The sequence below is a fragment of the Rhincodon typus genome, chromosome 6 (genome assembly GCF_021869965.1).
Source record: "Rhincodon typus isolate 14 chromosome 6, sRhiTyp1.1, whole genome shotgun sequence".
Taxonomy (NCBI): Eukaryota; Metazoa; Chordata; class Chondrichthyes; order Orectolobiformes; family Rhincodontidae; genus Rhincodon; species Rhincodon typus.
Genome location: NC_063337.1, coordinates 90,871,348 through 90,996,709, shown reverse-complemented (window position 1 = coordinate 90,996,709; position 125,362 = coordinate 90,871,348). Strand labels below are relative to the sequence as shown.

The 125,362-nt window shown below is 39.3% G+C and overlaps 2 protein-coding genes and 1 long non-coding RNA gene across 14 annotated transcripts; 1 reads left to right on the top strand and 2 right to left on the bottom strand.

Moving 5' to 3' along the window:
* Positions 1-11,807: 11,807 nt before the first annotated feature.
* On the bottom strand, positions 11,808-23,565 carry LOC109927389 (ras-related protein Rap-2a). 3 transcript variants are annotated; one of them, XM_048597784.1, is made up of 2 exons: positions 23,438-23,565; positions 11,808-21,127 (listed from the first exon to the last, which is right to left on the bottom strand). In XM_048597784.1, the coding sequence occupies exon 2, from the start codon at positions 21,062-21,064 to the stop codon at positions 20,711-20,713; it is 354 nt and encodes a 117-aa protein (XP_048453741.1). In that variant the 5' UTR covers positions 21,065-21,127; positions 23,438-23,565; the 3' UTR covers positions 11,808-20,710. The 3 variants fall into 3 exon arrangements, with proteins under 3 accessions (XP_048453741.1, XP_020382978.1, XP_048453740.1); XM_020527389.2 differs by having other exon boundaries at positions 22,798-23,451; XM_048597783.1 differs by lacking the exon at positions 23,438-23,565 and adding an exon at positions 22,307-22,780.
* Positions 23,566-33,794: 10,229 nt separating this feature from the next.
* On the bottom strand, positions 33,795-122,064 carry mbnl2 (muscleblind-like splicing regulator 2). 10 transcript variants are annotated; one of them, XM_048597702.1, is made up of 10 exons: positions 121,970-122,064; positions 106,699-107,546; positions 78,666-78,767; positions 77,188-77,352; positions 76,647-76,850; positions 72,507-72,770; positions 63,422-63,475; positions 62,602-62,752; positions 59,013-59,051; positions 33,795-37,636 (listed from the first exon to the last, which is right to left on the bottom strand). In XM_048597702.1, exons 2-10 carry the CDS (start codon positions 106,870-106,872, stop codon positions 37,497-37,499), a joined length of 1,293 nt encoding a protein of 430 aa, XP_048453659.1. In that variant the 5' UTR covers positions 106,873-107,546; positions 121,970-122,064; the 3' UTR covers positions 33,795-37,496. The 10 variants fall into 10 exon arrangements, with proteins under 10 accessions (XP_048453659.1, XP_048453658.1, XP_048453657.1 ...); XM_048597701.1 differs by lacking the exon at positions 121,970-122,064 and having other exon boundaries at positions 106,699-106,922; positions 107,028-107,142; XM_048597704.1 differs by lacking the exon at positions 121,970-122,064 and adding an exon at positions 57,827-57,921 and having other exon boundaries at positions 37,508-37,636; positions 106,699-106,931.
* Positions 107,724-115,813, top strand: LOC125483279. The gene is made up of 2 exons (XR_007262232.1): positions 107,724-108,194; positions 115,681-115,813. It is a non-coding gene; the product is annotated as an uncharacterized LOC125483279 (long non-coding RNA).
* Positions 122,065-125,362: the final 3,298 nt, after the last annotated feature.

Here is a 125,362-nt window from a genome sequence, read left to right as displayed (position 1 = left end):
GCTTCATCAGAGGCTGCACCGAGGATGTTACCCAGCACGGTAACGAACGTCTGCAGAACAACAAACCAGCTCGGCGAGCCAACCAACCTCAACATAACGCCCATTATTTTGCTCTATAGGAATTTGATGCAAGTTAGTTCAGAGCTTCTGATAAATGAGTCCACTTAATAAACTTTCTCCTATAATTAGTTCCAAACTCCTGATTAAAACCCCTTTCTCTTCTCTCCGAGCATTTAACTTTCAGAACGGAATTGGATATCAAACCTTAAGACAATGTGTTCCTGAGCAAAACAACTTGCTACTCAAAAAAAATCTTAGTTTTAAAGTAATTGGCAAGTGAACGAATGTCCTTTGATCACCAACACTCCTGCCAAAGGAGAGTGTTTTTTCTTATTTACACTTATTACACCCCCTCAGAACAAGTGACAAAGACTGAAATTGCTGGAAAATCTCAGCAGGTTTGGTAGAAACTGTGGGGAGAATTCAGAGTTAACACAAGATTCCGAGAAAGGGTCACTGGATCCGAAAAGTTAACTCGGATTTCTCTCCACAGATGCTGCCAGACCTGCTGAGCTTTTCCAGCATCTGCAGTTCTTTGTCTTCCTCAGAATAAGTGCATCATTTCCACACAATAAAGACTATTTGTGAGGTTCACTCAAGTTTCTAATGCCACTGATACAATGTTAGGTTAAATTTTCAGTAACTGATGAGTTTAAAAATGGCTCCTATTTTCATCATTTGCAAAATGAGGTCAATTCATATTTGTTAAAGGTGGCACTTCACTTTTCTTTGGTTAGATAGAACTTTTCAAAAGGGAACAACATGCCTTTCCAAGCACAAGGAGGGAAATGGAAAGCAGTTGCAGGTGAATAAGTGACAAAAACAAAAATCACTTCCCAACTTTCATCTTTTTGAATGTGCTGACAATTGTCAAGTCAGGTACTTTTAACTCTAGTGACTTGGCAGTAACCTCCCGAAAGATCTGTGATTGTTCTAATCATGATCTTCCTCTGGGAGCAGCCTAACCCTGGCCTAGGTGCTTCATTTGGTAGCTGAATTGGAATGGACAGAATGTCAGTTTTCCTGCATCCGCTTTTAAGAATCAGTTTTTCTAATTCCGGTTCAAAGGGGTAGCACCTTCCCCTCACTTCAGTATCAGAGGTTGTGGATTCAAGTCCTACCCAGGAGACTGGAGCATCAAACCTAGGCTGACACTCTGAGTGGGGAGAACTGTTGGAGGTGCCATCTTTCACTGAAGACATTAAACTGAGGCCAGGCTACTTTGTCAGGAGACATAAAAGATGCCACGGCACTATTTTAAACAGCAGCAGGGCTCTTGGAGGTTCCTCGCCAACATTTATTTGTTAACCAATCATAAACAGACAGACAATCTGGCCAGTATCACATTGTAGTTTGAAATCATGAGCATTATGATAAAAATCACCACAAACTTTGCCAGCTGTATAAGTGCTTTGGCATGCTATGAAAACATTAGTTAGATGCATTTTTAAAAAAATGTTGGGCTGCAAAGAGGAAACAATAGTTTCCATGCTGAAGCTATGAAAGCCCACTACAAAAGCAAAAACTTCAGATGATGGAAATCTGAAATAAAGCAGAAAATGTTGAGAACAGTCAGCAGGTCAGGCAACATGTGCAGAGGGAAGCAGTTAACATTTCATGTTGAAGACCTTTCATTGAAGTTCAGATAAAAAGATCACAATCATGAAATGCTAAATTATGTTTGTCCCTACGTTGGCATTTTATAATATGAAATATAAACTGAAAAAGTTTTGTTCCAGACTGGGGAAGGCAATAGTGTAGTGATATTATTGCTATTAATGCAGAAACTCAGCCGATGTTCTGAGGACCCAGGTTCAAATCCTGCCATTTGAATTCAATAAAAAAATCTGGAATTAAGAATCTACTGATGACCATGAAACAATTATTGATTGCCGAAAAACTCATCTGGTTCACTAATGTCCTTAGGGGAAGGAAATCTGCCACTCTCACTGGGCCTACATGCGACTCCAGACACCCCAGTAATATTCACCAGTGAGAGGGACCTTGATGTTTGTGAGGACAGCGTGAAACAGGCTGATATACTCGAACAGGTTGATGTTAGAAAGGAGGATGTGCTAGAAATTTTGAAAAACATGAGGATAGATAAGTCCCCTGGGCCAGACGGTATATACCCAAGGTTGCTATGGGAGATGAGGGAAGAGATTGCTGCCCTTTTGGCAATGATCTTTGCGTCCTCACTGTCCACTGGAGTAGTACCAGATGATTACAGGGTGGCAAATGTTATTCCCTTGTTCAAGAAAGGGAATAGGGATAATCCTGGGAATTACAGACCAGTCAGTCTTACTTCTATGGTGGGCAAATTATTGGAGAGGATTCTGAGAGATAGTATTTATGATTTTTGGAAAAGCACAGTTTGATTAGAAATTGTCAGCATGGCTTTGAGAGGGGTAGGTCATGCTTCACAAGCCTTACTGAATTCTGTGAGGATGTGACAAAACACATTTATGAAGGTAGAGCATTGGATGTGGTGTATATGGATTTTAGCAAGGCATTTAATAAGGTTCCCCATGGTAGGCTCATTCAGAAAGTAAAGAGGCATGGGATTCAGGGAAATTTGGTTGTCTGGATACAGAATTGGCTGTCCAATAGAAGACAGAGGGTGGTAGTAGATGGAAAGTATTCAGCCTGGAGCTCGGTCACCAGTGGTCTTCCGCAGGGATCTGTTCTGGGACCTCTGCTCTTCGTGATCTTTATAAATGACTTGGATGAGGAAGTGGAAGGGTGAGTTAGCAAGTTTGCCGATGACACAAAAGTTGGTGGAGTTGTGGATAGTGTGGAGGGCTGTTGTAGGTTACAACGGGACATTGACAGGATGCAGAGCTGGGCAAAGAAGTGGTAGATGGAATTCAACCTGGAAATGTGTGAAGTGATTCATCTTGGAAGGTCGAATTTGAATGCAGAATACAGGGTTACTTGCAGGATTTTTGGCAGTGTGGAGGAACCGAGGGGTCTTCGGGTCCACGTTCATAGATCCCTCACAAAGTTGCCACCCAAGTTGATAGGGTTGTTAAGAATGCGTAAGGTGCGTTGGCTTTCATTGGCAGGGGAATGGAGTGTAAGAGCCACGAGGTTATGCTGTAGCTCTATAAAACTCTGGTTAGACCACACTTGGAATATTGCGTTCAGTTCTGGTCACCTCATTACATGAAAGATATGGAAGCTTTAGAGAGGGTGCAGAGGAGATTTACCAAGATGCTGCCTGGACTGGAGGGCAGGTCTTATGAGGAAAGGTTGAGGGAGCTAGGGCTTTTCTCACTGGAGCGAAGAAGGTTGAGAAGTGATTTGATAGAGGTGTACAAGATGATGAGAGACACAGAGAGAGTGGATAGCCAGAGACTTCTTCCCAGGGCGGAAATGACTTATGAGGGGGCATAATTTTAAGGTGATTGGAGGAAGGTATAGGGGAGATGTCAGAGGTAGGTTCTTTACACAGAGAGTGGTGGGCGTGTGGAATGAGCTGCCAGCAGTGTTAGTGGAGTCAGATACATTAGGGACATTTAAGTGACCTTGGATTGGCACAATAGTAAAATGTAGGGTATGTAGGGTAGTCTGATCTTAGATTAGGATAACAGGTTGGCACAACATCATGGGCCGAAGGGCCTGTACTGTTCTGTGTTCTAATAACTCTCTGAAATGGCCCAATGAGCCACTCAGTTGTAACAACTGGTATAAAGTCTCAAAGAAATGAAACCTCACTTTTTCTGAAGAAGGGTCCAGACCTGAAACGTCAGCTTTCCTACTCCTCCTATGCTGCTTGGCCTGCTGTATTCATCCAGCTCTACACCTTGTTATCTCAAACCTCACTGATCACCTGGTATTGACTTAGGCATGAGAAAAGAAAATGGCAGAAACAGCCCTGTCAAGTTCTCCTTACGGGGGCTAGCGCCAAAGTTAGAAGAACTGTCTCACAGATTACTCAAGCATTAGCTTGACGTAGACTTTGCAATGAGTGTGACTATGGGCCCTGACAACATTCTAGCAATAGTACTGAAGACTTGTGCTCCAGAACTTGCTGTCTGCTAACCAAACACTTCCAGTTGAGTTACAACACCGGCAGCTACTTGGCAATGTGGAAAATTGGTCAGGTACGCACTGCAGATAAAACGCAGGACAAATCCAACCCGGCTAATTACTGCCCATCAATTTACTCTCAATCATCAGTACAGTGATGGAAGGTGATATCAACAGTCCTATCAAGCAGCATCTGTTCAGCGATAGCCAGTTTGGGTTCCACCAGGGCCACTCAACTCCTGACCTCATTACAACCTTGGTTCAAACATGAACAAAAATGCTAAATTCCAAAGGTGAGGGGAATAGTGACAGCTCTTGACATCAAGGCTGCATTTGACAGACAGCCCTAGCATAACTGGAATCAATGGAAATTAGGGAGCAAACTCTCTGCTGGTTGGAGTCATACCTGGGCACACAGGAAGACGGTTGTGGTAGTTGGAGGCCAGCTCCAGGACATCTCTGCAAAGGTTCCTCAGGTTAGTGTCCTAGGCCCAACCACCTTCAGCTACTTTATCAAGACTTTCCGTCTATCATAAGGACAGAAGTGGGGATTGTTCACTGATGATTGTACAATGTTCAGCACCATTCATGACTCCTCAGACACTGAAGCAGTCTACATTCAAATGCAATACGATTTGGAAAATATCCAGGCTTGGGCTGACAAGAGCCAAGTAGCATTTGTGCCACACAAACACCAGACAATGACCATCTCCAATAAGAGACAATCTTAACTAATAACCCTTGACATTCAATGGTGTTACCATCACTGAATCCCCCACTATCAACATCGTGGGAGCTACCATTGACTAGAAACTCAACCGGGCCCACCACACAAACAAACAGGCTACAAGAGCAGGACAGAAGTCAGGAATACTGCAGCGAGTAATTCACCACCATCCACAAGTCAGGAATATGATGGAATACACCCCACTTGCCTGGATGGTTGCAGCTCCAACAATACTTAAGCAGCTGACACTGTCCAGGACAAAGCAGCCTGCTTGATTGGCACCACATTCACAAACATCCACTGCCTCCACCACTGATATTCAGTAGCAACAGTGTTCTATCTACAAGATGCACTGCAGAAATTCAGCAAAGATCCTCAGACAACACCTTCCAAACCCACGACCACTTCCATCTAGAAGGACAAGAGCATGGGACACCACCACTTTCAAGCTCCCCTCCAAGCTACTCACCACCCTGACTTGGAAGTATATTACCATTCCTTCACTGTCACTGGGTCACAATCCTGAAATTACCTCCCTAACGATATTGTGGGTCAACCTACAGCACATGGGCATGGACTGCAGCAGTTCAAAGCGGCAGCTCACCACTACCTTCTCAAGGGCAACTAGGGACAGGCAATAAATACTGGCCAGGCAGCAACATCCACATCCCTCTCATATAAATAATAAAAAGATGACTGTAACAGTACAGGTTATCATTTTCATTGTAATCTCCAGACTATACAAATAAAAGTGATATTGGAACTCTAGCCATTATTTCATATTATTGTTTGCACAAGTGAGTTATTTAATGTCAGAGTGGTAGATTGACTCATATTAGGCCTTTGTGCATACTTACCTTGCAACTATGCAACAGAAGGCAATGAAATGGGGAATTAATTCATGGTATTCACAGTACCACAGAACACATCTGCCTGCTCTATTCTCAAAAATATAGAAAATGGAAAAAAAAACTTACATTTCTATCATGCCTTTCACAATTTCAGAAGGATCCAAAGCTCTGTATAGTCACTGAAATACTTTTAAAAAGTACAGTCACTGTTGTAATGTAGGAAAAAGCAGCAACCAGCTAACATGCAGTAAACATGCATGAATAGCAATGAAAAATGTATTTGTAAATACACTTGAGGAAGAAATATTAACATTGAAGAGCAGGAGAAGTCTGTCCAAAAATATACAGTGGTAAAATGTCCAATAGGACTGAGCTGGTAGAATTAAACATCTTATCCAACGGTCAGAACCGCTGACTGTGCAGCACTTCCTTAGTACTGCATGAGGAAATACCAGATCAGGTTTAGTTCTTTGCAATGCAGCTTGAACCCACAATCTTGTGGCTCAAAGACAAAAGTGGATAGAACAAATTATGTTTAGTTTGTTTCCAGTGTCTAGCATAAAGCACTGTCTGGCAAACGTGAAGGTTAGACAGAGGAATTTGCATACTATTTTACTGAGAGACATGGCATTTACAGGACAAAACTATTTTCATTACTCTAAACTAATCAAATATCACAACTACAATCTAAAGTGTTTAAACTACATTGTCATCTGTGTAGTTAGCCAAATTACTTGTAAACTTTCAGTACTGTTTTTTTTAATCACAACACAACTTGGTCACCATATGCACTTAAATTGATTTGAATATCAACATCATAGAAGTCTTCCTATGCATCATTCAGTGTACTTCCTTTCAAAACTAAACATCAAATTATTCAAATTTAAACGTCCTGTTAAAATGATGGAAAGGTTTCGGTAATCCCAAAGAAATGTTTTCTTATTCCAATATTAGATATGTTGAGACATTCTGCTGTTTTTAAAACATAGGTATGAAACTATTGTTTTATAAAATGTTCAGCTGCTCGTAATACAATATTTGCTAAAGCTAAAATCAGGTGGTGAAACACCAAAACTAGGGTCCATAAATGCAAGACAGTCACAAAGAAAGCTCAATAAAGAATTCACAAGAAATTTCATTTACTGGGAGTGTGGTGAACTGTGGAACTTGCTACCACATGGAGTAGTCAAGGTAGCATACATAGTATAGATATATTTAAGGGGAAGCTAGATAAACACACAAGTTGATTGGATAAGATGAAGTGGGGCGTGGGGGTGAGGAAGCTCAGGCAGCACATAACACCAATGTAGACTGTTCAGCACAATTAGTTTGTTTGTGTGTCATTAATTCTATTTAAAGAGTGTAAACGTGTGTTCTTCAGAATATAGGGGAGCTTCTCTATTCCCAATACTGCTTTAAAAAACATGGTGACAAAATAACATGCATAACTACTGATTTAAAAAGTCTTGATGATTTAATGCAGGAAATTCTATGGATGTGCTCTGAATACATAGTGAGACTTTGGCTCATTTTCCAGACTCATGTTAATTCCAGGATATTGAGTAAAGAGCACAGCAGAGTAGAGATTTTCCCATTTTGTATCTACCATTAACTGTAACTAAAACAAGTGATTTGATTTGATTTGTTCATTTAAAAATGTCTACAGAAAAATAACTGATATTTGAAATCAAGAGTTTAATAAACAAATTTGAAGCAGGCAATACAAGGACACAGAAGTTCATATCCAGTCCTTTAAAATTAAGCAGCCATACAACACAATAATTTCAAAAAAGGATTTACAATTTGTCCAACTGATAAACTAATTTGAGGTTACAGAATTAAAATTCAATCCAATCTAACTCAGCCTACATTCAATTAGGTGGCAAAATTATACATCAACATATTAATCCATTTAATGTAGGGCTTTCACTGCCATATTTGAAATTAATATGTCTGATATAGTTTTAGCAGTGCCTTTAAGTTAATCGAAGTCATTCAAAACTCTACTTCCCTTAACTCAGGCCAAGTCCTGTTGACCCATTGCCCCCTGTGCTCCCAGTCCTACATTGCTGGCCTGTGAGCCAATGTTATGATTTTAAAAATTTTCATCCGGTTTTCAAATTCCACCATGGCCTTTCTCCACCCTAATTTCTGCAATCTCCTCCACCCAACAATCTTACGAAACATGCATTCTTCCAATTCTGGACTTCTAGCATCTCAGATTTAGTTGTCGCACTACTGATGGGCATGCTTTATGATGCCTCGGTCCTGGAATTCCCTGCCTAAAACTCATGACACTCTACCTCTTTTAAGCTGCTCCTCAAAAACTCAATGACCAAGCTTTTGGTTATCTCTCCTTGACTCTCATAGTATCAAATTTTAATTTATGTCCTTGAGAAGCATCTTGGTACATTTTGTTAGAGGTGGAATGTAAATACAAACTTATTCCATTTTCTCGTTACTCACTTTCCTGCTAACAGAAAGTTTCTCCCCATTTACTCTATCAAAGTCCCTCAATTTTGACCATCTTTATTAAATCATGCTTGATCCCTATTCCAAGAGCACTATGGCTTCTCCAGTCTTTCCACAGAACTGAATTCCCTCCCTCATCCCTCCTACCTGTCTGGTAAACCTCCTCAGGACCCCCTTCAAAACATGGACATCCTTCTTAAAGTATTGCTCAAAACTGGATATAATCCTTCAGCTAGGGCCTAACTAGTACACGTATATCAGAGTCCTTTGGTTTTTATGCTAGAAACTGAAATTTTTTTATGGGCAAGGTCTGTGAAATTAAAAGAAAAGTTCTACATAACAGGCAGCAAGATGGACTGAATGCTGTACAGCCCATTCCTATTCTTAAAGTTTCAAGATGGCTGAGGTTATAAAATGCATGTCACAGATCTGTATCACATTGTACCAAAACAGTTCATGATTTAACTCTTTTAAAATAGGTATTTGCAGCTTGCTTCAATTAATTTGAAAGTTAACTGGAAGTTTCCAGTTCAGTGGCTGCCTGTTTAAAATGTTAAAGATCATCGTGAAGTAGATGCAAGAAATAATAGTACTGTTATGGTAGAGTGGACAGTTTAATAAATTTTTGAAGCTACCATACTAAAAGGTAGGAATTTAGAATTTTCCTTGAAGGCTGGAAAGGGTGAATGTTGGCTGGCATAAGTAACAAAAAGACCATTTAACATTAGCAAAAAAATAAAGCTGAAGACTGCTGGCATCAGCAACAACCTGCATTTGAATAGTACCGTTAATTATAGAGCATCCCAAGATATTTCGTAAGAGTGTGATTTGGGAGAAGAGCCAAATGCTTGGTCAAAAAGGTAGGTTTTAAGATTCATCTTAAAAGGGAGACAGTGACAGCATATTTAGGAGTTGATTGAAGAAGTTGGAGTAAACATAGGAAATGGGAGTAGGAGTAGGCCATTCGGCCCATCAAGTCTGCTCCATCATTCATTTTGATTATGGCCAATTCAATAACCTGTCCCTGCTTCCCCACCCCAGTAAGATCCTTTGATCCTTTTAGCCCCAAGTGCTATATCCACTCCTCCTTTAAATCCTACAATGTTTTGGCCATGACTGCTTTTGAAGGTAGCAAATGCCACACTCTACATGGAGAAATTTCTCAACTCAGTCCTAAATGGTTTACTCTGTATCCTTAGATGCTGACCCCCGTTCTGGACTCCCCTGCCATTGGGAACATCCTTCCTGCATTTACTCTATTTACTCTTGATTGAATTCTATAACATTCTATGCGATTCCCATATCCCCTCACCACCGCCCCTTTGTTGTAAGGAAGGCTGGAGCATGCAAGAGATGGGATAGTTTTAAGGGAGAATGAGAAATACTTACTATGATACAATTGTGAGTATCAGGTTTTTAAAAGACAGCAGGACAACTGACCTCTCATCCACAAACGAAATATTAAATAAATTGTACATTTTAAATTACAATTTCAAGTAGAATTTAACAAAGTATTCTAGATACTTCTCACACAAGTCTAAAATCCTAATTTAGCTCACACTAAGTTGATCCAAAAGCAAGACTCATGTTCTTCACAAAAACGTTTATTCCAGATTCAAGTCCCACATGATCCAGAGTTATGTCATAACATGCTGAAATAGCTTGATTAAAAAAATTAAAAAGTCAATGTCAATATCAAATTTATGAAGTTTTACCATATTTGGGAAGTGTCATAAAACATTTTGAAAAGTTAGGGAAATTCAAATCCTGGATTAGCATTAGTACAGGGAAGATACTGTTACTTATGGTTGCAGCAAATTTAAAATCTACTGAAATATCTGAAAGGGGAATACCTGAATTCATAACTAATATTAAGTTGATGTATATAATTTCTGTCAAGAAAATAACAAATAAGCTGTCAGATCAGATCCTAAAAATTAAGAGACAGTGTGAATTGGAATCAAACAAGTTCTCTCAAGCATCCCCAACATCTAATATTTCAGATTATTTAAACAGCAAACCATCTAAGTTTGAACCTATTTCAAGAGCATTTAAAGCAGATTTCTGCATTTCATGTCATTTAATATTATCCAAGTAAAGCCTAGAAGCCATTTAACATGGAGATTGAGGAGTTTACTGGGGCTCATTAATTTTTGGAATTTCCCTCCCACAGAATAGCGGAGGCTAGGTAATTGAACGCATTCACGGCAGAGTTAGGCAAGCTCTGATCTATAAAAGGGAGGGATTGGCTGGGCAGGCAAGAAAGTGGAGTAGAGTACACAACTGATCAGCCATGAGCTTCTAAATGGCTGACTTTAGACGGGAGGGAAATAAGTGTCCTACTCCCATTTGTGTTCTAAATATTTTTGAGAGTCTTTTTGTGCCTGCAGATTTTCTGGTGTGCATGTTGAAAGTTAATCTGACAGGATTACTTGGCTTCTTGCATTCTCTTCATCACTTCTCTCCACTAGTGCACTCCTCCCACCACCCCCAAATCCCAGAAAGCCTCTCTTCCACTGCAAAGTTCTTATTTCAAAGGAAGCAAATTTCACTTGTTCCTCAACTAAGTAAGATTCTGAACATCATTATTTGGAAACAGGCATGTGCGGTGGGTCGATGATGATAAAACAAGTGCAGATTTCTACCCGAGTCCCCTTACTGGTGCCCACTTTTCCATAAATCAAAATGTTCATAATTACAGATTCACATCTGATGCCTCAAAGTGTATTATAATTTGCAAACAACATTCCTCAAAGCATTTCAGCAATAATTTGCAGCTTGCACCTCAAAGTTTCTACACAAAATAACTCAGTTGTATGAGATGACCTGGGAATAATTTGAGTGATTAAACATGAAATAGTCCATGGCTTTGCTTAAACTCCATTCAAAAGCATATTGCTGCAAAATTTCAGGCACTGTCAGCAAAGCTTAACGAAATAGATGTCAAAAGATATTCTGGCAACAGAACATGCTCGGATTTGGGAACCAAGTTGCTTAAGTTGCATTCCTGACAGACGTTAAAAAGAACAAGAGCTGCAAGGAGGATGTAAAGAGGTTTCTCAATTTATGCAGACTGAGGGAATATAATATGGCTAAGTATGAGGTTATCTGCACTTTCGTTCCACCTACCAAAGCAGAACATTTATATATTGGTGAGAGATTGTATGTATATCCAAAGGATCTAGGTGTCCTTGTTCTTATCACTGAAAGCTAGTGTGCAAGTGCAGCAAGCAATACCAAAGGCAGAGACAACAAGATGGTGAGTACTGGAGCAAAGAAGCCCTGTTTCAACTGTGTAGAAATGGAGAGATTGAACCTGGAGTATTGTGTGCACTTTTTGTCTCTTTACCCATAGAAGGATACACTTACAAGTGTCATTCCTTCACTGTTGCTGCGTCAAAATTTTGGAACTCTGTCTATAGCACAGTGGATGTACCAACAACACAAACTGCACAAATTCAAACTGGCAGTGCATCAGCACATTCAAGAGCAACAAGGGACAGGAAATAAATACTGTCCTTGGTGCCCACATCTAGTGATGAACATTAAAAAAAGTGCTTTGCTGTTTTTCAATGCTTCCATGGCCTGCAATGCTCCAATCCCCAACCTGAAAGGCTGAAATTCTTGAAGAATTGATTATTATGAAGGCACAAAAACAAGTTAGGTTTCATTAAATAAAATTTAATTTTGTTAAAATAATTTAAATCCAAATACAGTTGACATGTTTGCATCGAATTATATTTACACTTCTTGCTCAATTCAGAAACAGCAAGGCTACACCACAGTCAACACCTGGTAAAAATGGTGCCATTAAGTATTCAATTGCGTTAGTGCTTGACAGCTAACTGCCAAATCATTATGTTTTAAGTCACCTCTGGGAAGCGCTGAAAATATACTGATGTTAAAACAAAGTTAACAAAAATAAAAATACAGAGAAACAGCTTCAGAAAACTATTAAAGCCAAATGCAATATAAAATAAGTTTTTTTTAAAAACATCCAAAGAATGGCTGTTCAACCAATAAATCTTTAGTTTTAACAGGAATGCAAACAATTATCTGATACATTACAGTTAAAACCAACAGAACTCAAAACTAATATGTTAAAGGCAACATTCTTTACCAGAGTGAAATATACAGGATTAACTTTGAAGCTTTGGTAGTTGGGGTAGCTGGGAGGTGCTAAAGGAAACAGTTCAACCATTTTCAACAAGATCAGAAGTGTTAAAATATTAGAAAAAAACAAATGCATTTGGTGAGCCAGCACAGCATCTGTTCTCAAATGGAATTACTTGGGGCAATTCACAGGATATCTGCTCTTACCTTGTACTAGACAGCACATGGTCTAGTGAACTTTCACAGGAATAACCTCCCTCCTCAAATCCCAGAGTGTCCTGGAATGGATCTACTGCCAAAACTAAAGTTTCAGAAGTCCAAGTGTAACTAAACACTGTCACAATACAGTCATATTCCCTTGTCCATAACACTTTGGTATGTGAAGCAAACCCTTTTGAAACAACTTTTACTATATCACCCTGGTATGCTACTACATCAAAGCTGACCTGCACAATAGATCACGAATAGTTTTATATTTAGAAGTTAACAGTTCTTCCCCTCCACTGTTTTTCTGCACCAAAATCACACCAATGCCAATTACTATACACCACATGCTAATGGAGACATGTTATTTTCACAATGATAGCATGTAGTTACCACTAAGTGTCTACACTGCAAAGTATGCAGGCTGGCTCCTGGGCGATTCCACCCCATCAACAAAAAAGTTGTGGGGGCGGGGGTGTGGGAAAAAATGATGTACCCCTTGCCCCAACTACCCAAAAGAATCTGACATCACAAAAAGAAACAAACGAACAGTCATGGATCTTCATTTGTTCACGTGTTTTTGTTACGGTACTAGTAAAGATCTTTTAATGTTGGGCTGCCCATCACTTCTACACTTACGGCAAATGCCAAAGTTAAATATCCACAGTTATTCTTGGTGGTTTTTGAACCTTCAACAATGTTTTGCTAGTTAATAAAACAAACACTATGGCAAAGTTGGAAATGGGTCAAAACTGCAAAGCAAATAAAAATAATACATGCAGCTTTGCCTATATACTGGCAGTGATCACTAGAAAATATTGGACAGAATGCGAACGGTTTCCTACGCTAGATAACCTAGGTCAACGGAACTGAACACACCTTACTTTCATTAAAAAATTCTTCAAATTTCAGCCAGGTGATTCATATTGTGATTTATACATCTACACTCCATACGCACACAGTTAACACACAAGTTGCAAATTAACAACACAAACCACTGACTACAATTCTTTCCACATCACAGAAAGTGGCCACAGATCAAATCCTAGTCATTTACAGCAACAGTATTATGGTGTTGATTGGCACATAGTTCTATTAGTGAATGCAAGGCTTTTTACCTTCATCTCAGGACTGGCACAATTAATTCAAATTATTTCCACTACTTATATACATAACAAGGCTCATGTGAATCAGATAAGGGGTAACATATTACATGCTTAAAAAAGTTACATTGCAGATCATCAATTACTACTTTCCACCTAGAAACTTTCAGACATCTATGTTTCTCAGAAACTGCAACCCTGCTGTCAGTAACTTCTGAAATATTCAGTGTTATAACTGCTCATCCATTTTAAAATAAAACAGTTGCAGGCAATCAGATTAAGATATTTATATATTACCACGAGCACACTCATTAAAATGGATGTGCAAACAAGATTTCATTTCGTAGGATCCCTACACAGTGTGGAAGCAAGCCATACAGCCCAGCGAGTCCACCTTGCCCCTCTGGAGAATCCTACACAGACCCAATCCTGCCCTATCCGTGTAACCCACATTTCCCATAGTTAACCCACCTAGCCTGCACATCCCTGGACATTATAGGCAATATAACATGGCCAAACCACCTAACCTGCACAACTTTGGATGGTGGGAGGAAACCGGAGCACCTGGAGGAAACCCATACAGATGTAGGGATGACGTGCAAACTTCACATAGACGGTTGCCTGAGGATGGAACTGAACCCGGGTCCCTGGCGTTGTGAGGCAGCAGTGCTAACCACTGAGCCACCGTGCTACCCCATTTATTGTTTGTAAAGATGACAGGGAGCGAAGTGGATTAACTAATAAGGTGAAGGTGATGAAAAACACTCATGCTCACAATTACACAGTATCACCAAACACATCTTAATGCTTACAGAATTTATTTCCAAGCAGCCAACACACAGTTCCAGGCGTAACAACAATCTCACTTGATTACAACCCCATTCTAAAGCAGAAAACTTTTGACTAACACATCATATTGATGATATAGAATCAGAGGACGGAAACAGACCATTTGGTCCAATTAGTTCATGCCGAACATAATCCCAAACTAAACTAGTTCCACCTGCTTTGTCAGGTGTCAATGCACACATTATACCCCGTTTGCCCAGAGATGCATGTTAAAAAAAGTCTCCTAGCACTAGTTTAACTGCCGAACGTTTTTCATGTGTCTTGGCCAATATTTATCCCTCAAACAAGAAACATGCATCTAGTCATTTACAGGTTACAAGTATTTTCAATTGTGCATAGAGTGTAAATCTTCATTTGTTTTAGTTTTCTGCGGTACAGAGATCACAAAAGGAGTTCTATGCACGGAACTTCGATCTGTAAGCAGAAAATGAGGAAAACAACTTAAGTAGGAATTTGACGTGTACACCAAAAGGTGCCCACAATGAGGCCCACTACACCTCTGGTCAACATAACAATTACAACTTTGTAGCTGTTCTGAAGGTTAAGATGGCAACTAAATTACAATAAATTATAAATATCTGTTGGATCTTGTCCCTTCACTCTACTTTCCCCAAAGACTTCCTCAGTTAGATATTTAATCACTGTCCCACCAAAAATCCACAATCGCACCACAACCTTATCCAATTTTGCCTTACCTCCACTAAAGGCCAATAACCAAGCTGGTCCTAATCTAACCATATACTTTGGGATCTTGGAAACCCTAGAACCCAGAGGCTAGAAGACTCAAAATGGGGTACTCTGCCTTTTGCAGCTTTAATTTAGATGGTTCCAATTCAACCTCCATGACTTCATGCAAGGGGAAAATTGTAGTGATAGAAGTTTGCTATTCAAAAAAAAAAACAGACGGAGTGGATACCTAAATTAAAGTTAACAGCAGGAACATGTCTGTTCAGCAGCTTTTGGTAGTTTAGCACAAGCTAGACAGTCACACGCATTCCAATATTTTCATATACAATCACTGCCAATATATAGGTACAGCTACACAAGTCCCTATTCAAATTCACTCACAAGGTTTTAACAGATGTCTAGCTTTGCCCTTAATGTTTATTCACTAGCTGAAGCAGTGATTAAATACAGCCTCACTTCATAAAACAAACAAAAAGAAAAAAATTGGAATTAGATGTGCTTATGAATAGCTCCTTTTATGCAATCATAAATGATACACTGTCAAAACAACATTTGAGCATACACATCACATAACTCTACTGGTAAACCAACCACAAACAAGCTAGCTTCCAGATCTACGAAGATTTTTTGACTATCTTTATTGCTCAAAAAGCAACACCTTTAGAAGAATCAACTACTCCTATACTTGGGAAATATACTAAACTTGAGCACAACTGGAGTATAATTATCTCCCTACACCTGACATTAAGCAGCATTAGGATTTGCATTCACCAAGATGAATTTATAATTACTCTAACAGAACAGTGGCTCTAAATTAAAGAATGCGTGATGAAGCCAGCCAGAGATTTCATCAGGGCTTAGGGATGGGCAATTGGATTTTGGAAGATGTCCTATAAATACTTGGTTCCGTGTTCTATTTTATAAAAATAGAAATATTGTTCAAAATTGTACACCAACTACGCTAGAGATTTTGGGGATACAAACCAAAGAGTATGACTTCAGTTAAAATTTTTGTATTAAACTAGACAAGCAATGTCACAGCATAAAAATTCTTATTACAAGAAATGTTTTGGGATATTGGAGATCCATGATTAGGTGCTATATTTAAAAAGTCACATTCGTTCATTCGTTTGGGAAACATCTAGCTTCTGAATCGGATTCTGAAAACAAAAAAAAAGTGCCTGTTATTGTGCCAAGGTGCCTTCATTTCTGTGGTTGTTAAAACTCAAAATTAATAGATTAAATACTGTTAAAATAGTGAGTCCAGGGGCTTTTGTGATATTAAGCATTTAGCACAAACAACACATTGCAAATGTTTCCAACTTTGAATAGCTTTCTTTGGCTTAAAAGGCAGTTAGGCCAACTCACAGGCAGCACGTCAAACTAGAAAAAGATTTGCACAAGGTAATTTGCGATGTCAACATTTCTAGTCAATGAAACAGGTGCCATGCATATAGCGAAATAAAAAAATTTATTAGCTAGCCATTATATTTGTGCAAACTGATTTAGCACCAAGTAGGAGGGAATTCTCAATAGGAAACATCTAAAACAAGATAGTTAAATCTTGTATTATCCGGCTTCAATTGTCTGGCATGAACACAAATTTATCAGTTCCCTTCCTTATCTTCCACTAAACATGTCATCAGTATGAAATCTAAAATTTCCTGGAACCAGTCCCATGTGAAGATCAAAGAACAACTAGTATCCACAAAGAAAATCTGTCTGCTTTCATAACTGCAATAAAAAGAACTAAGTCTACTTTCTTTAAAAACACACACACACACACACACACACACACACACACACACAGGTGAATATGCACAGTATCTGTGTGCAAATCAACTGCTACAGCCCAGAACATTACTTTTCATTTTAAACTGTAAAGTAAAACAGGATTGAACAGTTTAGAAGATTCAGCCTTACTAGATTAGCCTTTAACATCTAGTTAGTTTGCAAAGAATGTTGCCCACACATACAAATCAGTTTTAAGGGGTCATTAAATACGAAACGAGGCATTGCTGTAAATATATCTGAACATTCAGGCAAGTAATAAAAACAATGCAAGACACTGTTTGGAAATGTAAACGTAAGCTGATATATAACGAGAGAATAAAGTACATCTCCGAATGCTTCAACAAAAAGTCTGTACATTATAAAATGAAGTTAAGCTCCCATCATCCTGCAAAAAAAATCACGCAAACTGGACCTTGTTTACTGCACCTTCAGTTTATTGTAATCTACTGGAAATGGAAAATAAACTATTGCAATTCACATAAATGTCTTTTTGCCTTCTTGGTCTATAAAAAGAAACTTGCAGCTTTAAGAAAAATCTTTTTGCAACAGTTAAAAGTCACACAATCCACCACATATCATTGAAGATGCAGGATGTCATTTTCATGAAAGAATTGAACAGCTTAAAGTGAAGGAAAACCTTGATCTGGAGAATCAAGTTGTTTTGCTCATGTTGGGCGCGTCCAGTAACATGTTCAGGCTTTCACTTGTACACCATACTTAAAACCTGACACGTGATTTACTCCTTTGGGAATCCTGTCTTTAGAAATCTGAATACAAGATACATCAATTCTACCCGCAAGGGCTTGTTTCCTCGAAGTGTGTGACAACTTTTATGGACCTGACAAAGCTCCCTTGGCAGGGGACAACTTTGGAGAAAAGTGTCCCCACTTCCACAATTCCAACTGCTGGTTCTAAGCAGTGGCATTTAACAAAATTAAAATACAAACAACTGCCAGATATTTCAAAGCAAGCAAAATAAGACCGTAGTGCCCAAAACACTTTGCTACTGTGTTCATTTATTAAACCACTACAGATGCTCCAATGTAAGACTTTAGTAATTATCTGGTGTTCAGCCATGCATTCATTATATTCTTAGTTCAAAAGATGTAAAATGGAAAAAAAATCCACAATAAAGTATTTGAGCACCATTCATAAAATAAAATATATTTTTGCCACTTCTGCATCAGGAAAGAAGGAAATTGGAGGGATAATTTCTACTAATTTGTAAGGTTTGATCAATTCAAAAGACTTTTCATTTCCACAGACTCAAGCTATAAATTCAATGAATTCTTCAATGTGCAATACAAGAATCTGAATCTTATTTGTCTGGATTGACTGCAACGTGATTTTTTAAAAAAAATTTTGAGTTCCATGACGTGGAATTTTCAAGCCTTCCCAACGCGTTATAGGTGATATTCAGGTGTTTACATCCTCAAGTTCCACATAATATCACACCCGTTGAAAAATGTATTCATTAGTAGACTGAGACACTTGTGGGAACGGGCAACAATATTCCTTTCCGCTTAGCGCACAGTCTGCAAGGATTATTCCGTAGGAGCCTTTAAACTTGACTGAAGATTTATCTCAACCTCACAGAGGCAACTTTGCTCAATACTTCCTTGTCCTCACCGGCAAGAGGAAAGGCTGGACAAGGAATTCTACTCACCTTCTCACTGAAGAAGCACTCAGCGACATGGGTCATTTAAAATCACAATGGTGAAATGAGGGCATTTTACGTGGGATAGTCTCCCATCCTCCCAGAGCTGGCTAGTGATAGCCATTGTGCTAATACTTCAGAGAGTCACAGGGGTCTACAGCACTGAAAAAGGCCCTTTGGCCCATCGTGTCTGCACTGGTCAAAAACAAACTAACTAATCTAATCCCATTCAGCCAGCATTCAATTTCCATGTATTATGGCAGCATAGGAGCTGCCATTCTGACTTTTAGCATAATAATTTAATTTCACCTTGCAGGAATAGCAATATTTTTTCCCTTTCTCTGTTAAGCAAAAAACTTTTCTTTTCTAATAGTTGTGTACCTCTTTCCAAATTAGCTTCAATTTTCTACAAGGAGTCCTGCATTCTTCTTCACCCTCCCTATGAAGTATTACAAAAAAAGTGAGAAAACTGGATGTCATCTTCTCAAATAATCAATACAGTGAAATAATCACCTTTCAAAACAGTGGAGAAAAAAAGTAAACCAAATCTGGTCAGTTTGTAAAGCTGCTCATTTTTTGCAAGAGAAGTTGAAGTATTGATTGATCAGTAAATTTATTTTGACAGTTTAAATTTTCTCCACCACGTGATAGAAAATAAGTCATTTTGCTTTCTTCCTTCCCACCATTAAGCAACACAAGAGTACACAGAGAGGGTAACGTCCTATCCACAAAAGAAAATAAGTGAATTAGTCAATTTGTTCTTGTACAATGATTATGGTCAGTCAGTCACAATACAATGAGTTGTTCATTGTACCTTCCCTTAGACACTAACAGAGGAACTTAACACCTATCATTACTTCTGCAGTATTCACAAAAGTATGTTACTACGCATTACAAAAACCTGATGGAATACTGAAGAACAGCCCTTGACATTACTGCTCCCAGTTAGGCTTTGCAATGTAGGAGTTACAAAAATCCACTGCTTTTCCCTCTGACTCTGAAGAACAGCCCAGACTCCTTTCTGTTGTAATGCATTGCATGTTTGCTTGCCCATGGACCCTATAGGTACAAACAACTAAAGAACTCGGGCTGTTTCCAATTCACTTCAGAAGACATGAACTGAGAACTCTCCTCTCCCCATTTAGTTACTAGCTCTCCACTTTACAATAAGCATTTTAACTGCTCAGTAACACAATGCAGAAGACTGAAGCTACGTCAATCAGGTGTGGGCATCCTTCTTGCATCATAACAACTGCTCCTTTAAAAAAATCTTTTTATATAAAATCAGTGCATTTACACAACAGAGAGCAGCCCTAATCCTCAACCATAAATTTTAGTTTTAAAGTTTTCACTAAGTAATTGGCTCTTCTCTTCTGAAGCTGTGTCACAACACATGTAATTTACTCATTACAACCAGTCTTTTCTTGTGTTTAAAGAAATCATTACCTTTTTATGGTATGACACAAAGAGCAGCACTGAACATCAATTATATAGCCCTCTTATCAATACCCTCCCCTTTTACAAACAGCAATATGAGATAGTTTAGTTTCACCTGGGTTGGAAGAGGCAAAGACTTCCCAGATCACAACTAATTCAAAGCATGAGTTTAGGCTTTAGGACACTGGTCCCCAATTTGATTTTCGTTATAAAGCTCTTGATTTCCTTCTATTTTTTCTATAAAAAAACAAAGAACACAAAACAATCTAACGGGTCTCCTGGACTAAGAGAGGCAGAGATCTCACAGGCAGGAACTAATACGAAGTCTCATGCTAACCCAAAGTGTTTGTTTTTTTTCTCCTTATATCGGACACAGGAAGGGGGTCATCAGTTATAAAGCTTCACATCAAGACACTCTGCTTTTTATAAAACAGTGTGAAATAATCTGGTGGGTCCCCTGATTTAGAAGAGACAGCCACTTGCCAGATAGTAACTGACTGAATGTCTTGTCATAACCCAAAAGTGCTTTTGTTTTGCTTTTGTGTTGATGCTAGCATACACGATGAGCAACACTGAGCAAGTTATAAACCTCTCTTTCAATATCTGCTGTTTTTATACACAGCAATAAGAAATAATCTAGTTGCCTCCTAGATCAGAAGAGGAGGACATCTCCCCAGATAGGAACTGACAAAGTTTCTGTGGTTTTTGCTGTTCCAAACGTGTTTTACTGTAGGACACAGGAAGAGCAGCACTGATCCTCCTTGTCAGGTTGTGCAGCGTAGTTCATCTGTCTGACGATCTCAGCGAAAAGCTCATCAACCATGGTCTTGCTCTTGGCCGAGGTCTCCATGAAGGGGCAGCCCCATTCCTCAGCTAGGGCCCGGCCCTCAGCACCTGACACCTCTCGTTCGCTTTCTAGGTCCACCTTGTTGCCCACGAGGATGACGGGCACTTTTTCGTAGCGTTTCACGCGGATGATTTGGTCACGCATAGGCCTGATATCCTGGAAGGACTGCTGGTTGACCAGGCTGTAAACCAGGATGAAACCCTGGCCATTCTTAATGTACAAATCCCGCATGGAGGCAAACTGCTCAGTGCCTGCTGTGTCCAGAATCTCCAACACCGAGGGTGACGAGTCCACCTGTAAAAGAATCACAAAATGCTTACAGCACAGGAGGTGGCTAATGTACTCATGCCAGCTCCCTGTAAGAGCAACTCAGCTTATTCCACTCTCCTGCCCTATTCCTGTAATCCAAATTTTTTTCTTTTCAAATAACAATCAAATCCCCGTTTGAAAGACTTTATTGCATCTACCTCCACCACACAGACAATGCATGCCAGATCCTAACCAGTTGCTGCACGAGAGCTTTTTTTCATGTCATATTTGCTTCTTTTGCCATTCAGCTTAAATTTATGGCCTCTGGTTCTTAACCCTTCTGACAATTAGGACAATTTCTCTCTATCAAACTCCCCTTGGATCTTGGGGACTTCTCTTCCACAAGGATTACAACCACTTTCCAATTTGTCAAATTAACAAGTTTTCCACCCCTGGAATCATTCTGATGATCTTTTTTCAGTGCTGCTCCAATGCCTTCACATCTTTCCAAAGTGTGGCATACAGAATTTGACAATTCTCTGACCGAAGTAATCAATTTTTAAACCACAGAAAGCGGCTGAGGGCAGAACAGTGAATATTTTCAAGAAGTCTGATCCCTTTAGTCCTCAAAACTATATATACAAAGGTAAGCGTAAGCAGGAATAGGATACTGAGTTGGATGATCATCCATGATCATATTGAATGGTGGAGCAGGGTTCAAGAACTGAACGGCCTTCTCCTGCTCCTATTTTCCATATTTCTAAAAATTCTTTCTTATTGGGGTGCTGCATTATCAGAGGGGCCACTGCTCGGATGAGATGTTAAACTGAGGCCCTGTCTTTTCTCTCAGGTGGATGTAAGTGTTCCCACAGGTACTAGTATGAACAGATGCAGGGCTGCTCTTTCTCATCAGCATTCTGTCCAATATTTATCCCTCAATCAACATCACGCAAAATAATTCAGTCATTACCCAACAACTAACGCTCTCTGGGAAAGAGAATTCCAAACATAAATAACCCTCAGTCAAGAAATTCCACATTTTGAATGGAAATGAAATTCTATCTAGTTGTAGACTCCCTCATGGAGGCAAACATCCCCTTCTATCCCTTGTCTAGCCTCTTCAAGATCTTAAGAATTCCAGTAAGATCATCCCTTAGTCTTCTCAACTCCAATAAGCAGAGGCCCAATCTACTCAACCTTTGCACGTAATACAACCAGCATTACCAATTCTCCAGGATGACCCCGCAGTGTCCAGGAACAATACTCTAATCTTCTGGATGCTAGCAGTGAACAGAACCCCCCAAAAGGAAAAGCTATTAAAGCAAATTGTTTGTCTTTGATGTACACAGAAGACCTTCCTCTACTGTACTGGGGCATAAAACTATAGGGAAATGGGGAGGTGGGGTGCGAAAGGAAGGAAGGAAGTAGGGCGCAAGGGGTCGGTGTTTTAAAACCTCCAAGGAAAACATCTAAATCACAGCGGGCAGTCCTAGAGACCTCCTCAGAGAAAGTGGCTGCCAAGTGCGACCTGAGGGTGCCACAGAAATGCATATCTGGGGGCTTGCTTTCGATGCTGGCTGCCTCTTCCTGGAAGACGCTTTCTCAAACCTCGGCTGTCACTCCCAATCGCCTCCCACCTCAACAACAAATGTTTGAAATGAGGTGGGAGGGCAGGGGGACGAGAGAGAGATAGAGAGAGACAGATAAGCCACTACCTCGATCTCTTTGCGGTAAAAGTCCTCGATGGTCGGGTCATACTTCTCGATGAAGGTCCCGGTGACAAACTGCACTGTCAGGGCTGACTTGCCCACGCCGCCGCTGCCCAGCACCACCACCTTGTACTCCCGCATGGCCGCCCCTGCCACACACTGCGCCTTTAAGGTGGGGGCGGGGGTGGGAGGGTGAAATAAAAATCGGAGGGCAAGAAATGCGGGGGCAAATTAAAGGGGAAGTCAAACTTTCCCACAATCCTTTATTTTGCCCGCACTTCTTCTTTTCCTCAGGAGGGTCTGAGAGGGGGAAAAAATCCACCCCTCCCCCGGAGGGAGACAAAAGGCCGCTCCTCCGCCTCACAGGAAGGTAACGGCGGCGCTTCCTCCCCTCCCCATCTTCTTTCTCTTCATCGAATGTAACGCAAGTTCCTCCTCATTTCTTTTCTCTCCCACACCCCCTTCTCTTCCTCTCCGGCTTTACACTCCCGAAGCTCTCCCATTGCCCGACTCCGCAGTCAGCACCGCCATACTCTTTCGGGCGGGGACACACACACACACACTCTCTCTCTCTCTCTCTCTCTCTCCCTGCCGTTTGCAGACTGCTCTCCGTTCGTTCGCTCACCCGCCCGCGCCGCCTACTCACGTAACACGACCCGGCCACCGTAGTCGATCAGCCCGTCCCTTCCGTGTCCATCAGGCCGCTGTCATCCAATCGCCGTGCCGGACTCTCTACGAGATCCCGCCTTCCACTTCGTCGCGCTGGCCCATTGGTCCAACGGCTATCCGTCACTATCCTCTCGCCCAATCCTGGCGGTCGTTGTCAGCATGTACGCTACCTCGTTCCTCACCACTGACGGCGCTCGAGTTCCCTTCCCTCCGGCCTCTCGATACTCTCTCCGCCTCCTCCTCACGTCCGTCCAGTCCCAACACCATGATTTACGTAGACACCCTCGCCATCGCGATGGCTGCAGCTCATTGTCCCCACCACCTGCCCATCAAGCCGGGCGACCAATTCAAGCGCGAAGATTTACATAGTCGTGCGCACCCTTGCCGGTTACGGCCAGCCGATTGTTCCTTGATGTTGTCCATCAAACAGGAGCTGGCCAATCGCCGGCCTAGGGCGCTGCCGCTCAAGATGCCATCCCGCCCCCAAACGCAAACGACCTCCTCCACCCGTCTCGGACAGCTGTCCATTAACAGCGCGTTGGCCAATCGCCATATCGGAGATTCTTAGCCCCGCCTTCTGAGGGCACCCGCGGAAAGCCTATTGGCCAACTCCCTCGCGGCCGGCCCCGCACAACCAGGGCGGGGTGATTGTCCTCGCGGATGAGAAGGGCTGGTGGACAGGTTAGGGGAGTTCTGATTGGACAATCCGGCAGCGAATAGGCAGGGTCCGTGGGGTAATGCTGTTTCCAGGTATGCGGGATGGTGGATGTAGCGGATGCAGTTACCATGGGAACAGCGCACGGGGACCCCGCCAGCTTCTCTTACCGAAGAGCACACGCAGTCTTTCCAACTTTATACGCGAAAGGCTGGCGCCAGCTCGGTTTTTCAACTGGAGAAACGAAACCAATGAATAATTCTGTCCGTGCCTCCGCTTTATACGTGTCGGTATCCCATACCAATATCTGTGAAAAGTGAACTTTTATATGGATAGTGCTAACTGAAATAGAAATGATCTGCTGAGATGGTAATCGTGATGATGCAAATAGTCTTGGAATTTTCAACTATTTCCTTTGGCAGCTCGCTTCATTTTGGGATGGTCGTTGAGAAAAAAACAATGTTAATATATTATCTGCAAGTTACAGATAGTTAACAGCAGAGTATAATAAGATCAGGTCTGCACTCTACTTAGTAACTGTTTAAATGTTTTTAATAAATACAACTGAATACACTCTGACATAGAAGGACTCACTTTGACTGGGATAAAGTTACAGTACTAGGACAAGCAAAACAAAGACAAGCTCGAGGTTTTCAACCACCGATGCAGTTAGCAAACATGTTGAAATAGATCCCATCGACATAACACAATGGTACAAAACCGGAAACAAGACTGCCCACCTTAACAGACCGGACTGTATAAATTCAGAGCGGGACAGAACAACAGCACATTTATGGAGACTACACAGCACTGATGATGTCATCTAGAAGGGAGATGAAACGTTAACATGAAAACCAGTCAGCTTGGCGAACCAACCAACAACTCCAACATAACTACATAAGGGACGGTAAGAGAGGAATCCTGGGTAGTCTGCAGTTCCACATGTTTTCATGTCAACATGACACACAGGTTCAGTCGCTTTTCTTTACATCATGCCTTTTAACATTTAACCATGAACACAACTTCTTACTCCCAGGTTTGGGCTGACAAGTTGTAAGTAATGTTCGCGTCACTCAGGTGCCAGGCAATGATCATTTCCAATAAGGGAGAATCTAACCATCTCCTCTTGATCTGCAGTGACATTACCATCACTGAATTCCCCACTATCAATATCCTAGAGATTACCGTTAGCTAGAAACTGAATGTGACTAGCCATTCAAGTACTATATGAACAGGTCAGAGGCTAGGAATCCTGCAGTGAGTAATACACCCATGACTTGCACCATTTGCTAGGCAAAGTCAGAAGTGTGGTGGAATACTCTCTTCTTGCCTGGATGAATGCAGCTTGACAGTTGCAGTTTGATTAGCGCCATTGCCACAAACTTTCAACCCCTCCACCACTGATCCGCAGAGCCATCTACAAGTGTGTACCATCTACAAGCGGCACCTTAGCATCTTCCAAATCCATACCACTTCCCCATTGAAGGACAAGGGCATCAGCTGTATTGAAGCACCACTTGCAAGTTCTCTGCCAAGCCACTCACCATCCTGACTCGGAAATACTTTAAATCGTTTTCAGTGTTAGGAGAAAATCCTGGAATTCCCTTCATAACGGCATTGTAAATCTACCTAAGTCAAATAGACTGCATCAGCTCAAGAAGGCAGCTCACCACCAGCTTCTTGAAGGCAACTAGGGATGGGCAATAAACGCTAGCTGAGTCAGCGATGCCCACGTCCAACAAACGGATAAAAAATAGGTTGTGCAGTCCAGTACCAGGATTATGGGATTAATTGAATAGTTTTTAAAGGATCACTGCTGACGCGGTGGCCAAATGGCTGCATCATTCTATGATTGTGTAACTCTTAGGATCAAGGATAATCTGTTCCCACTCCAGTTTGATGGGTTCTAAGATGGCTGGTAAGTGCAATGTGCAATCTGCAGACTCTGTCTCTTGTAGGCTTATTGCTGATTAAAGGGTTGAACAGATGGGTGTTTGGAGGTTTGTACAATTTGTTTGACACCTCTACATATTCCAAACAAACAACCTTTGTAACACCTTATGCCTGACTCTGCAAAACTGATTCCTTGGAGAAACATGAGACAACACAGTATGGAGCTGGAGGAATACAGCAGGCCAAGCAACATTAAAGGAGCAGGAGAGTTGACGTTTCTTCAGAAATGGGGAGGGGGAAGGGAGCTGGGAAATAAACAGAGAGAGGAAGGGTGGGGCTGGGATGGTGAGTGCAGGTAGGGAGTAGTGGGGATTGGTTAGTGAGGTGGTAGGGGCGGATAGTTGGGAGAGAAGATGGACAGGTTGTGTCAGGTCAAGGAGGCGGGGATAAGAGGGAGGGTTGGTCATGGGATGAGGCCGGGTGTAGGGAGATTTTGAAACTGGTAAAATCCACGTTCAGGCCATCGGGTTGTAGGCTCCCAAGGCAGAATATGAGGTGCTGCTCCTCCAGTTTGCGGGTGGCGTCATTGTGACACTGGAGGAGGCTCAGGATGGACATGTCACCCAGGGAATGGGAGGGGGAGTTAAAATGGTTGGTGACCGGAAGGTGTTGTCGTTATCTCCTTGGAGAAACAAGGCCCCTCTTGCAAGTCCTCATAATTGACTGGAGAAATGTTTAAAATAAAGGCAGGTCATTCAGCCTGTTTTGTCCCTGTGGAGGTTGAAAAAGAGTCATCCAAAAAGATTCCACTTTCCAACTCCTGGTCTACAGCCCTGTAGGTTACAGCGCTTCAAGGACATAGCCAAGTCTTTTTTTTTTAAAATGTGGCGTGTTTCTGCCTCAACCACCCTTTCACCATGTTTTTGGTAAAATAAAACCCCTCAACTCCCCTCGAATCCTTCTTCGATCACTTTATAATTATGCCCCTGCTTATTGACCTCTTTGCTAGAGGTAAACATCAATTAAATCCCCCAATCATTGGAAAATATGAATTGGAAAGGTGAACCAGTTATTATGATTGAGTGATCTATCAAAGGTATGTAATATATTCCCCCTATGCACGATTGCTCAGTAATAACAGGTTCAGCAGCTGAGAAATTGGTCACTCACCTTCTCTCTGCCTCTTTTAGCATTAGTGCTCCAAGTACCTGCTGTCAATCAGAATAAAAAAGCTCTGTAAAATTTTCAATTCAGTCATCGCTTATTTTCTCCACAATGAAGTGAATATTTTGATGCAACTTTCCAGGTGGTGCCTGGTAGTGAGAAGTAGTTTAGACAAGCGACCGAGATTTGTAAATATGTGCTCGCCTTAAGCGAAGCTCCAGAGCAGGATCACAACCTCCCATTGTTGCTTGGAGCCTGCCACTATTTGTGCAGGGCTGTGTTTAGGAATATTGGGGATCTGCTGGTCCATGCAGAAATCATCCTTCCGGGAAAATGACCTGTCTGAGTTGTCCTGTGCTTGCGGAATCGCTGTCGGATTCAGACACCAAGGGAGAGGCATTCGTGATAATTACTCAGGTAATTCTTCAGTTCTATGGAAATGTCACAGCAGTAATTCAAAATTTAAGCATTTCTTATCTGTAAACTTTCCTACTCATAGAATCCCTACAGTGTGGAAGCAGACCATTCAGCCCATCAAGTCCACACAGACCCTCCGAAAAGCAGCTCACCCAGACCCACCCTGCTACCTTATCCATATAACCCTGCGTTCACCATGGCTAACCCACCTAACCTATACATCCCTGGGTACTAGGGGCAATTTAGCATGGCCAAACCACCTAACCCGCACATCTTTGGACTGTGGGAGGAAACCAGTGCACCCGGAGGAAACCCACGCAGACACGGGGAGAACGTGCAAACTCCACACAGATGTTCACCTGAGGGTGGAATCAAACCCAGGTCCTGGCGCTGTGAGACAGCAGTGCTGACCACTGAGCCACCATGCTGTATTTTTTGTGTTCTTTGATTTATAAATCACAGTATTCATCTCACCACAAAACAAAGGCAGATACTGTATTTTATTCAGATGCTGAGGCAGTCAAACAAAAAAAGACGTACAAATGCGGAGAATGATTCATGATCAAACATCATTGATTTCTTTCTCTATTCTTTCATTGGACATCTTCGATAAGTCCAGCATTTGTTTCCCATCCATAACTGCCCTTGAATCGAGTGACTTGCTGGGCCGTTTCAGGGGCAGTTAACTGTCAACCACATTGCTGTGTGTCTGAAGTCACATATAGGCAGACTATGTAAGGATGGTTGATTTTCTTTCCTGAAGAACACTAATGAACCAGATGAGTGTTGCAACAAATGGTGACTGTAGTTATAGCCACCATTACGGAAATTAATTGTATACTCCAGATTTTATTAATTAAATGTAAAGTTCACCCATTGCCTTGACCGGATCTGAACTCTGCCCCCAAAGCATTAGTCTGAGCCTCTGGATTACTGCTCCAGTGACATTATCACCACACCACCTTCCTCAAATGTCAGAGTGAACATTGCACAAGTGGTGTCATGCAATCAGATCACTGGGAATACATCAAACCACTGTCAGCACTGCAGTAAATTCTGGGCTGAGACCCGACTAACTGGATTATTACCATGAGTTAACACCAGAGGGTGTACTTGTAGCTCTTAAGATGCTGAAGGCATGGTTCTTTATTTCCATAGCTTTCACATCCCGTGGGGCATCTCTAGCTAAAAATTGTTATTCCCCTTCTCGCTAATGAAGTATTTTTGATGTGTTTTCACTGTTATAATGTTGGAAACACAGCTGCCATTTTAAAAATGCAGGTTGATAATTATAGGATCTAGTCACACTTAGTGTTTCTATAGTGATGCTTTACTGCTGTTCAACCCTCCTCCGCCTGTAATTTACTTAACCGTTTAGCTAATCAATTGTAGCAGATGTAAGCACCTTAGAAGAACCATAACTATACATGATATTAAAGAATAATTTAAATAGTTGTTTGGTAGTACAGAACTTGAGAATTGCGGAAAAAAAATATATTTTGTCAAAGCATTTTATCTTTCATCAAAACACTCATTGGGACAATTCACAAGAAATACCAATATAAAGTGAAAACACATCCTGAATGCGAGGAGAATGATGATTGAGTGCACGTGGACTCTGCTGGGTTGAGATGTTGTCATGTAGAATGTATCAGATGATGACCAACAGTTAACTGCCAAGTTTTGTTTAAATTTTAAGCCACATACCTATTTGATGAGTTAAACAGGCACACTGTATACAGAAGGGTGTACACAGAAGGGTCTAGACCCGAAACGTCAGCTTTCCTGCTCCTCTGATGTTGCTTGGCCTGCTGTGTTCATCCAGCTCTACACCTTGTTGGCTCAGATTCTCCAGCATCGGCAGTTCCTACTAACACTGTGTACATGTTCTTTTTCCTGAAAAAGAACAGGGCTCTACATTAATGTATGTAGCTTCCAGTACACAAAGTTGTGCCACTATGCGAGTCTAACTGGCAAGTTGGTTGCAACATAATTCTTTGCACACTCAGGATTAATTTACAGTCACCATTTAACTGGTGCAATCTCCAATGCCAATGCCTCTACTAATCACAGTCCACTGGCCAATCAATCAGCACACGCTGTTTTGCCTTTATGTTGGTATTTCTTGCCAATTGTCCTGGAGTACAAAAGGAAAAGCTTCCACCAAATGTGTATTTTTTTCAGCAAGTAAATCTTTTATGCAGTGAAATTAATTGAATTATAGCTAACTTTGAAACAATTATTTTCCAGCAAAGCTCAATTGCAATCCAAGCCAAGTCTTGCTCCATGGTCAGAGAACCAATGGGGAAAATCTCATCAGTTCCTAGGAGGTTGCCTGATGGAATGTCCTTAAATGGCCACTGTTGGGTCATCCCGTGATTGAAGACCCAAGTGGCAGAAACCCTGCCTCCTGAGAGCTGATGTTATTCAGAGATAGCAGTGGGATTGGTGACAAGACGCTGGAAATCTGAAATAAAAACAAAAATTGCTGGAGAAACTCGGCAGATCTGGCAGCATCTGTAGAGAGAAAGCATTGTTAACGTTTCAAGTCCAGTGACCCCTCTTCACTTCTGAAGGGTCACTGAACTTGAAACATTAACTCTGCTTTCTCTCGACAGATGTTGCCAAATCTGCTGAGTTTCTTCAGCAATTCGTTTTTGTTTCCTGTACTTACCAAACTGTTTTTCAAAAAATAAATGACAGCGATGTTGCTAACAGTGATCCCACGTCAAAAGTACTTAATTGGTTGCAAAATACATTGAGATGTCTTAAGGTTGTTGAAAACGTTACGTAAACACAAATCTTTCATCATGCTCATTGCTTCTAGCCTGTGAGCGATTGGGACTGATTGTAGACACAATCACCCACCCTTTTTGTGTATTTAACAATTTCTACCTTCCCATCATCAGTGATTATCGCTGTAGCTGTTTAGGGCTGAAACCTCTCGCCCTTCCTCTTCCTGCAAGATCAACCTTTGACTTAAATCTTCTTTCAAGGTTTAGTATCAGCTTCTGTTTGACAGTGCTCCTGGGAAGTGCCTCGGACCTCTTACGGCACCTAAAGAGTTTTATAATTGGAACCAGTGCTTTGTAGAATGGGCAAACATGTTGGCCTTTTATCTATTCTTCCTTCAGTGTTCATAGTGGGTGGCTCAGAGGATATAAACTCAGACTGTCAATGCTAAAACTATGTGAGGTAGGTGTCTTATTTTAGAATTAACAATGAAAAGCACAACTTAAATACAAGTATAAAAGCTTATTTATTTCCACTTTTTACAGTTAAACTGATGTTACACAATATCAATTTACAGCCTAGAAGTAGATTATTTGGCCCAATTAGTCTGTCATTCAAAGCAACCCTCCCTGCTCCACCTTTCATCTCACCCTATCAGCATCTTTGAATTTCTTTCTCCTTGATTGAATTATCTGGCTTCTCCTAAGAAGAATCTATGTTATTCATTGCTCCACATAGCAACTAGCTCTGCACTCCCAAGTACTGTATAACTATAAACATTGGCTAAAACACCAGGGACTGTAATCCCTGTCAAATAGTTGTCTTGGGATCTTTTACAACCCCCTGTGGGAACAGTTTAATGTCTTATTCAAAAGACAATACTCTCTGACAATACTGCATTCCTTAGAAATTATTCTGGAAATATCAGCTTGGATTTTGTGCTGAAATCTTTGGAGTGGGACTCAAAACCTCCATTTTTCTTTGACTCCAAGCCAAGTGTGTTAGCCACCAACATGCTTCTAAAGCATGATCTTTTGAGATGGCTGCATATCATTTCAAAACCTATAAACTTCCTTGGAGTCATCATCCAAATTGAATTGAGTGGCTTTGGTGTGGGTACAGTTGACAACTATAATAATCAAGCCAGTTTTCTTGGAGAATGTTGCTATACAGGTCCAGAAATGATTATGCATTTCACTTGAGGGTGTTAAACCCATGACCTGTCTTCCTAACAACTCCTGATGTTTGTACTTTGATGTACAGGTGAGAAAATATAATTCTGTGCAGACTTGTGATTTGTTATGTATTCAATCTTACAGCTAACGATTACTATTTACTTATGCTGTGGTTTCCTTTAAATAGATTGGACACTCTCTTTATTGAACACCTCACTTGAATCCATAAGCACAACCGTGAGCTTCCCGTTACCTGTTATTTTAATTCTCTGCTTTCCTTCCACTTTGTGCTCAGCCTCCTGTTCCGTTCAGTGGAAGCCCAACATAGGCTTTAAGAATAGTACCTCATCTTTCAATGAGCTATTTTACAGTCCTTCAAAACCAAAGATTAAAATCATAAGTATTATTCCCACTTTTCATGGGCAGCAGCTGTTTTTTTTAATTGTTTCCCATGCAGAGAAATTTTGTAGAAAAATCTTTTGATTCTATACTTGTCCCATTACCAGCTTATTCTGTCTTTCATCATCCTGCCTGCCCTCCACTCTATCACAAACCCATTTTATTGCTCTTTGCACCAACCCCCCACCACTCTTTTCCCGCCTCCGTACTTATTTAAAACCTATTACATCTCAACTTTGAGCTATGATGAAAACTCACCAGACTTGAAACATTAACTATTTTCTCCCACAGATGCTGCCAGATCTGCTGAGTTTCACCAGCAATTTCTCTTTCTGTTTCAGATTTCCAGCATCCATAGTTCTTTGTTAACATTTACATTTTCCAGTTCTCATGAGAAGTCATCACCTCTGCTTCCTTTTCCACAGTTGCGGTGTGACCTGTAGAGTATTTCTAACATATGCCTTAACTACTGTGTGAAACATTTGTTTTGAGACCAGCTTACTTAGAACTTCAATTACAATGGATATCACCAAGCAATAAGAACTACTGAAATTCAAAAGTCTCTCTAACAACGTTAATGTCTAAAAAAAATCCAGTCTAAGGAAGCAAACAATAAAAACTACAGTACAATGAAAATAGGCAGCACTGCCATTTACAGCTATGCTGGAGCTATGTTTTATTTATCTTATCACACCTTGGTACAAAACAATGATCACTTTGGTCACTGATTCTCTCTTCCATCCCATTATAATTTGTATCCTAGCTTTGTACTTAGTTGAAAGCTGTTAATCTCCAACTCCCCAATGTTCTGGTAAAAGATCAATCCAAAACTTTAAGGGACTCAATTTTAACTACTAAGTAAGTTTTCAAAACAAAATCAATGAGTTAAATTCAGTCTCTTTCCACTCATCCTGTCTGACCACTGACAATTTTCAGCATTTTCCACTTTCAATCTTTTGAAGAAAAACTTTGGCTAAGCATCTTTCAAAAAATGTATTTGAATTACCATTAACTTGGACAAATCAAGAGAATGGAGCAATGCATGGCAGGTGAAGGGTAATATGGATAAAGGTGAAATTGTTCACTTTGGAAGAAAAAACAGAAAGGCAGATTATTTATCTGAATTGTGAAAGATTGGGAAAGTTGGAGGTGTAAAAATGATTTGGGTGTCCTTGTACACTAGTCACTGCAAGTAAGCATGCAGGTGCAGCAGGCAGCAAAGAAGGCAAACGTTATGTTAGCCTTCATAGTGAGTGGATCAGAGTACAGGAGCAGGGATGTCTTGCTGCAATGTACAGGGCCTTGGTGAGATGGCACTTGGAGTGATGTATGTAGTTTTGATTTCCTTATCTGAGGAAGGATGTTCTGGCCACGGAGAGAGTGCAAAGAAGTTTTACCAGACTGATTCCAGGGATGGCAGGTCCGATGTATGAAGAGTGATTGGATTAGTTAGGTCTAAATTCACTGGAGTTTAGAAGCATAAGGGGGAGGGATCTCAAAATTCTAAAAGAACTTGACAGAGTAAATGTAAGAAGGATGTTCCTGATGACTGGGGAATCCAGAACCAGTCTAAGGAAACAGGGTAGGCCGTTTAGGACTGATAAGAAGAAACGTCTTCATCCAGAGAGTGGTGAGCCTGCAGAAAGTGGTTGAGGCCAAAACATTGAATGCTTTCAACAAGCAGTTAGATGTAGTTTTTCAGACTAAAGGGTACGAGGCAAAAATCAAGGACAGGGTACTGAGTTACATAATCAGCCAAGATTGTACTGAATGGTGGAACAGGTCTAAAGGGCTGTATGGTCTACTCTTATTTTCTATAGGGTTGGAATTATTCTAGAATATACACAGGAACCTACATGTGTACAGATGGATTACCAACAATTCAGAAATAACACAACTTTTTCCCAAATATTTCTTTATTTTCCCCTCAATGGTCATAAAACAAATAGATGTATTTTCAAAAACATAACAGTGAATCTCATTCAATATATGACATAACTGAAGCATAAACAGGATAATCTGGCAGTATTACAGTGAAAAGTCAGTCAGTATGGTACATCCGAGAAATGGACAAGTTGTATACAGACAAATAATTTCATTGCAAAGTGACAGATTACTAAAGCCTGTGGCACAAGTATCACTGTGCTCCATATATGCCTGTGTGCTTGCAGACTGCAGCCTGTGTGAGTGCAGCTATTACATTCTTCAACTGCTAAGATTCACCAAACATCACGGCGAGAGAAGTTATTTGGCTGGAGTCACAAGTACAATTCAAATTGGTTTTGTGAAGTATTGATCTGAACACTTTCCAGGCATTTGCCAAAAGAGCTTAAGTGATTATTTCCAACCTAACACACTATGGATCATTTTATGATCAGTGAAATAAACAGAGAAATTACATAGTATTGATTACAAACATCCATGCCTCTTTAGTGTGACGTTAGATAATTCTTGATATTACAATCCAGTAAATTGCAAATAAGGTAGAGTTAAAGGGGACACAAATTGCTTTTAGTTTGGCTAAAATGTTCTGTTCCGGGGAGGGATGCTGTTTGACTGTCAAGCTTTTATGATATGGTTTGAATATTTTATTTTTGCTCAAAGCTACAAGCATGAGAGATTAAATATTGTTAGTACACCCCAATGGAGGCTTGAGAGTTCATTCCTGAACAGAAATTGCAGCATACAATTTTCATATATAGCTTTTAAAAATACAGTTTAAGTGTTAACTGCTAAGTATTCCAATAGGAAATATATTATATTTCAGTAAAGAGTTACAATTCACACACAACTGCCTCTCTCATGAGAATGCTTTGAACGGAGTATTTAGTTTTTATTTAAAAACCTCTGCTGCTCATTTTACAATATAAAGACAGCTTTATTACATATTTACTATGTACATAAGTGCAACAAGATATGTTATCCATATTTGTACATCACCAGGATCAAATATTTTAGCTGCATGCTAACTGAGACAGTCATAACACTTCAGAAACAACAAACCCTTTTGTTTTTGAGAACACTAAAGCAAAATGTTCCTTGGATGCACCTTTTTGAAAATATTCAAACAGTATCAATATTTTACCATCCGACAGTACACAGATGTCACAAAGCCAATATCTGCAGGTCAAATGGCCCATGTTGTCAGTTGGAAAACTGATGTAAAAACATACAACTTCATCTATTCTTAAAACCAAAAAAAATCTAATGTTACTCATAATTCATGCTTTTATTGTGACATACAATTATTTCAAATTAAGTTCAACTTATACAATGTAAAATTCTAATTAGACAATAAAATTTGTTATGAGGTGGATTATGAAGCCTTACAAAAAACTAAGTGCGCTGGATAAGTGCTGTGGCCAAAAAGTGAGCCATTTTCACTATAGTGCAACAAGCTTTTAAGCCAAGTACACTATTTCATAGCAGAAATTATTGCTATTACATCATAACTTTGATGAAAAGTACTGTGCTGCTGCATAATAGATGAAACACAATATCGTTGAATAAGTATGCTTGGAAAATAGAAACAGAGCTTCAAAAATAAACACACACCCGAGAAATTTATTATGACGTAATAGCTATCGAACTAATCACAATGGGCATTTGTGTTGTCATTTGAAAGTCTCATTGTGATATAATTTCCGATATGTTAATGGTGTATCTTATCACTGTATTACCATAATTTCAGTTGACTTGTATTAACTGAACTCCATGTCTATATAAGTATAGGATTAAAAACTGACTACTAACCCTCAATAAGAGAAAAGTTTAACAAAGGAAGAAAAACAATACTACACATTATCTTTAGGACCAGTTCTAGTACAAAATCATAAACATACCTATCAGAAAACCAATCTTATGAAAAGGTAAACCTATTATGAAAATGGTATATACTTTCAACACAGTAAGGATTTTGATCAAGCTATTAATTTCTAATCATTACGCTGGATGGATCTAGCTAAAATGTTTACTAAATCTTGAAACAATAATTCTTTAAATACAAGGTACAATTAAAAAATATAAAAAAATTTTTATTTTTATTTTTGTATGCTGCATGCTGACTTTATTGTGGTTACTGATTGCTGTACTGGCACTAAAATAAACTTAATGACAGAACTCAAACATTATACTAGAGTCTTTGTGTATTTTGTGTTTAATTTTTAGACACTACAAACTAATTTTGTTGAACAATGCTCTGTTGTATCTGATGCCTCTTCTAAACTTTATATTAGAGTCACTATTGGATTACTGTGACTTGTAAAATAAAGACAATAAATTTGGTAAGATTTACGGTCTTAGGATATAATTTGGCTTAAAGAAAAAATAAAATTACCAGCCCCCACCTTTGCACTGTCGCCGGTAAAACGTCAATAGTGAAATTAGGGTGCAATTTTATTTGGGAAGAGCCTTTTTGTTAGAAAAAGAATATTTCTTTTTAAAAAAGTTAATTTTTCCTCTCATCATATACTCCACCTAGATTTTCATCAAATTTTGCCAGCTAAATTGTCTGCTTTACTAACATGAGAAAACACACTAAATACAGTTTTGGTACAACTTACACTTCGCACATAATCGTGAATAATTGTCCCTCTTTTTTTAGGCACTGTTACATATATCATGTTCTGGATTATAAATGAATTTATAATATGGTGCACCTTTCAGAGTCAGAAGAATCTTTTTAACACAGTGGATATCTTGAGCAAGCACAACTGTAGCTGCAGTAAAACAGACAAGCTTTGTCTCTGCAAGTAATCCTGTCTGACTTTGTAGCTAGCCACATTCTCTGCACTTCCACATTTCTAATCCTCTTTCATAACAATCAGTGTCGAGAACTTGATTTCAGAGTTAGACATAATTCGTCATACTTGGAAATAAGTTGCCTTTACAAACTAAAGGATCCTCCATCTTCTGATGCCAATGTAGAACTAAACAATTCAATGTTACTGCATTACATTGGGAAGAAGGACATCCTTTCATGTTTTGCTTGTCGGGCAACAAAGGCATAAACAATCCAAAGACAACAAACCTTGATAAGTCAAATTACGTCTGTGCAATGTTTCAGATTAATATGAAGTTTATACCCATTGTGTTCACTTAGAAATATTATTGTTGTTTATTAAAAGTCACTGCTCATGTTTGTTCTGTTTAAAAAAAAAAGTGTTGATCACTCAATCATTTTTTTTTCCACTGAATGATTAGGTTACTACTGAAAAATTAGGAACTCATTTTGTACACTAATTTTCAAAATGGGATTCTATTTTCTATGGAGCATTATTGTCTATAATGTCTGTGAGGATTCTTCCAACCCTGTAGGTGCTGTCTTTTTTGTATACAATGATCTCATAACAGATTAACAATATAACCATATCACACTCTTTATAGAATGTAATGGTGAAACATCTCCACAAAATGAGACATCAGAAAGTAGATATACTATTTTCTTTGATTGTAACATTTGTCGCAGTGCTAGGGTTATTTACAGTATATATGAATATTAAATATGTGTCTGAACACATCTACATCCATAAATTTATGATGAATTTCCTGTCATGATTTTGTATTCTTGCTTAATCTAAATAGATTTTCTCTTAATTTGGTTAGCATGCTGGCTGTGGTAAGCCTAATATAGATGCAGGTGGGGAGGGAAGAGGATAGTATTTACAATAAGCCTGTTCATGAGTTTCCATAGAGATGTCTTGAGCATTCAGCTGCTTCTGGTTCACTATTTCAGTATGACCTGAGAGATATTGAAAAGAAAAATAATTTAGCAAGGTTTAACATCATGTAGCTGTGCAAATATTTGCAATGACTTCAAACAGCCTTTAAAGATAACAATAAATAGTCCTGATCACTTCAAGTAAACATGCATGTTGCTACAGAAACCACACAGGCAAGTACTGCATAAAAATATTTTCCTATCACCAGAAATTTAGAAGCTACTGAATATTAAAATTATACAGAATTGCAATCTTAATCTCCAGTTGGAGGACTGTGAATGCATTAATTCAAATGCTCAAATAGGGACTAAACAATTTTGACAGTTGCACAAATTAAGACATGTTCTGCTAAGTCATACCAGGACAAACTTAATAATGCAGATTTAGCGTAGCAGCAAGTAAACAAGGAATATTATTTGCTTCCAGAGTGTTTCAGCTAACTGATTCAAACCTCCAGTACACTGGATTCTGAAAAATTACTACACTAGGTTTTTGGTCAGGTCATCTTAGTTGAGTTGCATGGATACTTATGTCTGACAATAATACACCAACTTCCCCTTATCAAAGTTTAGAAAGTACAGCTGCAAACTGGGAGTGGATAAGAGTTTAGGAGGCTCAAGTTCATACGCATATTGTAGGAACGTAACCATCAATGTTGTACAGCTTAGCAGTACGATTTCGTTAACTACGTCACACATGTTCAACTAGAATTACTTCATCCATGCCAGAGCTAGTCTGTACAGTCAAGAATTGCTACGACTGGTCTACCACTGCAGGTTCTATTTTTGAGTCAGACTGGCTACCAACAAGTAATAACTTAACTTGGTTAAAGAAAACTCACCCAGTCCTAACACTGTTGAACAACAAGTATGCTTACATCCTTAAATGGATGGTCAACAAATAACTAACAATCAATGGTTCAGCCTCTTGTTAGATGGACACAAAGCAGCCATTAAAAAAATATGAGGACCAGCTCAGACACGTATTCTCTCCAGTATAGAAGATTAATAGCTGACCTAATTGAGGGGTCAATGATGATCAATAGATCTTATTAGGTGACAGAGAGAAATGATTTCTTCCAGTGGCAGAGTCCAAAACAAGGGAACAGAACATTGAAATTAGTGCCAAGATATTCAGGGTTCCTGTCAGGAAGCATTTCTTCACAAAATAAAAAGCAGAAATCTGGAACTTTCTCCCCAAAAAACTGCTGAGGCTGGGAGTCTGAAAGTTGAAACTGATAGATTTCTATTTGTAATATCGGTAATGGAGGTTGTGGAACCAAGGTGGGTAAACAGAGTGAAGACACAGATCTGTCACCAAAGGAGGAAAATGAGCTTGACAGAAATAGAATGGGGCCATTCAGCCTATGCTGCTGTATTTCCGACTGTAATTTAAACTGCATTACAATGTCATGGTCAATGCTGAAAGTTCCTCCTTCTTACTGGTCTTGTACCAATGCAATTCATGGTACCTCTAATGAAAACTTGGGGGGGTGGGGGGAGGGTTAATTTATTCAGTTACACTTTGCATATGCACTCAGCTGATGGTGGGATTCCAGCTCCACAAGTCCAAAATCAAATACCCAAATTATTCATTGGAAATTGCTTAATTCAGATCATGATGAAACCGAAGTGTTTCAGTCACCATAAGCCGAACTCATTTACCACAAATTTAGTCAGCTCTGAATCATGCACATGTGCCAAAGAAAACTGTCATAAAGCTAAATATTTAAGCGCGTGTTTTGCCACAAAATAAGAAAGGGACTTTGCTGTCACCATAGAGGAAAGTTAGTCCAATTTGTTCTTCACCCCACAATCACCATAGTTCCAAAGAACCATATCCACTCTAAACTTGGGATGGAGACTAGCCCGAAGATATGAAATATGAATTTAAAAATGGGCAAGATGTGGCTTAATGGGCACACAGAATAGTGGTAATGTTACTGGATTAGTTACAGCAAAGTCTGCATTAATAATCCAAAGTCACAAGTTGAAATCCTGACATAGAAGCTTTTTCTTGGAGCGGGGAGAGAAGCAGAGAGAGAGAGAGACAGAGAGAGAGAGACAGAGAGACAGAGACAGAGAGCGAGAGAGAAGAAAAGCTAATTTAGTCCTGGATCACAAAATTACTGGACTGTCATAAAAACCCAACAGTTCACTTTAAGGATGGATGTCTGGTGTCTTTTGCCTTACTGCAAACCCAGGGCAATGCAGCGGACTCCTAACAGACCATGATGCACACTGCAACAGCTAAAACGAAGGCATCACCTCAAGGGCAATTAGGGAAATACAACAACGTCCCACCCACTCCACAGATGTGTGATAATACATCTGAGCAGGTTGCTTTAAAAATATATAACAAAAAAAGTGGCTGTCAGTGATACCAGCATCCCATGAATATATTAAAAGAAAACTTTCAATTAATAGCTTTAAGATGGTTCTGCAGATTGCAAGACAATAATGCAACATTTGGAGCACCTTTTGTCAATTCACTGTTCATGATGGCAAATGAAAATCCAATTCTTGAAGGGAGTTTGCTACTATATCAGTGACAGATAGTATTACACAAGTTCTTCTACAGAATATAGAGATACTTGGTTGTACTTCCAACTTTCTAACCTTCCAAGAGAAATACAAAATTCCAAATCCAGAGTATAGATTCCAGACAATTTCCCTCCCTCAATCCCAACTCAGGACTTGATCAAACCCTCTTATGGTTCTAGCTTCTTCCTGCCTTCTATTTTAGAATCAGAGTTCTACAGCAAGGAGGGCACCATTTTAAAAGCCCTGTGAAAATTGGATAACGTGTGTTAATCTACAACTTTGGACAACTTGGTTGATTTCCTGGTCTGCACACTCCTCACAAGATCCAGTCTGTTTTGCATTACACTGCAGTGGAGATATATGGCACGAAAGCTAAAGAATAGTTTTATGCTCAGGAGTACCATGTACATACCGACTGATAAGATAATCCCAAGCAGAGATTTCAGAGATAGGTCTGTGATGCTTGAAACAAAGATCTAATCTCAAGCAGCTTCTGAAAAGTTTGCATGATCACTACTTAAGTCATAGCTTCCTTGAAGGAAACTGGTTTATTATATCCTTCTTTTCTGTTCATTTTCATCTTACCACAGAAGGGCCTCCCTCTAACTTGTTGGGTTGGACAGAAACTCAATGTCATGAAAAGAACATGCATTCATGTTCTTAGAGGTTTCTTTTAAACACTTCATAGCCAATGAAGTACTTTTTGTGCAGTTCCATGTTTTAAGTAGGTAAACATGGCAGGCAATTTACACACAGTAAGGTTGCCTTAATAGCAAGGTCAATAGTCATTCCAGTTGTCTCTCTCAGTGGTGTTGATAACGGATAAATTTAGGTCAGAACATTACAGCACTTGCAAGATTTTGGACTTGGCGGAGACAGCCAAGGCATAATGTCATGGCACAAAAACAAGCTGGTGGAGAAACTCAGCAGGTCTGGCAGCATCTGTTCAGAGAAAGCAGAGTTAGTGTTTCAAGTCCGGTAACCCTTCTTCATAACTGCAAGGTGAAGATAGGTGACTGGACTCGAAATGTTAACTAATTTTTCTCCACAGATGCTGCCAGACCTGTTGCATTTCTCCAGCAATTTTTAATTTGTTTCAGATTTTCAGCATTCACGGTTTTATTATAATGTCATGGCATTTGTCTGAAGGAACTCCTTCAAATGATAACTGATGATGTAATTCTTTTGACCATGATGGATGAGTTACAGAGATAAAACCGTTTTGAATCATTTCCAGGTATTTTGTAAGCCCTTAAAGAGGAAGGCATACTTCCATATTTGCTTCAACTCAAAGACTACATTCTTTTAATTTCAACAGTTTTGGATCAGTGAAACTAGAAATCAGGTGTTCAAGAACAGTGTCAGCAAGATGTATGTTTATTTCACAATTTTGATTTAATGTTATTTTTGTTTTTGTAGGAATACAATTTCAGGCCATATGTTATTATCTGATCGGTTTTTAATTGCCTAATGTACTTTTTGCAACGTTACCAACATTGCAACAAACAAGGCTTGTTCTTTTTCATTTTTAAAAGAAGTATGTTTTTGTCAGTATAGTTACTGTACCTTACAGCATGCTTGAGTTAATAAGTGCTCATATATTTTTTATAATTAATGCTGTAACACTTTGAACTTTGTAGAATAGAATAGAATAGCATTTATTGTCACGTGCTCTCAAAAGAGTGCAGCGAAAAGTCTGTAATGTCACCTCTTTCAGCACGATCTTTGGTACAGGGTACCTCAAGTGTTTGTTACAGAATTGAAAGAGTGGGAAAACATCCAGCATAGGAATACAAAGTTTTAAAAAGTACACAAGTTACTCCAAGTCCAGAATAAGAATAGAAAGTATTTTTAAAAGTAATCAATATATAGTCTTTTTCACCAAGTCTGTGTTCTGCTGAACACGAGGCCTCGCAGTCTCCATGTGCTGGCCTCTGGAAACTCAGCATAAAATGTGTTTATTCTGAGGTGAAGAGCTGATACAATGTTGTTGGGTAAAAAATACAGTTACCAAATGGAGACACAGGATAACACTGCACGTACAACCATTTTGTGCAAGTGAGGAAACTGCAAGACATAAATATTAGTTTAAAAACTGTTAGTACTAGATAAAATAATGGGACTTAAAAGGTGATAAATACCCTGGACCATATGATCCAAATCGGAGTATTCAAAGATGCATTGGTTGTCATCTTTCAAACTGCTATTGACTCTGAAATGGTTCTTGCAGTTTGGAAGTTGGCCATGTAACCCCATATTTAAGAAAGAAAGGATAGGGAAAATGGGTTCTACAGGTGAGTTAGCCCAACATCAGTTGTAAGGGAGTGCTGGAATCCATATTAAAGGAGAAGAACAGGATGCTGAGAAAATAATTGCAGGATTAGGCAGAATCAAAATGGATTTATGCAAGGGCAATTATGTTTGACAAGCCTGTTGGGAGTATTTTTGAAGGTAAAACTAGCAATATAGAGAAGATCTGGCAAGATTCCGCACAAAAGGTTGGTAAACAAAATTGGAACATGTGAGAATAAGGCATGGATTGGGAACTGGTTAATGGAATGAAAACACAGTATAGATAAATGAGTCCTTTTCAGCTTGGCAGGCTATGACTAGTGGGTACTATAAGGATCAGTGTCTGGGCCCCAGCTGTTCAAAATCTGCATCAGTGATTAGATGTGGGGATTAAATACAACATTTCCATGTTAACAGCTTCCATCATAAAAGGGACTCAGGAATTCATAATGAAAGTATAAAAATAAGTACAGAAACTAAGATGTGAAGTGAGTTACACCTGCACATCCTAGTCCAACTGCTCCCCTCTTTCTTATCCTGTTTCATCTGAAGACTACCTTTAATCACGACTCCCTGTCACTCAAATGTTGACTAGACTTGTGCAGCCTGATAACACTCGAAGATCTCTGCAATACTCGAATTATGGACTCCCGTGCAGCCCGAATTTTAAATTGCTCCTCATTACCCCCCACGCTTTCTGGTGCTTTGGCCCTAAACTCCAGAATTTGCTTTCTAAATCTCATATTCTCCACTTTTTGACGCACCTTAAAATCACTTTTTGATCAAGCTTCTGATGACATTTCTAATACCCCTTTATATCACTTAATATCAAGACGTAATAATACTCCTGGCAAGTGTCCTAAGCCATTTTACAACTTCAAATTGTGTGTTACAAATACAAATTGATGTTATATAATTAAAATCCTTTTAAAAAGAAACGATGTCCCTTGCATAGGTTTACCCAAGAGATTCCGACTTTCTAACTTTATGGCCTAAAGATCTGTCCTATTTTGCAAAATCAAAAAAGCAATTGGATAAAATTGCATAATACTCATAAACGCTTATAGTAAATTCTTGTCTGTATACTTATGCAGACATTCACTATTCAAGAAAGGATGTACTGGCATTGAACACAGTTTGAAAAACATTCACTAGGCTGATTCCTGTGACAGAGGTGGGCTTACCAAGAATGGCTAAACAGGTTAGGCCTTTATTCAGTATAGTTTAGAAGAATGAGGGGTAATCTGAGGGGGCTTGACAGGGTAAATGTTAAGAATATGTTTCTACTAGTAGGAAGCAGGGGACATAGGTAATAAAACCGGTGCAGACACAATGGGCCGAATGGCCTCCTTCTGCAATGTAACAATTCTGCAATTCTAGTTATAGAAAAAAAGGGACACTCATTTATAACTCAAGATATGAATGAATTTCTTCTCTCAGAGGACTATGATTAGAATTCTCTATCACACAGTTGTGGAATCTAGATCTCTGAAAGTATTTAAACAGGAAGTAGGTAAGAGTTTTGAAATACTGGGGAATTGATGGGTACGATGAGCTGGCATGAAAGAGCAAGTGAGACCTGGGGCACATCAGTCATGATTTTGTTGAATGGAAGGGTAGAGGCTTAAGGGTCAGAATGGTCTGATCCAGCTCCTATTTCTTGTTATTTTATAGCCTTTTCATACTCTGAATTCTTCCCAAAGAGTAGCCAACACAATCAGCAGCATGTTAAGAACTCCTTATACCCTGAAATGCATCACCAGCCAGACAGTTATCTAATTCCTTTTTAAGCCATTTGCTGGCAAGCAAGTGATTTTGATGAGAATCCTCTAAGGAAACATTGTACTATTTGTTTTCTGGTAATTTGAAGTTCTTTTAAGTCACATGATAAACAAATATAATGGAAAACCCAATTTGCTATGGCCTACATTATTATGAATTTATTTAAAGGTTAGATGTTACAATTTTTTAAGTGCAAGAGGTTACTTTTGATCACTTGGCCCATAAAAAGTTAGTCTGAAAAAAAATATTTTCAGCTCCAAAGTGGTTTTTCAGTTGGTGAAGTCATGCAAGGCACATATCTCTAGAAATAGAACACACAACGCTATTCAGAACTAGTCCAACAGTGTAACACTGAAGACTTATATTTGGCCATGGAAACCAAGTTAATCACCACAGATCATGTCAGAGTTAAACTTTTGCTTTTAATAGTTACCCATATATGGTTATTGTAATAGAGGAACAAATCATCACATGAATATAGTTAAATTGTTGATTCCAGGATTATTCTATGAATCTGCAAGAGAATTGTAAAACTAATCAGAACAATACTAGTCCCAAGGAAATACACCAAGGTATTCACAGTCACACTTGGTTTCCTTTTAATTGCCAACTAAAACAAATCTTTTGTTTCTTCTCTCTCTTTGGGCTTAATCCCCACCTATCATTTACTCCTTACACCCCTTCCCCTCCACCTTATCTTCTGCATATAAATCAACATTTTCCTAGCTACCATCAGTTCTCAGGAAGGGTCAGCGGACCTGAAACATTAACTCTGATTTCTCTTCACAGATGCTGCCAGACCTGCTTTAAGTTGGTTAAACTGGGCAACAGAGGGCTCATGAGGGTAATGTCAATGTGGTGTATATTGATTTCTATAAGATGTCTGATACAATGCCACACAACAGAATGGTAAGCAAGGTTAAGGCTGATTGAATAAAAAGGCCAATAGGAACAAGGACAGAATTAACTATTGACAGGAAACAGCGTGGTTAATGGATGATTTTTGGACTGGAGGAAGGTTTATCATGGAGTTCCCCAGGGAAAAAATAGTATTGGGACTCTTTCTTTACCTGATATGTATTAATTACCTAGATTTTAGTATACAGGACACAATCTAAAATCTTGTAGACAATATGAAAATTGGTAGCATGGTGAGCTGTGAGAATGATAATTTATACCTTCAAAAGGACATGTAGCAGACAAAATTCAATACAAAGAAATGTGAAATTATTCATTTTGGTAGGAAGAACATGGAGAGACAATACAAAGGGAACAATTCTAAAAAGATGCAGGTGCAGAGGGTTCTGTGCATATGTACACAAGTCATTGTAAGTAGCAGGAAAGGTTGAGGGCATGGTTAATATAGAATAGCCTGGGCAGAAGGTACAAGAGCAAGGAGATTACGTTGAACTTGTAAAAGATATTGGTTTGATCTCAGCTACAGTACTGCATCCAGTTCTGGGTAACATACTTTGGAAAGGGTGTGAAGGAATTGGGAGGACTGCAGAAAAAAACTCAAAAAATGAAATTCCTCATCCCTGAAATGAATAATGAAAATGGCTTAGAGAAGTTTTCCTTGGAGAAAAGAAGGCTGGGAGGAGATTTCATAGCAGTATTCAAAATCATGAGGGATCAGAACAGTAGACAAGGAGCTGCTGTCATAATCATGAAGGAGTGGAGAATGAGGCGGCACAGATTTAAAGTGATTGGTAAATGAAGTAAAAGCAAACTAGGAAACTTTCTCTCGGTAACAAGTAGTTAGGGTCTGGAATATACAGTTGAAAAGCGTTGAGAGGCAGGTTCAACTTTAGCAAACAGGAATTAGGCTTATCTGAAAAGACAGAATGTGCAGGAGAGTGGCACTAAGTGGATTCTTAATGTGGACAGCCAGTGCAAACAAGCAGTTTGATTGTCCATTTCTCCTTCATAGTGTAATGGTTTCTTGAGGAAAAAGTGCACAAAGCACTTCTCCTCTCAGGTTAAATGTTGTCACACAGGATACTAAAGCATTTCAGGGTCTGTTGGTAGTCTATGTGCACTCTGAAATATTGAAGGCTAATTGATGTTGCTACAGTCAGAAGAGTATACCTCAGTATTGTGCTCAGTCTGTTGCCTATTATGAGAAGTATCAATACACAACACTCTTGATATCATACGCTGACTGAACCGTTAAAAATTGTAAAACAAAACAATGTTAGTGCCAATCTCAGTGACTGCTGCTTTCTCACTCAAGGACAAACAGGGCCTGTAACGTGTGCATACTTGGAAGTGGGATCATCCGAAGATATAAAGTGCACAATCAAATAGATAATCATTTATTCAACAACAGAATAGATCAAGTACTGCAAAAATAAACAGGTCCACATGCCCTTTGCATGAATCAGAGGTTTCTTACCCCACGTGGGTTTCAGTTGGGTTCTCTGTGGCTTCTCACACTTGACATTGTATCACTCTATCATGCTGTCTTTGAATGTCTCTCCCTGTCAGTGTTCTGATCCTCATGAGAAGATGGCTTTTGGTCCCACATTTCCCATCTGTCCAGGACATTAACCCTTTATTAGCTCCATTTGTGAAGGACATTGCATGCCACAATGATGCAACATCTCTTTTCCGGGCCATGCTGCAAGACTCTGTTGGAGGGGTCCAGACATCAAAACCTCATCTGGCCTGTTCTGCTGTGGCCCTGGCAGAGCACGAGCAGCATTTTATCTCTATTGTGTCGTTCTGAGGGTTTTATAAAGGTCTCATCAGCCATATTTCGAGGGGCTAGCCCTAGTCTCCTAACAATCGTTCCTGTACGGCCTGAGAACCTTGGAAGGAGGCAGAAACTTGTGAAGTCTCTAATATTTTTATCATGGCAGCTCCCAGGATATCTGACACAGACTTACCCAGTCTGGCAAAGGTCACATATAGTTTGAACTTTGATCGAGTTAAGTCTTTTGTTGTCGATTTCTGCAGGCTGGTGATGATAGGGCACTCTCATAAGAATGGGAGTGCAGTCTACAGCACCCTATACTAAGGACAAGCCAGTGATATTGAAGAATCCCTTTGCCTGAGCTGCCTGACCTTCCTCACCATAGGCTAATGATACAAACAGGTATAATGTGGAGAAGATGGCATTAGTTATATTCTGGATACATTTGTGGATCAAGGATTGGGGAATGATACACAGATCCCCAGTTTCTCTTTTGAATCGAGTGCCAGAATAAATATTCAGGACACTGGGATGAGATGGATACTCAGTCCTTCTGAGCACAAGCCCTGATATTGCAGATGACATTTCAGTGATGATGGCCTGGGATACATTTAATTTGAGGTTGCATTGGGTCTCAGAGTTGTAATAATTGATAGCAAGGCCTGTAAACGTAGGTTGCATCATTCGCCTCACTCTTCGTGAGGGATTTTCTTCTGCTACTTTGTCCTTTGGAGGCTGTGCAGAAACTGCTGAAAGTTGCTACTCTTGCTAACAACATTGAAATTGCTTTCTCCTTCAACTTCACATTTGAAGCAACACTACTCTAGCCATATGATGTCCATGTCAGATGTGTAAGAAGATAATCCATGGAGAGTGTCACAGAGAACACCCCTTCATTAATGGTACTCCTATTCCTCAAATCAAATCCTACTGGTGTCATGTTATACCCTAACATGGTATGCCAAGAAAACTTTGAAAAGAGGTCAATGTCATACCTCGATAAAGAGGTCTGAGGCATGTAGTACACTAACAGGATGAAAAAGGCATCCTTGAACAGAACAAACCATGTCCTTGCATACACAGTGAAGTGTGGAAGCTGCAAAGCATCATCTTCCAGTGTCACCTATAGAATATGTTTCAGAAATGTCATGTCTGGCTGAAATTTACAAGACGACACCGGATTACATTTCTTTCGCTGACATAACAAGGAACCAATTGATGTGAACAATGTAATGGCCATGACTGCTTAAAGTCACAATTTACAATATTCATTCTTGGACAATGAATGACCTGTGAATGCTTGTGTAATACAATTGCCCCCGGCAGGTCTTCAAATTCAAACAATTTTATTCTGCATGTGACCCGCCAACATCCACGAAGAGAAAAACAGCAACTTATTCTGTCCACTCCATGTGGTGGCAACCATTTAATATTATTATTGCTTAATTGACTTTGGATTGAAGATGACAAGATTTCAAGATTTTGCCCTTGGGAGTGACTTACAGGATTTACGCAGGATGCAGCATGAATCCCCACTCCCAACCACCTTCACATTCCCTTTGGTGCTACCATTCCTGTGGCCCAATGACCCCTCACCTCCCTCATTCCATTCCTCCTGTTTACATGACCATTAATGTTCCCAATTTACCCCCACGGCCCTTGGCTTTGTGAATTGCCATGTCTTTGTTGGCCATGCAAAGGCTACAGTAATAGAGACTTGTGAACTCTCTACCCATCCCCTCCAAAAGCTCCCCATCCTCTCTGATGCGCTGAGAGATATAACCCTTCTATATTTTGAATTGTTTCCTTTCTCTGTAATCATTCCTATAGCAGCCCAGTTCCAACAAACCCCGTTCTCAGATTCTCATTTTCTGCAGAACTCCACGGATGTCTCTGTTAAACCCTTTGATCATTAATGCCAAAACTCCCAGGAATAACCATGACCCAGCACATGTAGACTGACTTGCGAGGACAAGTCCAATTGAGGACCCAGTACTGGGAATGATGCCTGCATAGTCCCAGGACTGATTTTCCCACAGTGCCCCAGCTGATGTACCTGTAATCCCTGGAGCACCTGAAAGGTTGAACATGGCCCTAAGCTGGACTGCAAAGATAAAGATTCTAAGCATCTGTAGGACCAAGCCCTTGATTGATTGTGGCTACTCCCGGACTGGTTTCTGATGGGCCCCTTGACTGACTGTGGTAACACCTCATTACTGACCAGTTTCTCCACTTCACAAAAGATGGTCCCCATTAACATTCAGACATAGCTATTTGGTTGAAGCACAAGCAGACTGTATGCCAGCAACTTATGCAGCAAACAGTGTAGGTGTGGCATTGATGTAGTAAGGCACATGCCATTCAGTGACATTCCCACCCCTTCACTGTTAAGCTCTCGAAACCGTGACAAGCTGCTTGGCTCTCCCTGCGCTAAAAACTGATAGAAGCCAAAGGCAAAGCCTGTAAATTAGCATTAAAGAGCATCTGCACTGAAAAACAATAAAACCTCAGGAGACTGGCAGCCTCCAAGTAAGCACAAAGCATTTGAGTGCTAAGTAATGAAGCTAAAAGCAATAAGATGTGCATCACCCTGAGCTCCAAAGTGAAAGGTTGAAGTGATGTGAGATTTGGTCTGACATCAGACCACAAAGTGGTGACGCTGGTGGTTTGCTGATACCAACGTGCGTGGAAAAAGGGCAGCGTTGAAAGGTCTCCATGGAGCATGCAGAGTTGCTGTGATAAAGATTGTGTTGAATGAAGGCCTGGAGAACAAACAGCTGCCACCAAGTAACTGTTCTGACCTGCAAGTTAGGAATGAGCGCCATGTAGGATTTTCAAGGAAGGAGGGGATAATTGGAAGTGGCATGTAAATGAGATGAATTGGGCTAATAATGAGATGCAAATACATGGAAACAAGGTAGTCGCGGTTCAATAGCAAGTTCTCAAATCGGCATTCAAACTTTAAGGGGAAATTGAAAAATATTTCTTGATGTTCAGTTTCCAATATTTTAAATTTTGGCATATTCTTCCAACTTTCTTGCTACTCCCCATATTGGTCAAAGGGGTAGAATACCAAGACGGGGTGGGGGGGTGCCAGAGTTATGGTGACCACGAAACTATTAATGCTGTTTAAATCCCATCTGGTTCACTATTGTCTGTTTGGGAAGCAAATTTGCTATCCTTACCTGATCTGAAATGACTTAGCAAGCCAATCAGTTCAAGGGCAATTATGGATGGGCAAAATATGCTGATCTTCCCAGCAATGTTCATACTCCACGAAAGAATAAATTTAAAAAACACAATCAGAGGTGTGCCATGAGATAGACACCAGTATCACAAAAGGAAAATGAAATTATCACAGCTAGAGTTGGACTAGTATTGAAGATAAATTCAGAAAGAGCAGAAGCATTTTGCACAACAAAGTTAGAGAAAATAGCAGAGATAGATTGAAGCAAAAAATATTATGCCTACCAAAGTTTTAGTCAAGGTTCATTAAGCTGAAAGTAGGGATGGTAGGACTGTTCTTTTCGGACAGAATGGTTTGACTGGGTCTGTATTCACTATAGTTTAAAAGGATGAGAGGGGATCTGACTGAAACGTATAAAATTCTAATGGGGCTGTACGGACTAGAAGCAGGATGCTCTCCTTGGGTGAGGAGTCTAGATCAGTGGACACAGTCTCTGAGACGGAGATGAGGTCAGATTCCTTCACTCAAAGGGTGCTAAAGGGTGGTGAACCTGTGGAATTCTCTGATCAAAGGAGGCTGTGGAGGCCAAATCACTGAAAACATTCAAGAAAGAGATTGATAAAATGTTTAGATTTTAATGGCATTAAAAGGGTAAGGAGACAGAGTGAATATGACAGAAACAGAGAATCAGCAATGATCCCATTGAATAGCAGAGCAGGCTCAAAGGGTCGAATGGCTTATCTGGCTCCTTGTTTCTAACCCAACTTTTTTTTTTAAATGAAAAAATTCTTTCAATTAGAAATTCAATACCTGCAATTCTAGAATAAAATCACTCTAGTATTGCCAATTATTAGGAATTACAGGGGTTCTAATTAATTCCTTTTAATTCCTTAAAGAACGCAATATTTTTCTTGCATTATAATCAATTACATGGGCAAAATAATGTACATTTTCCTATTTTATTACAATGCAAATACTTAAACTCTTCAAATGTAACATATTTGTGTTTTACGAACTGCAAACATTTCTAGAAAAGTATAAACAACAAATTAGCAGGTAAACCGTTGTGGTCAATATGCATGCCAGGCACTTCATAAATATGAAGAACATTGGTATTTTCAGAGTTTACATTTCTCCGGTACTTTGAAAATCACTCCAGTGATATGTAAAACTCTCTTATTCAATAAACATTTTTAAAAAGAACACAAAATGTTAATGCTCATGATCAGATTGTAATTTCATACAGTAGCCTCAGAAAGCTTTAAGCTTATACAGGTAGATATTAGAAGAGATGATTTTGGTACATTGATCACTTCTTGCTAGTTCAACATGACATGCAGCTACACTCATTCTTAACATAATTACAGAATAATACATGAACAAAGCAAGCATAATAGCAGCAGCTGCCACCCAAGTTTAAAAATGAAAGAAAAACACAAATCTAGCCAAATCGCCATAGCATACCTTTCCCATGTTTCAGAAAGCAGCAGTTTAGGCAAGAACAGTGGCCCGAATTGAAGTCACGACAGTTGGGCAAAGCTTCCACTCACTTCAACAAAAGGTAGGGAATTAGCAGGTTGAGCACAAAGTTAGTTGAAAGACATAGCAGAGGGGAAGAGGGTAGGTCAGTATAACAAGCCAACAAGTAGTGCTAGGTTTAGTTCTGTATTGCAATGACAGAAACAGGCAGTCTTAAACACAACACAAAGGAGACCCCTAAAATGCAGATTACGACTTTGCAGTTTTCATCTTAATTCTGTATTAAATTTACATGATTATGATCAGTTGGCTTTGTTATGGTGTCTGAATCACCATTAAATTTCTGGATTTAAGACTGAACATTTACAAATGCAAATTTAAAACATGCGCATCTGTGAAAATGTTCTGCATTAGAAATCCAAACTGACAACTTAGTCAGGAACTTTCTGCAATCCATTGTCAATGGCGTGCATTTGATAAATATGAACACTAATTTCCATGTCTTTTTTAAAATTAACTGTATTAAGTAGTAATCCAAGTGGCACAATGATGGAGGATTGCAGTGGGGCAGGGGTGTGTGGAGGGCAACTATGTATAACAATGCACTTCCAAAAATAATTTTTATACAAAGCTTGACAGAAATCCTGGGCAAATTTAAAATGCTGTTGCCTTAAGTAAATCAATAACAAGACATGCAAACCCTACACAGCTGCAAAAGCAACACAAAGTTTTGACAAAAGCAGTGGAAAATTACGGTCATATTGGCTAAACATTATGGCACTGAGAAGTGTGGAACTGCTGAGCATCTACATGCTTTTGACACACAAGTTACTGAAGCAAATTCTTGAGACATTGGCCAAATTTAAAATTATTTTTGGATAGCTTTCAGCTACTTTAAAAGTTTTAAATTGCATGCATTATTTTGGTTTTCATCCAAGTCATGCACTTGAAAGTTAAAAAATCAGTTCCAGGTAAAATATCCAGTACGACATAAACTTGCAGCTCAGCCTGATAAAGCCAGGATCAAAACAGTCAGAAATATAAAATACCATCTTCATCAGATCTGATATTTACTGTCAGCTGATTTGACAAAATATATATTTTTTTAACCTCCCACCCCCTGCCATTGGCACAAATGTCAATCAAATGTAGTACAATGTTTTTAAGTTATAGGTTGCTTGCTATAGTTGTGGCATGGTGGCTCAGTGGTTAGCACTGCTGTCTCACAGCACCAGGGACCCAGGTTCAGTTCCTTTGAAATATTGCTTTATTTCCATTACTACATGTTAATACAAGAATAAGTTGCGTTATAGCACAGTTTTTAAAATGAAAACAAAATCCAGCAATAACGGATATTATCTTTTGGTAACCAACAAAAAGGAATGCTTTACTAAAGAAAATACAAGTTGGATCTACCCATGTTACAACTGATAAGTATCTGCTTTGCTGTTGTACAAAGTATGTTCTGCTTTCAGATGCAGAAATAAAATTGCACTGCTTTAGTAACATGCATTGAAACTCAGTAAATTCCAAAAATATGACCCATAGCCTATGATAATAAACAATGGTTCACGAGGGACACTGATATAGAAGAAATATTCTAGAGCATTTTGTTGCTCAACAGGATCGATATTGTCTCGTGAATAGATTGCTTACTATGCTCTAAAGATGGAATTGAACTGTTTTCTCCATCCCAGTCAGCGATTCCAAAAATATTATCAGAATGGGATAATGTTAAAAGTAACAAGCATGTTTAACCTTCAGCACTGGCAACATGATATCTGATGATGGCTGTTATGTCACTATTACAGGGCATTTCTGAAAGTATTTGTACAAATTCTTCAATATATTTAATTTTTAAAAATTCCACATTAGAATATTTAGGGAAGAAAGGTTCACCTGGCATAATCCAAATACTTTCACTTAAAGAAGAGAGTTCTATATTAGATGGTCATTCCTCCATATCCGTGAAATTATAAATTGCAAATTCACCCATTCATGTTAAAAAATAAGTTACCAAACATTCAAAATCTATGGGCAAAACTCGCCTATCTACGATCACTTTCACTTATGTGGCAATCTCGCTCTCCAACCCGTCTGGTATACAGCTCTTCCCCTCAATGAACAAGAGCATAGGTGCTCGGGAGGATGAACAGGTTGAGGACATCTGTCAGATGGAGGAGGACGGCAGCACATTGTCGGGGGAGTGTGACTGGGAGGGAGGCACATCTGCATCATCCACCCTCTACCACACCCAATAACAACCCGTGAGCTCCCCAAATAATGCCCGGCCCCGCTACACAGAATTTCTCACCTTTAATCAGTAAGTTACAATGCACCCCAATTATTTTTAGTATTTTATTCTATTAATATTAACTTTTATTTCAGAAGTTTTAGTGTTTATTATTTTAACCAAAAAAAAACCTGGTGTCCAGGAACTTAACCTTATTTTTACAGTAACTTATTAAGCTCCGCACTTGCAAATTCATCATTCATGCAGTTTTCGGGAATGGAACACTTGCGGTTATAGAGGAATGATTGTATTGCAATTTTCAAAATGTATCTAATTTCACAGTAATTTCATAGAAAGATGAATTCTATTAATATTCAATAATGTCATAAAGTTAAGTAATAATACCATCATGTTATCAATTGAGTGTCTGGAAATAAATGTCATCTGTTACACTCAAATGATTTGGACCTGTAAAGCTGAAGCACAATTTCAAAATTTTTGGGGGCGTTGTTACATAGAAAATACACAGCAAGACGTGACAAAATATGACAATATTAAAACATACACGATGTGCATTATTTGACAAATGAATTTCAATCTAGCCAAGTGAGAGATGGTGCATTTTGACAGGAAGAATAAAGAAACCGCAAAGGCTTGGAAAATGAGTATGTAACTGGAGTAGATGAGGAGGGATGTTTTGGGATACATAAATCATTAAATGTAGTGAGACAAGAAGATACAATTAAAGCAAAGCATGGAGGTTCATTTCCAACAGGTAGAATTGAAAAGCAGAGAAATTATGTTGCGTTGTGTACACAATCTGGTCTCCATATTATGAAAAGGATATAGAGCCACTAAAGAAGACACAAAGAAAAAAAATGATTGCAGAATTGACAAGTTATAACCATGAGGAAAGAATTAACAGAATGGTGCTCCTTTCTCTCAAAAAGGGAAAGCTGAAAGAATAGCCTGATCAATATCTATAGGATTATGAAAGATTTGATAGGGTAGGTGTAGAGAAGATATTTCTGTATGGAAAGAGATCAAAATGAGGGGCCATAAAGATAACAGTCACTGGGAAATTCAGGCAAAACCTCTCAACACAGAGTGCAATGAGAATGCAGATACATTACCACACAGAGTACCCGAGGCAAGTAACAGCTTCATTTAAGGGAAATTAGATAAACACAAAAAGCAAAAAGTAATGGTGTATGATACGTCGATACAGCTAGATAAAAGAGGACGGGGGATGCTTGTCTGGAACATAAACTCTGGTGTGGACATTTCAGGCTATTCTGTAAATTCCATGTAATGGTTAGAAACAAAAATGTGTTTCATGACCGTGCATGAGCATAGTCAAATATGATAAAGGATATCTATGTAGGTGCAAACCAGAACAGTCCAAAAGACAAAGCATTACAAAGCCTCACATTTAATCATCAGAGTGGTTTGTTAAGATCATTTTCACTGTAAATCACAATGGGAGAGAAACTAATTGCTATCACTAAAGTGAACCACATTTGAATGAAATGACGTATGGCATCCTCAATCAACTCGAGGCCAAAATCAAGAACTAAGGATAAGTGTGTCAATAATGAAGAATTCCTGCTCGATCTCCAGAGAACACATTAAAGAACAGAGGTTTCAAAAAGTGCAAGTCAGTAGTAGTGCTGGTAAATTAAATTCAAAAGACACATACAATGTTGTTAAGATCTAGTCTCAAAACAACTTGTTAACTCTTCCACTTTCCACATTTTGGATATTAACTTTGCTGTTTTTAATGCTTAATGATAATTTACACTGAACCGAGATTTTTATTAAAAAATCTTTTCTGGCAAAATTCCAAGTGAGAGATTACCACAAGGACAAATCTAAAAATTAGAAATTGGAATGGCAAAGCAGTGGTGAATGGTGCAGGATGTATTGCCTGGGTGACAAAGACAAGTATTTGTTAAGTTCAGAAGGAATCAATACCAGGACCCATACAGTTTGTAGTTACATTAATAGTCCATCCTCACATCTTCAGCTGCCCTCATGCACTCTCTGAACATAAATCGTCCTGAGACCAAGCTCCTGATTCCATTCACATGTTGACCATCCACTTTCCTCATGACTCCCGTTTGGACTGAAAATGTTAATTGTTTTCCTTCCTCATGTACATCCCTCACTTCTCAAACCTCATCACTGCTGTGCTCAAAAATCCCTTTATACTTTTTCAAATGACTGCCACATTGATAACCTCATTTTTACCTTCTCGCCAAAGTTCTAGAATGGTACTGGCCCCTCCCATATCAAGCCCATCTTTACCGGAGCTTTGTGCTTGAAGCCCTCTTATCAGGCTTTTGTCCTTAGCACCAGACTGAAATGGTTCCCAAAGTTACAAATATATGACTGTGCCCAAGAGAAACTATTCCTTCTTGACCCGTCTGCACCTTGGCACGGTTGAGCACAATTTTCTTGCACCATTTCCACAGCATTGGTTAGCTGAGTGGGACTGCACTCTCAGGATTTAATTCTTATCTGTCTAGGCATACTCAGAATTCAATGGCTTCTCCTTCTACTCCTACACTGACTTCTGTATTTTTTTCCTGCACCAATATCTGTGGGTCACCCAGGGATCTAACCTTAGATCTTTGTTTCTCATTTATGTTCTTCGCCACAGCAACAATACCTGAAAAGAAATGTTAATCTCATATATATGCTGACCACAGCCATCTTTACCTAACAATCACCTCTCTTGACCACTCCTGAATTATATAACTGCTTGTCTGACATGATATATACTTGATGAGCAGAAGTTCCTCCAACTAAATACTGAGATAATCTTAATCATTCTTCCTATCACCAACTCGGTTTTCTTGTTACTAAATGTATTGCTTCCCCGGCAACTGCAGGCAGTTTGAAACTGTGGTGTCATATTTGACTGAGATAAGCTCTGGCCCCAAAGCTACATCATCACCAACATTGCATACTCTACTAAAATGACGCTGCCAGGTTCTCCAACCCATCCCAACCCCCCTTTTTTGTTGACTTCTTCATTCATGCTTTTATTGTTTCAAAACTTGACAATAATGCACACCAGGCTGTTTTCCCACATTCTACTCTCTGCAAATAAGCTTCAGAAATAAGATTAATATGGCAATCAAGAAATAGAAAATTTTGGAATAAACTGTGTTGCAGTCACTGGTAGTGAGCCAAAGCTGCCTTCTCTTCATCAGGAGGAAAAGTAGTGACAAGTAGAATTCTTGCTGACTGCTGACAAGATTTCTGCAAATGTCCAGCAGGCTTGGTGACAGCAACCTTCCACCTTCCCCTTGAACAAGGGTCCACACAAAAAAAAATCTGTCTTACAAATCAAACCCAGCCATCAGAGGTATGGACTTGAGGTACAAGTAACTTTGTGACTTATGAACTATCCCGTTCCTTCCACTAAATTACCAATTTCTTGTACTTCTCCACAAGTGTCAAACAAAATAAGGCTTTTTACTCTATATACATCTGTCAATGTAAGACAGTACTGACTCATCATGCCATTTGATTTAATTTCAAATCGTGTGAAGTTACATCAAAAATTAAGAATACGGTATTCAAAAAAAAAAAATCTCTGAACGAGATGGCACGTTCAGATCTAAAGGAACCTACTAAGAAGTATTTTCCAACTTCAATATTCACATCAAAATATTTACTTAATAAATTATGTTTTGCTGCATGGCGCAACATTGCAACATTGTTTTGATGAACAAAAAAATGTGATTAGTACAGCGAGGTTGAAATTAATGAAAAATAATGCAGCACAGAACACACAAAAACATACTGTTGTCTGGGAAAAATGACAACTCTAAACAAGCACCTGCTGCAATTATTCAATTTGGTTTTGCAGCAACTGGATAATTTACAAATTTGGTCAGATTTTAGAACATTGTCTGATGAGTGCTCGTTTAGAGTTGCAAGGTGGGTGGGGGGGAGGGTTTATGAAAGAAAGCTGTAAAAGGAGCAAACCTGATTGGCTGTAGCTGCTGCGGCGAAGGGAACGCTTGTGGCAGGTGTTGTTGCTGCAGAGACAGTGGCGGGCGTAGCACTGTGCATCAAGGGTACTTTCAGGAAAGGAACCATGGAAGCAATGAACAGAAGGGTGCCGCACATGGCAACCATGACATGTGTTGTATTTTTGGGCATGGCAGATATCACATAGCAGAAAGCCATCGTGGAGGGAGGAGGAGGTTACACCAGCAGGTGACATGCAATCATAATGCAAAGCAAGGAAGCATGGGAGAAAATTAAAAAAAAAGAGAAAGGAAAAAGCTTATTACAATCACAATTAAAAAGGACCAATGCCAACATAATCAGGGTTTCCCAGAGAGCACACAATAGGAAGCTGGGTGACATGGGGAAAAGTACTCTTCAACTTTTCTCCCATTTCATGGAATTACTTCAATGTTATGGACTTAAACTTTTTAATAAAAGATAGCTCAAATAAAGTAAATACTGTCCATGTTAGGCTTTTTTTAAAAATGTTGTAATGTAGCAGTAAGAAGTTTTTAAGAATGCACGTTCCTGAACTTCTCTGGGAGACTCCGATATATAATATATTAACACATGATTTTCTAACTTACTTAGAATAGATTCAATGTTATCAACTAAAACCAAGATGCTTAAAGAGATATTTACATATAGAAGGGCATTATTATGGAAAATCAGATTTCACACTAATATTAATGATAGGTTTTCCATTTTCACTACTGCCTCACAGACTATGGTTTATGAATGCAAATTATAAGCATTGTCAGGGCTGTAACAACCTAAAAGTTCTTAGCCAATCTTTGTTCCAAAAGTCAATTGCAACAAAATCAAATCAAAGAAACGCATGATGTGGTTTGATACACCAATTGCTGCTACACAAAATTATAATTTATCTTACCCCAACTCTTAATTGTTCTAACAAAAATGGACAAGATGATTAAAATTTTAGTTCAAAATTGAAGTGAAAAACAGATAAACAAGTTAAATTCTACATTAAAATTAATTTCTTCAAATTCAGGTTAACTGAAGAAATAATCTGAAGATTCAATTCTATATTTTATAGCTTTTCTCCCTTGTGGTAAATCTAAGTGTCTAGGCTGTATTCAAAAAATGCTTATTAAATATGATTACATTCAAGGTATTGAAACAAAAAGATAAAACCTACCAACAGTTGTAGCTGGAGGAGTCATGCAAAACACCGACCCTGCCATCATGCAGTGGAACATTTAGAAAGGTGAATTTGGGGGAGGGAAAAAAAGTATTAAGAACGCATGGTTAGTGTTAGATCATAAAGCTAAGATCTTGAAAACAGATACAAAAAAACCTTCCATGTCAGTTAGTTTTAACACTGCTAGGTTCAGTTCAAATCTCAAAATGTTCCTCATTCCACTTCTACTTCATTAAACTATTAACTTTTAAGAATTTATTTTTATACCAAGTTAAATTTTTTTCTTTTTATAGAATAGAAGTCCTACTGATAATTCAAGGGATACATGAATTCAAATAGTTTTGGAGTGCAGAACAAGTGACAAAACACAATTAATGTACAAGTGAAAGACTCTGAATTTTAATGTCCTTTGAGACAGTAGCAACTAGAATCAAAAACAAGACACTGAAGTTAGGTGGCGATTTAATTCCAAGCACATTAGTCTGAACCATATTCTAAGGATAAAGTAGCAAAACAATCATATTTGTGAAATATTAAAAAATAATAGCAATGGTAATCAGCCTTAGTCCATGAAGTACCATAGGTGTCTCTCCGTGGCAGAGAAAGAAAAGATTGGTTTATACAGCCTGAAAGGCAAACTCCAAAATCAAGAGCAACAAAGCAAGGAGGCAGGCTTCCATGAATTACCAAAGTTGGTAGAAAGACTGTGTGCTGTTGGGAATCGTTCTGCACCACACTCTAGACAGTTAACTGACTGAGTTCACTGACCCAAAAATATTAAAGAGCTTATTTTAAACATTATACAACACTGAATTTTATTAAACGTAGTTACAAAGAACAGATCTGTAAGATACAATCTCATTAAATTTGTTGTAAATATTTACAGAAATAACAAAGATTAATTTTATGCAGTTCAATTATCAAAGGTAACTTAAAATTTTACAGAATTATTTGTTGTACAGATTTTAAAAAACATAAATTCTATACCAAGCATTCACAATTGTGAATGAATCATATTTATTAATTTGCACTGATATTGGCAGTGGAATACTTCCATTTATCTGATTTCATATCAATGAAGTACTGATTGCCATTTAAACACTGTATCAATATTTATGCAAATAGTTAAAGTTTTGACAAGTTTTTTTGAAAGTTTACATCCAATTATTATTTAAATGAGTCAATTACTGCAGATAAAATTCACTTTTTCATTGCAACTGGGTATTCAAAAATTATCATATTAATTTAAATCAGTGGCAGACAATCTCCCAGAATCAATTATTTAGGACAGTCATTACATAGAAAAAGGTAGGTTGATTGGGAACAGTCAGCACGGAAAATGGAAATCACACTTAACTAACTTGCTGGATGTTTTTTTTTAAACCAAGGTAACAGAAAGGGTTGGTGTGGATAATGCTAATGTGGTGTAAATGGACTACCAGAAGGTGTTTGATACCAGTGCCACACAACAGACTTGTGAGTAAACTTATAGCTCATTCAATAAAGGGACGGTAGCAACATGGGTACAAATTGGCAGAATGACAGGAAACAGAGTAATGGTCATTGGATATCTTTCAGTGGAGGAAAGTTTTCAGTGGAATTCGCCAGAGGTCAGTATTAGGAGCTTTGCTTTTCATGATATGTAAAAACATCTAGATTTTGGTATGCAGGGCATGAAAGTTAGTTAATTATATACATAAGTTGGAAGAATTGTAAATGGTAAGAGAACAGTGGGGAACTTCAAAACAATATTAGCAAGTTGGTGGAATGGACAGATAAGTGGAGGATGAAGTTCAATGCAGAGAAGTGTGAGGTGATGCATTTTAGTAGGAAGAGCATGGACAATACATTATACAAGGGGTGCAATTCTAAAGGAGGTGCAGGAACTGGGGGACCTGGGTGTATAGCGCACAGATCACCGAAAGTGGCAGGACAGGAAAGAACAGTTAATGAAGCAAACAGTACCTGGGACTTTATCAAAAGGGACATACAACGTAAGAGAATGTACGTTATACTGAACTTGCATAAAAGACATCTGTCAACTGGAGTATTGCCTACAGTTCTGGTTACCACACTATAGGAAGGACGTGAACATATTGGAAACTATTTCATCTTGTAAAAGGATCAGAACAAGGAGGGTATAGATTTGAAGTGATATGCAAGAGAAGCAAATGAAATGAACGAAAAGGATATTTTCACACTAAGTGGTTCAGGTCTGGAATGCACTGCCTGGAAGAATAGTGGAGGCAGTTTAAACTGAGGCATTGATGAGGACATTAGATGATTTTTCAAGTAGAAATAATGTGCAACTGTATGGAGCAAAGACAGTGGAATGGCATTCAAGTCTGAATGCTCAGTTAGAAAATTGGTGCAGAGTCAATAGGCCAAAAAGCCTCTGCAACACTTCTATGATTCTGTGCATTAAACAATTTTTGTTTGTGCAATCTAAATGTATATTTGACAGATGTTCTTAGGTCCTCCAAAGAAGAACAGCGGTGAGAAAAAATTGGTTCAAACATTATAATAATGCAGAGTACCACTTACTCTATACTGTGGGCTACAATAAAATATTTCGATTTGTCACAACAATTTTGATTTTTCCAATAAGAATTTAATCATAGTTGAATAATTTAGCCGCAGAGATTGATCACATTTAGTGTAATTAGAAATAGGGGAAAGTAGGCACTGGCACAATGGGCTGAATTAATTTTCTGTGTGCAGTGGGATTCTAAAAGGCAATCAGGATGAGAACAGCCAAACATTAATCTGTTTTTCTATTTTTAATGGTCAGCTAAAATGAAATTTGGCTTTAAACAAACAATTACATATTTGTATTAAATAGAGCCTGGACAGATTACAACATTTAATTACTTTAATTGATTGCAGGAGCAATAGTTAGAGAGGTTTACTAGTGGTGGCAACTAGTTACCACCAATGGAAAGCAAACAGTAGCTTAACAGCTGTGCGAAATCAACACTACACAAACAAGTAAACAAGGAAAAACCATAGTTTTAAAGATGTCAAATCATAGTTGATCTAAATATTTACGACTAAGCAGTCCATCAAGTGTTACTTGTCAACATGTTTGTTCTTTTGACTCCAATATAAAGGAATTTTGCATTTACTGCATGCACTCATTTCATTAAAATTATTTGTTTTAAAACAGCATCAGGTAAGGCCATCACCAAAATCTACAAGGTTTTCTAATGAAAAATCCATTGAAGTTGTCCTAAAGGTTGTTTGCATAGAAACAAGCTGCTTCCAGGTCATTTAATATGATTTGAAACATGCAAACAAATAACATAATTTAAACTGGATTCAATGGAAACAAAAGGAGGACAAGTGTTAATAACATACAAAGGTATTTTTGTTTGGGTCTTATCCTTTTAGAATAAATTAAGCATAACATTTTAAAGCCATTCTAAGTGATGTAACATGCAGCTGCAAACACAAGCAAGAAACAAAAATGTAATAAGCAGAAATATATTTTTGAACATTAATTTGTATGGTAATGGCTAGATGATCTTAACCGATCACATCAACAGCACAATCTTATAATACTGTCAGTAAGGGGGAAAGGACGTACCTGTTGGAAAAAATGTTGGCTGCTGCATTTGTGCATTGGCTAGAGCCTGTTGGTAGTGCAAAACACTGGGATTAAAGATTGTGCTGGTGCCATTGCTTTTTTCAAGGGCTGGTCTCTTTGGTAAATGGTGAAGGACACCAGGTGGAAAGGCCTGTGAATGAGGGATTTAGTAAGACAAGTGCGATAAACGGAGAAGACAGCATGAAATTCTTGTCATTCACTGACAGCACTGTATTCATCAAAGTAGCACAAATACACCTTTGTTGAAAGACAGGTTTTCTGTCAAAGGTACAAGCATCATTCATTTCAACCAAAAAATTTAATACTGTGATATTTGACATTACATTACAGGACAAATATTTGCATTATTTTAAAGCCAAAACTTGCCCTTAACCAAAAACAAAAGTATATTTAATGAAAATGCTCTCACTACCTCGGTTCTAAAATGCTGTTAAACAACTTAATTACAGCAGATGATTGGTACCAGATTCACACATTCAAATGCTATCAAAGCGCATCAAACTAATTATATGAATTTAGACTATAACATGTTCACTCAACACTGTATAGTGAAGGCTATCTGCTGTTACACCTGAAATGCAAAAAGCAAAGCTCAGATATTCCAAAACAATAACTTTTACATTTTATAGCATGGCTTTTTAAAAGACCAGTACACTTAGTTAGTATGAACATAATATACTTCCAACAAACATCTAATTAAAAGCATTTCTCAAAATTAAAAATAAAATCTATCAAGTTATCATACTAATTTACTATCACTACAGTGCATGCAAAGCAAGAAGGTGAAAGGTCAAAGTACCAGGTCAAAGGTTGCCTCGAGGGGTCGTTTCACAGATTTGGCAGCCGACTGAGTCTTAAATAGCAGGCAGCGAGCATATGATGGCAATGGACCAATGGGGTTCAAGCGTATTAACATACAGGTAAACAGCAAGCAGAAGTGCATCATGGGAACAGCAGTACATTGCAGGTAGGTGAGGAGGAAAAAAAAACAAAAAAAAACCCTGAATGCAGTATACAACATACATGACAGAGCATGCATAAAATGAGTTGTCAAAAGATTGCAGTTACAAATACTGAATTAGTACTGTACAGCAAATTAAGCATTTACTGTACCTTTGTTAAAAGCATAAAAAAGAGCAAAACATGATTTTTAACTATTACTGATATCAACTTGTGCAAAATGTATGTGCAATTATATAAACTTATAATTAAGTGATTGCATCTTTCACACTTTTATGAAATATGAAATTACACAATGATGGCTAGATTCTGCATTGCTCATTTGTAAAGCAATAAAACATCAAAGTCTACATCCCTCCAAACTAGAAGTAAATCACAGGAGAAATTCTGTTCTTTCACTTCAATCTGACCAGATTCTTAACATTAAGACTGCAATTCACCCTTTTAGGGGCAATTACAGATGGTCATAAATACTGGTTTACCCAGTAACTCCCACATCCTTTGAACAAGCGGATAAAAGAGTGTCCTTAGGAAGCAATGTGATCCCAGTTCATGTGCACTTTGGTAAAACTACGCAAAGAATACAACGGCTTCCCGAGTACAGCGGTGTGTGGACATTGTTGTTGTCATTATTGGATAACAGGAATGACCAAGATTACCAACACGTTGGGAAACTGAAGTCACATGGGCACTGAGTGATCTCATGATGAAATCTGTTATACCAGGACTGGGATCGTAGAATCTGAGTAGGATCGAATGCTAAAGGGTCTGTTGGGCTGATAACAGAGTCTTATAGCTAACCCACTCTGATGATGCTGATGAACGTATTGCCTTCTCACATACCACAGGATCTCTACGCAAAATTATCAAACAAAATGCTAATGCAAGTACACAGTAATTAATAAAAAGCTACATATAATTTGCAAGTAAATTGATAAGTTTCAATTTAAGCCAAAGAATCCATTTACATTTGAATACTAAGGATATTCATTTGAGATTGAAATTAAAAGGTTGTTAGGGCAGGATTGTATTATCTGCAAGTGGCTGCACTAACTTTGTATGGTAGCATTCACTTCCCACACAGATGCTGAGTGAAGAAATATTCTGTCCCTAGCACCTACAAATTTCACTACTGAAGCTCACAAATTGACCTATTTTCACTTTGCCATCAGACAGCATGCTATGCTTCAATCATTGCTTTGAAAAAATGCATTCAAACCACACATTATGTTGTAAGTAAAATGTGACATTAATCAAATTAAAACACGTTAACTGTACTTTTTATTCTGGTACAGTGAAACTGATGGCATTTTAATTGTGCATCTATCCGTTAACAAGGTGGCTGACTCGTGGAAGAGTGGCAGTGAAAAATGTATTACAAGTAAATAGATTTCACATTACCTGGCAAAGCTTGTTTTTTTTTGTGAGGAGAGAATAGCCACCTGGAGAAACTATTTTCTCTCCCCCAGCACTGTATGATTTTACTGCATTAATATCTTGTTATTTTATCCTGTTAAGACATGTTACAACATATCTCTGGGGCAGGTGAGACTTGAACCCAGTCCTTCTGGCCCAGAGGTAGGGACACTACCATTGCACAACAAGACCATTAAATTCTTCTTCCTTTACTCAATTCAAGCTACACAAAAGCTAATAGATAAATAATTTAATATGAAGGTAATCATTGATATCAGACTTGCCAAAATACTAATCATTTAGAAGGTCAATAAAATACCATCTTATGGACACTATATTATGAAGCTGTTTCATAAAGGAAGATTTTCTTCCATATTAACCTCAGCAATTCAATAGAAAAAGCAGAATGAGCACTAGCAAAATAAATTAAGATAAGGCAAAACAAAGCTATGGCTTAATTAACACTGAGCACCTGTTCTAGACAGACAAAGATCCTTACTTTTATTCACATTTTTTCTGTGTAAAGGATACCTTTCTTTTAGAAAAGCGGCACGTACCACAGATATGGAAGATCCCAGGCAGCTGTTTGTGGGAAATCATGACTCACTAACTTGATTGAGATTTTTGACAAGGTGACAAAGAAGATTGATGAAGGCAGAGCAGTAGATGTCGTCTATATGGATTTCAGCAAAGCGCTCGGTTCCACATGGTAGAATGGTTAGTAAGGCGAGATCATGTGATCTGGGGAGCTAGCCAATTGGTACAAAATTGGGTTGACTGTAGGAATCAGAGGGTGGTGGTAAAGGGGTACTTTTCAAACCGAGGCCTGCCACCAGCCGTGGGCCACATGGATCCGTGCTAGGTCCACTGCTTTTCGACATTTATGTGAATGATTTGGATGTGAATATAGGAGGCATGATTAGTAAGTTTGCAGATGACACCAAAATAGGTCATGAAGTCGACAGTGAAGATGATTATCTCAGAGTAAAACAGGACCTTGATGAGATGGGCCAATGAGCGGCAGATGCAGTTTAGCTTAGATAAATGTGAGGTGTTATATTTTGGTATGGCAAACAAGGGCAGGACTCTGGGGAGTGTTGCCGAACAAAAGAACCAGAGATGCAAGTGCATAGTATATTGAATGTGGAGTCGCAGGTGGAAAGGATAGTGAAGGCAGCGTTTGGCCCACTTGCCTTCATTGGTTAAAACATTAAGTATAGGAATTGGGGCGTCATTTTGCGACTGTACAGGACATTGTTGATAACAGTGCGGAGCTGGAGGAACACAGCAGGCCAGGCACCATCAGAGGAGCAGGAAAGTTTCTGAAGAAGGGTCCCAACCCAAAACGTCAACTTTCCTGCTCCTCTGATGCTGCCTGGCCTGCTGTGTTCCTCCAGCTCCACACGGTGTTACCTCTGACTCCAGCATCTGCAGTTCTTACTATCTCCGAGGACATTGATGAGACCACTTTTAGAATACTGCATACAATTCTGGTCACCCTTCTTTAGAAAGGATGTTGTTAAACTTGAGAGGACGCAGAGAAGATTTACAAGGACGTTGCTGGGACTGGAGGTTTTGAGTAATAGAGAGAGGCGAAATAGGCTGGGGCTTTTTCCCGTGGACTGGAGGCTGAGGGATGACTTTATAGAGGTTTATAATATTAGGAGGGGCATGGATAGGGTAAATAGCCATGGTCTTTTTCCTAAGTAGGGGAGTCCAAAACTAGAGGGCATAGGTTTAACATGAACAGAGAAAGATTTAAAAAAAAACCTGAGCGGCAACTTGTTCACACAGAGGGTGGGGGTGTGTATGGAACAAGCTGCCGGGGTGGTGGTGGTGGTGGTGAAGGGTACAATTACATTTAAAAAGCAACTGGATGGATATATGAATAGGAAGGGTTTAGAGGGCTATAATCCAAATGCTGGCAAATGGGACTAGGTCAGATTGGGATGTCTGGTTGACGCAGACAAGTTGGACTAAAGAGTCTGTTTCCGTCTATGTGGCTCTATGACTGTCCTTTTGAAATTCTCATGTAAGACAGGTAAGGTAAGTGTCTCCAAAGAAAGGTTATTATTGCCAAAAGTTTCAAGGTTAGACATGAATTGACCCCAAGAAAGTTAGCTTTAGAATCCATGCATAATAATTTCCCGCTAAAAACAGAAGTTGGCCAATCAGCTTACACATATTCCTTATCGAGAACTACACAGGTAGGTCATTTCAACTGGCTTGAGAATCTAAGTTGCATCAGCTCAGGATAAGACTGTATCACACTTAAGATAAAGAGAAGTTTGTTCACTCAGGAAATTGTGAATCTTTGAAATTCTCTACTTAGAAGAACATGGAATCTTTAAGTGTATGTATTCATGACTGAGAGTGTACATTTTGGACAACAATGAAATCAATCGATGTGAGGAAGGGACAAGAAAAAAAGTTGAGGTAGAAGTTCAGCCTTTCTCCTATTGAATGGTGGAGAAAGCTCCAGGCTTGTTATGGTCTAATCCTGCTCCAATTTTTTTTAAAGCTTGAACATCCCTCAGGCCATTCAATTAGTTCACACTTAAGTTGTACATTGATTATGTTATCCAGGGGAGCATATTCAGTAAAGCTTCGTAATCCCTCTGGACAGCTTTGGGCTAGTCTCCACTTTGGGCATGGATAGGATATCCGAGGGATCTACTCCAGATCTGCAATGAAACACAAAGTGCCTGGCCTCGAACTCGATTTGTCATGCAAACCGGATCCTCAAACAAAGCTGTGACTCATTTCATTCAAGCAACTATTTTAATCGAGGACAATGGAAATGATATTGACTTTCTTGATCTGCAGATGAACTCAAGACACATTGCACAGCTTTCAGCATGAGGCAATCAATCAATCTTTGAACTGCAAGTTTCTTGGCAAAAACAGAAATCTAAAGAGTTGGCACAGACATTATTCTTAGAAAATAAAAGTGCAGGCAGTGGATAACTATGTACCAAGTCAACAAAATTACCTAATCAGGTCAGGGAGTCAGACGTGAAGAGAATAACATAGCACAGGATCAAACCATTTAGCCCAACTGGTCTATTTTCGTGTTAATGTTCCATGTGTCTACTCGCGTCCTAATCCATCTCATCCTGTCAGAATAACCGTCTACTCACTTATCTTATATGTTGATATTGTTTTCCCTTAAACTAAACTATGCTGTTCACTTCAACCATGGCTTGTTGTAATGAGTTCCAAATTCACTTCCTGGGTAAGAACTTTCTCCTAAAATTTCTTAGTAGATTTATTAGTGACTTGTGTTTATTTCCTGCAGTTTTGGAATCTCCTTCCAGCTGAAATAATTTCTCTTGGTCTATCCTAGCAATCCTATTAAGAATTTTACAGATCTCCACCAGGTCACAACAAAATATAAGACACCAAGAGGAATTCAGTTGGGAGCTTCAGTTATCAAAGACATAGGGCTGAGTCAAAGCAAGTGAAAATCCTCATTAAAGCATGGATTTATCAAAACTTTCAGCTTTCAATACTTCTACTTTGGTCCGAAATGTTGAGGCTGTTTACTGGAAGCATACTTGTACTATCAGCAGTCTAGGATTGACAGGCTGAATGGTCAACGCTGTCCCTATGATTGCTGAAAATCAAATGCATTGTTTTGTTGCATCTGTCCTGAGGGCCAACAGGAATTGGACCTGAAACATTCAAAGTCACCGTTCACTGAACATACTTTCGTTAGAACCCTTCCTTAAAGACAAAGTTCCAATAAACCAGGTCAGGAAGAAACACCTGTTCCAGCTGAGAAGTGACAAAGATCAGTGCATGCTTAGAACGAAGCCACACTGTTGGCCGAATGAACTTGCTTACCTGATGGGGAGAAACTGGTGAGATGCATGAACTGATGTGCATGTATGCAGATGTACATATGGCAACCTGAAAACATCAGCTTTCTGTCTGTGGTTAAAGCAAAACATCACACCAATGTACATCTCAAACAAGCTAATGGAGCTTTGAGAGTAAGGACTCCAAACTAAGAATACCTAGGATATTAGGAACAAAAACAGAAGTTGTTGGAAAAGCTCAGCAGGTCTGTGAAGAAAAATATCAGAATTAACATTTTGGGTTGGGTGACACTCCCCTGCTCTGAGGAAGGGTTACTGGACCCGAAACGTTAACTCTGACTTTTTCCTTCACAAATGCTGCCAGACCTGCTGAGCTTTTCCAGCAACTTCTGTTTTTGTTCCTGATTTACTGCATCCGCAGTTATTTTGGTTTTTATATCTCGGATACTGCCCAGCTCCTTCCCCAATGGAGCTGAAAGGATAACCAGCTATATTTCAAGCAAAGGAGAAAGCACAATTGGTCCTTCCAGCAACTGAGCTTCCTATGTGGCACTTTATCAAACAACCTTTGAACACTCATCATTATATGCCATGCATTTCCTTTATCCATACCTTTTGTTATCTTCTGAAAGAATCTTATAATGCATGTGAGGAATAACTCAACTTTTATACCAGACCTAACCCTATGCCAGCTGGCCTTAGTCAATATAACTCAATTAAATGGATATCAATTTCATTGTATATTATGGTCCCTGGGAACCCACCTATTACCAACGTTAAGTTGAAAAGGTCTACAATTATTGATTTTGCCCTTTCTTGGTTTTTGAACAGAAGTTGGCAACCTTCCAGTTCTCGCACATGGCTTCCTTGAAACATAATCGAATGTGGAAATTATGACTTTCGCTTTCCCAAATGCCTTAGTTTCTCAATAAAACTAACTTTCAAAATCTTCTGCTAATCCTTTTCAGAGAAAAAAAAGAGTTAAAAAAATGTTTTGCAGAGATAGTGTGATTGAGAACAAACTGCTGTCACTGTTTGCAGAGTGAGCTGCAGAGCCTTCAGCCTGTAACGAACTACAAACCATTGAGTTGATTAGGCATTTCACTGTTCTGTTGTTAAGTTTTGTTGAAAAGCCCTTCAATAAGCTACATCTTGATAAATACAGTGTAACTGGCTGTTTTAACAGCATATTAACTTCATAATTAATGCTAAACAGCCTTACTGGTCCTGAAAGAATAATTTAATATTTAGTCAATGTCAACACATAAGAAATTACATTTAAACTTAAAGTAAATTCTAAATGTTTGCAATTGCTTCACTTTTACCCTAACCCCATGTGTAAACCCCAAATCATTTGCTATCTGTAAAAGTTATGATTAAAAAATGAAGGGATTCAAGGGTTTTTAATACCCTGGTTTGTTGGCTAAGAGAATACTTCCATTTGACTGGCTGCTTACGCTGATGATGACTACTGCTGGACACCTGGAGATTCTCTTCGCAGATTCAATAAGTGTTGTTACTGATAATCATCGAATTCAGCCCATTACCTCTCTCAATATGAGTGTTTCATCAATTCACTACCTTAACTGGCTTAGCCAGCTGGGAACTCATGAAAAGTGTATTTTTTAAAAAAAAAAGAAGACACCACTTCACTTTAGGTTGCATTCAACGCAGGATTAATTCAGTAGAAAATATAGTCAATAACAACCTGACTTTTTAAGTTTAATACGTCCCACCAATTTGCTTGTAAATTGCATTTTGGATTTATCTATTTACTTTAAAAATATTCAACCTCCTTTTGACTGAAAAGCTATAAATTTTATGCAATAAAATTGCTAATTCATTGTTGAAACCTGTTCTGCTACACGTGTTTTGATTGATCGCTGGTGGATAGTTAGTGAAAGACAGATTATCCATCTGGAGGAGTCTTCACTTCAGCCTCACACTCTGTGGGAGCATAACCAAGCTTGACGGGCTCTAAGAAACCACTTGCTGAGTGTGCACCTGGAAATGCCTTTGTGATGCTGTTGAGATGCAATGCCCCAAGATTTGTGACTCCCACATTGCAAGTCATTTCCAAATTTGAATAGCTGCATTAGTCATTTCTGCTAGTTCAAGCTAAACTTCAACTAACTGCAAATTGTGATCAACCTGCTTAACCCCATCTCAAAATTATATGCTTCCAGGAACTGGTGGCGTCTACAGATTTATGATCAAGGAATGAGGATAAGATTACCAGATGGGTAATCGTCTTTTCTCATTTCACATCCTCCTTGTGCACTGTAGGAGCACCGCAAGTAGTACAAGTGGAGGAAAGACACCCGCACAAGAGCTACAACACCAGCTGTCAGGACTACTCTGCCAAAAGCATCATATGTCCCAATTAAATCTGGAAAATATTTAGTAAAAATGTTGTGATTGCTACAATGCATGACAATTTATAAGAAAAAAAAACTAAGAACGAGTTGTCAATCACCAAATGAGATTTTGGTTCAGTTGTATTCACCTTCAGAAGAAAATTTTAATCAATGTCTAATTTTGGATGGGTAAGGACAGAGCTCTGTAGTCATTTTTCCCCACTGTCTTTTCACTTTAAATCATTTTAACACTGTTAGCCATTCACGTGATCAAGAAGCTACTAAACATACAAGAGTTTAAACTAACATTGTTCAAGACAAAGCTGAGGACTTCACCATTCAGCCAAATATGTGTCACTTCCATAGCCAAAGATGGATTATTTCCATTGAATTACATGGATTTTAAAATGAATGACAGGAAAATCAGTTAACATTTGTTTTGCCTTTCAGGAAGCTCATCTTGTACCAGTGCGTTAAAATTAATTGTATTCTCATTTTGGCCACATTACTACCGGAAGCAGGTTCTAACTTAATCCATGTGCATTGCTAGTAGAAGATAACTCTGCTGAGAGACCAAAAAAAATGGATATACTGCACCAAAACAGAATTTGTTAACAAAAAAACCTATAAACCTGAAACAAAGAAGCAAAGAGGACCTTTAGGGATTGTGGAATAAATACATTTTCCTTCATTACTCCAAACTATCGTACAACTAAAAGAAATCTTTTCCAAGGCTGTTTCTGTTTCCTGTATCAACATCTATTTTTTTTTAAAAAATCACATTTTCTGCCCTTTTCTACTGATTTATGTAACAAATCTACATCAGAATCTAGCCATACAATGTTATGCAAAAATATAGAAAAATACTGGCTTATTGAAATAGAAATTTGATCAAAAAAAGTTAACTTATTACTGCCTCAATTTAATGTGCCAAAAAATCTTGCTTAAAGCAACTGCAAACAAAGAGCTCTAATGGCTGTTACCTTAACACCAGAAAGATTTATTAACCAAGAGATTCCATACTCAACAATTAGTTGCCATGCCCATCCAGTAATTTCATTTCTCAAAAATTCTTCTACACTGCAAGGTTAGAAATTTTTAAGGCTTAAATATACCTCAGTATGGTGGTGCTAGTTGTACTCAGAATGGGAAACACCATTTCTGGTCTTCTGCTACAATTTCCACACAAAAGTTTACAAAAGCAACTGCATCAGATGCAGCACATCAATGTGCAACTTCCATCTACAACATAATCCAATTTAGCCGTTTTATGAATTGCATGATAAGTTTGTCATTGATTTGAGTCATGTTATTTCGTTAAATAACTTACCATTGCTGTCGCTGCTGCAGCAGCTGCCTGAGCTACTGCCACAGCCTGGTTGGCCTGGTGCTGAGCAGCCTTAATTTTGGCTTGTAAATGTGCAGGAGGATGGAAGTATTTGCACTTCTCTCTTGAGCATCGACCTTTGATATAATCCATACAGACAGTTACAGTGTTGTCATTGGTGTCCACCATTGTGCTGTCTGCAGGGTGAGCAAAGCGGCAGTCGGTCTCACCCCGTGTGCAATTCCCTCGCTGAAACTCTCTGCACACCTGCCAGAAGAGGAGACAGAACTCTACTTAGATTTAATGGAGTTGTTTCATTTGCAAGTATTCAAAGAATTAAGCCAAAGGCAAGGCCAAGATTAAATACAAGCCTAAAATTTCATCCAGGACAGAAATCATTCATGAATAGGGAATCCAAGGGCAGGCAATGGCTTCGTGGTTATATCACTCGACCATTAATCCAGAGACCCAAGTAATGTTTGGGTTTGAATCCTGCTACAGTAAATAGTGGAATTTTAATTCAATAAAAATCTGGAATTAAGAGTCTAGCGATGACCATGTATCCGTAGATTCCTTTAGGGAACGAAATTGCCATCATTACCTGGTCTGGCCTACATGTGACTCCAGACCCACAGCGATGTGGTCAACTCTTAATTGCCCTTTGGGCAATTAGGGATGGACCATGAATGCTGGCCTGGCCAGTGATGTCCTCATCTCATGAATGAATAATCCAACGATAGCTCACTTACATGAACAAAATTCATATTTGTACTATGGAGAATTTTGACTTATTTGTAACATCACTTTTCCAAGTTACATATTGCCAGTATGATAACCACAGGAAATCCTTCTATAACCATGACAAAGTTACAAAGTCTGTGACGATGTTAATTTAACAATCAATATCATATTTGAGGAGAACAGTTACAAGCAAAATGTAAACAGAATTAAGCATCATCAATATGTCATTTGTTGATCTATTTATTCTGATGACCTGATTGGTTTTGAAGCACATTTTAATTTGTAAATCACAAGACACTAAGGTTTACCAAGGAAAAACAAAATTCTAGAAACAGTTTTAAAACTACAAGAGTAAATGCAAACTACTGTATTACAATTTTACGGTCCCTATTGTATTGTTTGCCAAGTTAACTGCTCATTGAGTTGTCAAAAGTATGTTTCTATGTTTGCTTAAGATTCAGAAATGTGAAACTAAATTTGATTTGATTAAAGACAATTCCCAAAAGTTCAATAAATAAATGCACCAGATAATTCATTACTGGGCCACATTAGCCAGGCAGATTTCAGATGGTTTCTTGACCATTGCCAAAGACTGCTAGGGTCAGCAGTGAACCAGATATAAATCACTACAGCATTTCTGGAACCAATAAGGAATAAGAATCGGCCAGAACTCCCACCTTCAATTTCTATGAAGTAACCAATGTTAGAAAGAGCTTGTTTCAGGAGGACCAAACTGGGTATGTCAACAGCACACTCATCATCTTTATGATCAAATTATCAGTAGACATTTACTATCCAACTTTACAGAAAGAATTGCCAGTATCATTGAAACCCAAAACAGCATTTGAGCAGAGGCAGCTACCATTCAGCCAAATGCGCCTGCTCGTACACTCTGGAAAAGGTACTAACTTAGCACTATTCTCTTATTTTTGGTCACCCTTCAAAATATTGTGTTTTCGAATAGCTGTCTAATTTGTTTTCTTAAAAAAAAACAAATTGATGAATTCAGCTTCCATTAATGTATCTTTTAGAACCTTCCATATCCTATTGAGCCACTGTGCAGAAAAGAATCTCTTTATTCTTTTACTTTCTGTCCCCTAGTTAGTCAATCAATGACTAATGGAAATTTTCATATCTACCTCATCAAACCAAATTACAATTTTGAATAATACTACTAGGTCTTCTTTTAACCACTGCTGCTTTCTTGAAAAGATGCATGGTTTATCTCGTCTCTCATCAATGGCATTTTGGAATATCACCTTTATATCCTGATCATGACCTGGAGATCCTCTAAGTAGGCTGCCCATCACTGTACACAATATCCTGACTATGCCATGTTATGGACCAGACCAGACCTTCTTAAAATTTTTAAGAAGGTAGCCAAGACCCTAACTTTTCTTTATTTTGAAAGGTAGATATGAAGTGCCATGTTCCAGATGCGGTGCGACTGGTCAAACTACTCTATGTTAAGCAAAACACAATTTATTTAAACATTACAATTAAATACAAAAGAAAGAGGAGTTTAGAATAACTTCTCTATTGGAAAACTTTACTGAATAATAGATACCGTACCTATTACTAATTAACTGTTCCAATATAGTAACATCCTATAAACACACCCCTTGGCAAAAAGGTAAATTCAGACAGATTCTTACACGCTGTTCTCCAATCCAGGAGGAAGAAACATCGAGAAGGTTCAGAGAGAATAACAGCTAGAAATCATTCACTGAAGCTTCCAATTCATTGGAGATACCAAAAGCTTCTGATGCTACTGAAATAACCTTTTAAAGTGACAGCATCATCAATTAGCTTTTGTACTCTCATGTTCCTATGAACAAAACCAGTGATCCTGTCTTTCTTTTAAAACATAAATCTTTAACAACTTGTTCTCCTATTTCAAAATATTTTTCTGAATTCCAAAGTCTATCAGCTTCTCCATTGTTTTTAATCTTTTACTACTTGGCATATATTTCATATCGCTTTCTTTCAAAATATTGAAACTAATTTCTCTGCATTAACCTACATATGAAAATCACATGCTTGTGAACTTGACTGTCCTCCTGAACTTACTGTCCTCTTCAGTTAACCACACTCCCTACTTGTGTGCTGACTGCAAATGTTTGATACCATATCTAATCCAGATCATATATTTGTAAATAAGAACTATGATCCTTACAATGATACCCGGAGATACTACTGGCTTAATCCTCCAATCTAAAAGATATCAATTGATCACTTTTCACATTTCTGTTCTTTAATCAACTTTCAATCCAAATACTCTCCATGTCTGCACATCCCTGGATACTATGGGCAATTTAGCACAGCTAATCCACCTAATCTGCACATCTTTGGACTGTGGGAGGAAACCAGAGCACCTGGAGGAAATCCACGCAGGGAGAATGTGCAATCTCCACACAGACAGTCACCCGAACAGGGAATTGAACTCGAGTTTCTGGCGCTGTGAGGCAGCAGTGCTAACCACTGAGCCACCGTGCCACCTCAGCTCTTTGGCTCTAGAAAACTAATTTCGTACTTATACGATGGCGAATTTCATTGTGAAATAATCCAAATATTATAAAATGATAATTCCTGTTTCAACCTTAGTCCCACATCTAGATCAAAATTATTTATTAACTCTCCATAAAATGTAATTAACAGTGAATTTTATCTTCTGGCTTACTGTGTGAGAACACTTCAAAATAATGTGTTATTTACCTTGTTTGCTGAAATCACTGCCAGTGGACAGAAACCCCTCTGACATAGCACTGATTCAAACTAAGATCTGGAATGCAGAAATCATCAAAGACTTGCTAGATAGTTATGGTGAAATTACCACAAGATCAGTGGTGATCGACAATCCTTAACTGTTGACTGCAAAATTCAGCTTACTTAGTACCACATCCTTTGTCAGATGCTCTTCACTTCTGATTCAAGTAATGTTAGGCCTTTCCCCATTTTCTTCAACTTATTCAAATCTCCAATAATTTTCATTTTCCATTCCATTGTGAAATTTTTAAGTCTTCTTAGAATTTCAATTTATCGCCTGTACCCAAGATGATATGTTTTAAAACTTGTTGAAATAAAATCTTTACACCCTATTAAATCCATCACTTGTTCTTTCATGAAAATATTTAGTAAATCTAAACTCTTAGCCTTTTATTTTCTCCTCAAATCTCACTGATCTGTAAAGGGATTCTCCTGCCTACTGTGCCAGTTCTGATGGCATACTAGCAGTTTGCTTCAGTTCATGTTCCAGATTCTGGCTGATTTTATAATTTCAAAGTGTGCTGAAATGTTATCAAGTCCAATGCCACGGTTATGGATACAAGAACAAAACAACATGCACCAGAATCACACTGAATTTATACTAAAGGTGCTGCATTGATTTGACAATATTTTTACCTCTAATCGGTCTGTCCTCATGTGCTTCGGCATATTTCCTGATCCAGCAACTGAAATAGGTGGGCTTCCAGGGACAAGTACAGGGGCACTAGAGAGAACTTCTGTTGGAACTAATCCGACACTGTGAGGCACAGGTGCCAGAAAAGGACTAAAACTAAAAGGATGATGATTTACTCCCGTGCCAGGATTCACTGGAAACGTGGGCTGCGGAAAAAAGCACAAATATGCTTGATGAAAAATTAAAAAGGACAAAGTAGTGCAGAAATTTACTTAATTTTTCACAACCAGACCGAGCAGAATCGCATTTATTCTACAGAATTGTTTGGGCTTCAAGAACTTAAATTTCTAAAATGGAAAACAGATTTTGCTCCTTTTGCTTTGGGGTTTGCCAACTGAGAAAAGAAACAAAAACTCTACAAGAGGTATCGAGCAAAATACAAATTGGTGGTAGAGCTTTTGATGTAAAATATTTTTTTAAAAATGTGGAGGTGTTGGATGGGATGAGGAGAAAAATCTTTGGTTATAAACACAATATACTTACAACTGGTTGAATTTGAGCACCTGGCATCATAAACTGCATCTGTTGTGCCAGCATGGCTGCAGTTGTTTTCTGTTGTATGAGATTGTTCCGGCCATTAATTTCTAACTGCGTTTTTAAATGCATTGGCGGATGAAGATACTTGCAGTTTTCTCTTGTGCAACGGCCCTGTTACATGGAAAAAATTTTAAAGGAGATTTAGAAACAGTGGAAGTATGATAACAAATGCAAAATTCTCACTTGGCAGATATTGGAATTTGAATTCAGTTAAAAATCTGGAATGAAGGGTCTAACAATGACCTTGAAACATCGGTCGATTGGATCACAAATGTCCTTTAGGGAAGGAAATCTGCTGTCCTTATCTTGTCTGGCTAACATGTACATCCAAACCACAGCAACATAGTGGACTTAACAGCCAACTGGGCAATTAGGGATAGACAATAAATGCTAGCCTAGCCAGTGATGCCCACATCCTATGAATAAATTTTGAATAAAAAAACTCCTAAAATTCAAACCAGGCTTTATTTACAAATATTCATCTAATAATTTAAAATTATATTGCCAATGATGAGGTGCGATCACCAACTGAACCAAAGCAATAACCCCAACTTCAAACATTTAAACGTGCTGTGATCTCTTCTGAAGTTTGAATAGTTTTTGAAGCTCGGCAAATACCCACAAAGATATGGCTCAATAACCAATTTCAACTGTGAGAAACTTTACCACATGTGGCCTGTATAAAATAGTTTAGAAGGCATAATATTAAAAAGGCATGTAGTTAGTAGCCCTGCTAAAATTTTCAATGCGCAAAATAAACGGATGGTAGAATTAAGCACAAAAATCTACTCAAAATATTCCAGACTTCGGCACTTGTCATTGACAACACGAATGACATCTGTCCACACTTCCTTTCATTTCTTACTTTCCCATGCAATAAAGTATCCTTGTCCATGTAAATACTCTGGTGATTCTGTAAGTCATTTTGTAAACTGTTATTTGAACATACTTAGTTTTTTTTAGATAGTTTAGATACCTATCTTTTTGCAACTCCAATATAATGACTTTCATAAATTAACATTTTTGTTCAGTAATGCCTGCGTGTCACCATGGGATTGGTGCAGATTTAAACAGTAAGAAAGAAAATAGCATTAATATTTCAAGGAAGCATTACTGAACGTCCAGCCTTCTGCAAAGTAATCTCCACAGTAAGTGGCAGACAATTCCACAAATATTGTATTAATGAAGTCAACTGACAGTTAACAAGACAGTCAAAATTGGTGTTTTTACAGTAAGACAAGTGTAAAAGTTATTGATGCATCAGGTGTGTTTTTCCAATGGCTATGGCAACTCACTGGTAGCCCAGTGGCTTATCTGTCTTACCATGTAAAATTGTGAAACAGAATTCAATAATTCATGGGCTAGCACTGAAAGAAGGACCTAGATGTTTCTGAATTTTTTTTAATGAGAAGTAGGTAGTTCACCTTCATGGAATGGAGCTTGCAACTGTTATTTGCACATGGAGTCCGACTGCCTTGCCACGTATAAAGACTATCTTTTTGTTTCTCTGTATTTTTGATTGTGGGCTGAAATAGGAAAAAGACTGCTTTAAAAACCAAAGGGTCCAAGGATTATTGCTTTTTAAAAAGTTGCCTAACACTCATTTACACTGCTGTTTGTTCAAACAGTGGGGAAAGTTGTTAAAATAGAAGATGAAATGTGGAAATGTGTATAAAGAGACATTCAGCCATATTGAGATCTTCATCACTTTTATTTTATCATTTTGGTTTGGAGCTGTGAATGAGAGCTCAGAGCCAAAGGGGACCTTTGAGCAGTGAGTTGCAGCTTTTTTCTTAAAAAGAGGATTGGAAACTAATTGCAAGTTGATTCTTGTTCCAAGAACTCTACAGACATTGAGATTCCATACAGGCATTCTATTGAAACAGATGGCAGATATTTTAATGTTGGCAGGGGCCTCACAGGGATTTGGTGCCGAGAGAATGTCGGAAAATAAAACAGAAAGAGAAACCAAAGTTTGCACTGGTTTTGAACTTTTATTTTGTCATAGGATTGTGGATGCTAAAGATACAGTATGGAGGTTGGATTGCTTTGAGGTCATCCATCCATTATCAAACTTATTCAGAGAACAGAATCTCATTTATAAGAATTAAGTAAATATTCGTCAGAGCCTACTGAAATTGTTTGCATTGACCATGTCTTCAGAAACCAAGCAAGATATAATCTCACATGCCTGTGATATCATTGATCGTGCAGACTGTTTAAGTGAACTGGCTAGTCACATCTCTCTAACTTTTATTTTGACTTATCCCTTGACTGTGTCTCTTTGTTTGTTTGTCTTTGTGAAAGTTGGGCTAAAAATCAAAGATTGGGTTTAAGTCACAGGCATTAATTAGATTATCTTGTTGTTTAATTCTGCTCTGCTGAAGCTCCAATATTATAAATAAATTCTCAATTGTTTAGTTCAAACTATAAACTTGGTGCCTGGTATCAGGTATTCACAAAGTCTGGTACCCATTATTGAAAAGTTCTGGTTATAAACCACTGTGGTAATTGAAGGGTCATTGAGTATTACTGCATTGTGAATACAGGGATAGGGAGGCTGATTTGATGTGGATGCCCGTCTCTACGTTGGCAACAAATGGCTGATTGACAATGGGTCATCATTCCACAGAACAATGCCAAAGGCCTTCTGCCTGCCAACAACTGAGGTTGGCTTCCAGGCAGCTGAACAGCTTACGATTAGTCCGAATCTATTGGATGTCAGAAAAGGAAGAGCTGTCTCTTCTCTGTAGTAAAAGAAAATACCTCAAGACTGAATAAAGCCAGCTAATATTCATTCATCAGTTTTTGTGCGCTGTGTCACATCAACAGTAAGTCAAAACATAATAAGTCAGAATCAGTCAGCCTGTGCCTCCTGCAAGCAATTGTAAGTACTTGGGGAAGGAAGATAGAAGAGCTGCAGATCCTGACAAGCCAAAAAAGGATTATATCAGCAAACCCTGTGGATAGTGATGATTGAACTGCCTTTCCAGTTTTTCCCCCTCTATCCATGACGTCTGTGTGTGTCTGTAGGTATACATTTGTTATTGCACAAAGTGCGATGATGACTGCATTTGTTTTGCTACCATCCACCCTACTATGAATGGAGAATACAATTTTAACTTTTAGAATACAAACACATTCACAACCACATTTGGTTTGATTTTCTGTTAAGGAACACTTTGTGTTATTGCAGTTTTAAAATAGTATGAACGGATTAAACAAAAATCTGCTTCACTTTGCGATTGTCACACTGCAATTGTATAGATACAATGTCCTCCTAGTACCATAATGGTCTGATTCTTCTTGATTTCATCAACAGAGACTGACTATATTTAATTCCTGCAACAGGGTAAAACTGAATTATCAACAGAGCAGTCTGCGACATCACACTTACCTTCATGTTCATTTGTTAGGGATGTCAAAGAATGCAATTTTTGCTGCATCTACTGTAATTACAATTACATATGGTTTCTAAATAATGATCTGTCCACATATGCTTGAATAGCAACACACAACTTGAAATGTCCCATTATATTCAAATAAACCAAAAAATCTGAATTAAATATTCTTGCAATCATTCAGCCAAATAGATGAACAATAAATCAGTAATATGAAGTTATTTTTATGTGATTTCAGTAGAAGCAATGATAAAACTACTCTTTTTAAAGTATACTGACTTATTTACAGTGGTTTAACACACAGGAGTCAGACAAATACAAAACATCCATAGCCTGTCTCTTCTCAAAAAACACACCATCAAATGTGACGTTGTAAATTATCATGCCTATTTCCTAGGAAAGACATCACCAAAAAATGATAACATCATTTGGGGAAAAATAAGCAACATATCTAAGTAACATCAGTAAAGACAGAAATAACAGAAGAACCACAGACATGATTTCTGCAAGACAGGCATGATGCAGTACCAATTATAGACTGCATCTTTATTAAGATTTTGTTTGAAAGTTGAAGGAATGAGAGTAACTAAGTAAAATACAACACAGTGGTAGAATGAGATGTAACAAAGTGAGATATTTAATTATTACATTTTAGGGGGAGATGGTGGTAAAATGGTAATATTACTGGACCAGTAATCCACAGGCCCAGACTAAGGCACACAGACGTGAGTTAAAATCCAAGCATAGCACCTGGAAGAATTTAAATTCAATTTATAGACGTGGAATACAAAGCTAGTGTTAGTAATGATGACCATGAAACTACTGATAGTGAATCAGATGGATTCACTATTGTGCTTCAGGATGTTGTTGATGTTTAACTGCCCTTTGAAATGGCCCAGCAAACCATTTAATTCAAAGGCAATTATGAAAGAACAACGAATGCTGGCTTTACTTGTGATGCTGACATCTCATGAAAAAATAAAAAGTTAAGAACAGGAAAAGTGCAGAGATCAAAGGTGCATGTCAATGACTACTGAAAGAGTGCTGAGTGATAGCAGTAAGGCAGATTTAACTGTTAAATAATGTTAAATAATGAACAATGTTAACCTGCTGGTGAATTGTGTAGAAAAAAAACAGAATGAGGAAAGATTTCCTATCCCACACCAAATCCTATTTGCTCACTCAATTCACCAACTTTGCCTTTCTGCCCTCCATTGTTTCAAATTCAGACATTGCCCACACCCATCTCCAATCTCCTCCTGACTTCTCTATTCCTTTGATACTGGCCTGCTGTGCATTCCTCCTTCACTTTGTACTTGCGGCACAGCTTTTACCAGCTTCATTTCGTTCTTTGGAATCCCTCCCCTAAATCACTACCTATCTTTCCACCTTAATCTCGGTCTCTCTTTCACATTACATTACATAACCAATCTATCTTTGTGACTTGATGTCCAATTTTCTTGCAACTGTATGTGAAACACTTTCGTATTGTTCATATGCAAGGCATTATAACAAATGAAAATTACCAATGTACCAGAATACCCAGAGTAAAAGGAATGAATTGGAGTTTTATATGCTCTAGAGATGACGACCTTGAGGAATTCTCTGACCAAGACATGAAAATGATGGAATAAATCAATAAATACTTGGCTCAAGTAAAAGAAAAGTCAGGATTATTATCACAGCACTAAGAGCACGGAAACAGTGATTTAGAAACCATCTTTGCAAAGTCAGTTGAGGTGGAATCATAGAATCGCTATAGTATGGAAGCAGACCATTTGGTTCACTGAGTCCACATCGATCCTCCAAAGAGCATCTCACCCAGGCCCGACCGTATCCCTGTAACCCTGCATTTCCCGTGGCTAATCCACCTAACCTGCACATCTTTGGACTGTGGGAATAAACAGGAGCATTGGACGGAAACCCACGTGGAGAATGTGCAAACTCCACACAGACAGTTGCCCAAGGCTGGAATCGAACGTGGGTCCCTGGTGCTGTGAGGCAGCAGTGCTAACCATTAAGCAGTGCTGCCCCAACTTAATTTAAATGACAATGAATATTTTTGAGTATAGCATGTCATAGCAGTGTAATACACTAAATTCTGTTTTCTTATCAGTGGATCTTTTGACAGCAGTGAATTCATCATTGTAGAATGGTTACTGCACAGAAAGGTGGTCACTGGCCCATTCGGACTGTGTGGGGTCTCTGGTAGAGCAACTCAGATAATCCCACTCGCCCAAACTATGAATTTCATTTCTTTAAATAATTATCCAGCTTTTTTTTTTGAAAGCCTCAATTAATTCTGCCTCCGCCACATCATCAGGCAGCTCATTCCAGAACCTAACCAAAATCAATTTTTGGGCAGCGAGTGATTGAATATTCTTCTGGAGGGAAATGCAGGTGCAGAAAATTTAAAAATTTGCCCTACACTGAGAAATGGCATTCAAAAGAACAATGTCAGGAACAGTGGTTTTGGCTAAATTGGTGACACAATCCCTACAGCACCTGGCTGTTGCTTGTAGTGATCATTCTGTGCTAAGGATGAGGAGGGAGTGTAAAAGGTTAAAACCTTTCAGAATAGAGCTATGAAACATTGATTCAAAGTCTTCTGAAGTTAATTGAGCAGAAATTCCCTTAGCTTGCATTTAAAAGGGGATAAAATGCTGCAGCTAGAAACATGTTACTTTCCCCCTTTATCTCACATTGTTACAGCTAAACACATGAATCATTGATAATATTCTGAAACTCATTACAGGCAGTTATGAAAAGCAGCTGAAGCATCTTTTAGTGGAAGTGACTTTTTCTGCAGCTGTTGTCAACACAAGCTCTTTGTTTAGAATTCAGTACAGCTGCTTGCATACACAAAATTAAGCAGACGACATTTTCTCATCAAATATTCCACTTATCAGGCTCTTTGCAATAACTAAGCAAAGCACGCTGTAATAAATAAAAAGAAATGAAACGTGTTACTTGCCAAATAATTTTCAAAAGTACATTTGTCTGTTTGCCAATCTTAGCAAAAAGGTAGACATGAGTAAGAAATAGTGCAGCTTATAAAAGTCAACAAATGGCCATACAATAAATCCATAATTACCCACCCAATATTGCACAAAATTACAACTGGCAAATTGATGTCAACTTGCCCTGTAATTTTTTCAAAGAGAATTGCAACAACATATTGAACTCAGAACGATCTGTTCTATACGGAGACCAATATCTGATGAGCAGAAAGCATGAGATAACCAAGCTGAGTGTAGATCAATTTGTAGTTGCCTGGGGGTAGGATTTTGGAGTCTTGAAGTGGCAAACTGGTCAAGGATGGATGGTCAAGGAATGAGGGAAGAAATTAAATATAGAGATGAAAACCCTCGAATGAAACAAGTGAAAGAAACTGGAACTCAATATACAAGATGGCCACAGGATCTATGAAATTTGATTTTGCTTAACACAAATTGAGAAGCAGCACTTTGTCAAATTAATAAGTACGAAGTTGTACAAAGGATATTAAGCTGGAGAAGGTTCAGAAGAGATTTACCAGGATGTTGCCAGGTATGGAAGCTTGGAGTTATAAAGAAAGGCTGGATAGGCTGGGACTTTTTTCACTGGAGTGTAGGAGGTTGAGAGGTGACCTTAGAAGTTTATAAAACAAGAAGGGTATAGATTGAGTTAATAGTAGTTGTCTTTTCCCCACGGTGGAGGATTTCAGGACGAGGGGACGCATTTAAAAAAGACATGAGGGCCAATTTTTTTTAAAAAAACACAGAAGGTGGTGTGTGCAGAATGCACTTCCAGAGGAAGTGGTGGATTTGGGTACAATTACAATGTTTAAAAGACATTTGCATAAATATATGAATCGGAAAGGTCTGGAGGAATGTGGATCAGGAGCAGGCAGGTGGGACTAGTTTAGTTTGGGATTATGGTTGGTATGGGCTGGTTGAACTGAAGGGTCTGTTTCTGTGCTGGGTAAATCTGATTCACCAAAATAGGTTTGGTTTTCAGATTGGAACACTGCACTTGGAAAGCCAGAAAGCTTACATTTCCGAGTGTAAAAATGTGCTGAATCAAACTATTCCCTGATGAATATTTAGATTATTGTAGATCCCAGAGAAGGGTAGGTCTGGATCAACAATATTACCCATAATGTCAGGAGAAAGCACGCATGGTCAAATGTGTCCATACCCAGTGCTCCTCTAAACATCTATAGTGACCTTGTTAAAGGACTGCAATGTCATGACCTTATTCTGCAATGTCGACTTGCTAAAAGTGGACCAACTTGAGCAGTGATTCTTGCTACAGAGGATTAGAGAAATGATCACTCTGTGCTTTATCAGTGAGCTTTCAATATTCATTACTTAAAAGTTTTCCCAAATTGTTGCCTTACGCCGTTTAATTCAAATTGTTAAAAAATTCATTTTAAAAATCTGCAAGTATAATGAATTATACAGAGCAGGCTTTATTGATCAAAATGTGGAAAGTCCTAATTGATGTTTTCTGGTGAAAATCAGATGAATAGCAGCCACTAGCAGATGTATCATGGAGAGGAAGAGACCACACCCTGGAGAAACAAAAGGCATTAAGTTTGCAGATGACACCAAAATTGGTAGTAAGGTTATCTAAGATTACAAAGGGATTTTGATCAATTGGGCCAATGGACTGAGGAATGGAAATGGGAATTTAATTTGGATAAATGCAAGATATTGCATTTTGGTAAAGTGAATAAGGTCATGACTTATACTGTTAATGGTGGAGATCTGGGTAGTGTTGTCGGAGAGACTTAGGGGTTCAGGTATATGGTTCTTTGAAAGTTGCATCACAGGTAGACAGGGTGGCTAAGAAGGCGTTTAACACACTTGCCTTTATTACTCAGACCACTGAGTATAGGAGTTGGGATGTCATGTTGAGGTTGTACAGGACATAGTGAGACCACTTTGAGTACTGTGTACAGTTCTGGCTGCCCCGCTATTGGAAGGGTATTACTTACCAAGATGTTGCCAGGAATGGAGGGTTTAAGTTATAAAAATGAGAGGCTAGACAGGCTGGGACTTTTTTCACTAGAACATTGGAGGTTCAGGGGTGACCTTAGGAGGTTTATAAAATCATGAGGGGCATAGATAAGGTCAAAAGCAATGGTCTTTTCCCCAGGGTAGTGGAGTTCAAAACTAAGGGGTATATTTTTTAGTTGAGCGGAGAAAGATTTAAAAGGCACCCGAGGGGCAACTTTTTCAACAGAGAATGGTTCATACGTGGAAAGAACTGCTAGAGGAAATGGTGGATGCAGGTACAGTTACAACATTTAAAAAATATTTAGACAGGTAAATGAGTAGGAAAGGCTTCAAGAGATACGGGCCAAATACGGGCAAGTGAGACTAGTTTAGTTCAGGAAACTTGGTCAGCATGGATGAGTTGGACCAAAGGGTCTGTTTCAGTACTATACCACTCTAAGGGAGATTTTGAAACTGGTAAAATCCACACTTCGGCCATTGGGCTTCACCTTCCTCATCTTGGTCTTAAAAAGGTGATCACTTAATCTCAGATTATGCCCTCTAGTCCTGGACTGTCCCATAAGGGGTAACAACCTTTCTGTATCTGACTTGTCAAGACTCCCAAGAATGGGAGGTGTACAAGATGATGATAGGCATAGATAGAGTGGATAACCAGAGACTTTTTCCCAGGGCGGAAATGACTTTTATGCGGGGGCATAATTTTAAGCTGATTGGAGGAAGGTATAGGGAGATGTCAGAGGTAGGTTCTTTACACAGAGTGGTGGGCGTGTGGAATGTGCTGCCGGCAGTGGTAGTGGAGTCAGATATATTAGAGACTTTTAAGCGACTCTTGGATAGGCACATGGAGGATAGTATAATGTAGGGTAAGCAGGGTAGTTTGATCTTAGTAGGATATTAGGTCGGTACAACATCGTGGGCTGAAGGGCCTGTACTGTGCTGTACTGTTCTATGTTCTAAGACATAGACAGTACACCGCCTGCTGACAGCTAAAAGAATCAGCTCCTGGGCAAGATCAAGGAATGAATCTGAAGGCATAAATTCACTGGATATTGAGTTATGCCACTGACTAAAGGCCTATAGGGAAAAGTATTTGCAAAATGCAACCAGTGACTGTGAAGTGATCACTACCCTCAACATATCACAAAGGCCTTCTTTGCTTTCTCCCAGAAACATCTTATAGGCACTTTATCTTATGGGCTACTGATTATTTTGGCACAAAGCAAAAGTGAAAATGTAGAAAGTATATCAAAAATAAACACATTTCAAGAAGTAGTACAGTGCTAATGGTACACATTTTTATTATGATTCGCTGCCATGTTTGCCTTCAAATGTGTCAGAGTCATACAGCACAGAAACAGACCCTTCAGTCCAACTTGTCAATGCCGATCAGGTTTCCTAAACTAAACTACTCCCATTTGCCTGCATTTGGCCCGTATCCCTCTAAACCTTTCCTATTCATGTATATGTCTAAATGTCCTAAATGTTCTAACTGTACCTGCATCTATCACTTCTGCTGGCAGTTAGTTTATTGCGTATATGCCCAATTGTGAGCATCCCTGAAAAAGTCTAGTATTCAGCCATCATTGTCAAATGGCTTGTATCTGAATCAACTATAAAAGGATGAATAGTGACACATGTAGGTTCAGTGCTATCAAAGACAGTATCTGTAATCATTTTTACAAAACCACCTGATGGGTACAGAAATGTTACTCTAGTTAAGTGAAAACTCTGAGCTGTTTCACTCATACTATGTCATTACTTTAGGACAGTTCAGGATACACGTGGACTCATAAGAACAGAACAGCAGGAATGTAAGAATTTCTCACATGGGTGGCCATAATCATTCTCTAGTCAAATTGTAATTAATTAAAAAAAAAGCTGAATGGACAAAATCATTTACTGCATGCAATTTTTTAAAACTGCCAGTTAGTCAAGTATTTTTAAATAACACTTGAGCAATGAAATAGAGGCAGTATTCACAAATATGGTAGGAAGTTTTCCTAAAGGCCCTTAAATCACGGGTTAAGCTTTAGCTGTTGTACTGTGTCCAGTTCTGGGGGGTCAAATTTAAGGAACTGTTTCCCTAGGTGTTTACACAAATGCAAATTTTATTCAGTTATGACTGGGAATTTTCATAATATTTGGTACAAGTGACCAGTTACCTTCTGAGAAGTGAGGTTCTATAGCTACCAACAACGATTTGCCTTTATCTAAAAATGTCCCAGAGTTCACAGAAATGGCTTCCTGAAGAATATTACTTCCCACCATAGCCTAAACAGTTGCATAACTTTTTCAATTACAATGTTACTGCCTGCATCCTCACAAATAGTTTTGTTTTCATGTTTTTACCAACAATAAAATTGCAGTCATTTGTTTTAACTTTGCAGTTTTTAAGTAGAAATCATCGATGGTGTCACTAAACCCAGTATGCCTGTGACTGCTCTTGGAAACCACTATACAATTATTCCCACCATACACCTTCCATCTTTCCTGCAAATATTTCCTTTTTAATGTTTATTTTGTCCTCATTTCGAAGTTATTATTTTGAAGGTGTGGGATTGTGTTCAATAACGACCGAGATCGGTGAGAGGTGAAAATAGCCTCTTTATTGAGCCACCGCAGTAGCACAGTTTGAGGCGGCGATGGAATCCAAAGCACACTTTCACAGTTGCCTCTTTTATACATAGAATTTACATATGTTAAAATTTTAGCACTATGATGTCACACAGTTTTATCTATTGTACACAAGTTTGCTTGACATCTGTCCCAAGGAAGCAGGAGATGGTTTGACCACTTGCTAAATGCTAGCTGTTACTCCTGATGGGATTAGAATGTCTGTCCAGTCTGCGTTTGCATAATTAAGAGGTGTTAGTCCTTTTGTCTGTAAGGTTAGTAATTTTAGTAAAAGTACTAGACCTATATGATCCAAATAAGTGAGAACTAAATAAGAAGTGTAGAGGATATTAAACTGATCTCCCGCAGGTTGTGTGACTTCATCTACTATTGCCAGTTTTTGACAGTTTCTAAACATTTGTACAGTTTCACGGAAGCCTGTTTTGATAGTAAGTTTCTTAAAGGGGTAGTGGACCTATTTAATATGTATTTAGAAAGTGTAAATCCGTATAAGATGGTAGTCCTAAATAAAAGTTAGAAATAGGTAGTACTGTATTACATAAATAGGTAGTGTGTAAGGAACTTTCAAAGAGATAAAAAGCAGCAGACTGTAGGGACAAGCTGGTGGAGGAAACTGTTTGATGTTCTGCTGCCTTTTCAGGTCCCAAGGGATGGTTACTAAGGGCTAATTATTATTTTAATCTGTCCATACTTTTGAGTGAGTTATGAAGACAGGATGGTGGGGATGGCATTATTCTGCGTAGGTTACAGTAGTAACACTTATTGAGGGGTAGCCTTTGATATAGAAACAGGTCTAAGCACTGCTTGCAGCGTAGGGCCAATAAGAATTGAAAGGTGAAAAGACACAGTAATGGATAATAGCCGAGGAAGAGAGGTTTAATTTAGTTTACCCTGCAAGAGTAAAATGTACTACAAAAACACTGTTTTATGAATGAATGAATGGAAATGCGGTATAGTAAATAGAGTGCTTGTGAGCGAGTTAAAGAGAATCATAATACAATACCTCACAGAGGTTATTGTTGCTTCCACTGTCTTTTAAAGGTAGTGAATTTTAGATTGTAACTCATGGAATAAAACATTTTGTCTCTCTTCTGGATCTTTTGACAAGTATCTTTAATGTATGCTCGTCTGTAACTCGTCCAACAGTGGAAACTATTTTGCCTCGGTCCAGCCCTCCTAATTTTGAATCGTTACCTTAAATCTCCAATTAGCCTCCTCTTCTAAGGAGGGCAATTCCAGCTTTCTCCAATCTCTCCAAAGCAGTCAAGATCATCATTCCTGGTTTCCTTCCAGTAAATCTTCCCAAACCCTCTGCAAGGATATTCATCCTTACATTTGTCACCATGAATTAAACAATACTGCAACTGAGACAGAAGTTATTGGCAAAGCTCAGTAGGTCTGGCAGCATTTGTGAAGAGAAATCAGAATTAACGCTTTGGGTCCGGCGACCCTTCCTCAGCAGGGTCTGCAACTGAGGCCTAACCAATGAATTATAAAGGCTTAGCAAAGCTTTCTATTTGTACTTTCAAAGCCAGGCTCTTGAAGCTTTTTTTCCCCCCAAAAGCTAACTAGTTGGTCTTGCAATCTTCAAAGATTTGTTTATATATACCTACAAGCCAGTCTCTTGCCCTGCTTCCTTTTTGAGACTGCGCCAAACATTGCTTTTTCCCAAATGCGTTGCTTCACTCTTGTATCTTAAATTTACTTTGGCATGTAATAAAGTTGTGTTTCAGCCAGGTCTTCCAAGTCACAGACAACATTCATTATGTCACCATTTCATCACCCCCCAAAGCATCTGCTCTGCACATTTGGAGGCCACAGTCTCCCAAACAAAATATGTTACATCACCTACCAGTGGCTCATTAAGTTGACTTTGTTCTCAGTTGCTGCCTTCAATGTTTCAACATGGTGACTGAAGGAATGTACGTATCCCTATTTTTCATCAATGAAGAAATATCAGGGCTAACATCAATTCAAAAATTGTTTATTGTTGTTCTTTCAATATATGTAGGAAATAAACCCTACAGCTGTCACTGAAGCTACTTTGATAAGATGATTCCTTGATTACACTATTGTAAAAAGGACCAGAATCTTTAACAAAAGTACCTTTTAACTCTTGACTATTAATTCAGCTCTCACATTGTTGGCTATATTATGAGATTTACACATTATTTGTTTTAGTCTCGTCAGTCAAAACTGAAATAAAACCACAAGAACATCTTTTTTCAGTGAGAATTATTTCAGACAAATGATTCAGTTTTTGCATGTACGATAATCAGAAGTAATTGGTTCTTTTTAGGTGAAGAGAAGCATGCTGTGTCCAGATGAAACAGTGATTCAGTAAGTAGGGTACTAGGTCTGAGCACTGAGACGAGATCATGACTGCTGAACTCCACGGTGGGACAGCACTACAATTTTCACGGCCACTTGAGTTAATAGGGGTGGCAGTGTTCTACATTCTCATTTCTGTGTACTTTGGCAATGAAAATGAACTGAAGCAAAATTCAAAGGCAACAGATTGGAAAAGTATCACTTGCCTGCTATCCTAAGACAATTCTATTCCTGAATAACCTCAAAGCTCAAAATATATCTTAAACAATTCTGCTATGGTTATGGACTTTTGAAAGACTGCTCTATTTGCTATGCTCATATCAGGCAATGAGTTGAGTTTATAGTGTGACCAACAGTGATGCAGACTTGCTAATAATGATCAAGTTCATTTACTCGTAAAAGGGGCTGTGAAATAAGGTAGTCCAAGGAACATCATTTACAAGTTGGACAAAGCTAAACGTTCTTCGCAGAAATCAATGATGGAAAAGGCAGCTGCAACTCAGAGCAACCACTGAACATGCCGTTCAGCCTCCCATCATTTCGGTCCTGCTGTTATTCACTTGCGATTTCCTACCTTGCTCCTCCCATCACTTTCCCATTGCAGGATTCATCCATCACCACTGCCACCCATTTGTCAACAGAAAATATGTCTCACCAATTCTCCTTCACCTGGAACCAATAGTTATTCATCATAATAGCCAGATGCCACTCTGCCCACCTTCTCAATCAACCTAAAAGGGCAAGCAACAAAGAGGGGAGAGGGGTTGGGAAGTGCAGGATGGACACAAAGGCGTGCACATGCAAGAGAGTAGAAGCAATAAGTGAGTTACGAAAACAAATACCAGTTAGATTTAAAAAAATTGGGAGATTTACTTAAGGAATGCTGTGAAAATACAAGCAGCACAAGAGAAGAACAATAAAGATCTGTGAGAAAACATATTTTCAGACTCAGCCTGAGTACCACAGGAGATGACAAAGAATAGCACTTGATACGTGCTCTGCTGAGGGCAAATTTGAAGTTAATCACAAATGCTCTCAACGAATTCTCTAATCTAATCTAATCCAAACCAGCAGGGGGAGATATAACACACACACACCTCTTAAAATGCTTCTAAAAGACCTAATTCTTTGAACACCTGTTCCAATACTTCTGTTGTGGCTCAGCATCAGATTTTGTCTGCTAACAGTTCCGCAAAGCACGTCAGGATGTTTTACTCGCGGTACCATAAATTCAAGTCAAATTCAGTGTCACCATTTACTGAACTGCCCCATAGTTAAGCATAAACTATGACTCTGAACTCCTTTTATCTGTTGTCAAGTAAAATGTCTGTAGCCACCCAAATATAATATATAAATTTACATATTTTAAGTATATGTGCAAGAAGACATAGAACAGTTAAAATAAGCTGAATAGCCCACGTTGTACTACCTTCTTCCGTAAAGCTTCAGTACAGCGTAAGTTTTCAAAGCAAACATGAAAGCTACCATAATTTGACAATCTCTATGTCACAAATGTTCTTTGTATTGCACTACAATTGCTTTTGGTATGCTGAAACAGTATCACATTTTTATCATCTGCCATTTTTAACCCTGGAAAAAAGGAAAAAAAAAAATCAGGCTTTAACTTTTGCTTTGTAATTTTTCCAATACACTATTGTTGGTATAATGATTACAATACACAAACTAAAGGCACGTTCCAACAAAAGCTGGAATTCTGATCGTGATTATTAAATTCTGAAGCATTTCACTTCTGCAATAGCTTTTTCTCTTTGCATATGTCACATATTAGTAACAAATTGTTATAATATTATCTTGACAGCTACATTTGAACATGGAATTCCTACAGTGTGGAAGCAGGTCATTTGGCCCATTGAATCCACACCAACCCTTTGAACAGCATCCTACCCAGACCCACAACCCTACCCTATCCCTGTAACCCTACATTAACCATGGCTAATTCACCCAGCCTGCACATCCCTGGAAGCTACAGGAAGGCTAATTCACCTAACCTGCACATCTCTGGACTGTCTTGGGAAACCGGAGCACGTGGAGGAAATCCATGCAGATTCAGCGAGAATGTGCAAACTCCCATAGAAAAAGCACCCGAGGGAGGAATCGAACTCCGGTCCACTGTGAGGCAGCAGCGCTAAACCAAGCCACCATGCTGCCCGCACACTAAGAAAACCAATTCTAAAATTTTAAAACTGATCCAATTGCTACTAATACCTGGAATAGTAAGACCTTTTTCAAATTCCTCAACCTGAAATACAATTCATATTTTCCAATTTTTGCATGTTGAATGTGCAGCTTTGATTAAGGGATAATTCTACTGGGTGGCAGAAATGGTGTTGTTGGAGTGGTTGTGTACTGTAAACATTCCTTACTTTTTCACAGAAAAGACCTTGAACATTTCTCTGTTGTTTTCTCCTTCCATATCATGGTTACAATATGCCGCATGCAGATAGTGCAGTCAGATCAGTTTCAAATCCTTCCTTCCTGGCAAATTTTCCCAGATGACAGTGGATTTTGTCTGGTTAAAATTTCCTTCTGAATCTGGCCAGATCAGTTTTAAAGAGGATGTGCTCTGGGAAGTTTTTTTATATAAATAAACATATCTACATTGCAGGAAGATTACTGCAAATGAAAAATTATGATGTACATTTTTCAAACCCAAGCCATTTAACCTCCCATAACAGCTTTATTCACTTTCAATAGGATAACACAGAATCAAAATATTTACTGTTCTCATTATAGACAGAGGCAACGAAGATACAGCATACACATTGCTAGCAGATGCAGCTAGATCAGCATTAAAAGAACACATATTTTGCTGTTTCAGCATTAAACACGATCAATTTTTATGTAACAGGAGAAAAAGAAGAATGGATTCCTTCAAATCTTGTAAACACACTATTCTGACAAAACTGTATCCTTTTAATTGCAGTTTAAGACTCAAACAAATGCTTAATATCTTTTAACAAAATCAAAATTATCTGCAACACATGTGCCAAGTCTGGGCAATAAATTCAGCATGGACCTTCCAGTGCAACATAATTTAGAACAAACGTTCTACAGATAAATTTTTCAAGTCACAGACTTAAAAGTCCGAGTTTTAAAAAATTTGGTGCTGCTGACGAGGTGACTATTCATTCTGCACCCCGAGACTTCTCAAAACAGTATTAGAGCAAATAGGAGCAGGAGTAGGCCATTTGGCCTTTTACGCCTGCTCCACCATTCACTGTGATCATGGCTGATCATCTAACTCAGTACCCAGTTCCCACTTTCTTCCCATACCCTTTGGTCCCTTTAGCCCCAAGAACTATATCTAACATCTTCTTGAAGACTGTGTGTTTTGGCTTCTACCACTTTGCGGTAGAGAATTTCACAGGAACAGGAGGCGGCAATTCAGCCCCTCAAGTCTGCTCTGCTATGGCTGATCTGTGGCCTAATACCAAATATGGGTTTTGCCCTATATCCCTTAAATTTTTGTTGAGCGGAAGTTTTATCAATCTCCGATTTAAAATTAACAACTGATCTAACATCCACTGCCATTTGTGGAAGAGATTTCCATACATCTACAATCTTCTGTATGTAGAAGGACTTCCTAACATCTCTCCTGAACAGTCTGGACCTAATTTTTACTCTATGCCCCCTCATTCTAGAATCCCCATCTTCATCTATCTTTTCCTGTTAAAATCTTGAATAAAATCAGATCACTCCTTAATCTTCTAAATTCCAAAGAAAATAGGTCTAATTTGTATGTCTCCTCATAACTTAACCCCTGAAGTCCTGGTATTATTCTTGTAAAAATACGTTATACTCCCTCCTCCCGCTTCCCCCCCAACCCCCAACCCCCAACTTCCCCCCCTACCCCCAACAAGGCCAACACATCCTTCCTAATGTGTGGTGCCCAGAGCTTCTTTGTACTCCAAACAGGGTCTAACCAGGAGTTTGAATAACTGCAGCACAACTTCTGCATCGTTGTACTCCAGTCCTGTAGATATAAAGGTCAGCATTCCACTAGCTTTCTTGATTATTTTCTACACCTGTTCATAGCATTTCAAAGATTTATTCACTTGAATCCTAATCTCTTTGGGCATCCATTTTAGTTAACTTCATACTTCGCCTATAAAGTATGCTGATCCATCCTTTTTCTGTCCAAAATGAATAACCTCACTTGCTCCACTGAACTCCATCTGCCATAATTTTGCCCATTCACTTAGTCTATCACTAATCATCCACAATTTTTAAATAGGCTCACCAGTTTGAGTAAATAAATTTCTCATCTCACTCTTTAATGAACTATCCCATATCCTTAAACTATGATCCTGGTTCTGGACTCCACAGTCATCAGTAGCATCATTCCTGTGTTTACCCTTTCCAGGCCAGTTAGAATTTTGTAGGTTTCTAGGAGCTCCCTCCTCATTCTTCTAAACTCCAGTGAATATAGTCCTAACCGATCTAGTGTGTCTTAATATGTCAGTCCTGCTATCTGAGGAATCAGTCTGGTAATCCTTTGTTGCACTCCCTCCATAGTCAGAACATCCTTCCTCAGAAATGCAGACCAAAAATGTACATATTACCCCCATGTGGTCTCACCAATGCCCTGTACAATTGCGGTAAGACATCCTTGATAGCAGGCTTTTAGTGGGCTGTTTTTCCTGAAACATAGCAGCAGGTTTACACAATTGAGTGCTTTGTTCAGCCACTTTGGACAAGTAATTTGTTTGTGCAGTATTGGAGCCATATATGGAGGATAGCTAGGTTGGCTGGACAGCTGGCTTGTGATGCAGAGTGATGTCAACAGTGGGGGTACAATACCTGTACCAGCTGAGGTTGCCATGAAGGTACTTAATCTCTCCCCTCAACTGAGTTGTGGTGATTCACAGGTTAAAGGATCACCTGTTGTCTCTAAGGACAGAATTGCCCTACTGTCCTCTGGGACTATGGTGACCTTATTCAAATATGCTCCACACATTACATTAACTGATATAAAACTGATTTTTTTCTTACAAAACATAATACATTAAGAATAAAAAGTGTTATAAGTGAATTGCTAGTCATTGCACTGACTTTAGTCTCAATGTTCAATTTATTTAGCAAAAGCAATAAGAACTGTCATTTTCACAAATGGTCACCTATTAATGGTCGTCTTTAGACACATGGGTTTTGTTCATTTCTCTACTCTTCATCTCAGACTCAACATTTATTTTAAAGTGCTGGATTAAAGCAAACCACTATGGAGACTTGATTCTAGTTCTTGTAGTTCTGTACATTGCTATTATGTGACTATTATAACAATCCACTTGCATTTGAAAGCCACCAGGGATTGCTAAAATTATTTTAAATTGCGCTCTTGCATGGAAGCTGGAAGTAGTTCTGCAACTGATTAGATCCCAGATAGAAAGACTATTGTCTTGCCTACAGATAACAGGCCATGAAATCCAGAGATGTGTACAGATGCTAGGCGAGTCTGCAATTCCTAAAACCATGCCTCGGCTACACAGCAAGCAAAAGGTACCCTTTCGACTTGGAAGCTGGTATGTGAGGGCTATGTGCCCCGACAAGAACAACGACCCACATTCCAAAGCAAGCATACACAAGACAGCCTTAAATTGAGTGGGAGCTATGCAAACGGTGTTAAAAGATTGCCATTTTACAAGAAATCAGATTAGCTGACACAGCTTTAGTCATCACGTTAATTATGCCTTTTATTGCCATGGAAAGAATTCTGAATTCTACCATGTCTATGGTGCATGCTTTGATACTGTCAAGTACATTGCCAGCTGCAAATCCACAGGGCCTCATTTCCCTACACTAGCTTCTGATGGAGGTGCAGTCAAATATCATGTCTTGAGGTAGTCCCTCAAGACAGAGAATGACTTGCTTTCACACTGGAGTTGTACACCCTAGGGTGACTAAACAATCCAACTTGCATACCTTGCTGAGGATGGAGGTGGTGTTTGAAGAGAGTCAATGGTACACTTGGGTTTGTGCATGCTTGTTTTACTCTATTTTACTCCATGGCCACACCTATCACAACACAGATATGACAATGATCACTCTCTTTTTAGAAGCAGTGCAGGTGCACCTTTGAAAGTGTTACCGTGCCAAACATGATGACCTGCTATGCACCAAAATCCCTTACACAAATAATGATGCTAACACTTCCCACTGTTATTACTGTTATACATCAAAGGATTACCAAGAATTATCAATGTCTGTATTGATAGAGCTTGAAAGTCACAAAGTTCTGGACATTGGATGAACTGACATCAAGAAATCCAAGCTCCTTGTGGCAAAACCATTTATTATGTATGAAGGGAGCAATAAAGGTGCTTGGCTCTATCATCAAGATGCCCCCAGAGTCAGTAGATGGCAAATCAATGTCTTACTGGCCTGAACATGACTGTGAACCGACTCAAGAGACAGACATCTCTCTGACCTCCCTTGAAGATCTCCCACACCTCCCAGTCATGGATGAGTTAGGCAAATTAAGCTTCATCACTTGGGCTTGAGAAGGTCACACTCTACTTAACAAACAGAAAGGCAGCCAATGAGGATAATTCTAGCTGAACTGTTTGATGCTCTCCTTCTCTGGTGAAAAGTAGGCTCTGTTCCACAGGAGATGAGCTGTGGAAGCCATCACGCTAAACAAAAACAGCACAGGAAACTAGAAACACACAGAAACAACCAGAGGTCATCTCACCAGCGTGCTAGGATAATACTTTATTCCATTAGTTTATAGACCGATGCTACCTGGAAGCGCTTGGCTATTTTCTACGCTGGCAGCTCTACTGTGAATGTAATTGGCATATGAAGATTATAAGAGAACAGTGTATTCCTCTTTACTGTACCTTCATAAACTTCACTAAAGCAGCCAATATAATTTCAGAAATGTACCTTACAAGATTATGGGGAAAACTGACTGACCACCAAAGTTCCTCAACTCTCTCTCCGAGGTCTGTGACTGGTTCCTCTTGATGATAAGCATCAAGAGAACCAGGGTCATGGACCAAGACGTTAAAGCTCCACCTAGATCATACTAAATCACATTATGCTAGATATAGTTACAAATTTTGCTATTTGGAGTCCACAGTGACAAGTCAATCTGCCTAGTAACAAAACTTCACTTCAAGGATGCTTGCAAGTGTGACCTGAAGGACTTAAATATTGAATAGGGGAAATCAGAAGCTGGCACTGAAAAATGGCAGCAGCTCTTGTAGGATGGCATGTACCTCCACAATGACCAGTGGTTACAGTGACATGAATACAGACATCAGTGCAAGCAATCACAACAACATTCAGCAGCTTCACATGTGGCAGAACCTGCCCAAGGACTGGCTGAGCTTGGGCTCTCCTCTAGGAGAAAAGACCAATAGGTGGCCTAAAACGTCTTTTAAAATTATGAAAGGATGTGATAGGATTGGTATAAGGAGATATAGTTCCAATCGTGCAGAAGATGACCATAATCAGGGATCATAAATACTTGTTCATAAATCAAATTATAGATTCAGGAGAAATCTCCTTCACCAGAATGGAGAGACTGTGGATGAGGAAAATAGCATAAGTGATCTTAAGAAGAAGCTAGATGAATGGAAGAGTGAAGGGAATTGAAAAATGTGCTAATAAGATGTGCTGAAAGATGAAGAGGTGACAGGCAGAGCATAAACTCTAGAATGACCCATTTTTGCGCTGCAAAATTGCAAAAATAGGTTGCGTCAAAACAAAAAAAAGGTGTGTTAATTTCATTAACAAAAACACTGTTCATTTCTGTGTTCATAAAAGATTGTGTTCATTATCAATAGAAACAATTCCTAATATTTATATTGCAGCTTTTCATCTGTAGTACACTGTTTGCAACATAGCGATCAACCTTTGTGTTAAGCAATGCCGGATGAAACTCAGGAGTCCCATTCTGACAAGGTTCTCTCTCCTTCATTTGCTAAAGATGACAATGAGATAGATCACGTTCACATTTACTTTATCTGCTTGTTGATGCAGGAATCTATTGTTCTAGAACAAGTCACATAAGATGCATATTAATAATGTTAAAAAATTGCCAAGAAAATACTATGGTGCTTTTTTTAAAAGGTAAAAGTGAAAAAGAATTCTCATGAAAATATGTGGATCTCTTCCTAAACATTTTGACCTGTGAAATAAATGTTCACTGTTCACAAGAAAGGATTTGAAAGACAATGAGGATTACTGGTCCACAGAGGGAACAAAACAGTAGATGCAGACAAACATTCCCAACATTCTTCTAAAATACCTGAAAGATGTAAAGTTAATTTTATACATATCATATTGTCTGACTTGACCATTAACCCGTGTTTTATGTTATCCGTTACAAACTTTATTTGTTCCAGGATCTACTGTCATGAAAACCTTGTAGGATTCCTCGAGGTTCTATAATAGTGAGAATCACAATACTAGCCAGCCTAATTTGAGAAAGCACTCATGCAGCTTAACCACTTGCATGAACAACTACTATCAAGACACAAATTTTTAAATAGGTGTGATCTTTGTGGCTGGGAGAAACTAATAAATGAAGGTCTTAAATTATTGGATTTCTGCTTTATTTCTTTTAATTGAAATAGACAAAGATGTTGTTGGATCTATCCTGCTGTTGACATGAAACCAGATTTATTTTAAGCCTCTAACAATTTGCATTCACTTGGAAACTTTGTTGTAATAAAATTATTCAAATGCTTTGACTTTGTTGGCTTCCCTCAACTCAGGATGACATTTACTTGGGCTTCTGACTTTCTATGGAGGTCTTCAGGTTTCTGAATAATAATAATTTAAGACTTTCATTTATTAGTTTCTCCTAGCCACAAAGATCAATTGTTTCAGAAACCTGATGTTTGATCTGCAGATCTTTGAGTGAGGCAAGGACATCTCTCAAGTTAGTAGGATCCAGAGTATAGGATTTGCCTCCTTTACGTCTCTACCAGTGCTGCGTCTTAACATTATGGTATTTAATCTTAAAATATCGTGTAGCTTAGTAGCCAAGATTTCGTTGCCGTTTTTAAACAATCGGTAATCTCATCCCAGTGATAGTTTCTGAAGGAGGGTCTAGGCCCGAAACGTCAGCTTTCCTGCTCCTCTGATGCTGCTTGGCCTGCTGTGTTCATCCAGCTCTACACCTTGTAATCTCATCCTAGTGATTATTGCAAATGTTGCTTGATGAGGCAGCTGATGGCAGGGATTCCAATGGTGGGGTTAATTAAAATGGAGATGTACAAGAAGCTTGAATTGGAGGAGCGTAGAAATCTTGAGGATTGTACAGCTATGAGGATTATAGAGATAGGGAAGGATGGATCCATGGAGAAATTCAAGAACAACAATGAGAATTTTAGAATTGACATGTTGTAAAAGTGGCAGCCAACACTGGTTAGCAAGCACTTGGATGATGGATGAAAGGAACATAGTACAATTTAGGATATAGGCACAAGATGACTGATATTGGAGAACTTAGTTGATTATGCATGAGTAGGATCCACGTAATTCCTAGTGTTAGAAGGACTAAGCTATTCGGAAAGATTGGATAATGTTTCGGCTTCTCAACAAGGCACATGAGAAGAACCGTTCTTGAATTGGAAATGAGAATATATGATGTTTTTTCACAATCAATCAATCAGGGTTAACAGAGGCAACTGAACCAAAATACTAACTTTGTTTTCTCACTCCACAAATGTTACTTGACCTGCTGAGTATTTCCAACATTTTCAATATTCAATCCAGAAAACTCCTTTAAATGAAATTGTTAAAAATAAGGGGGTACTGTGAAGTAAAAGGTAAATTTAATTTTTTTTTCTCATTTGTTATTGACTACTCCTTGTGTGATGACAAATTTCCAATGAAAGGATAGACTTTTAGAAAGTCTAATACAACGTCTAATCCTGGAATCTTCTAAGAAACATTTGTAGGTTGAAATGATGGTGACAGGGATGATGGGGAGGAGTAGGAGAGAAGAAAAAATCTCTTTGGATAGTTTAAGGTTGTGCCAAACTGACTTTCACGTTCTCCTCCATGATCTGCCTCAGGATTACTCTTGTTCTCTTTCAAATACTCCTGGAAACCTACTTCTGACACAACTTTTAGTCAGTTGTCCTGATATTTATCTGGCTTGATGCCAAATTTGACAATGTCCTCTGAAATGCCATGGAACATCTCACTACATTAAATGCAAGTTTCTGTCGGTACTTACTGCAACATTGAAAACTGCAACATTGAGAATAAAAAAAATTAGATTTATTTATATTTTCAAATTTAGAATATCTCACACTTCCCTAGAATTTAGATAGGGACAAAAAACTTCCACATTAAATTTTTAACCTCTACCCATGAAACACCAGTCTCAGATTCACAAGAAAAATTTTTTTTAACAGGTTTATGGAGAATAGTGTTTGGCTTGTGAATAATAAATAGAATATGTCCAAATTTATGAAATAAGTTTATTATTTAGCACACGGGGGCTAACTCTTCTTACCTTCTGGTTTTGGTGGTGGAAGATCAGTAACAGTACCCTGATTAAACTGGTTCATAAAATGGTTTCAACTTGGTGAAAGCATGCCAACAAGTGTTGGATCATATTTCAGTAAACAGAAGTTAAAATCAACCCAATGACAAATCTTTGTACAACAGCCCACTTAAAGCAGTGAGCCAACTTAAACAGAAATAGAAAATGCCTAAAAGCATTTTACACAAAAGCTGCTCCAATTTCAAACATGACCTCAATGGAAGTGAGCTGCAGCAGCTATTTCATCCTTGGGAGTTGAGCCTGAATTCAGGGAAAAGAATGAACAAGCTTGCATTTCTATGGACCCTTTCACAAGCTCAGAGCATCCTGAAGAAATTTTAAACTAATGTTGCACTATCAACAATGTAATCCTTGTTGCAGGAAATGTAGAAGCCAACATGTACAATGCAAGATCCTATAGAAGCAGCAAGGAACTAAACCTTGATCAGAGAGAGTGTAAAGGTCCCAAGGAAGTGAATTATTTCAGTTAGAATCTAGTTCCTACCCTATTGCACAAACTGTTCTCATTCAACACAGTTAAAATAAAACTGCTCATGTAATTAAAGGATGGTTACAAAAAAATCACAGTTGTACATATTTGAGACAATGGTCGAGATTCATTTCACGGCTAGGTGCACTTCATTGGCTGGGTGCTAGCTTGTGATCTGACTGCAAAAGTGGGAAAGTATTCTATAATTTCTTCAGTCCCAACATTTCTCATCTAAGAGTACGCTCTTCAAGTCACACTTTAATGAAGGTTCCAAATGTGGGCACTGAGTCACAAGGCAACCATTCAAGTCCTGGAGGCTATGTATGAGTATCTCAGGAGTCAGATCATACTATTGAAGAAAAACAGTCTTAAAAGGTGGAATAAAAAAAGGAACCTGTATTAATAAAGTACTTCAATGTATCACTTAGAAAGGTTCTAAGCACTTTAATACAATTAGAAACTTAATTGAATAACTTGTATTTATATAGTTCTAATGACACTGTAAAATATCCCAAGGTGGTTTCCAGAAATGTTATCAGAAAAAAGAAAATTGACATCAAGCCACATACGGAGGTATTAGGTCAACTGACTGAAAGTTGGGAAAAGCAGATCACTGTTAAAGGAGGTTTAAAGAGGAAAAAAAAGTAGAGACATTTCATGAGGAAATTCAGGACCCAAGGGCCCTTTAGACCACAGTTGCCAATGGTGGGTGATTTAAATCAAGTGTAGGAGGCCAGCGTTGCAGGAGGGCAGAGATCCTGGGATGGGGGTGTGGCCACTGAAGGATCTGAAAGCAAGAAGAATTTTAAAATCAAGGTGCAGTGTAACTAGGAGCCTATGCAATATTGAGCACATGGACAACGGGTGAACAGGCCTCAGTGTGAGACAGTACATGGAGTCTAGGGGATTACGAATTTACAGAGGGCAAAAAACTGGATTGCAGACAGCAGTGTTGGAATAGAGATAACAAAGTCACTGATGAGGATTTCAGCAACATTTGAGGTGAGGCAGAGCTGGATGTTGTTAACAGAGATAGAAATGAGCAGTTTTAGTTAGGATGCAAATGTGGTAGAAAGCTCATTTAACATGACCAGCCTCAGGTAGTTGTGATAAAAGAGAATAAGTCAATGGCTGTGGAATGGAGTTTGTGGTGGAGAATGCAGACAATAGCTTTGGTTTTCCCAATAATGAGATGGATGGTATGTTTATTCACACAATATTAGATCATGAACACAGATTTAGAATATGAAGACAGAAGTTTAATTAAAGAGCATATGGTGGTAAGATGAGATTGGGTGCAAAGATTGCACATGTGGCAACCAACACTGTTTTTGTTATGTGGACAAATGTGACAGTGACTTTGTACACAAAGTCCTGCAAACAAATAAGTTAATCAGCGTTACTGGTGCCTGCTCTGGGAGGAATTGTGGTCATTATGATAAAAAAAAAGGGAAACCTAAGCCTTTTCAACTTTGAAAGGAGGCAACAGATGGACGAACATTAAATGGTTAAAGGTAAACCAATACTACTTCAAAATCAAACAATAAAGTCACCAAAATCCATGGAGTACCATGGAGTTGCCCTCCCATTAGGGAGACTGGACTGGTGGTGACTTTAATCTGAGGGTCACTATGCATCAGGCAAGGGGCATGGTGGAGAAGGCAAGACTTTCGTAGTCACCTCAGCCAGTGTGGGAATGGAACCCATTGTTGGCATCGTAAACCAGTTGCCCAGCCAAATGAACTGACTGACCTCCCAATAATGGATCAAATGAATAGTAGCAAAAGCAGAGGTCCCAACTACTGAACAGCAAATATCAAAATTTCTTCACATAGTGAATGGACTTCTAGGTAAAAGAAGAAATCTCCCTGGAATTATCTGAAACACCTTTGGTTGCTTTGATGATGATGATGAGAGGGAGTAGGTTCTTTCTGAATGGACAAGTTGTCCAAATGGTGATTTTCTAATCTTGCAATTAGCATTTTAAAAAAGGGTCAAGGTTTCTAAATACGCTGCCCTCTCTCTTTCAACATAAATGGCCAATGAACTGACTTCTAATTACTTCAGCAAACAAATTACCAAAAATATGCCAATTTGTGGAAGATCTTTTAGATGGAAAGCCAATTCCCCATTGGGGGAAGAACCAAGCTCTTATTTTTAAAAACCTAATCACCCAATTAATCAACTAAACAAATAAATTATAACCAGGGACAGTACAACACCACTATAAATTAAGGCAGGCTAGGAAAAGTCAGAAGGGTTATAACAAAATGGAGCTGGAGGTAGAAATAATGCACTCCAGATCCTGCAGCCCCCAACTGCCTTTGAAGGTGCTATAAATATGTGAAGAGCCCAGATTTATTTTTATATTTTTTAAGTCAACCTTTTCAGAGATGTTATTATACATGTCTGGGGCAGCTGGAATCTAAACACAGGTTTTCTGGCTTAAAGGAAGGAATATTACCACTGTGTTACAAGAGCTCTACTCGTCAATGATCATTGTGCAGTATTGGTTACACAACTACATTTTGGATAAATTGGGAGTTTATGGAGTGCAATTAAAGAAAAGCCTGCAGGGAAAAACTTCAGAACAAACCAAGTTCATAATTGCCAAAGCCATTGACAGGAAGTTTGGCACTGCAAGAGATAAAGTAGGGAAAGAGAGACAAACAAAGCTGCTCAGGTATAAATAAATAGTTTCAGTGACAGTGACAGAGATAATGCAGAATTCCAAGCTGAGTTCATGATCAAGCAGAATGATTTGTTAAATCAAAAGGTAGAGGTCAAAGGATAAGATAAAGTAAGCATTAAAGACTGAGTTTGTGGTGAGCATCAAATGATTGGGTTTGGTTTTCCTGTCTTCAAAAAAAAGTAAGGTTTTCATATTTGATATCAGATAGGCAGTTTGACAGCACAGAAGTGATGACAGGATCAAGGGAACTGGTATAAAGATGCAACGTGATATCATTAGCATGTATGTGGAAGCTGACTTCATGTGAACAGGTGTCACCATCAAGGGTCAGCATAAAATTCTGGAAAAGGAAAAGGAAGACAAGGGTAAGGATCAGATTTTAAGAATCCAGAAGATAATACAGTGAAGAAAAGAGAAACTATTGCTGAAGATGTGCTAATTTTATCCAGAAATGCAGAACTAGAACAACATAAGGGAGGAATTTGTGACAGGAAAATGTGCTATCATAAGTAACTGGTGTTGATTACTGCAAAAGATATTAAGACAGAAGAGAAGGAACAGGGCACACCATGATCAAAATACTAAGGCTGTTAGGGAATCATGAAATGACAATAAATCTAGTGTTTTTTTCCATAGAATTATGAGCAATGGATGTGTCAAAGGCAAGATATTTTAGCAAAATGGGTTTAATGGCAGCAATACTGAAGGGAAAAGATGGTGCTTAAAAGCAAGGGAGCCAAGAGCAGTATTAGCTAGTACAGGGCCAGGAGTGGCAGCAAATTGAAGGAGGAACTTGGGAGCAGGAGATGGATTCTATAGAAGAATTAGTTTGAAAAAACAATAGTGGTGATGGGAGGAAAAAAAAATTGCAATAAGGGGTTGGAAAAACAGGAGACTTGGATGGAGTAGGAGAGGGAAGCTGATTGGACAGTTTTAATCTTGGGCATTGGAAATAAAGCTGCAGACATAGGAAGAGGTTTGATGAAGTAATTAGCTATGTAGAAAAGTAAAGTATCCTTCCATCTATGAGAGCTTTGAGTAGTGACTTAGGCAGCAGGGAGGCTGTTGTGTTGTTCAGCAGATCTTTAGATTGATGACATTTAGTTATTTGTCATTAGAAACAAAAATGTGTGCTGTCCTATTTTGAATAGTGAAGAGGGCATATATTTGCATGTGCACATGCTCACATAATATGAATAAAAGAATTGTTGTTTTGATGGAAAAAGATGATTTCAAAGTTACATGACCAGTTTAATAAGCCTACAACAACTGAAAGATCATGGTGGGAAAAAAAAAAAGTTGGTAAGGAAAATCATGAAGGAACCAGGCGAGGAAGTTTTCCCAAACAAAACATAGGATCACTGAATCATCATAGAATCCCTACAGTGTAGAAACAGGCCATTTAGCCTAACAAGTCCACACCAACCCTCTGAAGAGCATCCCACCCAGATCCATCCCCTTACCCTTTCCCTGTAACCCTGCATTTCCCATGGCTAATCCACCTCACTTACACACTGGAGGAACCAGATCATCTGGCAGAAACCCACGTAGACAGGGAAAATATGCAAACTCCACACAGACAGTTGCCCGAGGGTGGAATTGAACCCAGGGCCCTGGTGCTCCGAGGCAGCGGTGCTAACCACTGAGCCACCATGCTGCCCATGAGGAAGACAATGGGATTGAGAATGTTAAAACCTAGCTGTAAGACCAACCAAGTAGTGGTCAGAGTTAGTCTTACATTTGACTGGAGATCGAGTGCAGAGGGGCTGTGAGCAATAACAAAGCTGAGGGACTCAGTCAATTTTATGAGAAGACCAAGACTGAGCAAGGATAAGAGAGTAGAGAAATCAGGCGTGGGGTGGGGGGTCAGAGAGATTTTGGTGTAGGTGGACAGTAAAATGCATAGACTGGAATGAAGGTAGGAAGCAGTTCATGCAGCTGAACAAGATAGAATGGGACTTTGAAGGGCAGAAATTTCATTGCTTTCAAAACATATTTTCACACAGGGAAATGAAAGGTGCCTAAACTCAAGAAGATATAACTAATTATATTAATAGAGGAAGATTTTTAAATCACAGTAGTACAAGTGATAGGTGATCATGATAATCTTAATTTTTAAAAAGGCAAGTAATAATGTAAATGCCACCTAAAAACATTTACATGGCCACCTAAAGATACCATGAAAATATTCCTACTAGCAGGCGCTTATTTTAAACACAGAATCTGTCAATATACACAGTTAAAAATGGTCAATTTCTTATGTGAATGCATAATTCTAAGAAGCAGTTACAATCACCAAAGTTTTTGGAACAGATCAATGAATTCTGTGTCACAAAATTAGAAACTGCATGATTGAAAAGCTTGATGTTAAAATTCCTTACCTTAAGGGAATCAAAGCATGCAATAACTCGCCCATTTTCAACCTGACAGCTTTTTGGTGGGTGTGCAAACTTGCATTCCTGGTCTGAGCGTGAACATGTCCCTCTCTGAAACTGTCTGCACACTTCTAACGTCAGCCATTTTGTATCACGTACTGGAGTAACATTTACAGCCATAATAAATCGTTGAAGTGAAACGTGGTTCAGAACAGCTCAATATCAGGATTCTTGGGTAAAGAAGGCAGCAGTTATTAGAAATAAAATTAAAAATATAGCTCTCTTTCCTTAAAATATACGAATGATTTTTAATGATCATAAAAGCAGAAGATTACTTCATAAAATGCTGCTGGAGAGTTGCTTTTCTGGCTGCTAGTCAACATTAAAACAGACAATTAGTCAGCAAATGATCAGTCACCGACTGGGACTTGCGGCCTTCCGACACAGGATTTTCACCTCTTCTTGTTGGTGGCACGTCTGGCTGTTTTATATTTTACGTTTGCAAATGCAGCACTTTGTTGCTTTTATTAAAAAGTTATTTTGATGCAATATGATTAATACTAATCAATCATTCTCAAGTCTCTACCAGCTAGTGATTTTACTGTCGTCAGTGCACTCCGCTCTTTGTACGTTGATTTAGTTCCTCGTGTATCAGTTCGCTCCAGTTTTGATGTTACGGACAGTTGAAAAGGAGACAAGCAGCTGAAGATGCGGCAGAGGCGTTTTCCGTTTTCAGTTGCACGGTAGGCCAGACATTTGTTTAATTGGCAGCAAACAAATCTCAGAAGAGCAGACAGACCTAAAAGCAGATCCAAGTAACACAGACTCCAGAAAAGGCACTTTTTATCAAGGACCTGTTGATAAAATTAAAAAAAAAGCAAACATTATGTTTTAGTACAATAACTTTTACTCCACTTGAACCAGCACTACTTTATTGCATGAAGCGGTTGAACACTTTCAATGTACTCAAGATGAGAACGGAAGCAGAATTAACAAGGCAGCATACTGCAGTCAGCCATGCTATTGCAGATTAAAAAAAAGAGGAGTTGGCCTTCCTCGTGAAACTATGCTTGATGGAGGGAACAGCCAATCGCAACAAGTATTGCGGCAATATTCTGGGCAATAGTCCAATAGTCTGATGTATCTCATAAATGGCTGAGTGTGCCAGATGACACTATGCTCTCTATATTGAAAATGCCTCAACCCAATGCGACCAGCCCTAACTGCTATATAGAGGTACTGTACTCCTGGCTTCAAACTGATTGGAAACTCCTCTCTACAGACTGCGTTTCTATTAACTCGATGTGTACTTCTATTAACTCTACTGCACCTATTCATTCAGGACTAACATTATTTCCCTCTAAAATAAATAAGAGGCAGTCACAACCTTCAGTTTCCTTATCTGCAAGAAAATGGACATACAGTAATTCAGTGAATGTTTCACTAACATCTGTGAACACTTACATCTACAGACGCCGAGCAGTGAAAGGGAACCACAGAAGGTAATGACGGAATGGGGGTGGGGAAAGTAAACAGCGCAGATTCTGTCAAACAGGCAGCAGCTATATTCTACTTCCTTTATAATTTAACCCTGTGAATGCTAACTAATAATGAGCATGCCTAAATGTTAGTTTTTGAGCAACACAGGGCAACTGCAGAATGATGAATTACTCCTAACATACAAACTCCAGAAGGTAAAGTCACAAAGAACCATAGGCATCCCTTACCATTAAAGAGCAACAATTTGTTATAAATAGCATGAGGGATATCACTCATCAAGTCTGGGACAAGGCAAAAAGGCATGCCTTCCTGAATCAAGGCCAAGGAGAAGAATCACAGCTCTGCTATTTCTAGCTCCAGGGTCCTTTAACCCTCCCCTTCAATTGTTACAGTGCTGGAGGCTTTTTGGTCCATCATGTCTGCACTGACTCTCTTATCGAGCATCTGACCAAGCACTGTTCTTTCATCTTCCCCCTATTAACCCTGTGCATCGTTCCTTTTCAAGCCACCACTTAACTTCCTTTTCAATACTTTGATTATACCCAACCACGGATCACACTATAGAATTCCTCAGCAGCCAACTGCAGGAGAGATCCATCCTGCTATTCGAACAGCACCCCTTCAAAGATTTCATCTATTTAACTGGTGGCATTCCCATGATTTGAGTTTTCTCAGACATTCTGAGGATGCATTTTCCCTCTGTTCCCATGCATTTTGAGTACTGATAGGTGGCCAAAGTGCCGTGGCTCCTCCTTAAGCATGCGCCCCAGTGATTAGCACCATTTGTAGCACTCTATCATACGCCATGTCACAAACAATTTCAACAGGTAGATGGATCAAACCGGCTTCAGGGTCAGTCTTGCCAACCAAGCAAACCAGTGTCCCCCTATAAACAGATGATAGCTATACAACTGTTGTGATAGTAATAAGACATACTTCTGTATGACAACAATGAAGCCCAACAGAAATAACCTACGATTTCTAGACTATATACCAAAATATTACACAATAAGATTTTGAAAGTACATAGTACAAATCAATAATCCAATTTCTTGGCAGGACATTGTATTATTTGCTTAATTATAACAGAATCAGTAACATATTTCACAGGCATGTGCTCCAGTAATGTCCATCCATTATTGTGTGGCTTGCTTAAACTATCCATTTGTCAGTCTTAAGTACCACCAGGTTAAATAATCAAAATCTGAACAAGAAATGCAGGCGGAGGAAATGTGTTCCACTCAACAGCTTTGGACAAAAAGACTTTTACAGTCAGTGTATTTTTAGTATCAAACTATTAAGTTGAGTACTTTTGCCTCACAGCTGATCTCTGAATCAGTTGCTACATGGAGTGGGTGCTGATGGGTGCACACCACCCATATTCATTAGCAGGGAGGACCACTGTTCCAGGTTTGCGTGTGCGTGAATCCCGAGTACTCTTGTGATTTCAAGGGTTGCACTTCCCAAACTCTTTGCTTGGGACTAGTGGAAGGTGTTTTAAAAGCTCATTTTGAGTTTAGCCTTGGTCAATGAGGCTGTGCAACACCACAGGCATCAAATCAAGGGTGGCAACCTGATTCATCACAAACTGAATACTGAAGACAAAAGTGAAAGAATTACTGGATTTAAATTAAACATTAAATACTATTCTGATCAAAGTGAACATATTAGCTCATGTCTTAAAATACCACAGGGAAAATAAATCAAGCACAGGCAATAAATAATACTATAGGTCTTAGAAACCAAAAGTGAAACTGCATCAGTCTGAATGAAAAGGAAATACTATTTACAACTGAATGCAAATAAGCTGAAGCGACAGTCCAATTGATGAAATATAATATTAAAACATATTCAGCAAGTAATTGCTTGAATGTGATGGTTAAATATTCATAACTGCATTAAATGCAAGAATTTCACAAAAAAACTAAGTGACAGACATCAGTTGTACATACATTTTATATCAAAATGCAAATAATCAGATAATTGCAATTACTAAGCAGAGACGCATTCTTAGGGTAAAACATGTAAACAAGTGTAACATGTGAAACAAAGTACATGCTGGAGAAACTCAAGAGGACTGGCAACAACCGCTGGGAGAGAAACAGAGTTAACATTTCAAATCCTGTATGACTCTTCCTTAGATAATTCTAAAGTTGACCCATGCCAGCCTCAAAATGTTAACTCTGTCACTTTCTCTACAGATGCTGCCAGATCTGCTGAGTTTCTCCAGCACGTTGCGTTTGTTTCAGATTTCCAGCATCCGCTGTATTTTGCTTTGATTCGAGTATAAATGTATCTGAAAACAGAAGTGTGGGTTATGGAGAAAAGTGAAGGAGAATGCAAAAAAAGGTGAAAATGTTCTTATGCTATGCTGAACTGAGGCCATTCATTCAGGTGACGTAGGCATCGCTGGATAGGTCAGCATTTATTGTTCATTCCCTTATGCCCTGGAGACAGTGATGATGAACTCCCTTCTGGAACCAAAGCGAATCCTTGGGATGTAGGTACAGTTGGTGCTGTTGGGAAGGAAGTTCCAGGGTTTTGACTCAGTAACAATAGAGGAACAATGACATAGATTCAAGTCAGGCTGGTTGTGGTTTGAAAGAGAACTTGCAAGTGGTGGTGTTCCCACATATCTGTTGCCCTTGTCCTTCGATGTGGTTGAGGTCAGAGGTTTGGAAGTGCTGTCAAAGGACCACAGTGAGGTCCTGCATTGCATCTTGTGGATGGTACACACTGCTGCTACTGCATTGGTGGTAAAGGGAATGAATGCTGAAGGCGGTAGATGGGGTGTCATTCAAGGAATTGCTTTGTCTTGGATGGTGTCAAGCTTTCAGTACCTTTGGAGCTGCAGTCATGTAGGCACGTGGCTGGTATACCATGGACAGATGTTGGGGACTCGGAGCTATTAATGAAGATATTAATTGTCTGGAGCATATTTTGCACACATTACTTGCCATTTACTAGCCCAAGCCTAAATGCTGTTCAGGTCATGCTACATAGTGACACGGACTGCTTCAATATCTGAAGAGTGGTAAATAGAGTAATATAGCATAGAAGTAGGCCCTTCGGTCCACCACGTCTAAGCCGACGAACAAACATCAAACTATAGTAGCACCATTTATCTGGTCTTGGGCCATAGCCAACTATGCCTTGGCATTTTAAGTGCTCATCCAGATGCTTCTTAAATGTTGCAAGAGCACCTGCCTTCATCACCCTCCATGACAGCACATTCCACAATCATCATCAGCGGGAATCCTCATTTCTGACCTTATGAAGATGATCAATGAGGCAGCTGAAAATGGTTGGGTTGGAATACGATCTTGTGGAACACCTGCAGGGATGCATCCGAGCTATGAGTACTGACCTGCAACAGCCATCTTCCTTTGTTCTAGGGATGATTCCAAGCAACATTGAGCATTCTACCCCCAACTCACATGGACTCCACTGTTGCAAGGGCTCCTTGACATTATCCTCAGGTCAAATGCTGCCTTTATGTCAAGGGCAGTCACTATTTGCCTCATCTCGAGTTCAGCTCTCTTGCTCATATTTGGATCAAGTCTGTAATGAGGTCAGGAACTGAGAGGCCCTGGTAAAGTACGAACTCAGTGTCGTGAGTTAGATAATTTCTTTGCAAGCACTACTTGGTAGCACTATTGATAACTCCCTCTGTCACTGAGGACTGAGAATAGACAGAGAGAGAGTAGTAACTGGCCAAGTTGGATTTATCCAGCTTTTTACGCACAAGACATACCCTGGGCAATCTTCCACATTAGAATTATAGAATCCCTACAATGTGGAAGCAAGCCATTCAGCTCAGTGTATCCACACCGATCCTGCGAAGAGCATCCCACCCAGACCCCACCTGCTCACCCCATCCCTGTAAACCTGCATTTCCCATTGTTAATCCATCTAGCCTGCTTATTGCTAGACACTATGGGCAAGTTAGTATGGCCAATCCACCTAACCTGCACATCTTTAGACTGTGGGCGGAAACCAGAGCACCCAGAAGAAACCCACATAGACACTGAGAATGTGCAAACTCTGCAGACAGTCACCTGAGGCTGGAATCGAACCTGTGAGACAACAGCATTAACGACTGAACCACTGTGCTGCCCAAATTGTCAGGTAGCTGCCAGTGTTCCAGCTGTACTGGACCAGCTTGGCTAGACAGATATCAAGTTCTGAAGCACAAGGTTCAATAGCACAAATACTATTGCTGGAATGTTCTATGGGCCCACAAAAGGTAAAATCACCACAGCCTTACGACACTGTAGGGCTGCTCTCTCATGAGAGAGAAATGACTGGTGACTGTTTAACCTGTGTGTCACCATGCCTCAGGAGAGGGGGGAGTTTGAGAAAGTGTGCCCTTCATAGTAATAGTATCCAGGGCAATTGCAGAATCCAGTGCCTTCAGTCACAAGTAAGGCATGTGCTGTGCAACAATACCAGAGTGAGATGAGATAGAAAAGTACTTGGGGAATTTGAGGCATGGGGGAAAGAGAGGTGCCTTCAATAAGGTTTATTATAACAAGTTAAGGTTGCTGAGTGGGGAGTTCAGTGTATGCGGTGGTGGTGAGGGAGGGAAATAGATGCAGGAGATGTTCCTTTATGAGCAGCTGCTGTTAGTGACTGTCAGAGTCCAGAAATTTTCATAGAATGAAAGAATACCTACACTGTAGAAATAGGGCATTCGGCCCATCGAGTCAACACCGACCCTCTGAAGAGCATCCCAGCCAGATCCAACCTCGACCCTACCCCTGTAACTCTGCATGGGAACATGCTTAATCCACCTAGCCTGCACATCCCTAGACACTATTGGCAATTTAGCATGGCCAATCCAGCTAACCGATGGATTGAAAAACAGATTTTTAAAATACTCTTGCACAAGAAAATAAGCTCATAGCAAACAGTACTAAAGGAAGATTCAGATTAAGGCAAGGCAGCTTGGCTAAGAGGAATAGTCAGCCTGTAGTACATGGGGATTTATGAATACTTGTGCAGGCAGTAACACTTCCTGCATAATCTGGTGTTAGGGTTTTAGAGGCTGAGTGGTAGTTAAGTCACTATGGTCATCCACGAGGCAGAGAACTACATGGATAACATATAGAAAGGTGGTCACACAACAGGCTAGGGGTATACAGGCAAATGAGGAACTGGTGACAAGGTAGTCAGAGAGAACTAGGCAAGTAATGCAGAAGCACTGTGTCCAATCCATTAATCAGTTTTTCCTTTCTGGTTGAAGGATTTGATTTATAGGGAGAGGCTGGATAGACCTCCCTGGAGCATAGGAGGCTGAAGGTTGGAGGTTTATAAAGGTCAGGAGAGGCATATATAATATTAATAGCCAAGGTCATTTCCCCAGGGTAGGGGAGTCCAAAACTAAAAAAGGGCACAGGTTTAAGGGGAGGGGGAGAAAGATTTAAATAGGAACCTGAGGGGCAACTTTTTCCAGAGGGTAATGCATATATGGGACAAACTGCAAGACGAAGTGGTAGAGGCGAGTACAATTACAACATTTAAAAGACAGACTCATACAGCATGGAACAGACTCTTTAGTCCAACCAGTCTATGCCAACCATAATTCCAAACTAAACTTGTTCTACCTGGCTGCGTTTGGCCCTTATTCCTCCAAATATTTCTTATTCATGTACTCATCTAAATATAGGTATGCATTCATGTACTTACCTAAACTTCAATTACCCAAATATAGTCTGCTGGCAATATCATCAAGAGCAGTGAGAGGCATGCATTCCTATTTGAGTTCAGGAGAATTTCTACAGCAAAACATGTGTAATCCCATAAGAAAGGAGGCACTGGTAGATCTGGTTCTTGGGAAGAAGATGGGTCAAATATCAGTAGGAGAATGTTTCAGTGACCAGTGACCATTGTGTCATTAGGTGTTGGATAAGGGTGGAAGAGAACAAAAACAACCTACAGTGAGAATAATTAACTGAGGCAGAACAGATTTCAATAAGGCAAAGCTGGACCAGATAGATAGGAACTGAAGATTGGTGGGGAAATACTGGAAACATAACGCAAGTTGATAAGGGTAATGGGATGATGTGGTGTACGCAGACTTCCAAAAGGAAGTTGATTCAGACCAGACAGCAGATTTGAGACAAAAAGTTATAGCTCCCAGAATAAAACAGGACAGCAGCAATGTACAGCAAAACTGAGGAAGAGGAAACAGTGAGTAAAGTTTGAAAGAACTACAGATGCTGTAAATCAGAAATGAAAATAGAGATTGCTGGAAACGCTCAGTGGGAAACTTAGAACAGACTGGCAAACTGTTGCTGCCACTGTACAGGATCTTAGTGAGATCACATCTCCTTATTGAAGAAAGGATAGTGTTGCATTGGAAGCAGCTCAGATGGTTCCCTCAACTAATTCCTGCAATGAATGTGCTAACTTATAAGGAAAGGAAGATCAGGTTGATCTAATACACGCAGGAATTTACAAGAATAAAAGATGATCTTATTTTTACATAGAAGGATTCAGCTACAGAAGCCAATTTGATGGCAAATGGTAGCATCTATGAAAAGAAATCAATGATAACATTTCAGGTCAAGTGACCCTTCCTCAGAACTGAGGAAACAGTGAGTGATGCTTAATGGATATTTTGTGGGCTGCAGGAAGGAGTGTAGTGGAGTTCCCCAGGGGTTGATTTTGGATAACTTGTTTTCCCTGACATATTAATGAGCCAGATCCTGGTGTCCACTGGACAATTTTGATATGTTCGGACAATATAATACTTGAAAGAAATGTAACCAGTGAGGAGTACGGTATAAAATTACAACAGGACATTGACAGGTTGAAGAAGTGAGCAGATAGGTAAAGTTCAATGCAACGTTATATATTTCAGTAGAAAGAACATGGATATACAGTGTAAAATAAAGAATGCCAGTGTAAAGCCTGTTCAGAACAGGGATATCTACAATACTATGTACGCATGTCACAAAGTGATAGGACAGGTAGAGACACCAGTTAATAAAGCATGCAGTAAGAATTGTCCAGAATACATGAACAAGGAGGTTATGCCAAACTTGCATAAGATACCAGTTTGGCATCAGGTGGAGTATTGTGTACGGTTCTGGGTATCGTACTTTAGGAAAGATTTAAATCATTGGAGAATGCAGAAGAGGTTTCCGAGGGGCTCCAGGGATGAAAAACTTCAGTTCTGAAGATAGATTGAAGAGGTTGAGATGATTTTCCTTGGTGAGGAGAAAGCTTTCAAAATCTCATGGGCAAAGAAGATGGCAAAAAAATTGTACCCCCTCAAAAGGATTGACAATGAGAATATACAGACATACAATAATTTGCAAAAGATGCAAGGTAATGCCACTAGACTAGTAATCCAGAGTCTCAATTAAGGATAGGCAATGAAGTCCACATCTCAGAAATGAACGTTTTAAAATTTATAATTAGGAACCATTATCCGTCGGGATTGATAACAGATATTAAATGAAGTGTTCTATTCATTCATAGGTTGTGGGTGTTGCTGTGTTGCCCAACCTTAGCGGTCCTCAGGAAGGTGGCGGTGCTTCAACTTCCGGACTACAACTGATCGACTTCTCAGGCCATTTTAGAGGACAATTAAAAGTCAGAAATATTGATTACAGCATTGATGTTTTAAGAGTTTGTTACTATTGTCACTAATATCTTCAACAAGTGAAAGAATGCATCTAAAACAGCCACATGATTTAAATGAAGTTATATTTTAGTACTTCTGTATCACTAACTGGTTAAATATTAACAACAGCTTTATCTGGAGTTGACTCTGGCAGGATCATAAATGCAAACATGCCTGAAAGTGCATAAAGGGTTTATTTATACATCTACAAGTAAAGAAATTATTTTTCTCTCATAGCCAGTATGGGTAAAGGGTTTTGACATTTATACTTCAAAATAAAAAATAATTTTGGCAAAGTTTAAAAGCTAACATTTAAAAAAAGTCACAACATAACATTTGGAATAAGGTCAAAACTCTTATTTAGGAGATACTTAAAAAAATATTTTAATTGTTTCATAGCACTCAATGTTTGATTAAACTGTAGCCAGGAATGGGGAAAAAAACAACTTTTACATTGCTGGTCTAAGACCATTAAAATACAGATCCATGGCCAATTAGACTTTGCATCCAGTGAGATCAAAAGGAGCAAAAACTAGGGAAAAAATTGTATAATAGGAACAATGATGACAGATTGACTTAATAAATTCTCTACTGCTTCCCTTTTTTCAATTAAATTTCCTCATAGCCAGATTGTTCCTTGCTCTCAAGTGCAGGAACTGTCACACCAGCACACTCCCTATTACCATGTGCAGCAATGGGTAATTCTGCAGGAAGTGGTCTAGACAATTCCACCAAAACTGGCAAGCAGATAAAGTTCAGTTCCAATCGCTCCAACTGGGAGTCTAATGTTCCAGTGTCGCAACTGCTGGCTTAAAATTCAGACTAGTTTAAGATCATTGTCATACCAATCCCCTTCTTATATTCTCAAGATGAAGATCCAGGCTAAAGAAAACGTGCACATTTAGGACTGAAAAATTGCTGAAGATAAATCAGTCTTCAATTTTAATCTTCATTAAACAATACCATACTTCCGTGCACTAATACTAAGAGGATACTACAGTGGCCCCCACAAGAATCCACACCTCCCCACCCCAATGCCACTTTGCAGCATGGGACCTAATACCATCCCTGCCCCTTGGCAATCCCCCACCCCACGGACCTGAGACCCGAATATCCCACAGGACAGAAGACATCTCATCTGCAGCACCAGATCCACTCCCTGGAGCCTCTCTCTCCCCTCAAACTGACTCCATTCTCCATCACAGACCAAATCTTCCCAACACCCATGGCCTTGAATGCAATAACCACCTTCCATCCCAACGTACTCCAAATACTCCATCACTTATTTGGTACCATTCTCATCTTGGACTGCAGCATGCTACACCTTACCTGTCATCCTACCCTCCTAATCCCACACTTACTTTATATATTTACCTTTTCACAGGAGCTATCGGTGTCCTTTAAAATCACAGGATTCAGCAAAATGTACAACATGGTTTACTTTACATGGATGCACTGTGATAGACCTGTCAGATTTAAAGCACACCACACTTTTGAATGAGTCCTGATCAGAATCTTGTGTCAGAAGTGTGGAGCACTGCCTCAAAAATTAAAAAGGAGCAACGTAGCAGAGTAGCGTTTGAGGCCAACACCACAGACACTGAGGACGCACCTGCCGACACCACTGCTGCCACCGCAATCAACATCCAGGATCTACTGACAGACTCTGCTCCCCCCACCGCTGACGCCGTCGCTCCGCCCACCACTGACGCCACACCGCCCACCACCTCCACAGGAGACTGTAGCACCCAATCATGCGGAGTCTTCACCATCCCCCCAGACCTCCCCCTTACTGAGAGGGACGGTCAGTCCTCAGTGAAGGGCTCACCTTTGTCCCCCTCCACCCAAACATCAACGAATACCGCTCACGCTTGGATGTTGAACAGTTTTTCCGCCGCCTCCGCACTTACTTCTTTAACCATGAGCCTAACCCTCCCCCTACTGACCCCTTCTCCTGCCTCCAACACATCCCCTCCTCCTGGACACCACCCCAAGGCCTCCTACCCTCCCTCGACCTCTTCATCTCCAACTGCAGTCGTGACATCAATTGCCCCAACCTCTCCATCCCTCTCACCCACTCCAACCTCTCCCCCACAGAACAAGCAGCCCTCTGCTCCAATCCCAACCTCACCATAAAATCCGTAGACAAGGGAGGCGCAGTTGTAGTATGGCGCACTGACCTCTACATCACCGAGGCCAGGCGCCAACTCTCCGACACCACCTCCTACCGCCGCCTTGATCATGACCCCACCCCTGATCAACAAACCATCATCTCCCAAACCATCCACAACCTCATCACCTCAGGTGACCTCCCACCCACAGCCTCCAACCTCAGAGTTCCCCAACACGCACCACCCGCTTCTATCTCCTTCCCAAAATCCACAAACTTGACTGCCCTGGTTGACCCATTGTCTCCGCCTGCTCCTGCCCCACTGAACTCCTCTCCACCTATCTTGACTCCATTTTCTCCCCCTTGGTCCAGGAACTCCCTACCCATGTCTGTGACACCACCCATGCCCTCCACCTCCTCCAAAACTTCCAATTCCCTGGTCCCCAACACCTCATCTTTACCATGGACGTCCAGTCCCTATACACCTGCATTCCCCATGCAGATGGCCTAAAGGCCCTCCGCTTCTTCCGGTCCCACAGGCCCAACCAGTCCCCCTCCACTGACACCCTCATTCGCTTAGCCGAACTTGTCCTCACCCTCAACAACTTCTCTTTCAATTCCTCCCACTTCCTACAAAGGGGGTGGCCATGGGTACCCGCATGGGCCCAAGCTATGCCTGCCTCTTTGTAGGTTACGTGGAACAATCCCTCTTCCGTAGCTACACTGGCCCTAAACCCCACCTCTTCCTCCGTTACATTGATGACTGTATTGGTGCCGCCTCGTGCTCCCACGAGGAGCTCGAACAGTTCATCCACTTCACCAACACCTTCCACCCCAACCTTAAGTTTACCTGGACCATCTCTGATAACTCTCTCTCCTTCCTGGACCTCCGTTTCCATTCCTGGCAACCACCTGGAAACTGACATCCATTTCAAGCCCACCAACTCCCACAGCGACCTAGAATACACCTCCTCCCACCCACCTTCCTGCAAAAATGCCATTCCCTATTCCCAATTCCTTCGCCTCCGCCACATCTGCTCCCAGGATGAGGCATTCCACTCCTGAACATCTGACTTCCTTGTTTTTCAAGGACTGCAACTTCCCCCCCCCCCTCAGTGGTCGAGAACGCCCTCAACCATGTCTCCCGCATTTCCCGCAACTCATCCCTCACACCCCCTCCCCACAATAACAACAAAAACAGAATCCCCCTCATCCTCAAATACCACCCCACCAACCTCCGGATCCAACGCATCATCCTCCAACACTTCCGCCATCTGCAATCCGACCCCACCACCAAAGACATTTTTCCCTCCCTACCCTTATCTGCTTTCCGGAGGGACCACTCTCTCCGTGACTCCCTTGTCCGCTCCACACTCCCCTCCAGCCCCATCACACCCGGCACTTTTCCCTGCAACCGCAGGAAGTGCTACACCTGCCCCTACACCTCCCCCCTCACCCCCATCCCAGGCCCCAAGGCGGCTTTCCACATCAAGCAGATGTTCACTTACGCACTAAACAACTGCACCTCTCAGTCGCGAACTATTTCAACTCCCCCTCCCATTCCTCAGACGACATGTCCATCCTGGGCCTCCTGCAGTGCCACAATGATGCCACCCGAAGGTTGCAGGAACAGCACCTCATGTTCTGCTCGGGAACCCTGCAGCCCAATGGTATCAATGTGGACTTCACAAGCTTCAAAATCTCCCCTCCCCCTACCGCATCCCAAAACCAGCCCAGCTTGTCCCCGCCTCTCTAACCAGTCCTTCCTCCCATCTATCCCCTCCTCCCACCTGAAGCACCACCCCCATCTCCTACCTACTAGCCTCAACCCGCCCCCTTGACCTGTCCGTCCTCCCTGGACCGACCTATCCCCTCCCTAACTCCCCACCTACACTCACCTTTACTGGCTCCATCTCCGCCTCTTTGACCTATCTGTTTCCTCTCCACCTATCCATCTTCTATCCGCCTCCCCCTCTCTCCCTATTTATTTCTGAACCCCCTTCCCCTCCCCCATTTCTGAAGAAGGATCTAGGCCCGAAACGTCAGCTTTCCTGCTCCTCTGATGCTGCTTGGTCTTCATGTGTTCATCCAGCTCTACACCTTGTTATCTCAGAGTAGCAATGTGAATGTGATTGCCACTACTCAGAAAATCTGGCCCATGGTTTAATTTGTTTTTTTTTAAAAAGTTGTACCACCTCTGGTTAGCCAGTTTGCATACTGTCCCAACACAGGCACACAATACACAGTTGGTGATGCACATGTTTAACAAACACTACTGCTGACAGAACCTCCTCCTTCAGATTACTTTGGAGAGGCACCTTGTATTTGTTATCAAATTACACCATTTTTATTAATACTGTAGTTAAATTCTGTAATTAGAAACTGATGTGGCAGTGACCAATACTAGCTGCTCCAGTTAAACATGCCTACCAAATATATTTACCACCACCCCCCAACCCCAGTGCCATGAAAGCTTTTATCAAAAGAAGAGCTTTACAACATATAGAAAAAGCATGCCAAATGTTTAAGTCAACAGCTAAAAGATTGCCAGATCGTTTAACTTTGTTGCAAAGCATGAACGTTAAAAGCTGTAGTATTAATGTGCACCCTGCACCCAAATGGATTCCACAGGGATGGAGTGATATTTACCCAAAGAGCCAGCCCAACCATTTGGGTTTGGAATGCAAAAATGCAAAACTGCAAATACAGCAAAACAAGGTTTGAACAGAGCCATTTACTTTTTTTTTCAATAAATTGAGGCTAACTAAAATGCTTACATAGCATGGGGCACTTCCACCTTTCCTCTGTAAATGTTTGAGTTTTTCCCTGAAACAAAAACTATGCAGTAAAAGAGGCTAACAGTGGGCTGGATTTTTATTTCTACAAGTGCACTGTTGAAACAATACATTTAACAAATGCTTATGAAATGCATTGTACCCAGCACGCATACTCTTGCTGTTCGTGTTTGCATGCGTGCGCAATCATCTACCCCTTGAGAAAAAAAGTCTAATCTTCTCTGTTCCAATTAAAACTAGCAAAGAATGCATAATTTTCAATACCCTCAGCTCACACCTTTAAAATTACGAGATCAGCACATGATTTATAATCGATAAACAAGTCAACTTCAACAAATAGGATGTAAAAGTTCCATCTACTTCAAAAAGCTCCATCTACTTCATAACAAATGATATAAACCAAACACTCTTGTTTGCAGTAACATGCAACTTAGACTGTCTTCATTAAAACTCTGGTGGGCAAACAGTACCATACAATCAAGGGATTACGCGATGAGTTAAGAGACCACACCCTTGCTGACTGAAGCTGGATTTGCAGCAGGATGACTTAGGACATTGTCAGATTTTCCTTCCACCCCTTCCAGTGGAATGCTTGCCATTAGAAAGCAGTCCACCCACACAGCTGGCCAAGAACTACGGAGCTTGTTCCAATGTCAGGCCACAATGACAAGCACCTCAGGAACTCGATACTTCACCACCGTAGTAGAAATCCTGCAATGTGGTACCCAAGTGTCTCACTTGCCTGATTGAAAATAGTTTTACTAACTTTGACAATAATGTAATCATGATGTAGGTTGATTAAAAAAAAACCGTTGGGTTTATTACCTGGTTAATCTGTGCAATGTGCAAATTAGATTTGCGTTAAAATGAATCAGCTTGCTTTTATTTTGCATTAGAACTGGTGTAACCACATACAGTGCAACATCTTTCTCACACAAGAACTCTGAAGAATAAAGCAACTAAATTTCTGCAGTGGCTTACCTGAAGAAACAGGCTTTGCAACAGAATTTTTTTGTATCCCTGAAGTAACAAGGCTTTCAGGCTTATAAATTGTGTAATATGATTTAACAAATAGCTTTTTTTTTCTGCCTGTTTAAAAGTATAGCACTCAAGATTAGATCACAGCATTGAGAAGTTAACTCTATTACAACAGAACATAAGCTGGACAAAATAAAAATAATTTCAAAATAATTTCCAAGGATTGGCTCACTGCAACATTAACCATTTCAGGAATCATACCTGAAAAGTGGAGAATGGTTTCTTTCCAACAATAATTGAAAACTTTAGTGATGATACAGTGGTGTTTATTCAAGTGGAGACAACTTTCCAAACAGGATGGCTTTGCTAGAACAGATTGTGAAGAGATTAAATCACAACCAAGGGTGTGGCATCCTGTCTTTTTTTTGTCTGCTCACGTCAATGTTATTGGGCAACAATCAGGCCCAAACACAGAAATTCAGAGCTGGTGCTGAACACCCAAGGCCAAGATGTTAGTAAGCTCTAAAGATTTAAATTCCTATGGTTTATACTCATTTGAAGGACATTATTAAATGGGGGGAAAAATTTGGAGGGCAGGGGGGTAGACATAGTTGGCACCACCTAATTTCCTAAGCAAAACCCACCATTTACAGAGGTTGCACCATGAACAGTACAGTGAATTAAATTTAATGCTATTTTAAAAATCAGTCTGTGGAAAACACACGAGAACATCTAACCTTGAGAAAATGTATGCAAATAGCTGGACAAGGCATGTACACTCATATAGGGTGGTTTTCAGAATCAGCACATCCCCAACAGTTCTGAAATTGTGAATCCCATTACATCAAATTAAATCCGTTTCAAACCAGCTTTCTCTTGCAGCAACAAATCACTGCAATGATCCTTTGGAGAAGAAGATCCAAAGTAACAAGTATCCATCACGGCAGGGAATATAACACTCTTTTAAAAGAGGTAAAGACGTTTTTATAACATTTCCCATGCACCGGGGGTGTGTGTGGAAAAAAGGGGTTTTTACATGGAAGAGAGTATACACTCCCTAAGATTTCATTCTTCTTTAATCTACAAATTTATTCCACATTCCTGCATTAAATATTTGTTGATGAATGTTCTTTTACCATCTTGACTGAGTTAAGCTCACCATAAAAACAAATGGCATGCTTTTCATTACATGGTAAGAAGGGGTAAGAATAAGCACACTAATTTAATCTGCTGTAGCAAGCAGCTTTGTGTTGAAAATCAGAAAATGACCTACAATGATTAATATAATGTAAGATGTTGACTCAAATGAGAATTAATAGTTTCCATCACATCTGACCCAAAATGCTGCTTGTTAGACCATTATTAGAACCAAGGCAGTGCAGAAGTCATTTTATGATTTGTTTTGCTAATTAAGAGAAAATAAATAGCCGAATTGTAAACAAAAACTATATTTTTCTTCATATAGGTGAACATTACAAATGATATTAATTTTAACTTGCTTCTCTTTATCATTAATCTTGTGAAAGGAAATATATTTTGCAAAATGGAGAAAGCACAACAAAACCATCCTGCAAAATCATCTGCATTATATCTTACCTAAAATTATAAATTTTATAATAGTTGCTTTTAAAACGGGGCAGGTGAGAGAAAGGAAGCAAACTGTATCAACAATTGTATGAACAATACAGTTCAGTGCTCAAAACACCTAACCAGCGCAGCCTAAAGGTGCTTTTAGATTATCCAAACGCCATGTTAGAGTTGCTGGCTCCACATATACGAATCACACATAGCTGGAAGCCCCATCAAAGTAAGTTTACAGTATTCATTAAGCTAGCAGCAGTAAAGAGCCATTTTTAAATTCTAGGTATCAGAAGTTGTCAATACTCAGGCAAAACCAAATAGAACTAAAAACAGTTATCACCATTACTATTCTGAAAAAAAGTGTCTTGCTCACCAGCAACATAACTGTGACAACTGGGGAAGGCAGTACACAAAAGATTCCTTCATACTACATGAAAGTCGTGCTGCAGTCACACTTCTTATCGCATAGGTCAAGCCCAGCCAGTGACAACCCTAAACTGAACCCTTGAAATTCCAAAGATACCACCCCTCCCAACTCAAAAAAAAATTCAAGACTAACAGCAAATTCAATTTGATGCTGCTTGGCCTACTGAGCATTAGAAACTGGGAAAATCAGACTGGCACTAGTGGGCAGAATGAGGAGGTGACAGAAAGCTTTTGAGATAGATTCTTAGAGCAGCATGCACTGGAATCAACCAGAGAGCAGGTTATACTAGACTTGGTATTGTCAATGAGATTACATTCAGGGGCATTAAAAAGTACCTAATGAAATAGTTGGCATTACATTTCCAAAATTTGCTAGATTCCGTAAAGGTTCCATCAGATTGGAAAGGAGCACATAAAACTTCTTTGCACAAAAAGAGGTAAGGAGAAAACCTGCTGTTACAGGCTAGATGGTTTTAAACCTGTCATGGAAAAGGTGTTAGAATTAACTATTAATGAGGTTATGTCTGGACACAGAAAAGCCCAAAGTAATTGGGAAGAGTCAGCATGGTTTTGTGAAAGGGCAATTCTTTGAAGGAGTTACATGCACTGAGGATAAAGGGACGCTCACTGTTCTTGGATTTCCAGAAGGCATTTGACAGGGTGCCACATAAACGGTTAATGTACAAATTAGAAGGACATGGTGAAAGGGTAATGTGCTACCATAGATAGAAGACTGCCTAGCTCACTGTATGCATAAATTAATCTTTCTATAGGGTCGTAGAGCTGTACAGCATGGAAACCGACCCTTTATTCCAACTCGCCCATGCCCATCAGATATCCTAAATTAATCTAGTCCCATTTCCCAGCATTTGGCCCATATCCCTCTAAACCCTTCCTATTCATAAACCTATCCGGATGCTTTTAAAATGTTGTCATTGTACCAGCCTCCACCACTTCCTGTGGCAGCTCATTCTGTACACGCACTATCCTCTGTGAAAAGCTTAAAGGGTCTCTTAAATTTTTCCCTTCTCACCTTAAACCTATGCCGTCTGGTTTTGGAGTTTTCCACCCTGGGGAAAAGACCTTGGTTATCACCCTATCCATGACTGGAGGGATGTGACAAGTGGAGTCCTGCAGGGATCTGTGGTGAGGTTTCAGCCTCTTACAATTTATGTCAATGACTTAGATGAGGGGAGCAAAGGCGTTGTGGCTAAAAATGCCGATCACATCAAGTTATGTGGGAAAATATGTTGTAAAGAGGACACAGTCAGGAAAAAAATCTGGCAGACAGAATATAAAATGTGGGAAAATGCAAAGTTGTTCACTTTGGCGGGAAGAATAAATAAAGCAGAGTATTGCTTAAAGGGAGAATGACTGCACAATTGAGGCGCAGATGGATCCAGGCGTTCTACTGCATGAGTTACAAAAGATTAGTATGCAGATAGAGCAAGTAGCTAAGAAGGCTTTGAAATGCTAACCTTTATTATGAGAGGATTTGAATAGGATGTTTTGCTTCAGTTTTACAATGCATTAGAAAGACCACGTGTTGGTGGCATTTCAGAGGTCATTTACTGGATTGATGCCTGGAGCGAGTGGGTTGTCTTATGATAAAAGGCTAGGTAGACTGGGCTTGTTTCCATTGGAGTT

Excerpts from the sequence above, each read along its gene's own strand:
- LOC109927389 (XM_048597783.1), bottom strand. The coding sequence starts at position 22,633 with ATGCATTTCTGTGGCACCCTCAGGTCGCACTTGGCAGCCACTTTCTCT. Across the intron at positions 21,128-22,306 it reads GGGGTCATCCTGGAGAATTG|GTGGACTCGTCACCCTCGGT; the intron begins GTAATGCTGGTT and ends ATTCTTTTACAG.
- mbnl2 (XM_048597702.1), bottom strand. The coding sequence starts at position 106,872 with ATGGCTGTAAATGTTACTCCAGTACGTGATACAAAATGGCTGACGTTA. Across the intron at positions 76,851-77,187 it reads GTGCTCAAATTCAACCAGTT|CCCACGTTTCCAGTGAATCC; the intron begins GTAAGTATATTG and ends TTTTTTCCGCAG. Across the intron at positions 62,753-63,421 it reads TCGAGGCAACCTTTGACCTG|GCCTTTCCACCTGGTGTCCT; the intron begins GTACTTTGACCT and ends CCTCATTCACAG.